Raw genomic sequence first — 144,179 nt, forward strand, 5'->3', positions numbered from 1 at the left:
GAAATGGCCATGTGATGTGGTCGTTGTGAAGCGGTTGCTGTGGTCATAATTATTTTGTTGTAAATCTTAAGCATTCTTAAATGGATATTTGATTTCATTTTGTGATTTTTGTTGTTATTTTCTTTAATACAATTTGAGGAAGTATTTATTATATATTTTATAATTCTGCCTTTTTCGAGCAGAATAAACATCTTTAATGCCAGACCACTGTAGCGATTTTCGAGCTGAGGTGGCTGCCATCAAGGCTGGCAATAGATGTACCGCTCTGAAGTCAGTCTCCTTAAAGAGGCGTGTATCAGTTTATACTGGCTTTAAGCCCTTTGGCTGTGCGCTTAAAATTAGTTAAGTAGTACATGACTTCATTAGCAATAGCTTCATTTTTGTTTTCATATTAGACTAGCATGTCTACTCGTTCCCATGGGAATCGCCGGACACTGCAAAGCCGATGGCTTGCTAGGGACGGCACGTCTGACTCCAATATCATCCGATTGGAGACGAGTTGGTCTTTGCTATCCTCTTGCGTTGGACTTATGGCCGTCTAGCGCTGGCCTCTATGGACCCACGGTGAGCTCGGTTAGTGCTGGTCAACAATCAGAACGTATGGCACTGATCGAGTTACATTGGGTCCAAAAAAACTTTGGGAAGAACTCTGATGAGCTTACGTTCTGCAAAACAATCTCGCCGTAATTTTAGGTGTTGTGTCTAATAGTTACACACGTGATGTGACTATGTAAGTATTTGCCAAAGCTGTATGGAAGAAGACTCCATCTGCCTCAACTTGCCTGGCTTTTGCCAAACTAAGAATCATATATCTCGTTACACACATCTTTGGAGACTTTTTTAAGTGATGGTCCCAGGTTACATTAGATGAGTTCTGTGACTTGGAGTTTAAATACCAGAAGACCTGCTAATTGACTGTAGGCGCAGGATAAAAGCCTTTGGATCCATGTTTCCAAATAGGGATCACTGCTTATCAATAAAGGTCCAGTACAATGAAGTTGGTATCAATTTTCTCGGCTAGTTGAGACGTTGTGATAGAATTATATCCAGGGGCGGTCCTCATTTACTTATCTAAACTCATGGGTTTCATATTCACCACCTTAATAAATTGTGTTGAGCTCAAAACGTTTCGTCGATGTATGAAGTGCTGCACACAGCCAAAAATAATTCATATAAACTAAAAATACTCTCATTCGGTGCGTAAAATTAAAAGCAACAACCGACGCAACTATTTCGCAATGCCAAATATCCTTTGAAATAGTTATTATTCAAGAGATTAAGTGCAGTAAAGCATATTTTTTATATCATTATTTTTTTTTTGGCTGAAGTTGCTTTTCAATATTTGTAATCCGCAGCAACGACCACTGAAATGGTTGAAAACTCATATTAGACTTGCATAAAAAAGATAAATCTTTGCGCGACATCATGGAGAAATAGTTGGAAGTTGCTTCGCACAATAAAAAAAATATGATAAATATGGTACACATCAGAGGTTGAAAATTTGTCACGACCGAGACGACCAAAGCGCCTTTCTGACACTGAAGCGCGATAAATAGTACGGGAAGTAAAAACAAATCTAGCTTCAAACGCTGTTCAAATATCAAAAGATATATCAGACTCAACTAAGGAAAAACTTTGCACAAAAGCGGTTTGCATTCTACACGCCATTATAAACTCAAAGACGAATAACAGATGAACTTGGAATTTTCAAAAAAGTATACAAATCAGGCTGAAAATTTCTGGGAAAACATTTTTTATGCAGACGAAAGCAAATTCGAAATATTTGAATCAAAAAGTCTCCTAAAATTTGGAGATCCAAAAATAAAGCCTTTACTGCTAATTACCCACACCGTAAAGCACGGCGGTGATGTAGGTCTGGGGCTATAAAAGCATTTGATGTTGCATGTTTCCAAATAGGGATTCACATGGATTATTTCAATCATTTAAAAAAAAAAATGGACTCATGAAAAATTAGGCCTATAGGAAACTGGATCTTTCAAAGGACAACGATCCTAAACACAAGTCAAAATTTGTTAGTAAGTGGCTGTTATATCAAACACCAAAACTTTGGATAATCCTCCTCAGACCCCAGGCATTACTTATATAATCTGTATAGCACTGTGAAAAATTTCAGATTTCAAGCAAGGACGACCTAAATAAGGCTTTGATTGAAGAATGGAGAAAAATCTCCCCAGAATTTACAGAAAAAAATTTGCAGAATACACGCCCAGAAGAGTAAGTGATGTCCAGAAGTCCAAAGGAAAGTAAACAAAATACTAGAATAAATATTAATTTAGTTTACGTACATAGATTTTTACTTTACAGAAATCTGTTTACTTTTTTTTGATTTGAAAAAATGATAGAATTTTTAGTTTATGTGAATTATTTTTAGCTGTGTTTAGTTTAATAAATTTATACTTAGTTAAACTTTATAATATAATTTGAGTTATTAATACAACTTTTTATTGTTGCAATAAAGACTGCGTTATTATAAACACTTTAATATTATATATATATGTATATATATATGAAACAGTCCTTTCGATTGATCAAGTGGTGAGTTCGTGAGCAAAAGAGATAAAACGCAATAAAGTCCTTCAAAAATAATATTTTAGACAATCTATTTCAACAGAAAAGAAGCTTTATTAATTACTTGCAACATAATTAAAATTTTCTACATAACAGTAAATATACTATATATATTCCCCTTTGATGAAATATTTCATCATTAACATACATTTTTATTGTCCATTGAGGCGAAATTAAGCACATTAGCAAATATCTGTGCTTCTTCGGTGCGACGCAATTTGCGGGGGAAGGAAATATGTGAGTGAATGTCAAATATTTACTTTTGGTGCGCACAAATAAACGCCCGCAAACAAGTGCATGGGCAGAATGCAGCAGCAATGGCAATAACGAAAATACCAAAGATAGCTGTAAAAGTAGCAAACAACAACACGAACAACATGCACACCAACTGCAACGGCTGCAGCAAAAGTGATAGCAACATGAGCATTAATATCGACAGCCCAGCAGAGCACAGCACAAAGGCGACACGCAGACACACTGTCAATAGCCTTTATTTCTGGTAATACACCGGAAAACTTGCAGTTTGCACAACTCTACTCCTGTGTGTGTGTGTGTGTGCGTGACTTGTTTATGGGTGTGTCCATTCACCAGCCTTACAAGCTGCCTTGACCATGTCAAACAATGTACCATATATTGACGGCAAATGTGCGCAGTTGACAGCTATTTATTCTTATATCCTTGCAACATGTTGCTACAGGGTATAAAAGTTTTGTTCACCTAACGGTTGTACGTATCGCCTAAAGATATAGATATAGAGTTATATATATATATAAATGATCAGGATGACGAGAAAATTTGAAATCTTGTTGATGGGCGTAATCGGACCACTGCCATGACCAAAAAACGCGACAAAATCTGTCCACCACAAATATTATAAGAACTCCTACCGACAGTGTGAAAATAGTTGAAATCGGAACGAAAGCCGAAACAATATTTAGAAATCATTGAATCCCTATTGGAAAGCCCAGAATCCTTATTTGGTAAACTTAATTTGACCCCAAGGTTGTTTGAATGAAGCAACTGTGCTAGAAATAACTAGCAAAGCTTTGTTCGTTGGATGCAAATGAAACGATTAGTTACTGTTTAATATTTAGTTATTATATACAGTTGCTATAAAGAATACATGTGTGAAGGTTATTATAGCAACTATGCCTAACATCGGCTGTAATTTTTTGTTTTGAACATTTCTTAATTAACGTGAATATTGCGCATCAGAAAATTGCAATATGCGCGTTGTCAGATCATAAGGTTATTTGTGAACATTATCATATTAGGTAGGTAGGTAGGAGTGCAGCCCTATCGGGCTCAATTAGCACTTGATGTGCCATTTTGATACACTATTCGTGGAACCTCCTGTAACTGCTATTACGTTTCACCTTCTCTCTCAAACCATTTTGAGGTTTCGATGAAACTACTTATGTCTGATATGCTTTTAGTGGAAATCCATTCAAGGTTTGGTGCTTGATGGATTCCAAATGTTAGTGTCGGATCTGTGCTAGAGCTGGGCATTCGCAGAGAAAGTGGAAAATTGTTTCCTTGTTCCCTGCTACTCCGCAGCCTTGGAAGATGTCGTTGTAGGGCATACTCATTTTGGACGCATGTTCCTCAAATGGTCAGTGCCCTATTGTGGTAGCTGTTACTCTGTAAATACTTTTTCTTGACCTATTTAGTAAGTCGTTGGTTCTTTTCCTGTCATATGTTGGCCATAATTGTTTAGTTATGACGCATTTTGTGATGTTTTTCCACCAGTTATTTGCAACTTGTTGAAATTGTCTATTGATCTCTCCTTTGATCGATCCTAGCGGGCTTGGTATTAGCTCCGCCTCGGATTCGTTGAGGAAAGCTCCTGTCTTTGCCAACTCGTCTGCTTTTTCGTTACCGAAAATGTTCCTGTGGCCGGGAACCCAGATCAATCAAGTTGGAGCTTGTCTTTTATTGAGCTTAGTGCTCTCTTGCAGTTGTCAACTATGCTGGAATTTGTCATGGGTGAAGACAAGGCCAGGAGCGCCGCCTGGCTATCCGTAAATATAGTTGCTTTATGTATATTCCCGTGGTTTTCTAATAGAACTTCGCAGGCTTTTTCTATGTCTAGTACTTCTGCTTGGAAGATGCTAGCCGAGTTCGGTAGACGTATAGAGAGAGATATGCCTAGATCAGCGGAGAATACCCCCGTGCCTACTCCGCAGTCCATTTTGGACCCGTCGGTATAGACTGAGATGGTATCCTCCTCTCCTATTGAGCCACTTCTCTATTCTCGTCTAGAATGGGATCCTCACCTGGAAGTGTCTATTGAAATCCAGCTTTGTGAGAATGTAGTTTGATTTACTAATGGTGAGCTTGTTTAGCACTCTGTCCGTAGTTTTGCTGATTCCAACCTCCCAATTCTTTTATTCTTATCGCCGCAATAGCTGCTGTTTTGTGAATAAAAATGTTCATTGGTAGTTGATGCAGGATCACATTGAGCGCATCAGTCGGACATGACCTGATTGCACCAGTAACAACCGCACATGCTGCTCTTTGTATTCCATTTAATTTTTTAATGTTGTATTGTTTGTTTAGCGCTGGCCACCATACCAGAGATCCATATGTAAGTATAGGTCTTATGACAGCCGTATACATCCACATGATTATACTTGGTTTGAGGCTCCAATTCTTGTTGACGATTCTCTTACAAGTATAGTAGGCCATGTATGCTTTGTTTATTTATTTTTTCTATATTTATTTTCCAGGACAGTTTGGTGTCAATCTCCACCCCCAAGTATTTAGCTGTGAGGGATAGAGTGAGTGTTGTACCGTTTAGTACCGGAAGTTGAAACTGAGGTATTTTGGTTCTGCTTATCATATTAATTTTAATAATTTTTATTGTTATTTCAGCAGAATTCGAGGCAAAATATCAGCACCACCATTCTTACTTTTATCAGCGAATAACTCAGATTTTGTAGCACATACCACACTACAATTTTCGTCCATATGTGGTAATTTAGGTGGTTCTCCAACAAGTTTATTGACACGTTATGCATTTCGTTTATCACTCAATACATCGAAGCACGAATAACAAGTAAAATACATATGCAACAATCAGCATTATTTTATACGCGCTACGTCACGCCAATTTAAATCCTTACATATACCACATACTACTCGCGCAGCCAAGTTTTGTTCATTCAACTAGCGGGTAACTCGATTTTGACATCCTGCACAACTCACAATACCAATTTCTTATCTTCGTCTTTGGCTGCGCTGTGCTCTTCAAGTTATTTCGTACACACGTTTACACTTTTAGAACTTCCTTCCGCTTTTCATTTTGCACCATCGTACACGCTTCGCCCGAGGCACCACCTTCTCCATTGGCGTCGCTCTGTGCCAATTGTTCTTCCGTTGCTCTTAATTTCAAGCAGCCGGCATGCGCTTGGTATGTGCGTAACGTTGTTTCACAATGAGCATATAAATAGACTTATTTACTTTTAAGTGTAATTGCGGAAGCATCGCCATCACAGCCTGTTTGCTGCTTGCCAAATTGTCAGGGCGGCTTGCCTTCACTGACAGGCCTCTCAGTAATGACATGCAAAGTGCTAATTCTCCAAATTCAACTGCTAAATTAGAGCTCTTGCTCTTATCTGCGTATATAGAGCAGTCACAGTCTCATAAATATTTATATGGTAGGTATTTGCAGGCGAAATATTTCGCTTTAAGTCCCTGAAATCTTTCCGTCTGCAAACGAATTTGGAAACATAATATTAAGCAAGTAAAGAAGCGCTAAGTTCGGGTGGAACCGCACATTTTATTCTCTTGCAACTCGCAGGATTCAAAGGCAGGAAAATATCTTAAAAGTTAATCAGAGGATTGGAATCCAAGCAGTTTTTATATAAATTTACTATATATATATACAAATCATACACTGACCAATATTCGACATAAGGTTTCTTAGAAAAATTAACTAAATTTCTGTTGCCGAAACGTTCATAATGATGGAAAAGGTCTTTGGTGATAACTGTTCATTGCGAACAAGTGTTTTTGATTGGTATAAATTATACAAACAGTCCACGTCCACAACGGCCATTAACAACAACCGATGATTAACACGCCAATCAAATAAAGGAATTGATGCTTTAGAATCGACGATTAACAGTCAGAGATCTTACTGGCATCATTGAAATATCAGAAAGATTTTATAAAGCCATTTTGAAAGAACATTTGGGTCTAAAAAAAGTTAAACCACGATTGGTTCCAAAATTACTCAATTTTTTCGAAAAACAGCGTCGCATCAACGTCCGTAAAACAATGCTGTTCAACTACCGGAATGTCATGAACGTATTATTACTGGCGATCAGACTTGGATCTATGCTTACGATCCGTAAACAGACTATGAATCGGCCAAATATCGTGGCAACGTTGAGCCGAAGCCGAAAGAATCCCACAAAGCAGGTTAAAAGTCAAGATTATGTGAACAGTTTTCTTCATTTATCGAGATGTAGTGCGCTCCGAATTCCTTCCGACCGGCCAAACTGTCAACAAGGAATACTATTTGAGTGTTATGCGTCCTTTTTGCGAAGCTATTCGTAAAAGAAGTTGGAATTATGTGCCGACATCTCTTGGTTTTTGCACTATGATAATGCACCGTCGCATACTGCATTGATTCTTCGTGAGGTTTTCGCCAAATTTTCAACGAAAATCGCGCTGCAACTATCATATTCGCCTGATTTAGCTTCATGTCACTTCTGGCTATTCAGCAAACTCAAACGATCGCTCCGGGGAAACCGATTTGAGTAAAGAAGACATTAAACGTGAATCGATACGCGCATTGAAGGCTATTCCGGGAATTGACTTTAACAACTATTTCAAGGATTGGAATAAACGTTGGCACAAGTGTATTGGGGCCGAGAAGGATTGAAAAATAAATATTTTTAAAATAATGAACAAAGTCTTACTATTTTTTACTCATAGTAGTATGTAATGTGATCTGATGTGAATCCATGAATTTAATTGAATTCAAATGCAACTGCAAATAAATTTGTCTGCAACAAATCTGTTTATTTTCACGCATAAACGACATGCAGAGCTGTTGAAAAATACTGATGTATACATATACATATGTACAAGTGTGTCAATTTGAAGTGTATAATTTATGAAAATGAGAAACGCGTGCGTGGCAAAATGCACAGTTGTGATAACAAAAGCCGCAGCATCCAAGCAAGCGACGTCAAGTAAAATGATAATAGGAAAATGTGAAACAATAACAATTTATATGTATGTATGTATATGAAGTAGGGAATGCCAGCTTAAAAAAGAAAAACTACTTTACGCATAACCAAAACAGTGACGCATACGTATGCCATAGCACATACCCTACAGGAAAACGCGGAATTATAAGCACGCCAACTAGTCAGCTGATTGTCTTTTTCCATACAAGTAAATATACCAATCTTCTTCTGATTCAAAAACGCAAACAAAGACAACCAGTTCAATCATGGTGCAATATCACTGGTCAAATCATATACTACAACTCATTAATCTATGCTTCCATAGCAGCTACAAGACTGCGGATTTGCTGCGTAACTCGATTTCACTCAGGAAACCTTAAATGTTAAGTGATTGTTTTATCGCATATTTTTCATTTTTTCATAAATTTAAAGACTGACATTTCTAGTTGCAAACTAGTATACTACTCGACTAGTCGGTTGCTTCGCTGCAGGGTGGCAAGCTTTCTATAAGTAAGTAAGTATGTCAACAGAGGAATTTGCCACACGGTTTGCAGCACTGCCGCATAATAAAGCCATCGATGATGACAATGACAGTGACGTTGCTGAATGTGCCGACGACCATAGTTGTGCATTGTTAGTTCTACATTGGTGTGGATAATATGAATAGTGTTGCTATTGACGATAATTACTCTGCAAGGTGGCAAGCGATAAGCACGCCACTGACTGTTCGTCATGGTTGACGTACACGTTGCTATACACTTTTTTATTGTTGTTTATTTTTTTTTTTGTTCTTATACCCTTAACAGTGTACATGAGGTTTAACACGAAGTTTGTAATACGCTGAAGGAAACTTAGAATACTCTATACGAGTATATAAAAGTATGTATCATATGCTTGTAGTATGTATATAGCCACTTAGTGTTTAAGACATCGCTTTGAAATTTCGCACACATTATTTTCTCAGGAAGTAGCTGCATATTTGTCGGAACTGCTGATATCAAATAAGTACAATATATATCATAAAGCTGCCATATAAACTCACCGACCAAAATCAATCTCTTGTAAGAAAAACTTTTTCATTTGCCGAGATGTCATCACGAAAATTGGCATGTATGCTTTTGCATAAGAACGCCATAATATCCAAAGAAATTTTTCAGATCGGACCTTTGCTTCGTATAGCTGCCATACAAACTGACTGATAAAAAAAAGTTCTTGTAAGGCATATACTTTGTTTTTTCTGAAGGGTATTATAGCTTTGGTGCAACCGAAGTCACTTTTTTCCTTGTTTCATTTTTCATTTCGCAGTTCGGTTTATGTAAACGGCGACGTAAATACGCAGGCGATAACAATTACTATTGTTGAATTCGTATTTGAATGGAGGAAATAATCTGCGCGCAATGTTGGCGGTAGAAAATTGACAAACTTGATTATTTCTGTCGGTTGGAGTTGAAGTTTTCAGCATATGCACATCGTTTTATTACTTACTTATTTTTATATGGAAATTGTAAAATTTCCTTAACTTAATTTTAGGCTGAAAAAAAAATTATTGTATATTTGAAGCTTACTAGTCATGATGGTTTGGAATTTTGGATCAAAAATTAGATTTTAAAATTTTAATTTTAATTATAGGATTATAAATGGAATAAATGTTTGTTGTTTTAAATTTTATTGTTTTTTTATTGTTTTTTCAATGTGCTATTTGGTATTCGAAATTTGAAAATTAATTTTAGTTAAGATTTTTCGTTTAAGTTAAGCGTTTACGTGTTAAACATCATCAAAAATCAACGAAAAAAATTCTGAAATTGTTTTAGAGTAGCAAATGTGAGCTTTGCAACGTAAAATGATTTTTTATTGATTTATTAAATTTATTAGAAAAGTGCCTTAAAATAATAAAATTTCAATTAATATCTTTTAAAGCGTTAGCCTTACGAAAAAAATCTTAGGAGATATTTTTTCAAGAGCATTGAATTACATAATCAATCTATGAAGTAGTATTTTTAATAAGTTGGAAGCGAGATTTTAATTTTTCTAGCTGATTTCAAGAAAAAAAAATTGAAAACTGTTAGGCAGTGGCACTTCTCGCTACAAGCAAGGGCTCATACTGGGAGAGGCTTTTTTAGCGATGTCTTAGTATCTGTTTTTTATTTATGTTTTTGGCCCACTTTAATATATAGATTATATAGAGACTAAGATGCCTTAGAATCTATTTTTCAGAGTTCCAAGCGGGAAAAAATTTATGTTTCTGACTCATCCTAATAAACATATTATATCGTCACCTAAAATATAAAACAACGTATCATCAAAAAAATCGAAAATCGCTGTTAGATCTAATAATCAACATATAACCATTTTATAACGAAAACTCAAATTTTCCTTCAATATGAGTGTATGATAACCAATATATAACCATTTTATAACCAAAACTAAAAGTTTGTTTCAACTTGATTGATATCGTTTTTCCTTCGCCTGCTATGAAAAGTGGTGTTGCATGCATTTTAGTTGACGATATACTTGTTGAAAATATATAAATAGAAAACAGTGATTTATGAAAGCCGTGTTGCTCATACGCCATGTTGTGCCATATGAATACAGTCCATTTGCCACGTAAATTTAACTGGATATAACTTTTAAAGTAATTTTTATGTGGCAAAAATTTATAAAACGTTTTTGTAGAGCGGAAAATATTTTTTTAGAATATTCCTAATTCAAATTTATAGGTTGATTTGCTTTGGATTTCAAAATTTCTAACAAAAAGTAACAAATAAAAAAAAATATAGAAAAATTCAAATAGTAAAAGTTAATAATCCTTTTACTTAGACACGCTTTAACTTTATGAAAGTGTGTTTGTTTACAATGATTAAAGTTTTAGGGCCAAAACTAAAATCTTGGCATCTGCAAAACCAAAAAAAAAATCAACTTAGAAATAACACATACTTAGATTCAGAGCACTCACAGTTAGTCCAACTATTTCAGCAAGTTTTCAGTTTTTCCCTTAATATAGTATGTATATGACATACAAATTTAATTACTTCCAAATATTACTTGAACGACTATGGCGTATACGCAACATTCAACCTGACACCTAATGCCCAACAGGAATTCAATACACACAGTTTTCTAAACTTTCAATTGTCTTCAAAAATAACAAAGCGTTTAACACCAGTTAAAAGTACCGTTATTCAATCATAGCAAACAATAAAAACCCGTTATGAAAAGTAACTCTAAAATACGGAACACGCATTCTTGCCGATAATACACTTAGGACGAAATATACGAAGTGAGAGCGAAAGAGCGCACGATTGAGAGTGCACCATTGTAAGCGAACGCTCGCGTGCACACGAGGGATGCTGTGTAGCGTTACAATGAGCGACAGCAGCCGCCACCTAAATACTGTTATACAGACGCAAATAAGCCCGTGCACACACACAAGCGAACACAAACACGCGAAATTGTGTCACAAAACCCACCATATTGCTATGCGTCGTGTGTGTTAAATTGCAGAGATTGGCCATCGATTTTCTCAGTCAGGTGGAGACAGTCGACGTGTACGGATGCCAAACGGTTACAAATAAAGCGCGTCACAGTGAAAAGTTGCAAGCAAGCAAAAAAAAAAAAAAAAAACAGACATAAAAAACAACAAAAAAGGATGAGATATCTATGCACCAGTTGTGGGCAGCTAATAAAAGCATAGAAAAGTGTTGAAAATTATACCTGAAAATTAGTTATACAATATTACTAAGCGGAAAAAACGTAAACGTAAAAGTAAAATTTGTCTATACAGTGAAAAGAAAATGAGCTAACCGACAGGAAAAAGAGAATCCAGTGAAAAGGAAACATATATATACACACGCACACAGGCACCAGCGCACACATATCACATAATTTGCAAATTGGGGCGCATGCAGCAAATATGAAAAAGGCGTTTCTATACTAGTGAATAAAACAACAAAAATAATAAAGAAAAATTAACGGTAAAATAATTTTCAAATTTGGCATATAAAGTAAGTGATGCAAACGAGACTACCAGCATTTGACGCAAGTTAACACAGATACGTCTGAAAACGCGCACAACGGCATAGAAACGTCTGCGAATATACATACTAGAAGTAGGCACTGCCAGCTCTTAAGCACAGCGCAGCTCAACACGCTGATAAAAACGTAACTTTTATGGATAACACTACAAGGTACTGGGTTTGAGCGTTTTTGTGAAGCACTTTTAAGAAGAAAGAAAACAGACTTTCTTTCTTGAAACGCCCAAGCATACATATTTATATATATTTACTATATGTATGTATGTATGCAGGTGAAAAACGTTGAAATAAAAAAAAACTAAATTGATTACAACAATTACAAAGAAGGATATGATGTTAAATGTGGAAACGGATGTGTAGTGACTGCCAGCGTATACATTTTCGATTTCTTCAGCTTCTGCCTCTCATGCTGACGCGCTGCTAATAGCAACGGTCGTCGTAACTTCGTGTACTACGCTGATGCTTTGCTTCTGCACACGCTTCATCCACAGTGGTGTTATTTCTTCAGCGTATACGGCTGATGCTGCCACTGTTGCTCTGCTTCTTAGCTTCTTCAGCGCTTCAGCTGCTTATGGGCTTTGACAAAAACAAAAACAAAAAAAAAAAAAAACAGAAAAAAAGGGATATTGTCTCCAGCTGTTGGTACTTGGTCATTTGCCTCGCCTTAGTTCTCGCATACGCACAAGTTTGCGGCGCTCTTTCACTTGCGCGCTCGCGCTCGTACGGCCGCTCTTTACAATTTGTATATTTCCTTGTGTTGCATATTCACCACACCCTAATGTTGTATGAGTGCGTGTTGTTACTTTGAAAATTACGCACGCACACAGACACACATACACACTGCGATAGAAATGGCAAACGAAGCATAAGCACGTGCATTCGCTTATATGACGAAGTCAAACGAACACTCGCATGCGATTTGTATATGCACTAAGCAGTTGTTTGTGTTATTAAGCATGCAATAACAACAATGCAGTTTTTGTCCAGCAGCTGGGAGAGCGTGTACAGCAATTCACCTATATTGGTGTGGAAATGGTAAACGCCTGTTGTTGCTAACACTACATTAGTGTTGTTGTTTTTGCCAAATTTGTCGTCATAGCTTTGCTACGTACAAACACACACACACACATGTAGAAGTGTAGTGGAATACGCTCCGCCACCAACACAGCTGCTGCAATTGCCGTGGCTGCAAGCGCAGACTTCACTTTGTTGCCTACTTTTGTGCGCGCCACCGAAGTGCCGAAGTTCGGTTCAGTTGTTGAAGTGCAGCCATGACTGGTAAATAATTTACAGCAGCTTTCGTCTGCTACTCGCTCGTTTAAGTATTGCGGTGTCGGCTTTAACCATATATAACGGGCATACGGCAAAGAGATCACTACATTGCCTTTACAGCAACAGGAGGGAGTATTACAGAGATGGCAACGCTAAAGTGGCGCATACCAAGTGGCGGCAGCGGAATATCAGTGTTGTGTTGTTGAATCAGATGTTACCTATAATCAAAAAAAAATAAAATAAAACAAGAAATTGTTGGTAATTTCTTAAAAGCTTATGGATTGAAGTGTTCAGAAATAAAAACAAAAGGATTCTGTTTGGCATAGAAGATAATTTTTCCGCGTTTTAGTTGCTGATAAAATACGTGTGTAAGCAGTTCATAAGTGAAACAAAAGTGAGAATGAACTTTAAGTGTAGACAAATTCGCTGAAGCAACTGATAAGTGTAAAGCTATATATAAGCAGTGCAATATTTTTAGCAGTACTGTATTTCAAACAAAAATAGACAGTATTGGAAAATTTAAAGATAAATGTGTGCAAGAAACGAATCAAGTTAACAGTTGAAATAAGAGCTACGCATGTGACAACCAAATATATTTATGAATTTGCCTCATTCTCTTATTGACTGGTAGGAGGAAGGAAAAGGAGAGAGGAAAATAAAAATTAACAAAATGATAATTTATCCAAATATGGCGAATATATTTAAAAAATAGTGTACGCAAATGTGGTGTTATGATATAAAAAATTAAATTCCACGGCATTCAAAAACAAAGAGAATATATGTTACACTTTTGGGTTATAAGCGGTGTTACGAAATAACAAGAAGAAAATTTGAACTGAATTGTGCAAAAAAATCATTTTACAGAAATAATTTTATCACTTCTTTTAAATATAAATAAAATATCAAACTAAAACTAAACTAAACTAAAATTGTCACTATTTAAGAATGTTTACAATTGAGACAGTATTTGAATATAGTTAATATCTGTTTGAACCAATTCATCTGGTTTATTTTTTCAAATAAAAAAAAACTGTACAAGCAGCTAAGAAGTCATGCGGACACAAAATAATCACAACTGTAATAGAATATAACCTATACATCGGTTACTATATCGTCACCTTAAACGCAAAGCAATTTATCATCAAAAAATTCTAAATTGAGTTTTTATTGCTTACGATTCAGAATATCATTTTCCATATAGTATGTAACATTAAATTTTCAGCAGCCGCTGTTATATATAACCAGTATGTAACCATTTTATAACCAAAACTCAAATTGTGTTTCAATATGAGTGGTTTCTATTATAACGTTTTTCCTTCGCCTGTAAACTAATGAAAAGTGAGGTTACGTTATTTTCCATTTTAGTTGAAAATCTGGTAGTTTTCGTAAATTTTTGTGACTCATTGGTAGCAAGAAAATTAGTCAAAAAATAATAATAATGAAAATAATCGTGAAAATATTGCATACGCTTGAGAACATATTTTAGAAGAATTGACACCTGTGTGAATCGTTCCATATCCATATTCAAGCTTTCTGCCGGATATATTTTTGAAAATAGCTGCTTAAGTAAACTAAATAGAAAAATTTTAATGTATACTACTTATTCTTGTAAATTTTTCGATACAAGTATTGTATGACAATCGTACAGTTGGTATGACAGCTATATGCTGTAGAGATCTGATCAGCACAATTCTTTTGCTGATTAAGCCACTACTTTAAGTAATAACTTGTGCCAAATTTCGTGAAGATAGCTCGTCAAATAAAAAAGTTTTACATATAAAAACTTGATTTCCATTATTAGGTATGTATGGCAGCTATATGCTATAGTCTTCCGATCTGAATAAGTACTTTGAAGATTACATCATTGCCTTAAATAATAACCTAAGCCAAATTTTTTCAAGATATCTCATCAAATAAAACAGTTTTCCATACAAGCACTTGATTCCGATCTTACAACTTGTATGGCGGCTGAAGAATTATTAATTTCCTACTTTTTTAAAGAAAAAAAAAACAGAAACTTCAAATTTAATGGTAAATGTTTATTATCATTCGAAAGATCATCCTTTGACATTTATTTTTGAAGATTATCTTTTTCAAATGTTGGCCGCTCAGAAGAGCCATCCCTTGAGTGCAATTTCTGATGACTCATTCAAACATTTCGACTGGTAACTGGCGAATGACACGCATGATGTTTTTGTTCGAAACAAGATTGTCTGCATAAACCTCGACTTTACATATTTCCACAGAAAAAGGTTTAATGATGTGAAATCACACGATTTTGGTGGTCAAACGAACTAAAATATGAAATTATCTGATCACCGAAGTGTATTGTCAATAAATGCATTGATTGATGCGATGTGTGGGAAGTGACGCTGTCCTGTTGAAACCAAGCGTCGCCGAGAACACGTGCTTCAATTACAGGCATTAAATAGTCGGTTATCATGGCGCGATTGATAGCTACGTTCTATCCGGCATCATTTTTGAAGAAATATGAACCAATGATTCCACCGCACCAAATCGTTTTGGATGAAATGACAGCTCTTGAATCTCTTAAGGTTGCACTTCGGCCCAAATGCGGCAATTTTCCTTCTTTACATATCTATTGAGCCAGAAACAGACTTCATCGCTGAACAAAACTTGGCTCGAACACGTCGGACCTTTTTGTGACTTTTCAAGAGTCCAAAGAGCGAAGCGATGTCGCTTGGCAAGGTCAAACGACTTCAGTTCTTATACAAGCTGTATTTTTTATGTTTTAACATTAAGATCTCGCCTTAAAATACGCCAAATCGTTCCATACTTCAGTCTGAGCTGTTGCGAATGGCGCCGAATCGACTTTGTAAACGTTGTTCAGGCACAAGTCTTTCCATGATAAAATGCCAAACATAACTGAACAGAAATAACATCCGCATGATTGGAGCTATTGAAAAAAGTAACTTTACTTGGATCACCCATTATATCCTATAGTGCTTCGATATCAGCGGTTCCTATAAAATTGTCACTACTTAGAAAGAAAAGGTTATATGCAAAATCGAAAACTCAAAGAGCGAAAGACTAGTTCGCGTATATATATAAACCTTCTAGGTGTTACAAACTTCATTGCAAACTAATTATATAATATACCCTTTACACGGTGTTAAAAATTTCACAGTTATATGTTTTTACAGTGTGGTGAAATCGCAACCTTCATTTAAAATGTTGACATAAAACTATCTGTAAAGAACTGATTACAAGCAGACACATGTTACTAACCGCATAGTGAACCACCATAAACGCCTATGCAAATAATCAGGCAACTGTGTCGTCAGCTTCATGCCTTCAACATCAACTCCAAAGTGAGTATTACAACTTCCGTTTACTTACATATACACCATACATATTGTAGTAGGTGGTGCGTGTGTGCTGATGTGTACTCAAGACTTGGCACTTGGTCATTGCAACGCCAACGGATGTGCGAGCAAATGACCGGAAACTGACATTATTTCGAAAAGAAAGTGGATCAAGTTTTTAGCATTGTCTTTACTCGTTTTCTTTCCTATCATAACACTTATACAGCGTGCTTGCCACAAAACCAAGGCTGTGTGTATAATGTGCATAAAGTTTACAGTTGCCAGCCGAGACCCCAAGAATAGCGAATTGCTGCACGGTGAATATAACTCAATAAGTAGGTATGTGTGTAAGCAAGGAAGCGCTGCGCAGAGCATAGTGTAATAAGAGAAAGAAGTCTGGCAGCAGAATTCGGGCCCAACTTAATTATGTCGAGTCCCTGTTGACAGCTGCTCGGTTCGGGTTGCTTGTTAAGTCAATTTGGCAGGTCGAAGTTGAAGAAAGAGGAAAGTAATACATATTTGATGGTGGAAAATTAATTGAATTTATTATTGGCTTGGAAAAGTACTGCAAAACGAACACAGGCTAGCGGAGTGTGCCGCAAACAGTTGAAAGGTTGTGGCATTAATGGAAAATGAGGTCAAAACAGGGGAAAGAAATATATGTTTTTTGAATGCAAATACACTTCGTGTGTATCAAAGAAAAGAAATAAACATAGTAAATACTCGTTGCTGTCATTGTGGTGGTCTTTTTCACAAAATCTGCGTTTCCGTGGCAGTTAAAACAAATATTTAACTGACTTTATGACGTTTTGCAGAAATTAAGCAAAGAAATATTTTTTTTATTTTAATTTAAATTTTTAATTTTTTTTTATTTATTTTTTATTTTTTGAATTTTTTAAATTTACCTTACTTCACCTTGATCCACCTTCTTAATAGCTATTTACCGTGCATCACATACAACAACCATAAACTAGTTGCATTGGCTTGACTTCAACTGTCAAACAACCTGACTAAGCAAAAATTAGCATTCTAGCATCATTAGAGTGCTAACAAGATAGCAACAAGTGCTAAAATCAACACAAGTTCTACCTAATATCACAACAAAAGCGCAGAACAATAACGGTACTCTAAACAAAAGGCAAAATACCAAAAACAACTAACAATAAAACAAAGCAACAATTTCCATAATTTCATTTGCTAAACGAATTACTCAAATATAGATAATACTAATAATAAAACAATAAAAGCAACAAACCAATATCACCACTAATGCGTATCGACATCAAAATTCTTATTGAATGACAACTGCAATAGCCAGATATATACTATTGGAGCGGAGAGCACATGATAACTAGTTTACACTGCGCAACAATTGCTTGTAATTACGGTAAGTTTCAAATTACAATCGAATGTGAACTGTACTCGCAATTAATACAAATAGTATGTACGCTTGTATCCAACGCACAAGTACTCATTTGAGTACGTATTTGTGTGAGTATTTATGTGAGTCCTTGCCGAAATTGGTGCGAGTGAATTGCTAACTGAAAACTAATTCTGCAGCATTTTCAATGTGTGTGTTGTAGATGTGTATGTACGTGACTACTCATATATTTGAGCCCAAATTTTGCTTCAGTCACGTAAAACTGAACTTATGCTGGCTAACTGTTTCTATATATGTATTTTTCAGCTCATTAAAAGATTTTGTAAATTTATTAAATACATAAATTTTGCAATAAATTAATTCACAACACTTTTTTGTTGGTATGTCGTACAAAATAATCGTTTTATTTTCAATAATAAAGAGTGATCCACCGCAAGGTTCCCTACCTTTTAACGAAAAAAACACAGAAACTTCAAATTTAGTGGTGAATGTTTATTATCATACGAAAGATCATCCTTTGTCATTTATTCCTTGAACATTTACACTTTCCAATGCTGGCCGCGACTATGTCTCAGATGGTCTATCCATTGAGTCCAACTTACGATGACTCGTTTGAGTATTTCGGCTGGTAACTGGCGAATGACACGCGTGATGGTTTGCTTCAAGGCTCGAATCGAAACAAGATTGTCTGCATATACTTTAGAGTTTACATATCCACACAGGACAAGGTCTAACGGTATGATATCATACGATCTTGGTGGCCAATCGTCCAAACCAAAATATGAAATTATCTGCTCACTGAAATGTTCTCTCAATAAATCCACTGATTGATGCGATGTGTGGGAATTGGCGACATCTTGTTGAAACCAAAAGTCGCAGAGAACACGAGCTCCAATTTTAAGCATCAAATTGTTGGTTATCATGGCGCTATAACGGTCGACATTGACGGATATGTTCTCACCGGCATCATTTTTGAAGAAATATAGCCCGATAATTTCACCGGCTCACAAGCCACACCAAACCGTGTTTTTTTTTGATAAAATGGCAGTTCTTGAATCTCTTTAGGTTGTACTTCGTCCTAAATGCGACAATTTTCCTTGCTTACATACCCATTGAGCTAGAAATGTTTACATCTGATATACATTAGTTTAATAAGGTATCAGGTTCAAACTCAAACTCAGAACATTTTTTTCTAACCAAACATTGTCTTCGAGAAAAAATTGGGTAAAATCGCGGCAAATCTTCCCTTAGTACCCATATGCCTAATACTATGAGTTTCAAATATCCGGTTGACTTTATACCATATGGATTGGTCAATCTGTGAGTTATCTTAATAATCTAACGATAAGTTGTAATGTCAAAATCGAATTAAATTCTAACTTTCCGTTGGCTTTACACTTTATATATGGATCAATATGTACATATGTCTTAGAAACATTAAATTAACATTTTACATCGGACATACATTAGTTTAATGCCGAAAATATGTGGAATCGCTGACTGTATTACCCCTGTTCCTATATTCGTTATTTTAGCATAGATATGTGTATTAGAGCTGGTCGATTTTCGGGAGAAAAAACAAAAAGGAAAAATAGAGTATGCGGAAAATGTGCTAATGAGCATTCTGAAGAATTTTTTCTAAGAGACTGGTTTCAAGTTTGCCATTTTAAGGCAAAATTGTTTAGAAAATATAAAAATTTTCTCAGCAGTTTTTGAGATATACGAACAAAATTCAGTACGTAGGTGCATTTTGATAATCTATTGATCATTTGTCAGAACCAAGATCGGACAACTGTATCATATATCTTCCATAAAACCAATTATTCAGATTTTTTAAAGTTCGCTGTGAAAATTGCTGGCTCGAAACTGGCTTAAGACCCATATTCTCTTAGACAAAGTTCAGAATGATACGTAGAACATTGCCCTCTTATGCGATTTTCTAGAAAAAAAAATCGATCCACTCTAAAGTATATATAGGTCATTGTGTGAGTTATCTTTCTAAAATGAAAATATATTCCCGATTATACTTGAGTTATCTCATAGTGTGAATTAAATTTGGTCAAATATGTACATACTTGTATGCACCATAAAGAACTGTGGTTTGTGCAAAAAGTTTTAAGTTATATGTGGAAGCAGATTTTTTCATTAAAAATATTAAACAAATTCAAGGCAATCAATTTAATTTTGAATTCATAAAGCTTAGTATTACGCAATTGGTAAAAACCTTACGCAGGTGGCATTTAGAAACTAACTCCAGTTAATTCAATGCAAAAATTTCACAAATTATGAATATTTATTCAATATATTTACCTATACATACACACATTAAGCTAATAATAGGAATAAATCTGCACTTAAGTAACAAAGAATCAATGCGAGCTAAAGCCGGCTTTTGTGCACAGACAAACTTAAACTTTAATGAAATTTAAACCACACATGTCACACATATCTATCAAAATAGTAGAATCTATGCATATCTATCATTATAATACGTTACATATGCAACTGCACTGGCTTTTATCACACCGAAGCGCATCCACGCCTACCCCAACGTGAGCAATTCAGCAACAAGCGCGGCATCTCACAAGAAATGCATAGACATCCCACACATGTGCCCCACTCAAATATAAATAAGCACTTATATAAAGTGATACGTGCCATGTTATGCATAAGCGGATTAATTGTAATTAGTAGGTGACTGGAAAATAGCAGTGGTGCAACGTGTCGTATACGCAACATGCTTTACGCGCATAAACTAGAGATGAGGGCAACGTGAAATAGGCGAACCCGAAATTTTTGTTAAGGGGTTATATACAGTTAGAAGGGCGAAAAAAATTTTTTTTTTCTGAGAAAATTTTTAAATTTATTGATTCAAAAAATATGTTGAATTTTATCAAATTCGAATGCATGAAAATAAGTTTGAAAATTACAAAAAAAAAAAATTTTTTTAAATTATGCCTACCTGAAAACCATGTTCTCGTTGTCATGGCTTCAACCCTTATGGTAATTTAAAAAATAAAACAATGACAGGTTTTTTTTTTTTTAATTCAAACGTCATTTTTACATTAAACTAAAAACTTGAAAAAAAAATTAAAAATGGAGACTAGTGAAATTTTAATTTAAAATATATAGACTTCATTACACATCTAATGTATTATAACTTTGAAAGCGCTTTCCGTTAAGTTTCTTCTTATGCCCTTCTATAATATTGCAACACTTTGCGCATTTTTCAGGCAACTCGCCAATCCCGAAGTGTTTATAACTGCTTAGCTCGATATCTGGTTACACGACTAGCACGAGCACGCGCCTATACACCTGAGCATGCACACACTTAAGTATGTGTGAAGATTTGCAAGCATATTATGTGGGTATTTGTCTAAGCGGATTTTATGCTGCTACTGCAACATGCTGCAACTGCGTAGAAATGTGCTTGTATGCATCGACGCCGAGTTAAAATTACACTTTCACTTTCGTGGATGTTAAAAAACGAAGGAGCGTTGCGTGCAGTTAATGCATATGTTCATGCGGGCATGTACATATTTTTCTTCAATTGTTTCTAGTGGGCTAAAACTAAGGCGATTATTTGAATGAGTCAATATTAGTAATAGAAGAAAAAAATGCAAAGAAGCTTTAATACAAAGTATGTACATTTACAAAATATTCCGTATAGGCACTTGATTTTGATAGATTGGTTTGTATGACAGCTATATGCTATAGTAATCCGATTTGAATAATTTCTTCGGAGATTATGCCACTGTTTTAGAAAATAACATGTGTCAAACTACATTAAGTTACCACGTCAAATAAAAAAGTTTTCCTTGCAAGTGCTTGATTTCGATCGTTTAGTTTGTATGACAGCTATATGCTATAATGAATCGATCTGAACAATTTCAATTTCTTCGCAATCCATACCAAATTACATATATTTACAAGACCTAGTTTTGATCATTCTTTAGGCAATGGTTCAATCCAATTTCTACCTTTTACTGCTTTAGGCAATAATCCATACCAAATTTCGTTAAGATATCTCTATGTTTATAGAAGTTTTCCATACAAGACCTTGGTTTTGATCCTTCAGTTTGTATGGCAGCTATATGCTTTAGTGATCTAATCTGAACAATTTTTATCAGAAAATACTTTGTAGCTTTAGGTAATATTTTATGCCAAATTTCGTTAAGAAATATGGTCAAATGAAAAAGTTTTCCATACAAGCACTTGATTCGTATCAGTCAGTTTGTATGACAGCTATTTGCTATAGTGATCCGATATCGACCATTCCGACAAATGAGCAGTTCCTTAGCGAGAAAAGGACGGCTGCTAAATTTCAGATCGCTGTCACAAAAAACTACGGAACTAGTTCGCATGCATACAGTTGGGCGGAGAGACGGTCAGATACATACATATGTACATATGTCTCTATAAATTTTTGTCGCTTATGCGCTGCGTTGAAAAGCATTCAGAGCATAAAGTGCATTTAAATTTAATTAAAAAGTGGCAAAGAACATTTTATGCTCGCAATAACTTTGCCCGGCGAAGCAGAAGTGGCAGCGTCGATGGACGATAGCGCATCGTACGTCTTGTTTGTATACATTGTCATGAATGCAGAGTAATGTAAAATTGGCTTGCGAGGGGTAGAGAGAGAGAAAAAAAGAGAGGGATAGAAATAGAGCGTGAGAGAGAGGGAAATAGAGAAAGAGTGTGTCATATGCAAAATAGTGCCGGTCATGCAATATTTCTTTGACTAGGCTGCGACTATATAGTCTGTACATTATAAAAATAAAATCTCATAAAAATTACGTATTCATATACATATGTACTATATGTGGCAATTGTTGACAGCAAGTGTACGGACGAAATAGAAAAATTCACAAAATGCAGCTCTGTTACGCACAAATTCATTAGAAGATCAAAAAGGCAATTTAGGAACTTTCATAAGTTGTACATACTGTACATATTTACTGTTTTTATTTACATGAGTATGTATGGTGCACGAAATTTGGTAAGCCCTACATTAAAAATTTTGAAACAAGGTGGAAACGAACACGAGGGTTCCCTTTTATATTTGGGAATAAATATTTATCATCGAAAATCGCTTTATTGCTTTAAAAATATTTTTCATTAGGTTAGGTAATAGGCTGATATTCGTGAGACCTCAAATAATCCCACTTGATCTGCAAGAGACGCTGGTCCATTGCGATGCCCAGAACTCTAAGTATGGATCAAAAAGACCGTTACAAATCTACAAAGCGCCTAGATTCAGCCATAAATTTATTAAGCTGGCTAATGTCTACTCCAGCTAATTTGCGAAGTATGAGGAAATTATGGCAACCGAGATATTCAACCTTGGTTTGATGAAAGCTGGACAGTGTAGGAAAATGTATCTAGATGTTAACACCTCATCTTCCTCTCCCTAACTTGGACAATGGCGTCCTCCAAAATGCAAGCCTCACCAACTGAGTGTCCTATCATTCTGTCAATGTGAACCTTTTGAAGGGCTAGTAGCTCCATGGACCTTTTTTTATTCCACTAAGATTTATATACTCAATCAATTATTGAATAATTTTTGCTACTCTACGTATCAACGGCCTCTGCAGCTTTGCAAAAACATTAAATTCTTAACTTGAATGACTCTTCAAATCGATGTTTGAGTGCTCCAAAATGCAATTGGTTGAGTCGATGGATGAGAGAGTGAGAGAGAGAGTCGTGGTGAAGAGTGATCCGCAACAATCAAATGTTCATGCACTAATAAACGTATGCTGGCCCCATTAATGCCTATAGTTTCTCTAGTCTCAATGTCACGATAGGTTACTAAATGTTCTGATAATATCAGTTTGCGCACAGCAGCAATAGTTTCCAGAACAACAACTAATTCACCATACCATTGATCAACACTGGTACTTACTTGTTGGAGCTTCATCATCAAAAATTCAATTGAGTTCTTCGATGTTCTGTTACTAAGTTAATCCACGTCGAAAGTTGTAAAATTCCATTTTTGGGCTGAGATGAATATTTTAAGTTACTGTAAGCAACACAAAAGCGCTCGTATGTCAAAACATTTTGAGCATCTATAATATCGAAATTGTCAAGCTTTACGTTAAAGTTGTGAATTGCCAGATTGTAAAACTAGGGTTGCAAAATCCCGGTATATGAAAGGCAACCTATCCCCAAAAGTAGCCAGACTTCAGTTTAAGAAAGGGCACATGAGCGGGATGAATAATTTTGTTGACAAAAAAGCATTCTTTTTTGGACGAATTCATGGATCATTGATTCCGTTAGTCTCGGGAAACCAGCTCTGTAGATTAAATGGTGATTTTGGTGTGGATAGGAAATGTGGTAAATGAAAGATTATACAATCCTAGAAATTATGGTATTTTAAACAACGATGAATTCACAAAATATGTTGAGATATCCGAGTGTGTGCTCTTCAATATTTAAATGATTTATATTTAAATGATTTATATTTAGACGAGAAAGCCAGTATATTCTCAAGCTGCAGCAAGACTATCCATAATTCGCACACTGTACTCGAATATACAATGATGACGCGAGCAATGAGAGTGAAATACGTCGCATATTCGCAATCACCTGCTGTTGCATTGGTCCTGTGGTTAATGTGAAAATGTCAATTTCGTGGGCGCAAAATGCAATATCCGTTGCATACATGGATGCAAAATCAGTGTGTATGGACATATGAGCGCCATTAGGTCGAAAGTGAACTATAAATAGAATATTAATTTGTGGCCTTCGAATGGACGTTACAATCATAATATTTGTCCTTATTTCTAGCTCACACCCACTACCAAGAGCGATAATTTTATATGGTGTGATGGTTACACCTTTAAGGCTTAAACCAGTCTAAAGCATCTAAAGCATGTGATGGTTACACCTTTAAGGGCTTAAACCAGTCTAAAGCATGATGAGCTAATATGAGGCCTAATTTTGGCGATTTTCAGTTGGGAGCAAGAAAATCGGCTTTTAAATTCTAAGCGCTGAGCCAAAGCCTGCGATACTACAGTGTACTTTAAGCCAAAAAAAAATATTTTTTTTTTTAATTTTAGACTTTCTTAACCTTAAAAAAAATTATGGTTACTCACACCTCGCGCACCAATATCTTCAATAGTAACGCTCTTCCCATTAATTTGATTTATAGTTACCTTCACATAAAAATAAATTTTCTAAATTTCTTGCGATTTCAATTCTTCTTCTTCTTAATTGGCGTAGACCCCGCTTACGCGATTATAGCCGAGTTAACAACAGCGCGCCAGTCGTTTCTTCTTTTCGCTATGTGGCGCCAATTGGATATTCCAAGCGAAGCCAGGTCCTTCTCCACTTGTTCCTTCCAACGGAACGGAGGTCTTCCTCTTCCTCTGCTTCCCCCGGCGGGTACTGCGTCGAATACTTTCAGAGCTGGAGTGTTTTCGTCCATCCGGAAACATGATCTAGCCAGCGTAGCCGCTGTCTTCTAATTCGCTGAACTATGTCAATATCACCGTATATTTCATACAGCTCATCGTTCCATCGAATGGGACATTCGCCGTGGCCAATGCGCAAAGGACCATAAATCTTTCGCAGAACCTTTCTCTCGAAAACTCGTAACGTCGACTCATCGGTTGCTGTCATCGTCCAAGCCTCTGCACCATATAGCAGGACGGGAATTATGAGTGACTTATAGAGTTTGGTTTTCGTTCGTCGAGAGAGGACTTTACTTTTCAATTGCCTACTCAATCGGAAGTAGCACCTGTTGGCAAGAGCAATCCTGCGTTGGATTTCCAGGCTGACATTGTTGGTGGTGTTAATGCTGGTTCCTAAATAGACGAAATTATCTACAACTTCAAAGTTATGACTGTCAACAGTGACGTGAGAGCCAAGTCGCGAGTGCGACGACTGTTTGTTTGATGACAGGAGAGACTATTTCGTTTTGCCCTCGTTCACTGCCAGACCCAGTTTCTGTGCTTATCAAAAGGGGAGTCTCTCATCCGAGGCTGTCGTTTAGTTTTCATTGGTATTGTTTTTACGTGGCGGGTCCCAAACCCAGCGCACAACCCTATGTAGGGGATGTTTCGCCTTCTCACATTAGCTCGCCTTCGAACGGATGTTCTTAGGCTACCCAGAGGATACTTGGTCAAAGACCGGAAGTAGTGTGCTGCTTGAGCCATGTGTAAAAGAATCATTTCTGGCCACTCCCAAGTGAATGGCGATCAGAGAACTTTCCTCACTTGCGTGAACTTCTACACTTGATTCCATCCTTTCAATTACTTCCCTGATTTGTCGCCAACAATCATGCAAACTATCATGGCATTTTCATAAGCTTGCACATACCGTAGTCCATTAATCTGCTCGTGCATTGAGAACATCTTATTGGCCTTCTTGCTACAAGTACCCACTGCAAGAAATGAACTTTGCTCAGCTGCTTCTCAGTAAAAATCCAACAACAAGTCTTCAAGTGAATTCACCCCGCGCAACCTTCTGCGCTTCTCATCGAATTCCTTATCAATTTCGCCTTAGAGATGAACTGGCGTGTTGTTGCTGTTGTTGTCTGCATTTGCCATTGCATCTACAAGGAAATCGAAACGATTTTTTAATTAAGAAAATTGCAGAAAATGCACACAAAAAATCTCAAGAATTATTTTCTTCATATCTTTGCCGCCCGCTCAGTCTCCTCGCATTTGCTGCAGCTTCTTGGTGTTCTCTTTTTTCATTCTCAATTTCGTTTCTGTATTATTGTTTTTGTACCAGTATGTATGTATTTGTTGAAGTGTAGCAAGCGTGCGAGATAACATCATTTTGAGGCATGAGTTTCATATATTCACATTTGTCGATAACTGTAAATGAATAGCTGCATTTTTATTTATTTTTTTTTTTTGCCGCGCATTAGCAGGAATTTATTAATATGTATAAGGTAGTATGTGTTTAAGGGTGTGACTTACTATAAGTCAGTTCTGTTGAAAAATATATTAAAAATAAATTAAATACCATCGTCTTTAATTGGAAACATATTACAACAAAGACGAGAGTGCAAAGAGAAGAGCGTGATTTATTACAGACTACGTTGACAACATTGATCTTAGGGCTTAAGAAAAAATTCTAAATGCCGTCCAGAAGCGAACCGAAGGTGAAACCTCAACGTGGTATATAACTGGGCGAATTGGTTTACCCGCCAACCCAACTAATACTGAAATGGCTTTATTGACTAAGAAGTATCAGATACCTCTTCGCTCTTCTGCAGGTTCACGTCTTCAACCTGCTAATAAGATGAAATACCTTGGACTTATGTTGAGCAGAGAGTAAGAAATTCATTGGTTATGTATATATTATAAGATATATTACTGGGGCGCTATGGGAAAAAGGTATAGCCACCTAAGTTGTTGTTTCTCACGAAACCATATCCAAAGATGGCTCTCTTGCCATCTCCAGTGCACTGCGGACTACACCAACAATAACACTCAATGTAGCCTTAAATATTCTAAATCCAGAGAAGGTGAGCATATGAAGGGGTTCGAACAAGGACACATCGAAATTCTCTACTTCTTAAACTGCATTTAAGAAAAACTGGATCTCAGATCGCTACTCATGGCGGATTTTCTCTATGCGCACATATCAACGAGAGATATGTGGATGGAGAGAAGCTGCTGAAGAAGAGACGTAGTGAGCTTTTTCACAGATGGATTCGGAGTTTTCTGTAGGGTGTTCCTTTATGCTTTAGTGTTTATCAAGTCGCTATTATCACGGTGGCGTTGGAAGCGCAGTCTCTTAATTAACAGAGTTGTTTGTGTGTCGGATCATACCGGAGTCACTGGCAACTGCAAAACCGATTCGATAGGTAGAGAGGGTCCCTAGTCCAGCTCACATTGAAATAGAACCGAGTTAAATCTACTTTGGGGTCTTGCGTTCTAGCACTGGACCAGTGGACCTCACGTGCGCTAACCAAGCGGTAACGATTAGTTTCTGAGCGACTGCGAGATCCTTTTGACTTAGAGTAGAACGCAAGAGATCTACGGAACTACTTGCACATAGTAAAGTTCATCTTGCCGCAATCCATTGTACAGTCTTTGCAATACGGAGGCTGAAACAGCGGCGAAACAGAAGTTATAGCAGAAACTGACTCAAAGCGCTTTGTCGAATGTGTAAGCGTCATGCGATCTATTATATAGAAGTTTAAGGTGCCACTACGTACCTGCGTTCTAAGTTGTCCAAGTGAGATCCCTGTTAGGATCTACTTCTTATATAATCTAACTTAATCTTTTCTCTCCAAGAACCTGCTTATTTATTTAAATCGTCGATATCGGACCACTATTACATATAGCTGTCATACAAACTGAACCAACCGAACAAAGTGCTTGTATGGACAACTTTTTTTTGACAAGATATCTTTTAGCAATTTGGCATGAATCATTGTCTAAGACAATGGTGCAAATTCCGAAAACTTTTTTCAGAAGGTATCACTTTAGCATATAGCTGAACGATTGGATTAAAGTGCTTGTATGGAAAACTTTGTGATTTACCGAGATATTTGCACCAAATTCGGCATCGGTGATTTTCTAAAGGGACGGCACAATATTCGAAAAAATTGTTCAGATTGAGTCATTATAGCATATAGTTGCAATACAAACTGACCCATAAAAGTTTTAGTAAAGCATCTTTTGCATTTGTGAAGGGGTCCATTTATCTCCTCATTTAGAGTTCCTCACTTGCGAATCCAATTTATGCGCTCTCCACATCTAAGCTTCTTCAAACAAATATTTATTTTGTGCCACTCACGCTCAGGTAATATATAATTAGCTGAGTGTTAAATCTAAATTTAGACTGCTCTTCGCCCACTGCCACTGCCTATGGCAGTGAATATGTATGAATATGACAAGTATTTGCACATGCCATTGAAACACTTGCATGAATATGTAAACTTTATGTATACATATGTAAGTTGGCATATTTTCATAAAATATTTGTCAAATATCTTTATAAACATAATATGATTATCGAGTGGGAATTTCCTCAAGTGCTTTTAATTTGATATACCCAAGCAGCAGGCCAACGATCGAACGATATACACACATAGGCACTCACATACATTCATACATATATGCAGCTCCAATGCTATCTTTGTTTGTTCGCGCTGCTGTTGGTGTTGTAGTTGCCACAGCATATAGCCAATAAAGCTGCCTAGGTTGCACAATTTACACAATCTACTGAATAGCGCTGGCAAATGGCACTCGAAGCGTCGTCACCGCAACCAAAGACGGCAAAAGTCTCGGCTGATGGTGGGCGATTTTCGCAGGTAGGGTTGGCGCTGATGCAGTTGCTTGTGTATTATATATATAGTATATACAGGCGCACAATTTCTCAACTACAAGCAGCGTAGCAATGTGCTTAGCAAGAAATGCATGGCAAAGACATGTTTCTTCAAGTGTGAAGCTTCTGCTGTTGCCCCATCGCTGCCATGATTAGTGCATAATATGATGCGACACTTGTTGCATGCCGCGAAGAAGCAGCTTGTATATAGATACGTTATTTAGGTATGAGTATATTGCAAACTTGACACTTTTTACACAAACGCTGAGGCTTGAGCACGAAGCAGAAAGCAAATATATAAAAAAAATGTAATAAATGAAATCATGCCGCACATTAATATAATGATTTTATAACCAAAACTCAAATGTTGTTTCAATATGAGTGCATGATAACCAATATATAACCATTTTATAACCAAAACTCAAATTTTGTTTCAATATGAGTGCGTGATAACCAATATATAACCATTTTATAACCAAAACTCAAATTTTGTTTCAATATGAGTGCATGATAACCAATATATAACCATTTTATAACCAAAACTCAAATGTTTGTTTCAATATGAGTGCATGATAACCAATATATAACCGTTTTATAACCAAAACTCAAATTTTGTTTCAATATAAGTGGTTTCTATTAAATCGTTTTTCCTTCGCCAATAAACTAAGGAAAAGTGATGTTACGCTATTTTGCATTTTAGGTGACGATATATTTTTTCCATTTTTCATAAAATCCTTTATTTATAGCATGTTCAGATATACTAAGTTTAGGTAAACACCAAGTACACTTCAAAGGGATGGCAGCCAAAATTGCATGCAAATTTCCAATTTACATTGAGAATAATTGGCGTGCGCAGGCTGCATGCACATAAAATATTTACATGAAAATATGAATTTTAGATGAACAAAAAATTGCTGGTATGCATTTAGAGACTAGAAACAAATTTATGCTTGTAGGAAACACTTTACTTTTTCTGTTGATTTTTTTTTCAAAATACTCTTTCCTAGATATTATAGATAGTTAGTATTTGCTGCTATACCCATTACATATATTTTCTTTACACACATATAGAGCTTACACGAGACTGCCAAGCTGTCTAACTAATCGGTTAGTTAGGTTTACAGATTTTTTAAGAAGTTTTATCACAACCGAAAATCAACTATTTTGCTACCAGTCCACTTTTCTCATTTTTCTCGCCGGTCAGCTGTTTTGCTTGTGCTGGTGCGCTATGTGAAATTTGCATGCGTATCGTGTGTTGTTCTCACTTCTCAGCATTTTACATGCAACTCTCGCATTTGCATGAATTTTTACAATCCATTTGTCATCAGATTCAACGCATTAGTGGCTAATAATACTTTTATGTGGAATTACATTTAATTTCGAAACATTTAACTGCGCCACAAAATAATTTCAATGCAAAGTGCGCATTCTAGTCTGTCGTTGGCACGAGAGATAGACACCCATGTTTTGGTATTATTAAATGCAACTGAAATTTCAAATTTCGTAATTAACCCTTTAGCATAGTAATGCCCTCAAATCAGGCATTTGTGGCGTGGTTGACAGGTCGCTGCTGTTTCTCTCGTGTTTATATCATTTTTCATAAAGCTTTTAACCTGATTTCACTTGTCATGCTATGCGACCATTTATTTGCATACATATAATAGAAAGCCTTATGTGAGAATGTGCTCTGCAATTCTGCTACACCTGGCTCAAAATCGGTAGAAAACTGCTTCCAGCTGCTGTCGCCCACTGGTTTTCAAATACGATTTGCTGTAGTATGTGTGTAAGTGGTATGTAAGGGCAGACACGAAGCTTTATATGTGATTATGTATTATCATTCGCTTTGTATTACATGTGTATATGTATGTGCATGTAGCGATACAGTAAATATGAGCAATGTAATGTTTTTGTATTGGCCCGATTGTAAGACTGACTGACATGTTTACGTGTTTATAGCCTCGTTTTAGCCAACACGCTATGTAAAATTGAGGGTTATTGACATATGCCACTTTTGTTGCTGTTATTTTAATTGCAAAATTGCTTAAAATATATATTTAAATTGTAGTTAAGTTTTGCAAATTCATAATTTTATTTTATTTGGCATAAGATAGTATTAATACTCAACACTGAAAACTTATACCTCAAAACTTATGCCTTAAAACTTGGAGCTTAAGACTTAAAACTTAGAACCTAAAACTTATAGCTCATGACTTATTATTTAAAACTTAAAATTTGAAGCTTAAAACTTAAACTTAGAAGATTAGAATTTAAATCTTAAACTTAAAACTTAAACTTAAAACAAAATACTTAAAACTTAAAATATAAAATTTAAAACTTAAAACATGGAATTTAAAACATAATACTTGAAACTTAAGACTTAAAACTTATAAGTTATGATTTAAAACTTAATACTTAAAACTTAAATCTCAAAATTTTAAAAGTTAAAACTTGGAACTTAAGACTTAAAATTTTAATCTTAAAACTTAAACTTAAAACTTTAAATTAAAACATAAAACTTGAATTGTAAAACTTAAACTTAAAACTTAAAATTTGAAATTTAAAACTTTTTACTTAAACTTAAAACATAACTTTAAAACTTAAACTTAAAACTTAACTCTACAACTTAAACTTAAAATTTTAAATTTAAAACTCTTAACTTAAACTTAAATCTTAACTTTAAAACGTAAACTTAAAACTTAAAACCTAAAACTTAAAACTTAAAACTTAAAACTTAAACTTAAACTTAAACTTAAACTTAAACTTAAGCCTAAACTTAAACTTAAACTTAAACTTAAACCTAAACTTAAACTTAAACTTAAACACTAAACTTAAACTTAAACTTAAACTTAAACTTAAACTTAAAACTTAAAACCTAAAACTTAAAACTTACAACTTAAAACTTAAAACTTAGAATTTAAACTTAAAACTTAGAACTTAAGCTTAAAACTTATAACTTAAACTTAAAACTTAAAACTTAAAACTTAAAACTTAAAACTTAAATCTTAAAATTAAAACTTAAAACTTAAACTTAAAACTTAAACTTAAAACTTAAAATTAAAACTTAAACTTAAAACTTAAACTTAAAACTTAAAACTTAAAACTTACAACTTACAACTTAAATCTTAAAATTAAAACTTAAAACTTAAAACTTAAACTTAAAACTTAAACTTAAAACTTAAACTTAAAACTTAAACTTAAAACGTAAACTTAAAACTTAAACTTAAAACTTAGCACTTATAACTTAAATTTAAAACTTAAAACATAATACTTAATACTTACAACTTAATATTATACTTAATACATAATATCTAAAATTTTAAATATACACTTAAAACTTAATACTTAAAACTTTAAACTTAAAACTCAAACTTTAAAACATAGAACTTAGTTCCTATTACTTAGTTCACCTCCTAAAATAGTTTTATTTGATTTTAAACCTTGCATTCCCCGTATTTCGATTTAAGAACTTTACGGCCTCTACGAGGTACTCAATGCTGATCTTATGTTTAATTTAATTACTTTTTATGAGTGACTTAAATAGTGGCTTAACTGCGTATTAGGTCTCTAAGTTATTGAGCTGAATAACAGTAAGCAACTCTGCCAAAACCGCAACCAATAAAGGCCTGAACAAACTAACCGTTAATGGCCTGTAACTATTGTTTTATGCTCCCATTAAGTCAACACCAAAATTACACACGAAATCACAGCACTTTCAGTTATCAAGCCGCTTTGACTTAAAAGGAATGCCAACGATACGGAAAGGTAACCGAAATTCCACTGTTTGCGACACTTCCTGAGACTTTGGGTAATTTCTTAATGTCGAAACTAAAAGCGAAACACAGAGAAGTGGTAAACAGCAAATGAAGTGCGCATAAACACAAGAAGTATGAGCAGAACTTTTGGAAGAATTGGTTAACACAGGGGTATATGAATGTTATAGCACAAACAGCCTTTCTAAGCTCACAAATGTATGTATGTATATAGAACATGTATGTATAAATGTGCGTCACTGCCGCTACCTTTATAGAAATGTCACACGCATGTGTGTGTATGTGACTGCAACAGTAAACGAAATGCCAACATGTACGCAACCTTCGCGTTGTCCTCAACGACAGCCGCGCCGCGACCGGGCACTCTCGCTCCTCACCCTCACCGAAAACCAACGAACTAAGCTTAACGCACATAAACGACTAACTGACTTCTTAATTACCTTCAATGTTAGTTAAATCTCGTGAAGTACATAACAGCAACTCAAAAGCCTGGGAAATGGGAGGTGGCGCTTGAGCATGTGTTTGACGGCAATTTCGCCTCATTTTCGACACATTTCCTTGCGGGCTTTATAATAGTGCATGTTTGCTCAAATATTACTTAACCTGGCACGTCCGGTTTCACCGAGAAATGCTCAACAATTTCGACACTTAAATAGAAGGTTTATTTTAAATGTCAGTAAAACTGTATGACTAAGAATATGCAAGATCTGGTTTTGTGTTGACATGCTATGCCATAGAATTTGAAAAATTTGAGAAATCAAATGAAAATCATCATTAAGAACTCAGAAGCTAACAAGATGGCTGATATTTTTACCAGTATAAGAGAGAGAGAGAGAGAAAGTTATAAAAGCTTACGAAAATTTTAAATTGCAAAAAGCGTTGATAAATGATATTAAACTAAAAGGTCCTTAGGTCGTTCAGCATTGGGAACCTCGTATAGGTTCTGAATAGGTTGGAAACCAAGCCATACGACGATCGATAATCTCGAAGCTCGCAAAATGGCTCGAATAAAACAAATCCAACGAATTTTTTTCTAAAAAAATTTTTTAATATTATCTTATATGCGCCTTTCACTCTCATTGATGCAGTTAGTTAAGCGGTGTAAGCTGATTTCTGCGAGTAAAATACTTTATAGTACCTTTAAGAGCCACTTAGTTACTGTCTTGGCGCTGTTGCCACCAGCAAACGCAACCAGAGAAATCAGTTTTGTGGCACACATAACACTTGACTTTATTTCGTCTACCTATCCTAATCTACAAAACCACAAATACACACACACACACACAGACACAAATACGCAAATACAAAAACAAATGCAAATGCAAAAGGCGAAAGTGACTGTTGTGGCTAGAGTAACGCATTTTCACAAAAGCTTCGCACACACTTCTGCGAGTATATGTAAGCCACGTCTGTGAACAAATGTCGGTGAGATAAGCGGTCGCTTTTAGAAAGAAGAGAAAAAATCCAATCAACATAACAACTTGGCAACAGCTTACAGCCTACAACAAAAACTAATATAGTTTTAGCATCGGGGCGCCCACCCAACCACTATGGAGTACCGCATACCGTTATACTGTGCAAACAAAAAGCACGAATGGCCTGCATTTTCAAAAATGTTACATGTGTTAGTACAAAATGGCCGCCCAGCAGGAAAAATTGCCTACGTGCGAGTTGTTAAATTGTCTTGAACAATAAAGAATGTTAACTTCATCGAACACTTTGTATGGCAGCTGCATGCTATAGTGGACCGATCTGAACAATATGTTCGGAGATAGTAGTATTTTCTAGCATAATAAGCTGCACCGAATTTCGTCAAGATACATACATTGTCAAATAAAAAAGTTTTCCATACGAGGACTTGAGTTCGGTTGTTCAGTTTGTATGACAACTATACAGGGTTTGTGCGGAAAGTAATAGGACTGAGTCGACTTAAAAAATGTATTGAACCAATCGTTACTATTCTTTACAAACTTTCAAAATTTGCGTCGATGTAGCGATTTCCAAGCATTGAAGGCGTCCCGGAAGGCATTCTTCGAAATTGCCTTGAGATTCGAGGTGCATGCTGCTTGGATCCCATCTGTCGTCTCAAAATGCTTACCTTTCATTGGCCTTTTCAGGCAAGGAAACAAAAAACAGTCCAGGGCCGTTGCGGAAGCGTTGGGATACCGACTTTGGTTAGGTAGCTGTTCACATGAAAGGAGGTGTAAGCCGGGGCGTTGTTGTGGTGCAACTTTCAATCGGCTGCGATGTCTTGTCGGACCCAATTGAACCTTCGTTTGAGTCTCTTAAGAGCTTCCACGTAAATCTTGGCGTTTACCGTTTGTCCAGGAGGAAAAAATTCATGCTGAATGACCTACGGCTAGGAACGACCTGTACCGAAACCAGTCGGTGCGCGCACGCTCCGAAGTTCGGGGATTGTAGCGATGTATTAGATAATTGGTTAAGGGGTTACAAGAGTTTACGGATTTCTTATTAAATTCTACAACACCTCTAGAATATTGTCCTAAATTTTCAAGTTAATTCGAGTAATAGTTTCGGAGATACAGCCTTGAGAACTTGTGCACTCGAGGCTAGCTAGGCTAAGTGCGCCGTCTTTAAACGCGTTTTTCTCGAAACTGTGTTTTTGAAGTCGGTTGGCAAGATTCTCAAACTGCTCAACCGATCTTCATGAAATTTTAGACAGGTCTTTGAGATACAGTTCTTAAAGACTTAGACAACTATTTAAAAAAAAAAGTTGCGAAATTTTCAGTTTTTTTTTGTAAAAATTAGCCGGTGTAAATAGGCTTTAAGCACTGGCTGTAAAATTTTTTGTTAAGTTTTCTATTCGTTTCACAGACAAAATTATTTCAATGATTTGCCTACAGTGCCTGCTAACAGTGGCTTCGTTAACACCGGCCTCAATAATATGCGCACAAACACATTAATTTTCATTCTACAGCCGTATACATATACTTAGCTACAGTTTTTACAGACTTACCACCTACACGGTTGGCAACGAGGTACACTCGAGTGCTATTCTGAAAGGCTGACTGTGAAAAGTGTGTCGAAACAGCTTGATATACGCACACAGCTTTACGCAAATAAACACAGAAATTTGCATACAGCCATGTCCCTGTTTATATACACACATCTACACATTGTTTATGCGTGCATGAACATTTACAGTCCGTCCGGGCAACGGCTGCACTATAAATTTAAGCCGAAAAAAATAGAAACACACGTATTTGCAACATTTTGGCTTCGCAACAGTCAACCGTATACGGGTTCGGCAATAAACAGTGGTTTTGAATAGAAAATATAATAGAATGTGCAAAGGAAAAACTATAATACTACTTATTTTGCAACTGTGAGCAAACTTTGTAAAATGCAAAATATAAAGCATAAAAGTAGGGCATTGCACTCATTAAGAGGTTAGATGGGTTTCCTCGGTTGAAAAAACCACATTTTTTCGAATTTTTTTTCTCATTTAAAATATTAAATAATTTTTAAACATTTTTTATTGTTACAAACATATAGTACACTATTAACAAAGAAATTCTCAAATTTTTGGAAAAACGGCCATTGCGACGCCATTGCCGGTGATCCCTCGGAAAGATCCCGTGTTGGCAGGATAACTCCTTATAGTATAATCTAAAATGAAAAAATACGAGTTTTAACGAGTTTTAGTTAAAACCTTAACTTACAACTTGGACGAAGGAAAAAACTGAAATTGGATTTTTGGCAGACATTTTTACCAAAAAATGAAAATTTTAGTGAAAATTTGGCGACAGTTTTTTTTTCTTTCAAATAGTTGCAATTGAAAAAAATGCTTCATCCAAGTCTCTAAGGATTGTATCTCAAAGAAATGTGTGAAATTTCATAAGAATCGGTTGAGTAGTTCTTGAAAAATCTTGCATGCCGACTTCAAAAAGACAGTTTCGAGAAAAACGCGTTTAAAGACGGTGCACTTAGCCTAGCTAGCCTCGAGCGCTCAAGTTCTCAAGGCTGTATCTCCGAAACTATTACTGGGATCAATTTGAAAATTTAGGACAATATTCTAGCGGTGTTGTACAATTTAATAAAACAGCTAAAATTATTTTTTGAAACCCGTAAACCCATGTAACACCTTAATGTGAAATACAACCGCTACAAATGAATATAACATCATTCAAATGGCCTCCACGGCTTCTTTTGCAGGCCCGAATTTAATGAACTCAATTTTCGAGCACTTTTCCCACATAATCAAGCCGTATATCATGAATAGCACTTTCATTATTAACTTTTAAAGCTTGAAGAGAGTCTAGTTTATTGCTAAAGACCAATGACTTTAAATAACCCCATAAAAAGTAGTCTAATGCTGTTATATCACAACTTCTTAGAGGCCAGTCAACGTCACAATTTCTTTAAATAATCGAATCTCCAAACTTGTCTCGCAATAATTTAGTTGTTGCACGTGCTTCGTAGCCCCGTTGGAACCAGATGTTGTCAAGATCAAGTTCTTCCAGGCTTCCGGCCATAAAAATTGGTTATCATCGATCCATACTACTCTACATTGACAGGAACGATTTCACCAGCTGCATTTCCAAAGAAGTACGGAAAGATGATTCTACCAGTTCAAAACCCGAAACCAAACTGTCAATTTAGTTTATTGTAATGGTTGTTCATAAATAGTTTAAGGATTTTCATCGCACCAGAATAAACAGTTTTGTTTGTCCACCACTCAGATGAAAGTTGGCCTCATCGAAGAAGATGATTTTTTTATACAAGGTGTGTTCCAAAGTAAACAGGACTTTAAAAAAGAAACAGAAGAAATGGCTTTTTCGGCAAAATCAATTTATTTTATTCAGAATAGTCTTCCTCTTCTCCTTCTGCTTCAATACAGCTTTTTGCACTGATGCTAAAGGACCATAAATCTTTCGCAGAATCTTTTTTTCTCTCTCAGGCCTCTGCACCATATAGCAGGACGGGAATTATGAGTGACTTATAGAGTTTGGTTTTTGTTCGTCGAGAGATGACTTTGCTTCTCAATTGCTTACTCAGTCCGAAGCAGCACCTGTTGGCAAGAGTTCTCTCATCCGAGGCTTGTTGCTTCCTTTCATTGGAGGTGTTTTTTTACGTGGCGGGTCCCAAACCCAGCGCACAACCCTATGTAGGGGATGTTTCGCCTTCTCACTTTAGTTCGCCTTCAAACCGATATTATTAGGCTGCTCAGAGGATACTTGGTCAAAGACCGGAAGTCGTGAGCTGCTTGAGTCATATGTAAAAGAATCGTTTCTGGCCACTCCCAAGTGAATGGCGATCAGAGAACTTTCCTCACTTGCGTGAACTTCTACACATGACTCCATTCTCCAAATCATATCATCACTATTGGAAAATCCGGTATTATTTTCCAAGACAACGGTGCAATATTCGAACAAATTGTTCTGACTGAGACAGCGAAGTTTTAAGTAAATAAATTTGTAAATAGACTACCGTGCAGAACCCGCGTAGCATTGATACTACATAAATGTATACAAAATTATATGCACAGCGGTGCATAAATTAAATGTAAATAAAGGCTTTGCTGCTATTTCTATATATACGGCAATGCTTTGTATTGGTTTCGTTATATTTTCATGCGAAATAAATATAAATATAGACTTTTCTTCTCAGCAGGTCTTTGTGGCATAAGACAAATATACGCACAACAAAAATTTAAAATGCCTTGCTTTACTTCAAAATCTTAAAATTCCGTAGAGTTTCCTTTACTTCTGTTCTAACGAAAGGCCTGCTTAAGTACTCACTTATAGAATTCGTCGAACACTTCAAACTTCTGTGTTTGTTCCTGTTAATTGCTGAAATTAACGCAATTCATGGAAGAGCAATCAACACAAACCTACTGTCGGCAGTTTACTTACACTATGGGCATATGACGCCGTGGCAATTGCAATCGTACTCGAATACTTAGAAATAGATTATGAACGTCCATCTTTACTGTAGAGCTGATATTGCATACAGTGTACTCGGAATGCAAGCAATACACTCTATGACAATAATATTCGCATTAACTTGCATTCCAGCAACACGAATCCCTGTTGTGCTTATCGTTGCCATTGCAAGAATGTAATTTCTATGCAATTTAACAGCAACCAAACTGAGTTAATCCACTTAGGAAGTTATACAAAATAATCGCGCGAAAATTTTTTTTCTATCTTTGGCCGAGATGAACATTTTAAGTTACTGTAAACAATACAAATAGCGCTCGTAATTCAAAACATTTCTAATTAATATTGTGGGAGAGCAATTGAGCTCAACTCAATACTTTTCTTTACGATTTTTGAATATAAATTTCAGATAATATATATCCAGAGATTACTTTATTAAAACTTAAAAGCGATCTACGCTAAAAATTAAATTAAATTTCTAAATATAGTATATATAAAAAGGATTCCGTTTAAATGGGTAATTTTTATTATCATTCGCACGAACATTTTTTGGCATTTATTTTTTGGAGATTATCTCTTTCAAATGTTGGCCGCGGCTACGTCTGAGATGGTCCATCCGTTAAGGCCAATTTTCGGTGACTCATTTGAGCATTTTGACTGGTAACTGGCGAATAACACGCTCCATGTTTTGCTCCAAGGCCTGAATCGAAGCGGAATTGTCCGCATAGACTTTAGACTTCACTTATCTTCAAAGGAAAAAGTGTAACGGTGTGATATCACCCCATCTCACGACCGTTGTGGCCAATCGACCGGCCCAAAATGTGAAATTATCTGTTCACCGAAATGCTCTCTCAATAAATCTATTGATTGATTCGATTTGTGGGAAGTGGCGACGTCTTCTTGAAACCAAATGTCGTCAAAATCACGAGCTTCAATTTCAGACATCAAATGCCTGTAGTCTGTTACCATGGCACGATAACGGTCGGCATTGACGGTTAAGTTCTCACCGGCATCATTTTTGAAGAAATATAGCCCGATAATTCCACCGACTCACAAACCATACCAAACCGTTGTTACTTTTTTTGGATAAAATGGCAGCTCTTGAGTCTCTTCATGTTGCTCTTCGTTCCAAATGTGGCAATTTAGCTTGTTTACATACCCATTGAATCGGAAATGGTCCTTATCTCTGAAAAAATTTGGTTTGAAAACGTCGGATCTTCTTGTAACTTTTCAAAAGCCCATAAGGCGAAAATAACTTGACAGCTTGACACGATTCACTGTCAAAAAAATCCTTTTGAAAAAAGTAACTCTACTTGGATCACCCCTTTCAAAATAATCACTTTGGAGAATAAAAATATAAAAAAGAAATTATAAAATGTCAAATCAACGGTTGTAAATTTTGTTTTAATACTTTGACCTTGAAACGTAAAAATCACAGCCAATAGTTCTTTTAACGAAATATTGCATGCACATCCCCACACACACACATGTGTGAACTCATATATGAGCGGTCATGCACACTTAGTTATTAATCAAGTGTGACCTTCAGCTCTTTCGCCCGCTCGGTGCAAACGGCTATGCCAATTTTCTGCCATTTCCGACCTTAATGAAATGAGTTATTAAGAATCTTTGTGTAGAAGCTCGGCACTCGGTTTGCGTTCAAATATAGCTAAGGTATATAAGTATAATGGTACATAGTATGTTTATATGTATGTATGCAAATGCAATATACACTAGGACTGAAGTCGAAATCGTGAACTATGCCGAATGTTTTCCAATTTCATAATTAAGTCTTCGTTTAAGGCTGTGTGGTGTACGGAATGTGGTTATCAGGTTTAGATTGTGTTACGAATTTGCTGAATTGATGTGATATGGCATCATCTTAATGGCAATATCCGAGGTATGGGCATTATAAATGTATAAAATGTATTTTAGTATTCATCTGAGATTGAACGAATAAATGTCGTTGGGTTTTTCTGCTATTTTCCCAACGTAAAAGACACCTATCTTGTTCTTCTTTAATTGGGTTTTGATGTCCGGTCTTGATTGGTTCATCTTGAATGGAACAGATAGTTTTCACTGCCCCATTTTCAAACTCATGTCTTATGCCTCCTGAACTTTTTACTTACATACATACATATGTATTTTTCTGCCAACAAAAGCAACGACTTGCAGTGCTTTGAGAATTTTAAATAATTTGCGGTTTTATAATAGTTTTGAAACATAAAAGCTATTCCGCAAATTGCTTTTAATAACTGTTTCGAGTATTGCAAAAATCTTGGCACAAGTGTATTAGAGCCAAGAGGAATTACTTTGACGGGACGACATAGATTTTGAAGAATAAATGAAGAATTTTAAAATTACGAATAAAGTCTTACTATTTTTTGCCCATAGTGTATGTTGCTATAATATTATATTAACCAATTTCCATTTTCTTGCATTTTTCAGGCACTTAACGCAACTGTAAATTACAAATACAAACATACTATAGCTAAATAGTACATCCAAAAGCATTTCCTCATCGTTCAAACCATGGGCTCCGGTCATTACATTTGGGCGATATTCTTTTTTGCCAGTTTATGTAGTGCATCGCTGTAAGTACCGTAGTCAATGAATTGATGTATGTAATTATATTGTATCACATGTGTGTGTGTGTGTGCGTTCGTGCCTAGTGTGTATAAGCTTTCACTATCATATATTACACATACGAGTATTCATTTGGTATGTGTATGTAAATACAAAATGAAAAAGGAAAAATACAAACTGACTTTTGACAGCGTCAATATTATATTAACAGCTTTTTCATATATTTTTGCACATAACAACAACTACACACACTCATGCACAAACAAAAAAGCAATTATGCTATTGAATTGCTTAATTAATAGCAGAAATGACATTCGATGATTATTATAGATAATTTCGCAATTCAATAACAGACTAAGGCTGAGAGTGCTGCAAAGTGATGGGCTCTTATTTGAAAGTATTTTGCTTTTCTTTTATGTATTTATTTTTATTTTTTTGCTGAAATACTTAGATTAGCATGGTATTGAAGGTGGATTTCTTTGATTTTTATAAGAGTATACTTTTCATTCAGAGAGTAAAAGAGTAGACAATAAAGATTATTATATATGTACATTATTTCCCAAATTGACAGTTTTTTGTAGACGTTCCCTTAAACTTCAGTTCTGCCTCTCAGAATTGGAGTGACTTGCAGAGTTTGGCCATTGTTCGTCGAGAGAGGACTTTACTCCTCAATCGCCTACTCAGTCCGAAGTAGCACCTGTTGGCAAGAGTTGTTGTACGTTGGACTTCGAGACTGACATTGTTGTTGGGGTTAATACTGGTTCCAAGATAGACGAAATTATCTACGACTTCGACGTAATGACTGCCAAGTCGCGAGTGCGAAGACTGTTTGTTTGATGACAGGAGATATTCCGTCTTGCCCTCGTTCACTGCTAGACCCATCTGCTTCGCTTCCTTATCCAGTTTGGAGAAAGCAGAACTAACGGCACGGGTGTTGAAGCCAAGAGCAGATTGAAGAAATCGCACGAAAGGGAGTCGCCTCGTCTGGAACCTCATTTGGTATTGCTCAAAGCCAGTTTACACAGCCGTATTAGTTTTTCGTCGATACCAAATTCAGTCATAGCGGCATAAGGGCAGCTCCTTTTCGTGCCGTTGAAAGCAGCTTTGAAATCGACGAAGAGGTGGTGTGTGTCGATTCTCCTTTCACAGGTCTTTTCCAAAATTTGGCGCATGGTGAATATTTGGTCAGTTGTTGATTTGCCAGGTCTAAAGCCTCACTGATAAGGTCCAATCAGTTTGTTGACGGTGGGCTTTAATATTTCACACAATACGCTCGATAGAACCTTATATGCCATGTTGAGGAGGCTTATCCCACGGTAGTTGGCGCAAATTGTGGCATCTCCCTTTTTGTGGTTTGGGCAGAGCGCCCTTAAATTCCAATCGTCGGGCATGCTTGCGTCGTAACATATTCTACAAAGAAGCTAATGCATGCTCCTTATCAGTTCTTCGCCGGCTGGCAATTCATCGGCCCCTGCCGTTTTATTTTCTTCAAAAGGGTAATTGCTTTTCAAAACACTTCATTGACGGGCATTGTAATGTCGGCTCCATCGTCATCTTTTGGGGAATTGTGTTCACCATCTCCTGGTGTTATGTTTTCACTGTCATTCAGCAGGTTGGAGAAGTGTTCTCTCCGTAATTTCACTGTATGTTTATGTATTTTTTCGTTGATAAGTTTTCTTTGACAAATTTGATGTAAACTTATCTTTTCCAAATACACTGTATTTTTAGTTAAAAGTATTAATTTTTTAATATAAGTTATTTCTTGTTTTTTAGTTTGACTTAATATGGAAAAAACCCGTATTAACAAAATAACAAAATTTTAACTTTATTCTGGAAGGTTCCTTTTTTAATTCTACAACAATAATCTGCCAGCATTCCTGCGTTCCATTTCTCTTGATAGCCCTTTCTCATTATCCATTAAGGAAAATGTATTATCCGAAAGGAACCACTCACAATATCCAAATTGCCGGAAAAAAGTCTAGATGAGAGTCCAGCATTTTTGTTTTTTAAAGCTTTATATGACATTATAAGTTCAATTATTAAGTCTTTGTAACCTTCTGATTTATGATTTATGAATCTTAGAAAATGGACAACGTTCACAAAACTTTTCTTATACCATGTTCAGACCGACACTTAATCACACGATTTCGGCTGTTGAATGGATTATCCCACTAATCTTAAAAATTTATCAAGATTTCGCCATACAAAAATGACAGTTCCAAATCACTTCATTGAAATGATTTCAAACTGATCCACGCTAAATCTCTCTGTGCGACTCTGATTTTGCGCACTCTACTTGTCAGCACTGGAAATCTGTTACATTATCACAGCTGATTTAGACACTACAAAGGGGGAAAAAATGTAAACAAACAAATTTTTTTTAAAGCAATGAATCTAATTTCATCTGAAAATCGACTTAACAAATGAAAAAATGCATCCATTATTTCTATTATATGGAAAATATTAAAAAAAGACGGCTTTTATTTGAAAATACTATATGACAATCTTTCCTTTTGATAAATATTAAGCGATGTGAATTCTTGAATGACAATAACAGCTGTTTTTTGATCTTTCTAACGGCAGTGAGAACACTGTTGGGTTATGAAATGCTTAAATGTAATCTAATCTTTTAAATTTTCGGTCTGAACATGGTATTAGATCTTCTTTCAGATCATTCTATCTCTCTATCTAGCAGCTCAATCGTCATTATGTCGAAAGAAAGAAATTTTCATATCAAAAGAAAGAAAATTCCGGATGTTTAATCCATGTAGATTCCAAAATTTCAGACAGTTACAGTTCACGCGAAATCACTTTGCGACAATAAGTGCAGTTCGTTTGAAGTTGACAGTTCTTAAATTGGTGCACGATCAACTTCAACGTGCTGACTTAGAACAAGTTTCGGAATATAATCGTAAATTTCTGATCGATTTGGAGACATCCAGTTCGGAAGGATAATGTGTCTGTTGGCCGAAGACAAGTTTTGGTACCGTCCAACAAAATAACAGTGAGTTACATCATCCTTTGGTTTGGTCCAAAACATTGTTATGGCAAATGATATACCTCAGGGTTCTTCTTTAGCTTAACCTAAAATATACTAACGTGCGTTTTTCACATCTGCCACCACGAAATAACATTTAATATTATCTATATGTGGTAAATGAAATAAATCGAATACTTTTAGTTTGAAGAAGTGCCAAATTACCCATCACACTGCACACTTTCACACCATGACTGTGTCACATATGCAAACTCACACATTTAAATGGTCATATTATCACATCTTTTTGTATTATCACATTATACACGCTTTATATATATATAAATACGTATTTGTATAAATAATATTAAATGCAATGTTTTTTTAATTTTTGTCGGAGCATAAATTTTGGAATTATTTGCAAACGCTAGACAAAGCATATCTGCACTTTATATGCCAACAGATATGCTCTGGCTGTGAGCAAAATACTATGATAAGTGCGACTGTATAATGTTGAGAACCGTTACGATGGTTAAACAGTATGCCGGAAGAAACCAAATGGTTAATAAAATAATAATAATTATTATGAGAGATAAAGATTCAAAATTTTTCGCTTCTCCACAAAATTTTGTATATACTAATCTAACTGTTTAATATAATATAAATAGATATTTGTTCACTATTGTACTATTGATTCCCCACCACTTTTTCAAATATTTATATGCAAATTCGTAAACTATGCAAATATTATTGGTATTTTCTGTGTAAAAATTTAAAAATTAAAGCAAATTTCACAAAATAAACAAACAAATTTATTTTATGGATGGCTTGCCAAACGATTAATACAATTATACGTACGTACATATCATAATTTCAGAGCTAATAATGCCAAAATAAATTTCCGAGAAAAGGAGAAAAAAGTCTTAGACCAAATTTTAGGTGCAGGAAAATATGATGCCAGAATACGTCCATCCGGAATTAACGGCACGGGTAAGAAAAAACAAAAATTATAAAATAAAAAAAATAAATAAATAAATAAAATAAAATAAAATAAAAATATGAAAAGCATAAATTAAATAAAAAATATAAAAACAAGATGAAAACAAATAAATGAAAAAAATAATAATAATAATAAAAAACATAAAATAAATTAAAAATAAATAAACAAAAAAAATATATTTATATATACGAAATACATATGAAATACAACAACAAAAAAAATGTGGCGCATTTGGTTCGCATTTGTGTTACAGCAGTGAAAGGCGCTTTTTATGAAATTTATTAAATATTAATCTACAACAAAAAATAGCAAAATGCGTTAAACCTATTTTCATTAGTAAACATTAATTTCTAAATATATTTATATATATTTTATGCTACAATTCAACAACAATTCGTAATAATGCTACAGAGCTCTTTTCTTTATTTGTGTTTTTTTTTTACATTTTACAATATAAATAATAAATATTATGGCGATTTTATTATTTAAAAATTAAAATCAAAAACTAAAATTAGTCTTAAGCTTAGCATTAAACGCTCTGAAAATATTGAAACAGGCAATTCGAAAACGCTTTCAAAAATAATTAAGCATTTTCAAAGAGATTGCATTTAAACGAATTAAAAATTAATTAAAAAAAAGATTTTAATATTAAAATACTAAAAATAAATTAATAAAAAAAACTAAGAATAATAATAATAAAAATTTTAAAAAATTTCAAAGACTTAAAAAAGAAAAAAATATTATTTTTTTTAATATTAAATTTTTTTTAGTAAAAAAAACTAAAACAATAATAAAAATTTTCAAATAATTCTAAAAAAAACAAAACTAAAAATTAAATATTAAAATAATTCAATGTAAAATTTTAATATTAATTTTTTAAATAAAAAAAACAGAACAAAAAAATTTAAAGTAAAAAAAAAAATATTTTTAAAAATTTCAAAATTAAAAACGTAAAAAAAATATTAAATTTCTTTCAGTAAACAAAACCAAAATAATAAGTATTCAAAAAATTCTAAGAAAAGTAAAAATAAAAATTTAATGTTCAAAAAAATTCAATATAAATTTTTAATATTAATTTTTTTAGTAAACAAAAAACAAATTATTAAAAAGAATTGAAAGTTATAATAAAAAATATTTTTAAAAATTTAAAAACTTAAAAAAGTAAAAAAAAAATATTAATTTTTTAAAAATATTAATATTTTTTTATTAAAAAAACCAAAACAATAATAAAAAGTTTTCAACTAATTCTAAAAAAGTGAAAAAAATTTATTAATTTTTATATTATTTTTTTTTTATAAAAAAATATATAAAATTTTTTAAATAATAAATTTTTTAATGAAAAAACAACAAAACAGCAGTATAATATTATGTCAGTATCATGACAATAAAAACTATGCTTATTTTTATAGTATGATTATTTAAGTAATGAGTGCTAAAAACTTATTTATAATAAAAAATAATACTAAAAAAAAATTAATATTAAAATATTTAATTTAAAACTTTTTTTTAAATAAAAAAACAATATTTAATTAATAATTAAGAAAAAAATAAAAAAATTTTAAAATTAAAGACAATTTTTTTAATAAACAAAACAACAGTTATTTTCAGTCAGTTGTCGGTCTCACGACAATAAAAAATATGAAAATATACTTATTTCTACATTATGATTATTTAAGTAATCAGTGCTAAAAACTTATTTACCAATATACAATTTTGTAAACAAAAATGCATTTAATTTTCGGTACAAAATTAATTATTTTTATTTTTTATTAGTAATATTTTAAAATTATATTATATTTAACAATTTTTTTAGTTTAGCAATAAAAAAATTAAATAGCAAAATTTTTTTGGGAACTATATACTAATTCAGGGATATATAAATATACACTTATAATATTTTATTTAAGTCTACAATGCTTTTTATGGCATAATTACTAGAATGGATAAAAAAAAATTTTTTTTTCAAAAATGAAACAATGATTTTTTTTCGCTTGTTGCTCAAAAAAAAAAACAATTCAATTGCAAAATTCTTAGTTTTGTAGGAAATTCCCAGCATTACAAAAACGGTTTATATAACTTTTCGATCAAGTTAAGCGTTTGTGCAATACCCAGCGTCAAATAGCAGTGAGAAAAACAAAGAAAAATTTAATTAAATGAGAGACCATTTTATAAATCAGAAAATTTTCTACAAAACAATGAGTATTGCAATTTAAAATATATTTTTTTTTAATTTTTTCATTGATCTATAAAATTTAGAAGAAAAAAATGAATTAAAATAATCAAACTTCAATCGTTAATGTCTTTTAAACGATAAAAAATACGAAAAAATCGTTCGAGACCGTTTTGATGAGCATTCAATTTACTTCAAAAGTTATGAAACGATAACTTTTTTTTTAATTAGTTGTAAGCGAGATATGATTTTTTCTAACTGATTATAAGAAAACTATGAAAAATTGTCAGGAGAAGTGCCATCGCGTTACAATTAAGAGCTCATATGAGAGAGAAATGTTCTCTAAGGTGTCTATTTCTCTGTTTTTTAAGAGTGACAAGCGAAAAAACTATCACATTTTTGAGCCACTAAACTAATAAACATTAGAGTACCAAGCGAAAAATATAATTTTTTTGACACACTCTAATAAATACGCCATTGACTACACACAAATCTGTATATCATTTTATACTATTTTATTATGACAAGTACAATGCATTTTAGTGTAAAACTGCATATTTCAAAATTACTTGTTATATTAGTTTTTCTGTCATAAGCATACAGTTTTTCATTTCGAAATTCATATAAGTGTTTTTCATATTGACATAAATAAATATTAATTTATATATATGAACAAAATCAACATTTAAATATCTATATATTATATATACGTGTGTGTGTGTGTACCTACTGTATCGAAACAGATGGCCCCGCTATAGTCAGAATCAATCTTTTCGTACGAAGTATAATGACGATTAGTGATATAAAAATGGTAAGTTTAGCAAAAAGTGTGCAAATAGCACACAATATCAAGCAAAAGTCATCTTATCAAATGAAATTATAATAGCATAAAAAATTTCCTAAAAAATACAAACTAATACCATTGACTTGCAAGCCATATAAGAAAAAAAATTTAAAAAATTTAAAAAATATAAAAAAAAATAAAAACACCCAAAAACTTGTCATGTTCTCCTGAAGATTTTTCGCAAAAAAGTGCTGAAAGAAAAAAAAATTATTCCTTTAATAAACTCCCAAAATATGACTTTAAATGAACCGCATATTTTTACCCTTCACGGAATGCTCACAAAAAAAAACAACCGTTGCAGTAATTGCATAGCAAACATACTCGTATTTATTCGCATTTACTCAAAAATCCCTTTCGCTCTTATAGTTATTAAATTAAAAACAAAAACAGTAATGCTGCTTTAGACATTAAATTTTAATAATTTTATGAATAAGTTTAAAAATAGCTTGCATTTGTTACAAATATAGTTGGCAGCGGGTGCAGAGAATTTTAGTTAGATCACAAAAAAATTGTTAACCCGAAAATCATCAAAATTTCCATTAAAAAAACCAAACGAAAATAATTCCAGCATCACTTTGTTACTCTCATATATTTCTTAGTAAAGCAAATTATAGCAACCTTATGATAACCGCCACTCTCACCGATTGGTTGCGAACAAGTTTTTCATTAATTGTCTTGCAATTCCCGCGTTCCTCACTGCTCACTACATATGATTTTAAGCTACTACTTACTTACATAATAAAAACGATTTATATTCAAATAGAGTGTTAAGCTAATTTTCTGCATTTTGAAATACACAAAACATCATTGGCTGCTTGAAAAAACAAAATCCAGCAATATACAAAACTTAAAATGCAAAGTCTTTTACTGAAAAAATAAAAAAAATTAAACAAAAGAAAACAAAAAACTAAACAAAAAATTTAAAATCAAATGCGTAGAGAAAATTTATTTCTTTGATATTACAGCGATTTATTGTTTGACACTTTTTGGTACTCATAACAGTAAGGTGAGGTTAGGTTAGGTTAAGATATCGATCCTAATAGGGAGCTCACTTGGCTTAGAACGTTAGTCCGTTGTGATAACTTAAAACTCCTATATACTGAATCATAAAAAGCTTACAAATCTACAAAGCGCTTTAACTATCTGTCGAGATTGTCAATATCAGTTTCGGCTATGTCCACTGGTGGGCCGAAGTTAAAAGTATCGAGTTGTTTTAGCCACAGCTTTGGAAAGCCTGAATAATGGACGAGAAAGTGCTAGGATTCTGCTACCTCACTTACTTCCATACAACTTTGACAACTTAAGTTCCACAGTAGTTTTTATTTTCCTTTGGACAACGCCCATCAGCACTCTTACGATTGCGGCAAGTTGAACATTGCTAAAAGCAAATAGTTTAGTAAATCTTCGATGTTCTTGACCAAAATGGCCTCGCAGTCGCATAGAGACTTTTCATCGAGGTTCATTGAACGCAAGACGTCAACAGTTACAATTTTATGCCATTTCGTTGTGAGCGACACTCCTTGATTAATTTTAAGCGAACAGTAGGCAATACGTCTACTGCCACCTTGATTGTAGCTACTTCCGCTTGAAAAACACAAACAGTGGTCCGGTAGCCTTAAGCTGAAATTGACGAAGAGCTGCTTACAGAAAAATTTCCCTCCTAGCTTCACCCACCAGTGAAAAAGTTCACTGCCTTTCTTCTCCATATCCCTGGTTGGTGTGTGAGTAGAGAAAAAGAGAGCCGCCTCGAGTGGCTTGCTCATAATAGGTAAGAACGAATCTAATATAATTAATCTAAGGCTTGTATTTCAACTACAGTATTCACGGCTAAACTGACTTCTGGTGTATTGATTTTAACGATCTTTTGAAGCAACTGTAAAACCAAGCATTAAAACGGGCTACTTCACAGGTAGCCTGAAAATAAATCGGAAAGAAGTTGTAATCTGATGCTTATAATATTTCCTGAAAATGTTATGATTCAGCGGATTGTAAGCGCTTGAAGTAGTATATACTAATTCCGTCATTGTTTTGTCAGTTTCCACAAAAGTTGTGTTCGATTCGCCATTTCTCTGCTCGCTTCTGTTCTAACACTATTGCGCAGCTTCAGAAGGCATGTTAGCGTAGGGTTGCACCACAAGTGCTCTCCGTTTGCTTGAGCATCTGCTATAGTTTGCGCGATTCGCTGGAGAGTAAAGCTTGATGGATCTAAGACAGTTAAAGATCGCTTTGTTATACGGAAGTTCGTAGAAAAATGTAGGGTCAAAAACAAACATACATAATCGAAAGTAGAAGACTTTGCATAAAATCATGTTTTCCATGATTAAAACACACATATTTGTTTGAACCCCATCAGTTCAAAAAAAAAGTCACCTTTGCAACTCAACTGTATTTAAAGAATTTAATGGAACGCAGTTTCTTAGAATTACATACGTTATTTATTATATTCATATTTGTGTTTTTTTTTTGTAATTGTTATCTATATTTTATATGGCAAATTCTACAATATTAAAACAGAAAAGTACATACTAAAGTTTGTAATGAACAGTTATAAATACTTCTTTAGCTAAATACAATATTTAATCAATACAATAATTATAGTTATTTCAAATATATATATTTACACATACATACTGAACTTTACAATGCAAAAACATAACCAAAAACAAAAAAAAATTAAATAAAAATTAAAAGCGAAAATTTATATTGTGATATTATATTCTTAATATGTATGTGCTCCAAAACTGCAAAACGAGTTCCTATACTACATAATATACGCTCTACATATATACAGTTTATAACAGTTACTTATAATTGTACATTGCTATTAGCTTCGTTATGTTAACTTTAGTTTGCTTTCTATTTTGATTTGATATACTCAAATGTGGTTTTTACATTAAATCGAAGCTATTTACAATTGTTTTAAGTACTTTTTATTTATTTTAATTTTTTAATTTTTTTTATTATTTTTTTATTTTTATTTTTTATATTTTTTTAATTGTTTCTGTATTTCATTTTATAATTGTTATTTTTTTATATATAATTTTTTTATTTTTTTATTTTTTAAATTTTTTACATATTTTTTATATTTTCATTCATCTCTATTTTAATTTTTTTATGATTTTAATTTTTTTATATTTATTTTAATTTTGTTTATATCTTTTATAATATGTTTTATGATTTTTAAATCTTATAGATATTTTTTATATTTATTTTAACTGTTGCTGTATTTCATTTTATAATTGTTATTTTTTATATATTTATAATTTTTTTTATTTTTTAATTTTGTTACATATTTTTTATATTTTCATTCATCTCTATTTTACTTTTTTTATGATTTTCATTTATTTATATTTTTTTATATATATTTTTTATTTTTATTTATTCCTATTTTGACTTTTTATCCTTTATATTTATACATATATTTTTTTATATTTTTATTTATCTCTATCTCTATCTTTATTTTTTATATTTACTTTAATTTTTTAATGGTTTTTATTTTTTTATATATATTTATATATTTTTAATCTTTTATGTATTTTGGTTTTTTTATTTCCTTTCATATTTTTTTATATAAATATATTTTTATTTTTATTACATTTATTTATATCTTTTTTATTTTTTATATACATACATATATTGTAATTTTTTTTATATTTGTTTTTAATTTATGATTTTTGTGTTTTTATGTGTTATATTTATTTTGATTTTTCTTTTCCTTTTATGTATATATTTTTTTTTGTTTATCTCTGTTTTCTTCTTTATATTTATTTACATTTTTTTAATTCTTTTTATATCTTTTTATGATTTTTATTTCTTTTTTTTTATATACATTTTTTATTTTTATTTATTTCGATTTTGACTTTTTATCATTTTTATTACATATATACATTTTTCATAATTGTCTTTACCTCTGTTTTTATTTATTTACTTTTTATATTAACCTTATTTTTTGGTATATATTTTTTACATTTTTTTATGATTTTTTTTTATATAAATAATTTTTTTATTATATTTATTTATTTTACCTTTATTTTTTATATTATATATAAATATATTTTTTTTATTCTCTTTTCTTTTTTTTTTTACATAGTTTTATATTTTTATTTTTTATATATAATTTTTTTTTTATTAATTTTTTTACTTTTATTTTTTATTTATTTAAATACTTTTTTTTTTTATATTTATTTTTTATCTACTTTTATTTTTATATTTATTTAAATTTTTATTCTTTTTTAATATTTATTTAAATTTATTTTTCTATTTTTAATATATTTTTTTTTTTAATTTTATATTATTTATTTTAATTTTTTTGTACTTCCTTTTATATTTTTTATGATATTTATTTTTATATATATTTTTATTGTTTTTATTATTTTTAATTTTGCATATTTTTATTTGTTTTTGGTTTTTGTATCCATTAACTATTTTTGTATATTTTTACTTTATTTTTACTTAATATAAGCGTTTCTCCCACAGCTGCTGTACTTTACTTGTGGCAAACTTAACTTAGTTGGGTTGTTAATTCACTACTTTTGTTTCTTTGTAAATAACACTATAATTACAGTGTTGTTTATTGCACAATCGTGTTTTGTGCAGCAAAGTGAAAGAAGTCGTTGAAATCTCGCGAGTTTCATGTTTTATTTAACATACGGTGTGCCCACAACATTTTCCACCACCCAAATTATTAGCTAAACCCACTGTCGGCAAGCACATTTGAAAGTAGTCAAGTCAACTCGAATAAAATTTTATTTTAATTTTTTTTGCCATTGTCTTACTTACAGAAAAGTGTAGTTTTCTCAATTTAGTTATTAATATTAGTTTTTGTTACATTAATTTTAAATTTATTATATTTATTTTCAAAATATTGGTAAATTCGTTCAAAACTCAAATCATGTCATTTACAAGTTGTGCGTGTTTTTCAGCGAAAATATGCAAAATAACACTAGCAGTTTACTAATATTTTAAGCAAATGCAGAACTCAGGTCAAATGACATTAACTGCACTTTATTGCAGCAGTTATGTGCTACTGAAAGCTTTCACTTTACATTGAGTACGAGAAGAGCGGTCGAAAGCTTCACACACTTTGAACGCGTACGACTTTTCAAAAGCTTACAAAAAGCTTTCGCAACGACGAAAAAGCCAATGCGTTAATTAAAAAGCAACAACAGTTATTACTAACTAACCCAAAGTATGTTAGTCAATATAATGAAGACGACGAAATGAGACAAAACATGCAACTTGTTTCACTGTTATATAATAAAAAAATATACATATGTATGTACACATGCAGAAAAAATCTCTAAAAAAAACAACAAGTAATTTTGTTTATAGATTACTGGTGCATTTCCTTTACATTTTAAACGCATATCTATTTTCATGTATAAATATATATATGTATATGTATATGTGTGTGTGTATTATACAGATGGTCCCGCTGTTGTGCGAGTCAACATTTACATAAGAAGTATATCTAAAATCGATGATGTCACTATGGTAAGTGCGTGTTAGGTTTATAAAAATTAAAAAAAATTTCCAAAAAAAAATATTTTAAAAATAAAAAATTTGAACACACAAAAATCCATTAAAACACAAATATTCGTACTTTCGTATTCTGTAGTGTGTATTTTGTAAAATTTTAATTCAACCATAATTAGAACAGTTAGCCAAAAGCGCCATTAGACGAGTGCCTACGCATACCCTGCAACGAAGTCTTAACGCGTGATGAATATTTCCTTTAGGCCCGAAATGTTTACGCCTGACAGCAATAGGCCTGTTATTAGTTCAAATTTGTATCTTCTGCTTCAATATTATATAGCCAATGAAACTCTTCGCACTGAGTGCATGCTGTGTACTCCAAGCGCGCGAAAATCTGCAGAGAATGCTCATCTACCATGCTTTTCACATAATCATACTTTTCGATGTGTATATTTACATGCATACATACATATATGTGTATAACGTGTTCTCAGTGAATTTTCGAAATTTCAGTAAAACCAAATTCCATTCGGAGTAAGCCGCGTTTCCAACTGCCCCTACATATTGTCCTAAGCAACCATGCGTCCTTACATAACGGAAATTGTTTAGTGTACAGTTACATAATACCTATATAGTACATACAATATACCTACATTAAGGACACGGTGCGCAATCTCGCCGTAAGAATGTTTGATACATACATACTAACAGTGGAAAACTAGCAACCAAAACAGAAACTTATATATATATATATACTATACTATATTATATGTGTACGAGCAAATGCGATTTATTATTATAATTACTGTTATGATAACTATTATAATAAATGGTATTATAATTTATATGATAATTTAGTGTTATGATTATACCACACTGGGTCTTAACATAAATATTTAAATAATACTACTAAAAATACAATTAATCGTTTTGATATTGATGTCTTTTTTGACGTAAAACAAATACTGTTTTTGTATTATTGATTCATTTGATGAATACATTTAACATTTCCGATTATTCCACACATTATATATTGTTTTGATTAGACCTTAAAAGCCTTCCTTTATGTTTAATCATTTAGACATGTATTTAATTTAGTCAATTAGGAAATGGACTGCAGACAAAAAGCATAAATAACTCGACCAAATTGTGGGGCTAATACTGCTATGAGCAAAAAATAGTAAGACTTTGCTCATTATTTTAAATTTTTAATTTATTAGCCAAAATCTATGTCGTTCCGCTCAAAGTAATCTCCCTTGGCCCCACTACACTTGTGCCAAGGTTTTTTCCAATCCTCAAAACAGTTGTCAAAGTCCCAGAATAGCCTTCAATGCGCGTAGCGATTCACGTTCAATGTGTTCAATTATGACGTCTAACATTCAAATAGTATTCCTTGTGGACAGTTTGGTCGGTAGGAGGGAATTCGGAGCACACAACATCTCGATAATATAATCGAAGATTTCTGCTTTGACGTGGTTTTTTTTGGCTTCGGCTCGCCTTTGCCACAATATTTGGCCGATTAATCGTCTGCTTCTGAGACATAAGCATAGATTGAAGTCTTATCGCCAGTAATAATACGTTTCCTGACATCCTGGCAGTCAGAAAGCATTGTTTCACAGACCTTAATGCAACGATTATTTCACCAAAATATGTAAGTCAAATATTTTTAACGCTTTTCATATAGTCGCCACCAACAAATGACCAAAAAAGCTAAAACTTAAAACCATTGTAGCAAAAGTCTACGTCGTTTAATCAGAACTCACTCTAATTTTCAGGAGAATTTTGTTAGAAGAACCATTCTATATTTCTTACTACCCTTAGTATAAAAGGTTTGCCTTTTATATTTCATGCTTAGAGAACGAAAATCGCATTATGGTTTTTCGAAATATTCTTCATTAAAGTCTATACACTTTTGTATGCGTTTGAAGCAATTTTCGAAGCACTTTTGCCATTCTGATTGAGGTCTCTCCAAAATATGCCTTTTGAACGCATCAACCGCTCCTTCAGGTATCGAAAAACGTTGACCTCTTAGTTTGTTGTATAGCTACGGAAATAAAAGGAAGTCATTTGGTAAAAAGCCAGCACAATACGATAGTTGTCTCATCAAATCGATATGTTGAGTGCTAACATTGTAATAGAGAAGAGTGATCCGACTTGGGCGGTGGGTGTTCCTGATTTCTTGAATGATATATGGCAAGCGGATGTTTCTGTTATTATTAAATAGCTTCTAGAACAACAACTATTTTTGGACAACCTTAACGAAATTTGTCTTGGAGTTAACTATGACCTCGATTGAATTCACCACACCATCGATAAATCCATTTTTTGGCGAAGATGAATATTTTAAATTACTATAAACATCAAAAATGACGCTCGTATGTCAAAACTTTCCTGCAAAGTTGTGAGTAGCCAGATTGAAACACAAGAGCTGCCAAAACTTCAAATACAAAAGGCAACCTACGTAAAATAGTTTAAACCAAAAAACTTTAAAAAAGCAGATGTTTGAAATTTTAGTCGCTAACTACTACAAAAATACTACCATTGCTGAAAGACTTAGTGTAGCTTTGAGAACTGTGAAATACTCTCCACTAAGTAACAAAAGCCATATTTGTGGTCGTCTCTAGAATATTTGAACTTATTAAGACAGTGTGGCAAGTTCGGTAAGGTCTTGATTCTTTCGACGAATACTACTTTTTACACATTTTGATTACAATGTCTTCAATTTAGAAACTGAAAGTTCAAAAAGCTCGTCGCACACCGCACAATTTATTTTAGTTCATTAATTGCTCTTTCAGCTCAACACAAAGTGTGGTGAGCTTGAGGTAAAATTAAAACTCAGCTGTTTGCTCTTTTCCTCTATCACACACTCGATTCTAGTTCGTTTATTGCTCTTCCAATTCAACATAAAGTGTGGTGAATTTGAGGTAAAATTAAAATTCAGCCGTTTGTTACTTTCCTCTAACACAAAATCAATTTCAGTTCGTTAATTGTTCTTTCAGTTCAATACAAAGTGTGGTGAATTTGAGGTGAAATTATTATTCAAGTCAATATTATTTTCCTCTATCACACACTCGATTCTAGTTCGTTTATTGCACTTTCAATTCAACATAAAGTGTGGTGAATTTGAGGTGAAATTAAAATTCAGCTGTTTATTATTTTCATTTATCACACACTCGATTTCGGTTCGTTAATTTCTCTTTGAGTTCAATACAAAGTGTGGTGAATTTGAGGTGAAATTAAAATTCAACTCATTATTATTTTCCTCTATCACACACTCGATTTTGGTTCGTTTATTGTTCTTTCCAATGCCTAAATGCATATTTAGTTAAATGTCTAGCATATAGTTTTACATATTTTGTTTTAATTGTTTTTGTTTATTTCCAAACATTGTAAAATAATGATTTTCTTTATTTTCTTGTAAAGTTTATATTATTCATAAATAATAAAATTTAATTAATATTATTGTAAAATGTCTTTTGGATCTCCTTTACTCTCTCTATCTAACTATTTCCAACTAATAACATCTATCTCTCTCTCTCGCTCTGCAACTAAACTTGTATTTAAAATAAATTTCGCAAACGTTTACATTTATATATTTTTTTGATTTTCCACTATTGTGTTAATAAAATACGTAGAAAATTTACGCTCAAAATGGTAATTAAAACAGCGGTATGATTACTAGAAAAAAAGCGTAAAAATTAAAAAAAAACAATAAGTAAAGTCTACGATTGCGTAACTACATACATACATATTTACATGTGTGCAATGGGATAATTGTTGAAATGTCAGTGTTTAGTTATAAATTGTTTATGTTTAAAATAATTTTTTTCAGTGATTTTCATTTACTTTCCATCCCAAATTATATATTTTTTTTGAAAAATATGACAATAAACGCTATAAAATTATTTGAATATTAATTTCAAAATTTTTGTATGCTTTAGACGTCGTTAAACCGTTTTTGTTTGAAAAAGTCGTATAATTCGAAAATAGTTGATACTAATTACACATACATAAATATATAACCATTGATACTAGACACTAACACTTGCCGTTAGTTTTTATTTTACAATTATTTGTGTAGCAATAAGAGTGCCCATGTTTAAGGTCATTATTTTAGTTTTGTATAGTTTTTATTTTATTGATATTTTTCGTTAATTTCATGATTTTCACTTTAAAATATAATGAATTTTCGTATGAAATTAGCTCAGAACTGCTGCGCAAATCCAAATGTGACGTAAAGCAAGCGAAGAAATTACAAAAAAATTTTTATAAAAACGGCAATCAATAAACCGTTATTTGATAAAAACGTTTCTGCCAAAAACCGTTATAATATTAATTTTTTTTTTTTGTTTTTTAAATGTTTAATTTCAACGCACCACAAGTTTTCTCAATGCATATATATTTGTTTTAACTGCAATATGATTACTTCTAATGAGATCCATACAGACATTTTTCAAAATATACCTACTAACAACATGCCCGCAATCAAATAAGAATTTTCAATTATTTCATTCACTTTCATTTCGTACACAATTCCATCAAAATTATATTAAGTTTAAAAAGTGAAAAAAGTATATTTATATATAAACGAAATTAGTATGAATATTTATGGTATGTACTGTATATACATACATATAGGTTAGTCATAAGTGAGTTAGTACCATCAATATATTTTAGCGAAATTACGAAAGTATTTTTTTTTAAATCGCACGAAGTGTCATTATTTAATGTTAAAATCGCTCAAAGCTCTAATTGAGTTATAACATAGACTTAAGCATAAAAAAAATATATATTGTGACTATATAACATTACCAAACATAATATAATTAAAATTTTTTTGAAAAAAGCACAATCAAAGGAAAATTCTACTGAAATTTGTATTTTAAATCGAAAATGGGGCAGTCTGTAACAATTGCGCCTACACATATGCTTCAGCGAATTAGTCTTCGTTACTTGTTTTTATCATTGAAATTAGTTATTTCGCATTAATATAGTTTATGTAACGCATATAGGCGGAAATATTTAAGCCTTATTTAAATTTTTCGTTTGAAACTTAACTTATGTGCTACATATGGTTACATAAAGGGTTAATACAAATTTAGTGATAATTCTTCGGCGTTTCTGTTTGGGTTTTTTATAATTTTGTTTTATTTATGTATATTTTTCATAATTCTAATTCTTATATAATATTTTAGTTTTTACACTTCGATTTTTAGACTTTGATTTTTACACTTTAAAATTTTTATTATTTCAATACTTAAATTTCTACTATTTATGTCTTATCTTATTAATTTTAATTTTTTTTTTTTTTTTTGAACCACTAAGCATCTTTTTTTTACTCGTACATCAATCAAAGAACCTGTACTAAATAGTCAAAATCGAATGTGAAATTCTAGAAAATGCGCCTACTCTTGTCTATGTCAACATGTTCCTACGGTCAATCTCAAAAATCGACGATTACAAAATGGTGAGTTTTCCAGCCTTTAAACAGTGAGCAAATTAATAACAACAGTTTACAGAAACACCAAAATTTACAATGACTAGGCCATTAATGTATACAATATGTATATTACACAACAAATATTGAAATATCATTGAGTGGTTTTTCAAAGAGCTGGTATTAATAAATTTTTGGACCATTAGACCGTTGGTGTAGCGTAAGATTTAATGCTAGAGGGTGTGCCAAAATTAACATAAGATTGTAGTTTGCCGCCATTTCAATTAATATTCACAGTTGAAAATGTTCCGACCATATTTTGTATGCGATTTTCGAGCTGTGGACGTCAAGCTTTCATTATTTTCGAAATATTATCAAATAATGCAGACATGCTGTTCTATAGTGTAACGTTCCATATTTATTAAGCTGATTTGTGTTTTTTATGATTGTGGCAAATTTAAATCTTGCGTTAATTTTGGGACACCCTATATTATTTACAACTGAGTAAAACGCAATAAATCGTTCGAGGTTCCCTAATTTTTTTTTAAGAAAAAACACAGAGACCTAATATTCAATGGGGAATGCTTACTTTCATTCGAAGGAACATTCTTTGGCATTTATTTTTTGAAGATTATCTCATTCAAATGTTAACCGCGGCTACGTCTCTGGCGGTCCATTCGCTGAGTTCAATTTTCGTTGATTCGTACGAGCATTTCGATTGGTAACTGCCGAATGACACGCGTGATGTTTTGCTCCAAGGCCTGAATCGTAGCCGAAATGTCCGCATAGACTTTAGACTTTACATCTCCTTACAGGAAAAAATCTAACGGTGCCAATCAACCGGCCCAAAAGGGAAATTATCTGCTTACTGAATTGTTCACTCTATAGATCCATTGGTTAAGCGATGTGTGGGAAGTGGCGACAACCTGGTTTTTGAAGAAATGTGGACCGATGATTCCACCGACCCACAAACCACGCCAAACCGTTGTTTTTTCTGGATGGAATGACAGCTCTTGAATCTCTTCAGGTTGCTCTTTGTTCCAAATGCGGCAATTGTGCTTGTTTACATACCCATTGAGCCAGAAATGGGCCTCATCGCTGAACAAAATTTTTGGCTCGAAAACGTGGGAACTTCTTGGAGCTTTTCAAGAGTCCAAAGAGCAAAGCGATGTCGCTTGGGAAGGTCGAACGGCTTCAGTTCTGCACAAGCTGTATTTTGTACGCTTTCAATTTAATATTTCGACGTAAAATGCGCCAAGTCGTTCCATTCGTCAATCAGAGTTGTTGCGAACGGCGCCGAATCGACTCTCCACGGTCTTCATGTACACTCTCAGCTATGGCTGCTATATTTTCTTCACTGCGTGCTGGACGTTTAATTTAATTATGAATGTGGTCGAATAGTATCCAAAAATGAGTGCTGGGCCTCAGGATGGGTGATGGTGTTGCGAATAGTACGCCCAGTAGGCCGATTATGTTGACCATAAGTTGAGCGAAGCGTGCGAAACACATTCCTTAAAGATTTTCGTTATAAAGTTGTACGAATTATAAACGCTGTTCAGCTGTAAGTCTTTCCATGATGAAATGCCAAACAATACTCAACAAAAATAACATGACAGCTTGACACATGATCTGTCCAAAAAAGGCTATTGAAAAAAGTAACTCTACTTGGAACACCGGTAATTTTACCTTTTGCCTGATTACGTTACTTTAATGTGAAGAAAACCTCAGCCGATTGTCATAGAATTTTGGTCGTAGTTTATGGTAAACATATTCTAACTTAAAAGTGGTGATTTTGGCTTGGAAAACGAAGGGGGGCGATCAAAAAAGTTTGAACTTGAGGACCTTGAAGCATTATTCAGAAAAATTGTTGTCAAACAGAAGAAAAACTCTCATATTTTTTGTAAGCCTGATAAATTCAAAAGCAATGAAATTGGGTGTCATGTGATATGAAACCAGGAGGTGTTGAATTACGATTTTGTTGACAATTTTGACATGTCAGAAATGCAACTTGAACGCTACTAAAAAAGTAGATTTTGCATCGGGATGTGTCTGATGTTTAAAAATTAATCAAGAAAATGCAAAAACTTCTCGAAACCTGGTGAAGCCGATTATCCATAACGCCAGGGTAATGATCCGTATTTAGTGTGATTAGAAGGGTGCGCTATATTATGAGCCACGAAGACCGGATGAAACCACTGATGCGGAACGCAACCGACAACAACTCATCCATTTGAAGCGAGCTATAATACGAGGAAATAATTTTCCATCATAACAGCATTTGGTTTCATGTCGGCAGGCTGGTTTTAACTCTGTGGAAATTGCGGCTGAGAAGTTTTGCCTTATACGCCGACTAGCCCAGACCTTACTCCTTCTAACTACAAACCGTTCCGGTAGATGCAGAACGGCTTAACTGGAATTCGGTTTGCATCAGCACCGGTCAACAAAAATTAGCTTGGTTCATGCTTGGCCGCTCAGCCGGCGCAGTGCTTTGTGTTGGAATGCTCGACTTGCCAGGGAATTGCAAAAATGGTATAGCTTCAAATGGGCTAGACTTTGAATAATAGTTTTTTACGTGGGTTTTGTTTTTTTTGTTTTTGTTTTTGTTTTTGTTTTTTTTTAAAGGCCAAATTTGGGTGAAACAATTACGCATATACTTATAGATCAATATGCTTCACAATTTTATTTGTTCTGTGAAGATTTAGAACAAAAAACTTTAATGCGGTTTTCAAGTTTTAATGATTGACAATAAACTAATATTTTTGGTAAAACTCGTAGAGCTTCCTTTTTAAACCGTAACTTTTCTGAATGATTGATACTCATCGATATATTTGCTTTGTATTATATATATATTAAATAAAATCGCTATAATCGCTCTATCTAAAAGCTACTCAATGATTGCCTAGTTGAAAAACTTTAACTATAATTATTTCATAACTTTTTTTTTAACAAATACACTTTTAATATAAAGTGCGCATTCGAACTAAAAACTTGCCACACACAAAAGTTGCTGCTTAGCTTTGTAGATTCACATGTACTTCAAACCAAAGTTCTTGTAAAATACTGCAAAACACTGTTCTAAAAACCAGATAATTAATTAAAACCAGGCTCGTTTGGTCACACTCCCTCAAAAACCACGTTTTAACAAAAAAAAAAAAACATAAGTAAAAGAAATATACAACAACGCTGTGTATAAAATACCGCCATGTGTCTATATTTAAAACAGCTTTTCGTTTCGAACGGCTCATCTTAACACCAGCTAAATGCAAAACTCAAACTCAAGACTCTCAACTGTACCATAATCCACCCACACAGCTGCCGGTCCATTTACCTACAAGCACCCCTGTCTTCAGCGTTCTCCATGCGATCAGTATTCAATTTGCGACACGCTTAAACCCCGAACGCTTTCGCAACAACTCGATTACTCGGCCACTTGAACTTTCACTTTCTAACCACCAAATCATCACTTGTAATAACAGCAATTACCACCGATTTCTCTATGTAAATTATAACAATAACAAAAACCATATTGCTTTTGTGTTAAATAAACTATGATTTTATAAATAAATATTTCCGTTTTCGGTTTTTCCACTACGAACTAAACGTAATAGTTATGTTTATGAAGTCTAAGTAAATACATGTATGTATTTGTATATGATATCTAATGAACAATATCAATGTATAATACAAGAAAGAAATATTTAATGTAAAAATTCAGTTGTGTATTTTTCATGGATTAAGTACAAACTTTTGTTCACAACAGCATCACAATTTCCATTACTAACCTCACCATTTATTATTTCTCTATTTCTCTATATCTCCACGCCAGTGACATAAACTCCCCACTGTACTAATATATTTTAATGTCTACGCTTGTTTTCCGACTACACGTAAAGCTGTAAATTGTAATTAAAGAACAAGTCGATTGATATTTAACAACAACTCTAACCTCCTAACTATCCTCCTATGTCTATCAACTATTATTCCAATGCATATCATACATCTATATTTATGAACATATGATTTTTCTTTAAGAACTGTGCCTGATTGTGTCATAAAGTCCATATATGATTTGTTCGTTTCTCTCATTGCGAAATCGTGTGCATCTCTTTACATTTCATTTCATTGTAGCATTTTCAAAATATTTTCATAAAATCTTCTGATTTCAATTTTTAATTAAAAGTATTGTATTATTTTTGGTTAAATATTATTTTTGATTGTAAGGAAATTTACAACTGTTTTCAGCTGAAACGTATAACTAAATACATGTATGTATGTATATTCATAATTTTGGCAACTACACTTTAACCCTGGACGGGCTTCGTTATTTTGCCCCTGTTGGCAAAACACTATGATTGTTAGTCGATTCGAGGTCCAGGGTTAAAGTGTTTCGTTTTTTTTTTTTTTAATTTTCAATTAATTATTTGCTACAACAGGAAAGTATATAAAGGAAGGAAGGTAAAAGATCTGTGCAACTAAATAAAAGAAACCCTCAAAATAGCATAATTTTTTATTTCCTCAGACCTTTCTTTCGTAATTGGATATAGTTGGCAATATCTTGCATTCCTTATTGGCTTTATAAACTATGCGATTATGACGGGTCTGTTTCCTTTATGTGTTCGGTTATCAACCGAAAAACTACAAATAAGAGGAGAATCAAAGCAAAGTGATTGCCTTGGGCACATTAAAAAACATGAAGAGTCTACTTAATCTTCAAACACATGTGTGCGGTCTTGCGATCGGCAGCAGTTTTCAAAAATTAAACCTCTTTCTCTGCCTCCTTAGTCCATTAACTAAAAGTGTTGGCAAGCAAACTGATCTTAGGAAGATAATTAAAGCCCATATTACGGTTTTCAACCCACTTGCGTGTTGGTTGAAGTTTTGAAATCCGGTATTATAGTTTTCAACTCTACCAGTCAAAAAAGGTTTTGGTTGAAGTGTTGTCAAACTTCAACTTTTTTGGTTTTTTTTTCAACTCTTTGCCAGTGGAGTTGACTAGAATATCAAAAAACTTCAACTACTGCTTTCAAGCTGAAGTTACACATTAATGAATTCAATTAGGAGACATTTTAAGGAAAATGGGTAAAAATAAATATTTTATTTATAATTTCAAACTATTTTTATCAGTTATTAAAAACAAATCCATAGAAAGTTGAAAAATTTGTTGAGCTCGTGGCGTAAAGTCACAAAACTGAACGTGGCAAGCTACAATGAAAATTAAGATACCGTAGGAAGTGCTTGCAACATAAAGAGTCGATACAAACTACTAACACATAGAAATATAGTTTTTGAATAAAATACAGGTTTTGAAGCGCTTTGCTCCTCTTCAGTCATTTGTGTTTTATCCATAACGCACAAATATGGTTTTCATAATATTTTAAAACAAGTTTTGTAACAACCGTAGATGCCACACATACCTCTTAGCACATCTGTCGCAAATTGTGCCTTCAGATATATTGAGTTGAGTTAGCTGTCAAACCTTCATTTTTAAGGCGGTCAACAACAATGAAACTTTGACAGAAAATAGTTGAAAAGCATAGTACCAAAAAAGAGTTGGCGTGACAACCGAGTGTAGTTGAATTCAGTAAAAGGGGTATTAACTTTTTACCAAAAAGACGCTTGGCAATTGTCATAGACAGTTTGCACATGCGTTTAATTTCCATTCTAGCCAGTTCGGTGTGATGTCTGAAGGTATGCGCTCCCAAGTGTTTAAGTATTAACCTCACAAACGCAGGAGAGTCAAGAAGGAAGTGTTAAGTACCTCATCTTCTTCCATTCAGCTACTGCAGATGGCATCTGGTAGGATTCCCAGCCTTACTGCGTGGACGCCAGTAGGACAATGGCCCGTTAAAAGCTCCAAAACTAGGGAGAGGCTAGCCTTACTAAGGGCAAAGAGATCACTAGATCTTTTGCGGTCAATCTTGAGCCTAAAGGCTTTTGCGACAGCGCTTATACCGACCAAGCTTCCGCAAAGCCCAGTTATCTAGTAATAGAACACAAGAGAATACGCGAGCACCAATCCACTCCCATTCTACCGAAAGCCGTTCTAAGGTACCTTTTCTTGCTGGCTCATCAGCTTTACAGATTTCTGCGATTCCGCTGTGGCCTGGCGCCCATACCAGTCTTATCACAAAGACACTCGATGCTATTGATAGCGTGGTTAGGCACTCTTTGACCAGTTCTTAATGCACTGTTATTGAGTTAAAGGTTACTATCGGCGCTCTGCTATCTGAGTAGATAATCACTTCTCTGAAGTAGGCTGTACTCAGGAGCAGTAAATCTTCCGTTACCTTAATGGCAGAGAGCTCCTGGCAGTAAACCCCTTCACCAACTTTCCCCCCAAACTTTGACCCATCCGTGAGGAAGCTCACTGCCCCTCTCCTCCAGCGGCTTCTTCCCACCTACAACTCACTCACCGGTATATAAGTAGAAAAGGAGCCGCCAGAGTTCGGTTTGGTGACTCCATGATCCAAGTGATCCGGTAAGAAGTTAAAGCGTGTGAGTATATCCAGGTGTAAACCCCTCCACCAACTTTCCCCCCAAACTTTGACCCATCCGGAAGGAAGCTCACTGCCCCTCTCCTCCAGCGGCTTCTTCCCACCTACAACTCACTCACCGGTATATAAGTAGAAAAGGAGCCGCCAGAGTTCGGTTTGGTGACTCCATGATCCAAGTGATCCGGTAAGAAGTTAAAGTGTGTGAGTATATCCAAGTGTTTAGACACGTGTTCTTTTATAAATCCATACTTTCTGACTCCGATGACAATTCTTTATTATTATTTTAAAACAAATTTCATTTAATTTTATTATTAAAGGAGTTTTACTCAGTTTAAAAAAAAAAAAATAACCAGTGTCTTTAGAGAGTATTCGAAAGTAATATTTTGTAATTAAATTTCATGCTTTTTCAATTTTAAGGTATCACGCATGAGAACTAAAAAATTCAAAAATTAATTAAATAATTTTTTTCCTAAAATATTATTAATATGTTTGAGGGAAAAAATATTTTTCAAATTAATTTATAAATGAAATTTAAAGAAAAAAGCAGTTTCCAGCACCATTTTAAACTGTTTTCCATCTATATTGAACTAACTATTTTTAAATATTGCTTTGCAAGTCATCAAACGCATATTATTTCATGATTTTTTTTTTAAAACCTTTTGATCATGTCTATTTCAAGTACACTTTGTACAAAACCGCTATTCGCTATTTCGACATTTTCTCAGTCACACACTTAACGCTTAATTTTAACGAATCGCCAGTCAAGCTAATAATGCAAATATAAATAATAACAACAATACAGTGTATAGCAATATTACTTAAATAAATATATTTTTTAAACAAAATGTGCATTGGTGCCAAAATCAGTGTTTAAATAAATAAAATATAGCTAAGCACATACCGATTTATCAAGCACCGAACAGTGTTGTTGAACGCCGCAAAAATACTACACAATTGTATTTACTCATAGTACAGTTATGTGCAATATGAACAAGCCTACAAGACAAGACACAAAGCTTGTAAATATGTTTATAATTTCACTGTAAAAAAGTAAGTTATATTTTAAGCATAATATTAACAAAAACTTAAAGACTTATATATATACAGTTATGCGCAAAGTGATAGCAATGGATAATATTATTACAATATGGTAACACTATGTAGTATATTTAGCTTAAACAAACTACAGTTAGGCGCACAGAAATCATCAAGTTTTAATTTCTTTTTGTTTTTTCTTTTGTTTTTGATTTTGAAATCTGTTTTCATGCGAAATGTTTGTCAATTTGTCTGAGTTTCAAGTGATATTTTTTGTTATTTGAGTGTAATTGCGAACGGCGCATTAGCAAACGGGGTTGCCAGCTGCTTTACAGTGAGTTTACACTAGCAATCATTTAATAATTTCGGCTAAAAAGTCCATTTACAAACACATACTTGTATATTTCAACGATAACTGCGCTTTAAACGTAAGAGTGTGCAGTGTCGAGTAGTTATTTTTGTACAAATAGCGCTAGTTAATTATTAATGATACTGAAATATTTACATTAGTAATGTTTAATTTTAAAAATTAAAATTAAAAATTAGAAATTTTTTTTTATAATATTTGGCAAATAAAAAATAAACTAGCATACCGTAAAGTGAGCAATTTTCTTTAAAAAAATATATTTGCAGATTTCATATACGATTACCTGTACTTCGAAAGTGTACTCGTACTGCTTTTTCACATGCCAGGCTTCCAGCAGTCTTTAAAGCGTTCTTTTTTTAATTTAGTTCAACTCGTTCAATTAGTTTACATTTCATTTTTTCAATTTAGTTACGGTTAATTGCTTAGTTTGTTGTTCATTATTATGTAATTATACAAAACAGCGTAAAACAAAATTCCTTTCATGATTTTATTAACGTCTGAACTTTCCTTACAGCTATTTCAATGTTCTGTTTTTTTGCTTTTTCATTATCTGGTAACTCTGTTTTTATAACTGTTGCATGTGAATGCGTATCTTTCTACAAAGTGATCCAATTATATAATCCCTATATATGTTTTATATTATGCATTTCTGATGAATCATTAAAATAATCGTAATGGTTTTTTTATTTAATTTATTAATGCTTTACATATAATTCTGAATAAAATCCGAAGAGAAAATTCTTCGAAAAAAGTTTCTGTTTTCACATTTCACTCGAAATATGTAATTAATTAATATGTGAATCCGAGAAAAAGCGTAAAATATAGTCTAGTAAGACAATTACTGAGAATGTAATTTATTACTGACCAGAAAGCTAAAACTACAATTGTTTCAAGGATGCTTACCGGAACAACGGACCATTTTTCCGGGAAGATTTTACTACAGAAGTTTTTATTGGAAAATGAAAACAAAAGCAAAGTGAAATACGCGCGATAATAATGTTTTCTAATAACTAGAATTTGTGTTGGGACTATTGAGTTTGGCTATTGAAAAATACATTGTGACAAAAACGTGCCCGGAAATTGCAAATAAAACGCAAAATATTTAATTTTTCATCAATAATTATTATTTTTTTTTGAAAGTCATTCCCACCAGACGTAATATACTTATGCAATTGATTTTTCCAGCTCCCGAAAGCTCTTTCAGCGAATTTGGTTTTGTCTCTTCGATCGACTGAAAGCGGCTTCCATTCCGATGATTGTTGACTTGTTTGCATGCCATAAACCCATGTCTCACTTATAATGCTCTCCATGAATGTGGATCGGAATTCGCACGATCAAGCGTGTCCAAAGAGACCTATTTACGGTACTCTTTAAAAAAAAAATTTGCTTTATCAGAACGAGTCGAGCAAGGACGCGTTTCATACACCAAATATCCACCAGAATCAGTCACACGGCCTCAAGAGAGATGTCAAGCTCGTTTGTCAGCTCTCTAGTACTTGCCTGACGGTTTTGAAGCACCATATATTAATATTTTCAGCAGTTGAAGAGGTCGAAGGTCGTCCAGAGTGAGGCATGTATTCAACGATCTCTCGACCGTTTTTAACGAAATATAGAGCAATGATTCCCTTTGCCAATATAGCTCACTAAAGAGGTTACATGGGTTTCCTCGGGCAAAAAACGGCATTTTTTTCAATAATTTTTTTTCCATATAAAAAATAAAATATTTTAATGAATTTTTTTTTTATTTAAAAGACTCGTATTTAATAAACATTTTGTAAAATTTTCAAAAAAAAATATCAAAATGGCAGTCATTACGATGCCAATTCCGGCAGTCCCTCGGAAAAAAGGTGCATCCGCGTTGTCAGCAGAACTTCTTTCAGGATCATCTGAAATGAAAATAAAAAATACGTGTTAAAAAAATTAAAATTAGATTTTTGGCAGACGTTTTTATAAAAAAAATGCAAATTTCGATATGATAATGATATCTCGAAGTCCTGAGTAAAATTTCATCAAGATCGGCTGAGTAGTTCGCGAGAATTCTTTACAACCGACTTTGAAAACATAGTTTTGAGAAAAACGCGTTTAAAGACGGCGCATTTAGCCTAGCCAGCCTGGAGCGTATAAGTTCTCAAGGCTGTATCTCCGAAACTATTAGTCGGATCAACTTGAAAATTTAGGACAATATTCTAGAGATGTTATAGAATTTAATAAGACAAAAAAAATTTCGATTTTTTGAAACTGTGAAACCCATGTAACCCCTAAACAGAGACTTTTTGTGAAAGTAGCGGCGTCAAACGCGACAATTTTGTTTATTAACGTAGCCATTTAGCCAAAAATGAGCTTTATTGTTGAGCAAAATTTTTCTGTGAAAGTCGGGATCGGAGTCTGGATCTCGTTTGGCGTTCATTCGCCGAACGTGCGACGCGTTTGATGATCGTTCGGCTTCAATTCCTACACGAGTTGGCTTGGATAAGCCGGCAAAGCGAGATTCTTTCGCCAATTTTTCCATAAAATGGATGGACACAGCTCTAATTGTTGCAAGTGACGGCTTCCTTCTGGTCTTCTTCGATACGCTGCTTCACAACAGCAATAACGTCTTCGTTCTGCATTAGCGTAAATGTGGTGCGAAAACGATCCCTGGTTGTTCGATTACCCACTCGGCTGGACGTTTATGTTGGCCGAATATTCGACGCAGCGCGCGATATGTCGTCCAACTCCAATCTTTATTTTGATAACAAATTTGCTCGATTTGTAAACGTTGTTCCGGAGTAAATCTGATCGGAATCCAAGCAATTTTATATATACATACACTATATATAACTCACACACTGACCTACATATTCAGCATAAGGTTTGTTAGAAAAACGAATATCATTATACATATGTACTCAGGGAAGTAATGACCTCATTCAGGGACGGATTCAGAGTAGAATTTTTGGGGGGAACTCTATAATTACTTCTTCTGGATCGATGATGAGTTTTGTGGCTCACTGGAAATAATGAATTTGAACTTTTGGGGGTGGGGTGTGGTGTTTTTCTTTGGTTGCTAACTCCACTAAGAAGTCATGATAACACTATTGCGCATGCGTCAGTGTACATGTTAGTGTAGGGTTGCATCACAAGCGCTGCCCGTTTGTTTGAGTATCTACTAGTATACTTTGTTCGATTCGCTGGAGAGACAGCTACTGATACGCTAGCTCGAAGAGTCTGTATTATTTTAATTAAATAGATTTTTAAGGAAGAAGAAAATTTACGAAAAATTACAAATATAATTTATAAATACAATTAATTCGTTAACGAAAATTTTATTGCAAATATTTAGCTTGGATTAATTTGACTTAGAAAGATTATAGCTATGGGAGAAAATCAATGGATATTGGAGCTGCGCAATTACAATAAAGCTTTGAAGTGTAAAATTGTTTACTACAATAAAAATAAAAATCTGAAAATTATTTAACTTCAATTTAATGCTGCCACGTATTTTAAGTACCTAATTTTATAAAATTTTTTCACTTTATTTAATAACTAAAATGTTTAAAATTTATTTATATTTCTACCACTTATGAATTAAGTTTCTATTTAAATATAACGGTTATTTTATGACATACATATATATTAACGCTTAATTTCTGCCTGCCAACTGCTTACAATATATTCAATGCCATGCAACTTTCGATGTTTTTAACGCTATTCTTGCTAAAATATAACAAATATACTTTTATATAAATGCTTAGTATATGTATGTATGTATTTAATAACTGATTACTAACTAAAATACTTATATAATGAATGCTTGAATGCGTCTGCTGAATGTGACAGAAATCTTTGAATGCCACTGCATTACCGCTGCTGCATGTCGCTTACCAAACTTACCATTATAACTGTACTAACCGAACAAATTGTTTATCGCTAGCGCTTTTGATGTTGATGCATTTATCTTGCTTGTCTGCTTGACTTTAACTTTTCTTGCTTGACACATGCTTTGTATGCTGAAATGAATTGTTATTTTTGCGAAGCAATTTCTTACACCAACTCATCTTAACCGCTGCAGAAGAGAAAATCCGAATCAGACCAAATCCATGAACCCAACCTCAAATAAATTGTGAAATTCGATAAAACCACGCTTAACGGCACATATCGATAACATACCCGAGCAAAAACCACCAATTTGTGTTCTTTTTTTTATAAAATTATCAAAGAATTGCGCGGCCCATACCACACCAACAACACCGTCATTCGCATACGAGTTGCTTTATCAAAATCACTTAATATATTGCCAAATTTCGACTTATGCAAAACCTTGTAAAAAAGAAAAATTCTCAAAATTCGTAGAGCCCATTTAGTTGCATTGCAAAAACAAAAACAAAAAATCGAAATAAATTGACTATGCAAAATTGCAATTTACCCATTTCACTATTTACTCGCTAATCAACTAGGCCACCAACTAAATCGAAAAGCGCATTAGAGAATTAGCAAAATCCATTGTAGTTTAGTGTTACATAATCATTATCGAAAATCATAGACTTGAATAATCACATTTGCTTATATAAAATTGAAAGTTTTCTTTTATTTATGAATTCGACTAATCGACAATTTTGTGTGTGTGTGTGTGCGTGTACAGGAATACAGCGTGCAATTGACTTTCCGCGAGCAATGGACCGATGAGCGGCTGAAATTCGATGACATACAAGGTAAATTGGAAATAATCGCTTACATTTATCGTATTTGGTTAGTAAGGAAAGCAATTTTAATTATATAGACACTTAATTGCAGAAAACTCCATGCATATCGTCACCTAAAATGCGAAACAACGTAACAGCAAAAAACTCGAAATTGAGTTTTTTATTGCTTACGAATCACTATACGTAGCAAAACATTTTCAGCTGCCGCTGTGAGATATAACCAATATATAACCAATGCATAACCACTATATAACCAATACATAACCAATGCATAACCAATATATAACCAATGCATAACCAATATATAACCATTTTACAACCCAAACTAAAATTTTGTTTCAATATAAGTGGTTTCTATTATATCCTTTTTCTTTCGCCTATAAACTTTTGAAAAGTGATTTTACGTTATTCTGCATTTTAGGCGACGAAATACTTATAAGGAATTGTGGAACTAAGATATGAAAACAAAATTGAAATTTAATATAAAAGGGAATAAGCAAAGAAGACACAATTAATATCTACCCAATTCATATTAACGCTATGAGCATATTTAAAGTAAAGTTCTCAAATCTTACATAAAAATATTTCATAATTAATTAAATGCTTTCAAAAGTTATATAAAATCAGAAGACAATCCAAAAATCAATATAGTGGATCACAGTCCTAATTTGAGAGCACATTTGCAAAATAATTTAGTTAGGTTGTATATTCTTGTATTCTTCTCTCCGAAAAGCTCGCTCAAGGTTAGCTTAGGTTAGTTCATAGGGTTGATCCATCTCACTTGGGCAGCTATCTGTCCTTTATGTTAACCAAAAACTCCTTCAAGTACATCGCCTCATAGATTAATGAAGCGTTTTGAACTCGCTAATATCAACTGTAGCCACTTCGCTGGGTTTTCTAACAGTGTGTCTAACAAGATATTTCAATTTCGCTTCCAATCTTATGAAGGCGGAGTTAGGGTGCCCTTCCTTTAAAATTCGTCCGTTGATATCGGGCATACAAGTCTAATATGGCGAAAGTGTTTAGTAGCCTGAAACTAGAGTTCATCGAGAGCTCTCTAAAGCACATTTCACCTCTTACCCGCCCCCTTAACTTCTATCCATCCTTGAAAAAACCGTTAGGAAAGCTTCAGCGAGGTAGTGAGAAAAATGTTAAAGAATGGAATCGAATTAGTCGATAATTTCAATGTGTCCCTGCTCGGAGCCTCTCATATATATTAACTACGTTTTCATAAAGCCAGAATAACACATTTTCTAAAAAGACCCACTTCTTTCCAATTGCTGTTCTGCAACAGTACTTGTATAAGGCGACTAATGCCTTCTTCAATCTCTCCTCGCTGTTTGGTTTCCATGAGCGCTTCCCATCCCGCTCGATCAGCGCACAATGTTATATTTGGAAGACACTTCTCATAAATTTTTACTACACTTTGAGACTAGCTTAACTTAGATTCGTTTGCTACAAAGGTCTCTTTAGTGGTTTGTGCTGCGCCACTAATCCTTTGCTCAACAGTGGCTTTAATAATATTCAAAGGCATAAGTATCTTCAGAAGTAATAATTCGTGAGGTGAGCTGTATTTCTGTTTCAGAAACTTTCAAATATTTTAATACTCTCTCGGTTAGTAGATTCGAGCTTAAAATTTCACTTTCGAATTATTTAAATCCGAAAGCTTGTTGCAAAAACAATTTACAGATAATTTCTTTCCCCGAAATATGCTGATATACATATATGTATGTACTTTTCACAATATTTTTTATGTCTCAGGGCTGTTAATTGCAAAAATATTTTTTTGTTACGGTCTCAATTACTAGATTTAACCTATCTTAGCTAGTAGTAAACAAAACATTAAATTTTTCTCAATCATAACACACTTTTGTACAATATATTTTCTACTTTCAAATAACCACATTTTGCTATCACTTTGCAGGTCGCCTCAAGTATCTAACATTGACCGAAGCGAATCGTGTATGGATGCCCGATTTGTTCTTCTCAAACGAAAAAGAGGGTCACTTCCACAACATAATCATGCCGAATGTTTATATACGCATCTTTCCCAATGGTTCCGTATTGTACAGTATTCGTATCTCACTGACGCTGGCTTGTCCAATGAATCTGAAATTATATCCTTTGGATCGACAAATATGTTCGCTACGCATGGCTAGTTGTGAGTGCAAAAAATAGCAAAAAAAAAACGAATGAAATTATAAATTATATTTTGAAACATGCGCCTTTAAGGGGGTATGCTAGTGTAGAAATAAAAAAAAAACGATTTTGTTTTTATTTTCAAAGTTTAACTATGCGAGAATATGACTGACATCTTACTTTTGAAAATATGGTTATTTTGCTGACCTGCCACCCAAAACTGATTCGATTGGAACTGCAACTTTAAACACGTTTTTCTCGAAATCGTCGTTTTCAAAATGATACCCACGGTTACTTAGGTTCTACTAGAACGATTCACCTGAAAAAAAAATTTAGAGGGTCTTCTTTATAGACTTGTCTTTATTTTGAACTAACCATATACTCAACATTTTATTTTTACTATTTTTGAAATTCGAAACCAAGTTTTATTTTTTCAGACAGTCGACATTTCGTGTACAATTTTTTTTATAGAGTAGTCGAAAAAGTCTTTTCGTATTTCTAATCAAATTTCAACTTTTTTTTTTTTATATTTGTAATGAACTTTAATGAACCAAATATATACCATTTTGGTTGACTACTTGTTGCCATTTTTCGGCTAGAGACATTATCCCTTAAGTGTAAAACTTTTCTGGTTTCCCGGCGAAAAACTTCGACAAGTAATTTGCACAGGCTTCTCTTGAAGCCAACTTTACTCCATTAGGGGAGTTCTGCATTGCCGATACAAATGATAGTCCGATGGTGAAAGGTCAAGGCTATATGGTGGATGCATCAAAACTTCTCAGCTGAGCTCTCAGAGTTTTTGCCGAGTCATCAAAGATGTGTGTGGTCTAGCGTTGTCCCCATGGAAAACGACGCCTTTTCTTTTTATCAGTTCTGGCCATTTTTTTCGATTGCTTGCTTCAATCTCATCAGTTCCAGACAGTAAAATTGTAGAATCAATCGTTTGACCAGGCTGGATCAGCGCATATTGCATGATTCCTTTCCAATCCCACCAAACACTCAGCGTAACCTTTCGAGGCGTCACTCCTGGCTTTGCGACCATTTGTTGAGCTTCACCACGCCTGGACCATGATCTTTTTCGCACATTATTGTCATATTGCGCTCGTCTTTTCGTCTCCTGTTACCATTCGTTTCAGAAATGGTTAGATTTCTTTTTGTTCCAGCAAAGAAACGCAGATGTTAATTCGATCCATTAAATTTTTCACAGACAATTCCAGTGATACCCAAACATCGAGTTTCTTTTTGTCGTCAGCCGTTTTTCAATGGTTCGAAACCGTTTGATGATGAATGTTAAGTTCCTTAGCGATGTCAAGGCTGCTTATGTGATCCTTTCCATAATTTCATCGACTTCTTCAACGATAGGTCGACCAGAGCGAGGTGCATCTTTCACATCGAAATTTTCAGAACGGTAGCGAGCGAACCATTGTGCTGCACGAACTGATACAGCGTCGTCTTCGTAAACTTCAATAATTTCATTGGTGGCTAACGTGGCATTGTTCCTTTTAATATACAAAAATGTCAAAATATAGCGAATTTCTTCATTATTTTCACTTATTATTGAACCCAAACTTAATTTTTTTTTTGTTAAATGATGCTTAAAATCTCACCTTTCCAACACTTTATGGTATGACATAATGTGATTGGTAGCATTGGAGATATACGACTGCAACGGCATGTATTGACAAAATACGAAAAGACTTTTTCGACTACACATATTAATTGTCTCCTTTTGCGATATTGCAAAGATTACCTGAGGTTCATACCGCTAAACTAGCAAAGCCCCTTAAGCATAAATGTCACCACTTGTATATACATATATACTTTTAGATGTATAATAGCAAATATTATTTACGAAGTTCCCGACGTTTAACCTCTATTATTGATTCACAGTGAACTAAACTCACTTTTCACCTACCTTAATTACAGTAATTAATAAATTATTTGCGGATTTATACTTTCCTCTCTACAGCTGTTGAAGCATAGCTCTTTTACTTAGCGCTTAATCAAATTCCAATTTTCACAGATGGTTGGACAACGAACGATCTGGTATTCCTGTGGAAGGAGGGCGATCCCGTGCAAGTGGTTAAGAACTTACACCTACCTCGCTTCACACTTGAAAAATTCTTGACTGATTATTGCAACAGTAAAACTAATACGGGTATGTTGTCTCTACAGTTCCTATTTGGTTTTCTTAAAAAATTTTTCTGCGTTGCTAATCAAATGCGAAGTTTAAAGAAATCATATTTTATGCAAACAAGTAATATTTTATTATTGTTTGTGTCATCTTTGAAATGTGAACGCGCCATATAATTTGCTTTAACTGTACCAAACGGTGCCTACATACGACTGTGTTCATATTAAAATGAAATATATTCTATTAACGAGCATAATGTTTTACAAATATTTAGTATATTTACATATACATATATATACAATTATTTAACTATAATAATTATGCAATTGTCTAATTTCGTTGAAAAATTTATTTAATTGCTTCTTTTATGTAACTGCCTACATATATATACATATATAATTAATATTTGAATTTATGTACTTGTTGATGTTTTTCCGTTGTGCTTGTTTACACTTACGTACTTAAATATGTAATTAATTACATTCCTTACTTTCATTTCATAAGTAATATTTTCGAAAACATGCAAAATATGCAAAGAAGAAGTTGTTTGTTAACCAAAACACCAGTAATATTGCTTACCGCCCACCTACACACACACACCCACATAGACTTATAACTACAAGTATGAATAACTACACGCACACACATGCCCACACACACCATACCACCATTAAGCATACTCACCACCAGCAAGCACTTGACGCAGTCGAGTATGTATACCCCTAACCGTGCATCAGCAGGGAATTCGGCATTTAATAAATTGTAGTGCTAGAGATATGCTAAGCGCTAGTGGCATACTAATTGGCAGTTTAAGAATATGATATTTAAGCATAACGAGGTAGCTGTTTAAAAACGGAAATTTCCTCTCAATTTAAAAACACATTATTCTATTTTAGTAATGTTTCTTTAATTCTAATTATCTTATGCATGCTTCTTAGCTTTGAGTTTTCTATTAGAACGAGTATTTTATGAATTCTTATATCGTTAGAACTTGTGCTTGCGCTGCGCGACACAAACAAACGTGTTGAACAGTTATGCTCACTTACCAATCGTAAGTTTTAAGAGCAACCTCTGGCCAAGAACAATGAAAACGTTTAAGTAGGATGGTACACAGGTAGATTAGTTGGCTGGCAAGGCACCTAGGTCTTTAGTAAGCCCATTGTGAAACAATCGAGACTACAATCCCCTCACTACATTATGTACTCTCTGAAACACTATGTGTGCCTGATGAAGTTCATCACTACAAAAAGTTTGCAAGCTCCGAGATATTTTCAAGAAACCCAGCGGAGTGTTTTGAAGCCTTGTATTATTTGCATCTAAGTTGTACTTTAATCTCTTCCTCCGCTACTGCTCTACAATAGTCATTGTATGATGGTCGCAGTCTACTGGTATGTCTGGAAATTATACAGTGACCTGCTAGCACCCCTACTCCAGGTCCTACGTCATTCCTTTTGAATTTTAATAGTCGATATTTGTGGACTATATTCTATTCTTGCCACGTTTGCCTGCTTGTTGAGCAAGTGAGCGACTAACTCCATCTACAGGCAGCTATATCTATAAGATGTTGCTCCATTTAATATCTACAAGAAGGCATTTAGCTAGTTCATCTGCCTCATCAGTTCTAGTTTAATGCGCCGGAGCCCCTTGCAGGTTTATCGTGAAATAGGATGTTAGCATGAGCATGGCAATATTTCACTATCTTTGATGCAATTATAAAAGACTTCAGTGATTTCAAAACATATTGCATATACGAATTTATTTCTTATCGTAAGCGGCGTAAGTAAACTTGCTTTATTTGCTATGATTTCAGCTTGGTAGGCACTAGAGTGGTCTAGTAGTTCGAAGACAATTATGGTAACTAATTTTGCTGAAAAGACACTACCTCATACTTCATTACCTAGTCGAGACTCTGTATGCCATTATTGCTGTATACCTGTCCAGTTCACCACTTTCATACTCTTCTCCGCAAGAGAAGGCAATATAAAGTCGAAATTAAGCTCAATTCTAAGTACTGCCATACCACATTTACGAGTATTGAAGGCAATTCCGGAAACTGACTTTAACAACTGTTCCGAGAATTGTAAAAAAACGTTGGCGCAAGTGTATTGGGTCAAGTGGTGATCACTTTGACATACTTATAATATATTCCAGTAGGAAGAGGAAAATTCGTATATGCTTACTACAATACTGTCTCTCTCTCTGTGTTTTTGCGCATTTACGTAGAACCATTTCTAAGAGTTATATGGCTTCCTTCCTCACTGAAGTCTACTTCTTGGTTGTAGGATAGCTTTCAAAGGCTACTGGAATTCAAGAGAAATTTTTCATGTCAAAAATAGAACTAAAAGTTTATGGCGAGTTGACCACCTCTAGAAATAACTATCGAAACCTCATACTTGTGAACGGTACTCCTTAATTCGTGCAATGGCAATTACGTACTCGGGCAGAGGGAGCATCTTTATAATTAATCTGACTTTATGATAAAAAGTTTATATTATTCGAAATACATACTATTGTGGGAAAAAATAGTAAGACTTTTTAATTCGCATGAAAGCCCATTCGTCGCAAGCATTTTTTTTTAGGTTGGCGACATCTTTGCCAAATGTCACATCAAAATAATCAATAGTGTCTAGTATACGCTTGCTTTTCTAAAGTACGTAAAGTGCATTCGGCGATTTTAATGAAGAATTAAATTATTCAACAAAGAATTTCCATAGAATTTTGTGTGCGGAATCAAATTTCTGGTGCCGAGTCTTTCAAATGTGAGCAAGTCTTTTTGATTGGTAGAAATTATTCAAAAGGGATCGCGAACGCGTTGACGACGAACCACGTTCACGACGGCCATCAAAGGCAACTGGTAATCAACACTTCAATAAAATATAAGAATTGGTGCTTGAGAATCCACGACTAAAGTCAAAGATCTTACCGGCATCGTTAGGATATCGTAAGGATCAGTGTAGACCATTTTGAAAGATCATTTGGGTCAAAGAAAAGTGAAAGAAAGCACGATTGGTACCAAAATCACTAAATTTTTTCGAAAAATAACGTATTGTTCTTGGCAATGAGACTTGAATCTATGCTTACGACCCGGAAGCAAATGGTCAAGCGGTCGAATATCGTGCCAAAGGTGAGCCGAAGCCGAAAAAACCACGTCAAAGCAGGTTCAAAAGTCAAAATTACTGATTTGATTTTTCGTGAGTTTTTTGACAAATTTTCAACCAATTTCATGCCGCAACTACCGTGTTCACCTGATTTAGCTCCGTGCGACTTATGGCTATTCAGCAAACTCAAACGATCGCTACGGGGAAACCCTTTTGGAGTCAATGGAAGATATTAAATGTGAATCGCTATACGCATTGAAGACTATTCAGGAAATTGACATTTAGAACTGTTTCGATGATTAGAAAAGACATTGGCACAAGTGTATTGGGGCCAAGGTGAATTAATTTGAAGGGAACGGCATAGATTTTGAAGTATGAATTAAAAATTTAACAAAGTCTTATTATTTTTTGAACATATTAGTATGTACAAGCAACCTTTGCTCTGCGGATATATATTGCAGCTTTTCTCATCATTTTATGCATTTTGTCTACTGTACCGATATTTGATATTCTCTTTGATCTTTAAGCTGCCTGGCAGATGTTTAGCTTCAATTATCTTCTATTTCTGAGCTAGTGCATTTTATATGATCTCTTTAACGAAATCAACTTAGCTTTGCAGATTTGTTCACATACTTGTATATCTATTTACTTTATACCTTTTTCATGTACCATGAGGTATTTAGATCTCGACAAATTCTTTCAGAAACATGTAGTTTCAAAATTTGGCTTACAAAATGGGAAATAACTCAGAATTACTGAAGCTCTCTGTCTACTTATGTAACAAACTGTAAAGTATTGCATGCAGCTCACATAACTGTTAAGCAGCCGATTCCTGCGCGCATTTTTTTGAAGCCCTGAAAGATTTTTGTTTTTATATCAGGAAGAAAATATTTTATTTTAAGTACAAATACAATTTTTTGCTAGTTTATGCATATTATAACATATTGGAGTGCATAAAATAACAGATATCGAGTTGTAGGTTAAAATTTAAAAATTTTAATTTGAACATTTTCAAAAACTCAGTGCCCATATTTTTCTCAGCCAAGCAAATATACTGCCACACTCTTTTCAATAATTAATATTCATTTGCATTTTGAGTTTGAAGCATGGACTTTTGAAAATTTTCAATAAACTGTTATATTCATTTAAATATTATTGCAATATTAGACATTTTACATTATTTTTGAGAAATTTTAGTATTTGTTATAATATTTTCTTTGATTGAAATAGTATATTCACACAAAAACTGTCGAAAAATTTAAAGCAATCCACTAAATTAGTTGAAAGTAGCAAAATAACTGAAATAACAAAGAACTAAATAAAAAAAGTATGCATTTATAAACAAAAATATATACATACAAACGCAGAAATAGTAAAGTAAAGCGGTAAATTTAATTACTAAAAAACTTAGTTTGAATTGTTTAGTACTTTTAGTTGCCGTTGTGCATTTGGTGTTTAGAACAGTTCGAAAATCTTAGACAACGTGCAACATTAGCCGCATTTCTGAGTAGCATACTTTATGTACACAACACTGACTAAACTTAAGTTAAATGACAATATATTTTTATAAATTTTGCTTAACTTTTTAGTAAAATTTTATTGCTAAAAATTCAAAAAACTGCAAAAAAATACTAAAAACAACAACTAGCGCCAATTCATTTGACGATATTTCGGTGAAATTCGAATCATAAACTACACACACACATACACGCTTACACACATGCATAACCAAATACACACACATAACTTATATAACCACAAGCAACAACTACGCAAATAACATAGAAACTCTCAAAACTTTCAGAACTACCAAACTTACATACTTAACTTTCCACCCAATTTTGCGAATTCTGCGAAGAACATCACAATGCAAGACAAATTGAAATTGGACAATAAATGAACAATTCTATATGCCAGATGCATTGATGAGATAGATTGGGAAAATCGAATTTAAAACTACGTAAAAACTTGAAAAAAAAATCAATAAAACTCTAAGAAAAACAAAAACTTGAAAATGAATGTAATGCAAGAAGTTACAAAAATATGAGAATGTGTACTAATAAACAACTTTGTCTTGAAGAGTATGGAACGCTTGGTCAACAAATTAACGGAAATGAACAATAGAATGTATTCTTAAAAATTACAAAATAGCATATATTTACAATTTTCGAAAATACGTTTCAATTCCGTTAACATTTTTGTTGCTATACGAAGAAAAACTCTCGAAAAAAATCTAAAACCGCTGCTGTTATTTATGTTTGCCTATGACTAAAAAAGAAAAACTTATCATTTTTGACTTATTGCCTTTTTGGTTTTCGCAAAAATGCAGTGTTCTTTCAAGTGAGAAAAAGTCGTTTATGAAAGCAGGAAGCGAAAAATGAAATGTCATTGTTAGAAAAATGTCAACAAAACTGATGAAAGTAAATTATTATTTAAAAATTCCAAAAAAAATCTTTAAAAATTGAAAAAAAAAATCGAAACTACTTTCAATTGCACATTTTCTGCTGTACGGCAGTTTAAAAGCATAAAACACGAAGTTTTCTAATTATCACTTGAATAATTTTAATTTAATTGTTGTTAATGGTAGTTTGGAATATTATCTGTAGTATAAAAATATATAGCCAACTGATGAAGGTTTGAGCCGTTTCAGCTCCATTTTTAAATTTTTAAGGACCGTCGCAGAAACAGCTTGTCTAATAAAGGCGATCCATCATGAGGTTCCCTACTTTTTTAAAGAAAAAAACACAGAAACTTCAAATATAATGGGGAAGGTTTATTATCATTCGAAAGAACATTCTTTGGCATTTATTTTTTGAAGATTATGTCTTTCAAATATTGGCCGCGGCTACGTCTCAGATGGTACATCCGTTGAGTCCAATTTTCGGTGACTCCTTCGAGCATAGACTTTATACTTTACATATCCCTACAGGAAAAAGTCTAACGGTGTAATATCACACGATCTTGGTAGCCAATCGTGATTCTAATTTTGTATCTCAGCGTAATCAAAATATGATTCGTTCCATTATAGTTAGGTGTACCATTAAAAACAGAAGAAAAATAAGAAAATTCAGTGCTCCACACACTAAATCTATTCTGCGGAGAGTTAACTGTAATTATAAATGTTTCGAACATCGTTTTCGTATTGGGTCGTTTACTTAGTATTTTTATATTCACTAAGTAAAATAACTAATATTCTTCTTCATCTTTCGGACAAGAAATTGGTGCCACGCTCGTAAAATTGTTGACCCTTGCAGGGAAAAAAACAGTCCAAATGGTTTTTGAGGTACTGATTAAAGGAAAGCTTCTCCCAGCCAAAAAATTTTGCAGAGACCGAAATAAGTAAAACTTTTGGCGAGCCCTCAAACTTGAATGAGGTCTCGCATTTACCTCGAGGAACCCTACACCTTTTCCATTAATACATTCAGGTCTCTTATCTTTGAGTGCATCATTCAATTTGTCCAGCTTATCACAAAACTCTTCAGATTTTTCTAGGACAAAAGTTCAAAATAAACGTTCCATTTGGAATCCCAGCAAAAAGACAGCACAACCTTTTTTGGTGAATATCGGACTTCGAAGTGCTTTGAGCTGGTTCATCCTTTTTAGACCATGGTCTCTTGCGCTTTACAGTCCTTTAAACGATTCACTTTTCCTCGCCTCAACGATATGCCTCAAAAATTGATACCCTCTTTGACGTTTAATACGAAAATCACAGTCGTTAATGCGACGAAGGAATTTTCGTTTTATAAAAACATGAGGAACCCATAAGACTTGCTTCAAAATTATATCCCGAACGTTGCTTGTGCTTGTGAACGGTCGCGTTAGACAAACTTAAACTTGGAGCGCTCTCTCGAATTGTTATCCGACGATTAGCATCGACTTATGACTTTATTTTTTCCATATCGGCTTCAAGGGTTCTTCCAGATCATGCTCCATCCTCAAGATCGAAATATCAATTTTTGTATTGGCATTCGGTCAATACATCTTCTTCGTACACATCACTTGATTTTCACCTTGCTTGAACTGCATTTTTAACCTTTTGATAATAAAACAGCAAAATATGCCGATAGGCCACCAAACAAAAACTATATCAAAATATTTAAGAATTTTTTTTCAAACATCACCTATAAGGGTATAGCGGTTAAGTGTGAAATTGGCTGCAAAGGAAATCCAAAAAGATCAGCTGTTATCATCAAACGAAATTACTTAGTGAACGATACAATATTCATTACTAGTGTATGTAAACTATTTATCAAAAGAGAGGTTAGGTAGTACAGCGCAAAAAATCAAAAAATTGTTCTCTGAGTTTACATGCGACTACTTCTGTTCCTCATTATCGCGTAATTTCTTCCACACGAGCTACTCCAATTGCCGAACTCAAGTCGGATAATTTTATTTCCGAACATATTGTAAATATTCTTTAAAGCCGAGCGCAATTTCAAACATGGAAAGAACTTCAGAATGAAAAACAATACCTTATGGTTTTGCAGCGAACTGTTATGAACTGGTTTACAAAGCATTTTGTCTGATCGCAAGCGATTCGTTATCTTTTTCTTCTACCCACGTCGCCGCTTCGCCTACTTTAGGAGTACTCGTGCGAACATAGTTTAACAGCACACATAGCACGTTGCCTGAGTGAATCGGTGTCTGTTTCGTCTGTTCTTCCAGACCCCACGCTTCTAAACTACGAATATGGGTGACAAAAGTCTGCGTGTGTGAACGCGCTTTAAGAGATTACATAGGTTACCTCAGGTAAAAACCAGTCTTTTTCAACAATTTATTTTTTCATAAAAAAATGAAATATTTTATACGAATTTTTTATTGTTACAAAGATACACTATTAACAAAGAAAATCTAAAAAATGTGGAAAAAAATATTTTAAACTCGGCCAATGCGACGCCATTTCCAGTGACCCCTCGGAAAAAAGATGCGCCCGTATTGGGAGGATAATTCCTTAACTTGGACTTAAATGAAGGAGAAAAACTGAGAATTGAATGTTTGACAGAAAATTTTACAAAAAAATTAAAATTTCAGTGAAAATTTCGCAACATTTTTATTCAAATAATTGAAACTGTGTAAAATTTCACGAAGATCAGTTGAGTAGTTCTCGAGAAATCTTGCCAACCAACTTCAAGCACACAGTTTCCAGAAAAACGCGTTAAAAACGGCGCACTTAGCCTAGCTAGCCTCGAGCGCACAAGTTTTCAAGGCTGTATCTCCGAAACTATTACTCCAATCAACTGGATTCAGGACAATAATCTAGAGGTGTTGTAGAATTGAATAAGACAATAAAAAAAATCGATTTTTCGAAACCCATAAACCCATGTAACCCCTTAAGGGAAAATTTAAAAGTCTGCGCTTTAAAGCAAAAATAACGTTAACTAACTATTTTTCGTGTTCATGCTTCCTTATAAGAAATAAATGTGAAAAAGCACTGCAGCATTTGTATTTAACCACGTGTACTTGTACATTTTTTCTACTAAAATATTACTAATCTTTTTTTATTCAAAATTCACTAATTTAATTAGTCAATTATGAGGTTATTTTTTTTTTTTTTTTTGTCATTTTTTGATGTTTTTGTTTTTGATGTTTTCGTTTTTGATGTTTTCATTTGTATATGTGTATATTTCATAACTGTTTTATGTTTTGTGTGAGCGCCCCAACGAAATGTTTTCGGTTTTGACTTTTATGTACGATACCTTGTATACTCATAGGTGAATACAGTTGCCTCAAAGTCGATCTACTATTCAAGCGAGAATTCTCATATTACTTAATCCAAATTTATATCCCATGCTGTATGTTGGTCATTGTCTCATGGGTGTCATTCTGGCTTGATCAAGGCGCCGTACCAGCACGTGTGTCATTGGGTAAGTCGAAACAAAGCAAAAAAAGACCAAAAACTAAGTAAAGCAACACAAAGCACAGTCAAGTTAAAGCAAAAAAAAAACGAAAACTTGCAAACAAAGGAGTTTTCTTTTCAATAACACACAACTTTATTAAATACATAGTCATTTAAATATATAATTTTTATAAAAGTAGCAATTTGTTATGGCATTCATGGCTCGAGTACTCCTTACAGAATACTACCAGCGATTAAAGTTGTAAACCAAAAAATCGAAAAAAGAACATTTGTTACGTGTTATTTTTCATTTTCATAGAGAACCTGCTCATTTTTGAGAAAAAAAAAAACAAATATTTCAATTAAGTTCTAACTGCCGTAATTACTTAGTTACTTAGCTATAATATTTTGTATGTGTGTGTGTGTGTTAGCAAGGAATGATCTTGGCTGCACCGTTAGCGCTTCGTGACATGATTCGATTGATGTATTACAGGTGTGACCACGCTGCTCACCATGGCCACGCAAACGTCTGGCATAAATGCCTCACTGCCGCCTGTCTCCTACACGAAGGCGATCGACGTTTGGACCGGCGTCTGTTTGACCTTCGTCTTTGGCGCACTGCTCGAATTTGCGCTGGTGAACTATGCCTCCCGTTCAGGTTTGAATAAAGCTAGTAATTGAGATTTTATATGCTTCTTATTCAATGTATTTGTATTAATTGATGGTGTATTTTGTTTATTTTTTCTTCACATATTTGGAATGTCTGTGTGTGTGTGTGTAACTGTAAATACAACACAACTACACTGCTACACGAAAAAAATTATAATAATAATATAATATGTATAAAACAACAAAAAACACAAAATGAGTGCGAATGTAACCAAACAACTAGCTTACTAACAGATGTGATAAAATAACAGTAAACAATATTATTTATGCAAAATATGAATAACAAAACCAATAACAACACAACAGATGCTTGCCAATGTTGATTTTGTAAAAAAAAATGAAGCGCCACAACAATTTGTAGGCAAAAACAATGAGTAAATTCGAAATGGTTCGAGCATAACTACATATATGCATATGTACATACATATGTATATGTACTGCAGTTGTAAATTATATATCGTCATCTAAAATGCAAAACTACATGGCTGCAAAAAAATCGAAATTTTATATTGCTTACATTTTACTACACCATATTAAGTATAGGCAGCATAACATTTTAAGCTCCCGCTGTCAGATATAACCCATATATAACCCATATATAACCCATATATAACCGATATATTACCATTTTATAACCGATACTCAAATTGTCAGATATAACCCATATATAACCCATATATAACCGATATATAACCATTTTATAACCGATACTCAAATTTTGTGCCAATATGAGTGGTTTCCACTATATAACCATTTTATAACCTATATATAACCACTACATAACCTCTATATAACCAATATATAACCATTTTATAACCAAAACTCAAATTTTATTTCAATATGTGTGGTTTCTATTACATAGTTTTTCTTTCGCCAACTTTTGAAAGCGCTGTTACGTTATTTGCATTTTAGGTGACGATATGTACATATGTATGTATGTATGTAGTAGAAAAATTTTTTTAATACATTTTGAATTAGTTTTCGTTAAAGTAAACAACTTATTTACACACGAAATGTGACAAGCTAGAAAGCGAGCCTTAAAAACTGAAACTGAAATTAATTAAATTTGCATGCTTAACGAGTAAATTACTTATTGAATTACATTTGAGCTGCAGCATAGCCAATTTATGTAAGTTAAGCTGAAAAAGTTTAGTTTTATTCAGTTTTTATTATTACTTTTTTATTATATTCATTCAATTTTATACCCTCAACGGGGCATATTAAGTATGCCACAAGGTTTCTAACACACAGAAGGAAGCGTCGGAGACGCTATAAAATATAACGCATGTCACCGAGATCAGCTGAGCCGCTGTAACCATCTTTGTATGTATCTCAGTCTGTCTATCTGTCCGTATATAAGCGAACTAGTTTCTTAGCTGTGAGTTATCGATCTGAAAATGTTTACGAATCTTTTTCTTTCCAAAAGTTGCTTGTCGCAACCGCTGATTTTGGATTACTATAGAATATATAGAATTATTCTTCTTGTCTAAGAAAAACATTTTATTTTGACCAGATATGTTACCGAAATTTTGCGGAAATTATTTTTCAAGGTAATGCTATAATCTCCTACCAATTTGTTCAGATCGAACTACTTTAAGATATAGCTGTCATAACAGGTCAATTGAAAAGTCCCCGCACTACCAAAATAAAACATTTTTTTTCACAAAAACCGTTTTTTTATTCAACATACTTGTAGTTCCCTGCAAGGGTGATACACTGATTATAGCGACTCTCCAACTTTTTTATACCATTTTTGTAGTACGATTTGTCCTTTACTTCCTAATAAGTAGGTCTCAATTTCGGCGATCACCTCTTCATTCGACAACTATTTCTTGTCAGTGTGCATAATTTTAAGATCTGAGAACAGAAAATAGTTGCTGGGGGCCAGTTCTGGAGAATACGCTGGTTGCGGCGGCAATTCAAAGCCTAATTCTTGGATTTTCGTTATAGTTTTCACTGACTTGTGTCATATTATGTTTTCTTCAAATGCGTACATTTTTCAGCGGTTTCATTCTTCACACGTTCCAGTAACGCTATGTAATAGTCGCTGTAGAAAACACCTTGCCTGCCGACTGTTGCGTGTTTTAACGCTTTAGAGAGGGTTTAGCGTGTGCAGTCCACTCGTATGACTGTCGATTGAATTTCGTAGTAAAATGTTCGAGCGATGCTTCATCCATACTCACATAACGATGCAAAAACTCGGGTTTATTACGCTTGAACATCTCGAAACACGGCTACGAATCATCAACACATTGTTGTTTTCGCTCAAAAGTGAGCTCGCGCGGTACCCACTTTGCACAGAGCTTCCTCATATCCAAATATTCGTGAATGATATGACGTAGACATTCAGTTGATATCTTTAGACTGTCTGCTATCTCAAACAACTTCACTTTACGGCCGTCCAAAATTATTTTGTGAACGTTATGGATGTTTTCATCGATAACAACGTCTTTTGGGCATTCGCTGCGTTCACCATCTTTCATTATTTCTAAGCTTAGCATCCCAATCCCTGTTGGCTGATTTTCTGGTCATCGTCAAGAAAAGTTTTGGCTTCAACTCTATTTTTTCCCTTCAAAAGAAATATTTTATCAACACGCGAAATTCCTTTTTGTCCATTTTTTTCACAATTACAAAAGTTCTTTCACTCAAAATGATATAATTTGCAAGCTAAAGATTCACAAACTGTCAAATTTCGCCTTTTGAAGGTTAAGGCCAACTAAAAATCATGGATTTAAGCGTCATCTAAGTGTCACGTCGGAGACTTTCTAACTGACCTGTTACAAACTGAACGAACCAAATATTATTTTTGTAAGAAAATCTTTTTTATTTGTTGAGATAATCTAGAAATTTGGTATGGATTATTGTGTAAGTCAATAATGTAATCTCCGAAAAATTGTTCAGATCGCATCACTATAGCATATAGCTGCCACATGACCATATGATCGAAAGCAAGTGCTTCTATAGAAAACTTTTTCATTTGATGAGATTTCTTAACGAAATTTGGCATGGATTATTTTCTAAGACAGCAATGTAATCTTCGAAGAAATTGTTCTGATCGCATCACTATAGCATATAGCTGCCACACAAACTGATTGATCGAAAGCAATGCTTCTATGGAAAACTTTTTCATTTGATGAGATATCTTCTGAAAATTTGGTATGTGCTATCATCTAAGATAATAGTGAAATCTTCGAAGACATTGTGCTGATCGGATCACTACAGCATATAGCTGCCATACAAACTGAACGATCAAATTCAATTTCTTGTATGTAAACTTTTTTGTGAAGGGTATTATAGCTTCGATACAACGAAATTAATTGCTTTTTATACAGTTTTTTTAATGTTATGTATTTATAATTAGTTATAAATTTATATTTTGCTGGGATAAGCTTCATGTAATTCAATAAATAAAAATTTTATTCAAAAAAAAAGTTTAAATTTGTCACAAAATAATTGGTTTCTCACAAATACTACTAAACATAGCAGAGCTCACATAATTGAAATTTCATGTAATTAACAAATTAATAATTACTGTTGACTACTGAGCCCACGCTAAGGATACTCTACTAATACAAGTATTCTATTTTCTTATTTCATCCAACCTTTTCGCACCAACAAAAACTGCAAATACTAACTAACACAATAAACTGATAAAAATATGTAAAATAAATGAACGTAAAATGTATTTTGGAAATATTTGTCATTTCTATAAAAATAATCATTACCATATAATTACATTTAACACATGCATAATTTGTTTGATTACTGTCTTTTGTAATTATTGATTACATTTACAACTTTTACAATGTTTTGTTACATAAAATATATTTTTTCTTCTTTTTCATGCCATATACATACATACGCTGGTGCAATCATAATTTCGTACATACAATTAAATATAATTTTAATTTAATTATTTTTAATAAATTATTTTAATAAAATAATTTTTATTTTTATTTAATTATTTTTAATAAATTATTTTAATAAAATTATTTTTATTTTTATTTAATTACTTTTAATAAATTATTTTAATAAAATTATTATTTTTTATTATTATTTTAATTAAATTTGTTTAACTTATTTCAATACTCAAATTCAATTCGTTTGAAATTTGACCCACAAATTGTTATGCATTTTTTATTTAAAATTTTCTTTTTAATTGCATCTGGTAACGCTGTGTACTTACTACGCTAAATGTGCAATTATCTGTGTCTCTTGGTTTCTTATGCCTTCGTTGCTGAAAAATATTGCGCATGCACATTTGTGGTTTTCTGTTTTAATTTTTGTCCCCCACGTGCTCACCCTCCACCCCTGACTCCCTCCCTAACTTTCTCATTTTCTACGATATTGCGTATAAATTACAACAAAAAACATCACTTATTGCTGTGTCTATTCGTATCTGTTGCATTTTCCGTAAATTTGTGTAATCGCAAAAATAACAACAACAATAACAACACTACAAATGTTGCATGCATGTAAATACCATCTACCACATTGGCACACAAACACACGCACACATATGCGCGCACAAATCTTGTGTGGAACAAATAAATTCTTGTCCAACATTTTTTATCCCATGCAACATAATTATATACGGATCGGGCCGCAGACATACATAAGGAGAATTTGAAAAAGAAACGTCGCGATTTGGAGCAGGCCAGCTTAGACGCTGCTTCAGATCTGCTCGACACTGACAGTAATGCAACATTCGCAATGGTATTTGTCAAAAGCTTATTCTCTTACATGCATATTTACTAGTATATCCTTAACATTATTTTGATAATTTATAATTTTTAGTGTTAACGGTATATTTATTGCTATACTGCATTGACTTCACCTAGCTTTAAAAAAACTCAGCTGTCCCTAACTCATTTCTTGTTAGGAAATATGCCGCACAAAACTTTATAATTTTGAAGTCATTTTAGTTAGACATAAATTGAGTTCGAGTGGCAACCTCAGGGAAGCAACCAGTTACTTTAGAAAAGATATGGTCGGTTATGTTTAAATTGTGGGCATAAAGAATATCGGTGGACACTGTTTTCTAGATCCTTACTTCCTTCTTAGAAATAGGTCACGTGATTTTTTTTAGACATGTGGTTTTCAATGAGGCAATACTTTTTTCAGAGTTGGTATTTTTGACAACTGTTTCTTGATTTATATTCAGTTGCGCTTGCCGTTTCATATTACTTCTGATAAATGAAGAGACTTACAGACTAGTGGTTCAGTTCGTGGGCGCTGCGTCCAATATTCGTTGCACATAATCGTCCAGCAGGGTCGTTAATTCGTTAATTCATGTTTACACAAATGAATTTTGCGCATGCTCAGAGACGCCATACAGAGTATCGATGAAGACCCGAATGAGTTCATTCGCCAACGCACGCAACAATAGCAACTGAGCCCATCCACTTTATAAAAAACATTCGTGGTGGGATCTTAGTTTGCGGCCTTACCAAATCCAACTCGTGCAAGAATTGACGCCGAACGAACACCGAATGCGTTGCACTTTCTGTGAATGAGGCCGAAACGAGAGGGCCATCGTTACCGATTTTCCCAAAAAAATTTAGTTCAGTGACGAAGTTCACTTTTGGTTGAGAGGGAAAATCAAATTGTCGCATTTGATGTGTTGAAATGCCGTTACATCCTCAAAAAGTCTCAGTTTGGTGAGTTCTATGTGCAGATGGAATCAAGTGGCTCATATTTTTGCAAAAATGCTCCAGCGAATAATGGAACGCTATAAAGTCATGATTATTGACTTTTTCTTGTCTGAGTTGAAGGATGTCGATGTCGACGACCTTCGGTTCCAACTCCCATACAATCAACGATCAATAATCAATTTATTAAAGGACATTTTTGGTGATCGTATTATGACAATTTCACACCGCTGCACTCATTTTGTGGGGTTATAAGAAGTCGCTTATCCACGCAGATAAGCTTGAGGCGATTCACGCTTTGGAAGGTAATAGATGGCGCGTTCTTACTATATTTGCTGCGAAAAGTCGTCTAAAATGGAATTTATTCCTTTCGACTAGCCACGGCGGTCACTAGCCTGAAATCTTTTTAAAACATATTGACAAAACCTTTATTTTTATTAAAAAGCTTAAATCTTGGCCATAAGATTAAATTATATGCATTTTATTTCTATTTGAAAACCAGATGTCTAAAAACACACCCTTTACTTCGAAAAATGTATATACGAATTGAACTAATAGCATTGACAGACGGCAGCGTTAAACCAGATTAATTGCATTTTTCGGGATTAATTCAGGAGTTACCACAGCTAACTCCGTTGCTGAATCCAAAAATAACTCTCAAAATTTTAGGGAGTTTGTGAGATTTTCGTTGACAACATTGTTAAAAATGGCTAATTTTCATCTATTGTGAATGAAATACAAGCAACCCTGACAGCTGTTTATCAAATTCTCAATATAATATCAATAAAAGTTCTATGTTATGATGCAGTTTTAAAAATAATGTGTTGATATGCTTTTGTAATAAAAAATGGTTTGGTAAAAATTGGTCGGCTAACAACCGTAATGTTTATCTTCTATCAATTTTCATTGAAAATATTATAAAAAGGACAATGAGCTGTTTATGAGAGTTTCAAACTCGCATAGCTGACGTCTGTCACCTACAAATTTGGATCTGATTAAGTGCGCAGTTAATCCGGATTAATGCTGCCGTCTGTCAAGGCTATAACCTAACTCGAATCAGCGTAATTCATAAAAAAGGCTTCGAGTTAGAGTGTCTTCGAGTTATAGAGGAAAATTTGTATGAAATTTGACTTTTATTGCTAATTCAAGAGTTCGAGTTATGTGAAACTCCGAGTTGTAGAAGTTCGAGTTATGGAAGTTAAATTGTAATTATATAATGTATAGTACATGAGTGAGTGTTTAGAGCCGTATATATAGTAAGAGGGTAAAATGCTCCTCGCATGAGATAGTTGACGAATTTCTACTGTTAATGACGTTAACTTCGAAAAAAATGAGATCTCATTCGCAAACCATCATGTTAGCATTGGAGACATACGTGAGCCTCTCAACATACCATATCTTATTATGGAATTAATAAATTTCGTAAAGTTTTCGGGCAAATAGCCCAAAAATCTAATTTTTTTATGTAGCAAATTTTGAGTAAAGTTTGCAAACGAAATGAAGCCAAGGCACTCTAGAAAAAGAAATTTTTTAACAAGCATAAATCCGTTGACTATGTATATATTGCTCCCGAAATTGAAATATTCATATCGGGAAGCATACCATGAGCGGATTTAGATTCCGAATTTTCAGGGAAATAACGATACAATCGCTGGGTCTATCTTAAATACGGATATGATTTGCCTTCAGTACAAGATTTGCCTTCAATACAAGTAGTATTATTAAAAAAAAGTATCATTGTTAAAAGTCTAGCTAAAATTTATAGGATTATGGTATTCTCCTCTAGATGTGCGCCACTTTTAAACATAAATTCTTCAATTTTGCGTTATATCATTTATATCGAGTTGAGGCATTTGTGTTTGAAGTTTTTAGCTAGTAGAAATTAGCAGTCTTCGATTCGCCAAGCGTTAGTCTGCAATGAATCGCACCAAATATTCGTTAAAAAACGATGCAATTCCGCTTTATTTTTGTTTTTTTTTTAAATTACTATAATTTTAGGTTTTAAAAATATATAATAAGAAAAATAAGAAATTTATATTTTAATATGTTACATGTCACTTGAACCATTCACAATAGTCAAACTGATCTAATGTATGCGAAATAAAACTGGGTAGCATTGAAGATAGCTGCTTAGCACTTTAATGAGTTATACGCATACTCTCTCTTTTGCGAATTCAACCCTTTAATGAGGATACGCATTCTCTCTCTTTTGCGAATTCAGCCCTTTAGTAAGGTAATCGCATACTCTCTTGCATGAATTCAACGCGACCACGTTGTTGTTGCTCTTATATGTAAATTTTTTTTGACAAGAGAGCAGCAGCGAGCAGAGCAATGGCGAATCGAAGACAGCTTTTGCCTAATTTTAGATATTTACAGTGCACATATTGGCTAGCTGATGTTTAGGTCCTTAACGCCCTAAATTCAATTACCTAAGTAAGAGGAAGCTAATTCTACATATTTCTTACCAATTCAATAATTCCTTAATTACCGTTATTTTGACTAAAAATTTCGAAACTAACACATAACTTTTGCTTAAAACCCGTTTAATAACTACTGTTTATAATTAGTATTTAAGCACTAATTATTTTTATGTTTACTTTTAATTATTAACTATTAAGTTTTATACAAAAAAATTAATTAAAATTGGCAGTGCAAAATTCATTACTATAACAATATTAACATTTCAATTATTCTTTATTTCGAAACCTTTTTCATTTTGTCATTCCGATTGACATCAACAACCTCAATTCTTCACCACCAACCAAACTAAATTAACAAACAAAAAAATTAAACGAAATTAAATTAAACCAAAAAAAAAAAACAAATGATTTCAAAACGTTTTTAAACATTATGCATAACTCAAACTATCAATCAAAACAAAAAAAAAAACAATCAATATCAAAAAACCTTCCTCTATCATCGTTCAAAACCAACAACAACCAAACAACGATAACAACAACAAATGGTGCGTGGGCATTCTTCATGAAATTGAAAAATGTGCGCCAACACGAAAAAATGCAAATTTAGAAGCCACTGGTGCGTCACCCCGGCGATCCGATGGCCCTGGAGAAGTTGCGCCAATGCGAGGTGCATATGCAGCCGCCCAAACGTCCAAACTGCTGTAAGACCTGGCTATCAAAGTTTCCTACAAGGTAAGCAATTAGAGATCACTTGCTAAGAATGCTTTTGCAAGTATTTTGTTTACTTTGGACTTGATTTGTTTTGAGTTGAGTTGTAATTGCAGTTGAGTTTTGCCGTTTTTGAGTCAAGTTGAGTTGCTTTGCAAATATGCGCTAAGAAAAAGTATGTATGCAAGCGTTTACTGTTATTTTTTAATTTTGTTACAAATTAAATTTGCTGTTTGTGCTTTTTAAGAATGCTTTGAGCTTTCACAATTTCCTTTTACTTAAATTTTTGCTTTTAAATTTGCATAATATTTATGTATACAAAAAACTCACACAAACTTTTACTGCGATTTATCAACTAATCAATTCCTTTGCGTATATATATTTTAAATATGCCTGCTGCGAAATTCACTCACCACAGACAATGTTCTAGATCGAAGAGAATCGATGTTATATCACGAATAACGTTTCCGCTGGTCTTTGCGTTATTCAATTTGGTCTACTGGAGCACATATCTCTTCAGGGAAGAGGAGGATGAGTAAATGCCTAAATCTTAATTAACTGAAATTTTGAATTACATATATAAAAAAAAAAACTGTTAGAAAAGTCAATAACGCTAATCTATATATTTTCTTTATTTCTCCTTTTTTGCTTTTATTTTTATTATTTACTTTATTTCCATTATCATTTGGCTTCGTTTGATTTGCTTTGCATTGGTTTGGCTTCTTCCACATACTATGTTCATTGGAAATTTTAAAGGACCTTCTAAAGGTGATCCGTTTGTGTGATGTTCATATCTATGAAAATACAGCAGTGCAGAAAACTAGGCATAAGAAGCTATGTAGAATCGAAAAATCGTAAAATCAAAAAACGAAAACAAAAACAAAAAGCATTACGCGCGAAAATTTAAAGAAAAATAAGTGCCATGCATGCATACATATTATACATACGTACATCGTGAAAGAACGGCAGTTAACGGTGACAGCGAGAGTGGCAAAAATATAGCTCAATAAAAATAATTATTTATTTTAATTATAAAAATTAAAATTAATTTAAAAAAATAGCTAAAATGATTGAAATAGGCAATTTATGCTCGTAAGTAAGCTAAGCAGGTTAACAATTAGGAAATTCATGTATGTCATGTCATCTAATTCACATAAACAGTCGTAAATTTAATCATTTAATTTAAGTTTCTTATAATAACATTTATTTTGGTTAATCCGCTGTTTGTTAGTTATAATTAAACTTTAGATATGTTTCAGAGTACCGCTTAATCGAGTCAATGAAACATTTTACCCTCAAAGTGATAGTCTATACAATCCGCTAATTGACTTAATTAAGCGACTGTCTGAAATGCCAAATATTGTGCAAGCAATTAGTCAAACACTATAAATAGCCATGCTCAACTCGTAAACACATTATCAGCTGTATAAGAAAATGAAAAAAGATAACAGATTTTCGCAATCGATTTCAAAAAAAAATTTCTTTAAATTGTTTACACTTTGTAACCAAATTTTAATCTTTTTTTGTCACATGAAAACTCATATAAAATTTGTAATGTACTACTAGAGTCACTAAACAGTAACATGTTAAGGAAAAAAAAATTGGTTCGAAAGGTTTTCTTCTGACTTGAAAACATATAAATTCTTAAAAAGCACAAACATCAGCTACATTTAACGAAATTATTGCTTAATATAGAAAAAAAATTATGACTTTCGTGAATATTTGGCTTTTGGAATGTCGTTTTTAAGTCTTCAGCAATAATCTGCGAGCATTCCTGCATTCCATTTGCCTTGAAAGCGCTTTTCCATCAAGGAAATGTCTGATGAAGGTAGCTCTCGCCTTGTTCAACACTCAACGCACCGAAATTTGCCGGTAAAAAGGAGACAGAGTCCAGTATATGCATTTTTAAAGCAAAAGCTTAAAGCTTTCCAAAGATTTATAAGACATCATAAGTCAATTAATTAATATGCATTTTTAAAGAAAAGGCTTAAAGCTTCCCAAAACTTTATAGAATATTATAAGTACATTTATTAAGTCTGCGTAATTTTCCGATTTATGGTTTCTTAGAAATTTTTTGAGAACGTACACAAAACATTTCCAGGCGAGTTTTTCCTGTACATTCTATCTCTGAAACTATGAGCTCTATCGTCATGATGTCAAAAATAGGAAATCTTATATGTACAAGTAATCTTATCTTGATGCCTCACAGGAATTCCGTTCAATTAATGACGTGAAATCAGGACACTGCGATTTTTTCATTATTTTAGTTTTCATTTTTACTTGATTGTAGTATTTTTGCCCGAAATGATCAAATATTTACGACTTTTCTAAAAGATTTGCTTGAAGAAAGTTTTTTACAGATTGTACTTAAATTTCTTGCATTGCATTTTCATAAAGGCCATTTATTAAGACTGTTCACTCGTCTCATTGTTTTATGAAAAATTACTGAAAAAAATTTAGAAAAATCATGTCTGAAACCTCCAACATTTTCAGATTAATAGTGTACACCATTATTGTAAATCTTTTGAATTAATATCAATTACGTTGCAGGGTAGAAATTAAAATTAAAGTTTGACAGTCTTACGCTTCCTTTTTGAACAGTTATAGTATGGCGAAAAAGTAGTAGATCTTTGCGAAAGTTTTCTATCGAAAATTTATTTTAGACGCCGTCTTTAACGCTTCCATTCACTGCCGAAAATGTATTAGAGAATCTCTCACAAAAATTTACTTTAGTTGCCGACGCCCTTGAAACTCTAGCTGAAAAATGAGAGTTCAAATATAGGTCATGATAATTCTTTTTTTCTTATTTTTTTATTCCTTTTATTTTAAATTGTTTCGCTGTCCGTGAATTTAGTCAATTAGTGCATTGTATAGACTAACACATATTTGGGAAAATGCTGATTGACTAAATTAGCGAGTTGTTCGAAATGTTCCTAAATTGAAATGCGGTTATTGCCACTGCTATACATTTTCTAAACAAATGTTTGCACAAAATTTTAAATTTTTTTGTTTGATTTTTTTTATTTAAAAATATCGGAACATAAATTTTTGTTAATCTACTATAAGTTTCATGTAGTCTCATTCGAGCTTTCGCATTTTTCAACTAACATAAATTTTTCAATCAAAGCTATTAGCGGCCAGATCGTCAATTATGTTTGTAAATATGTTTGCAATGATTTGTTATCATATGGAATTAAAACAAAAAAATGTCATTGGAAAATTGTTGCATTAACTTTATATTTGACAATTATCTTAAGTGTGTTGCTAAGCGTGTAAATTAAGCAAAAAAAAAACTGTGTATTTATAAAAGCTTACATAGGTTAATATTTGTTTGTAAAATAAAAAGTCAATGTTTTTTGTAAAATCCAAAAATTGAATTATTTAATTTAATCCAATTCGTTGAATGCGTTTTGTTTCGAGGCTTAAAAAATTAGCAATTAACTGGTGGGTACAACTACAAAATTCAAATTGTTTTTACTATATTCAATTTGAAATATTTTTCGCCATCGCACTTATTTAAATTGATTTCAATTACTCGTATTCTAGTTAAATTATGATTTTTTAAATAAATTTTGGTTTTACTTTCAAGCTACACATCATTTTTTTATTGTATGAATTTTAATCCATTTTTGATGTTAATATTTTACTAAATAATTTCTTAATTAATTCAATATATCAATTACATGTTTTTAATAAATTAATTAAAATAAATTAGTTGTTGTGTAAAACTTATTAGCTTGGTTAGATTTTATTAGTAAAAGAAATTTAAGCCATTTCTCAAAAACTTTTCGTTGCAAGCTGTAGATTTTTGCTTAACATACACAGTGAAAAATAACTTTTATATACATAAAAAGAATTCTTTCATTTCTAGTTGAGTAGTAAGTTGTAAAAATTACCTTAATTAACAAATTAATTATGACTTTTTATATTATTAATTATAATTATATAATTTTTAGCAATATATAAATTATTAGCAATATTATAATTATTATATTTTTAGCAAATAGTTTATAGGAGATGCAGAAAGCCACGTGAATCAACTGAAGCCAGCAAAAAAAAACAAGCAGTTTCAATAAATAAAAATAAATTATCAAAAAAAAAAATCAGCCAATTACTAATTGAACTAATTAAACCGCTGTATGTAACAGTTGTTACGGGCTGCCTCTCTATTCTCTATTAGCGATAAGCAATTTGAAGCTTACGAGCTGTGTGTAGATTCGTAACGGCTTTCAACTCAACTGCATTTTGGTTGAAGTTTTCTATTATCGTTATTAACTCAATCTGTCAAAAAAAATTTCAGTTGAAATATTTTCTAACTTCAATACCACAAAGTATTCAATTTTGTGGCAGTGGGGTTGACTACAGTATCGATAAACTAAAGGGTGTTTCATTTAGAGGCTTCCTAATATTTTTAAAGAAAAAAAAAAACAGAAACCTCAAATTTATTGAATAATGTTTATTATCATTCGAAAGAATATGGTATTCTTTGGCATTTATTTTGTGAAGATTATTTCTTTCAAATGTTGGCCGCGGCTACGTCTCAGATGGTCCATCCGTCGAGTTCAATTTTCGATGACTCATTCGAACGTTTCGATTGGTAACTGGCGAATGACACGAGTGATGTTTTGCTCCAAGTCCTGAATCGTAGCGGGATTATTCGCATAGTCTTTAGACTTTACATATGCCCACAGGAAAAACTCTAAAGATGTGATATCAAATGATTTTGATTGCCAATCGACCGGCTGGAGGAAAACGTGAAATTATCTGCTCACCGAAGTGTTCTCTCAATAAATCCATTGATTGGTGCGATGTGTGGGAAGTCTTGTTGAAACCAAATGTCGCCGAGATCACGAGCTTCAATTTCAGACATTAAATAGTCCGTTATCAAGCCGCGATAACAGTCATCATTGACGATTACATTCTCATTGGCATAATTTTTGAAAAAAATATTGAGCCAAGAATGGGCCTCATCCGCGAAAACGTCGGATCTTCTTTGAACTCTTCAAGAGCCCATAGAACGAAGTGATGTAGCTTGGGAAGGTCGAGCGGATTCAGTTCTTGTACAAGCTGTATTTTCTATGTTTTCAATTTAAGATCTCGACTAGAAAAGCGTCTGTCCGAGTTGCTGCGAAAGGCGCCGAATCGACTCTCTGCGGTCTACGTATACACTCTCGGCTGCGGCTGCCAAATTTTCTTCACTGCGTGCTGGACGTGGTCTACTCGGTCGAATATTATCTAATAATGAATGCTGGGTCTCAAGAGGCGCCGATTATGTTGACCATGAATTAAACAAAGCACAAGAAACACAGTCTTTACAGAACGTGAATTTTTGTAATAAATTTGAATGATTTGTAAACTTTGTTTAGGCGAAAGTCTTTTCACGATGAAATGCCAAACAACACTGAACAAAATATCATGACAGCGTGACGCGACTCACGCGCGATCTGTCAAAAAAAGGATATTGAAAAAGTATCTATACTTGGATCACCCCGTTACAACTGTTATCTGTTTAAATTTCACTTTCTAAGAAAACCAATGAAATTTCGACGAAAAATAGTTGAACTTCGTAAGACCAAAAACGAGTTGGGTTGATCTGAAGTTCAATTCAACTGAGTGGAGTTGAAAACCAGTGTAGGGGTACTAATGGCTGCGCTATTTATTTTTCATTTCTTTTTTAACTTTTTTACCAACAAAAGTTCGAATATAACTGTCGTGTAGTTGTTATAAATAAAACAGATTTTATTATACGAATTCCATACTTATTATATAGAGCAACTCATACCTCTATACTTATATGTATCTATATAATATTTTTTAAATTAAAAAAATTAAATATTTTTATGATTTTTTTCAAACACCAAATTCGCTAAAATTCCAAGCTTTCAGTATTCAAAATTAAATATTTTTATTATATTTTTTTTTCAAAACTAAACATTTTTGACTTATGTAGTATACACCTAAGTGAACCTAGTTATTTAGCATAGTATGATAATCTATATACAAACCTTAACTTAGTACGAAATTTCCAAAGAGCTCAATCACTTACTTCGAAAATGAAAAAGTAAAACGAAAAATTCATAAACATGCAATAACCATCAGCTTTACCAATCACATTACTATGAACATAAAAGTCAAAATATTGGTTTCAAGCACACACACAAGGAACACACAAAATTGTAAAAAAAAAGTAAATAAACGAAAAAAACAACTAAATGTCAGAATAAAAAATAATAAAAAATAAATTTAGAACCAAAAATTTTAAAGTATAAATTTAAATACTGCAAAAGCATTAAAACATAGTATGAACACTACAACTCAAGACCCTCAATACAACAGCTAACTGTAGTTTACTTACACTCAAAATCATGTAATTCTTGTGTACTCCTGTGTGTGCCCACTCCCGAATCGCACGTAATGCCGGCAGTTCGAAGCATAAAATGAATTCTACATAGCGAAATCCCTTAGCGAGCGCCAAGATTTGAGATTTATAGCCAAATCTCGTTTAGTTATCCAAAATTCACTCCAGTTTTCAATTGCTTTTCGCATTAATTTTTTATTTTCACTTTCAATTCGTTTACCTCCTGCTATGTACATAAACATTTACAGTTAATTTCTATTTTTTTATTATACTAAAATATATTTATAAACTTAATTTGCTTGATTGAGAAGCGCAAATATAAGCGTTTCGACATTAGCGTTGGTTGTAATAAGCTTCAAGAAATATTGAAAAAATCGAAAAAATAAATAACAGTAACATCTTGAAAGTATATACAAACATGTTATGTTGGAAATGTGAGTAAAAACACATGTAAAGTTATGTAAAAGAGTAAATATGTGGTATAAAAACAAATATATATATGTACAATGGAATTATATACATCTAAGCTAATATACATACATATATACATAAGTGTAGCCAGGAGAGCGCATATAAATTGTGGGAAGTGCGGATCGCAAGACGCTGCAAGTCAATGCGAGTTGCGTTCCATTGTGCCGTGCGTGGAGGGTTAAATGTGTGGATGTTGTTGTATATCAAAGCGCGGAAGTAGTTACTCGTGCATACAGGGTTTTTTCTAGCAACCGAGGCATTGTAAGTGTAATAACTACGTATTTATAATAATAACTAGATTGTTGAAGACTTGAATATAAGTGTTAATACTAAATTTATGTATTAAGCGTGAGAATAAGTGTGATTAATTTAGCAAAACGCCCATACATAATGAATATAATGAACTTACACGCATGTGACATTTTTAAACCAAAATCATGTGGCACAGATTATGGTTGGAATTATGTTTTTTTAGTATTAATTTTCAGCCAACATTATAGCTTATGTAGAAGAAAAGTTACAGAAACTTGCGTATCAAGAGAGCTCAAATTTTCACTACACAAAATACGAATTTGTGCTTCCCGCCGAGGAGTTTAGACGGACGTTAAAAAAACTAAAACTTATTTATACCAAAAAATATTATATGAATAGCAAATAGCACGCAACAAGGTCTCTCAAAAAAAGTTTACGAATTTCATATTGCCGCTACTTGAAAGCTTTCTGAGAGAACTTGATTCACCTCCAACAGATTTAAGCGCTTCGAAGCCTAAATAATATGAGAATATATCGTGTTTGTTGTTATGAATGCCTCGAATTCACAGATAGAGTACACCGAAACGCTGCTGAGAACTTTGTATTTTGTATCAAAATATATCGACAAAACGCCTGAAGCCTGCCACAATATATTGAGGCGGCTTACATCAGTTCCAGCCAATTCGCTGAGTTCGTAAAAAGTATAGCCTTCGCGATCCTTCGACCTTAGTCTGGCGAAAGCTGGACAGTGGTGGAGAAGGTGTCTAGATGTGTCCACCACATCTTTCTCGTGGCAACTTTGCCAAGTTGCGTCCTCCAAAATCTTTAGCCTCACCGCGTGTTAGGACGCCTCTTATTGCGGTGATGTAAGCCTTGCTAAGAGCTAGCAGTTCAATGATCCTTTTACGTTCCACTCTGGCCCAGAAGGCTTTGGCAACCTCACCAATGCTGTTTTCTAAACAATGCTTGCCGAACTCGCGCGAGCCCCATAAATCCAGCGCATGTATGCATGAAGACAGGTAAGCCCCTGTTCGTTCCCATCCTGGCGGAAGCTGTGTAAGTGTTCGATGTCAGCGAACTCAAGGCCTGTAAGCAGCTCTGCTAACCCAACATAGTTTCTTAAGAAAACTTCTTTAGGAATGATCCATAGCACATTTGCCACATATGCGATTTTATAGAAAGAAAAAATCGATCCACTATCTTGTAAATTGCGAAAACCTCTTTTTTCTGTTCTCTCAGCGAGTACAGACATAAAAAGTTTACGTTTGTTTTCAATTTAAAGCCATTTCCCATTTGCTGAGTCCACAATGTGACTGAATAAATAAAATTAATTGTTATTTTTTCGGTAGGCAACGCTTAATGGAGTTAATTAGCATTTTTTTTTACTTTTATTTGAAACTTTTTTTACCTTTAGGCCAAATTATTATTATAATATTAATTAATTGTCTAGATTATATTTATAAAATACCCGTTACATTATGTTCCTATAGTCAGCTGGTCAGAGGCGATACAATTTTTGCTGTTTTAATTGAGTTAATTAAGGTTTTAACCATTCTTAAGCAACTTCTTAATAGTCTAGATTAAGACTATGAAACACGTGTTAAATTATGTAACAGTTCCTATATTCATATAGTCATCTTGTTCGAGGCTATACAGTTTCTCCTAACTTAATTGAGTTAATTAGCGTTTTTACCTTTCTCGTGAACAATTTGTTAATTGTCTAGATTAGCACTTTTTAACTTTATGGCAAAAATTTATTTATTGTCTAGATTAAATGTATAAGATACCTGTTACAATATGTGCCCATTATGTCACCTCTTAATTGTGTCAATTAGCATATTTTACCTTTTCGCGAAAAATTTGTTAATAGTCTAGATTAAAGCTCTCCTAATTGATTAATTAACATATTTTTTACTTTTATGTGAACAGTTCGTTAGTTGCCTAGAATAAGTACATAAAATAGCTGTTAAATTATGTTCGCATAGTCACCCCTTAATTGAGTCAATTAGCATATTTTTCCTTTTCGCGACTTGTTAATAGTTTAGATTAAGGCTCTCTCAATTGAGTTAATTAACATTTTAACATGAAGTTTTATGTCAACAATCGTTAATTATTTATCTTGTTTAAGGCTCTCCGAATTGAGTTAATTAGCATTTTTTAACTTTTATGTGAACAATTCGTTAGTTGTCTATAATGGCTTGAAAGAAGCACAGTTGTGTCATTATGATTTCACTGAAGTAAATTATTTCGGTTTAAAAATGTCACAAGCGAAATGAGAAACTGCAAACAAATAAATTATTTTATAATTAGCAAATAGGTTGTGGTAATTATGGGCCATTTGTGGCTAATGACACATTGAAAATCTGATTTGATCCAGCTCAAACATAATTTTATACATGTTTTCAAATTACTTTTGGAAACTACAATAACAAAGTATATTAATTTGATTCGTCAATTATGCAGAAGATTTGCTGTATGAAAAAAAAAATAAATAAAAATTAAAAATAAAAATAAAATAATAAAAGAAAAAAAATGAAAATAAAAAAAAAATAAATAAAAAAAATAAAATAAAAAAAAAAAAAAATAAAAAAAAAAAAAAATAAAATAATAAAAAAAAAAATTAAAAAAAAAAAAAAATCAGAAATAAAAATATAAAAATAAAACCAAAACTAAAAATAAAAATAAAAACAAGAAATAAAAAATAATAATAGAAAAATATATAAAAATAATTAAGTTACGTATATGTATGTCCAAACCATGTAAATATTACTTTCAAACTATTTTGAAATTAGAAAAATGTGTAGTAATAACTATTAGTTAAGTGTAAAATAATACAAATAAAATGAAAAAAATAAATTAAAAAAATTAGGCGAATAAGTAAAGATATGAATGTAGCACACATGAAAATGAAAACTAACTGTTTTATAAATTAACTAAGTCGAGATTTTAATGGGTTTGTTTTAATTGTAAAAATATTCAAATTCAAATTGTTTTGGTTGCAAAATAAGAACTGAACACTAATGAAAACACTAAAAGCGACATGAACAGAGAAAATAATAATTATTATTATTGAAAATAAAAAAAGTACATTTTAACTATAATTGTTAGGAACTTACAAGTATGAAAGTGTCACAAAAAAAACAATTGTCACAGCAAGAAGACGCACCAATGAGCAAAACAGCTTTAAGCTCTATATATCGTCACCTAAAATGAAAAACAACATAACATCGTAATAAATCGAAAATCCCCGTCAGATAAAATAACCAATATATAACCATTTTATAAGCAAAACTCAGATTTTGTTTCATTATGAGTATATGCTGACCAATATATAACCAAAACTCAAATTTTGTTTCAATATAAGTGGTTCCTATTATAACGCTTTTCCTTCGCCTGTAAACTTATGAAAAGTGATGTTACGTTATTTTGCATTTTATGTGACGATATACTCCAAATAATTACGGTATATTGATGTGTAGTAAATAATATAAATATGAGAATGTTGTCTTGAACAATTGCAAATACCGCAAACGCTATGGAAATCGACTGCTAAACTCGTATGTCGAAACAGGGAAAGAAAAAAAAAGCAGTTTAACTACTTTACAACTTGGTGAAAAAGCCAAATTGCATATTTTAAAAAGCAGACACTAAAAGCTCGTTTCGCTAAGCCATGAAAAAGTAGAAGAAAATAGCAAAACATTGGCATTTAGATATACTTTTTTACCGAAATTCATGCCGAAACTAAACACACGCCCACATAAACATGAAAGAAGTAGGTACATATCCGCCGGAGCAAAATAATATAAAACACTGCTATAACAATTTGATAATGTCTGCTTATTAATTATATTAGATTGTCAAATATCGTTTGCTGTCGGTTAAAGAAAAAGCAGCGTGACTTTCTCTAGACGATATTCTAAAATGCTGCTAAATGTCAGATCTGTATGTGGTTGAAATCTTAGCAATTTAATAAATCGCAAAAAATTTTGTTTAGGTGAAGCTTTAACAGCTCTACTTTAAGTTACATGGGGTTAATCTGGTAGGCATAGACCAGTTTTGGTCCTTTGCAATACCAGTTGTAGTTTAGTTGATAGGTCCAAGAGGTGTAGTCATCCTTTAGGATTCCAGCACTTGACGCGAGTTTTAGCAGACTCTGCGGCCTCACCATCGATACCTCCACCAGTGTCTCATACCATGGGGACCGCAGATGCTTACATCGAAGTCTTACCAATGCGGGACAAGTGCCCAAGAGTTGCTCCATTGTTTGCCTGTTGCGTCGCTTTAGACATGTCCTGCAGTCTTCTTGATCTGTCAGCCCCATTCTGCGGGCGCGCGTCCCCACCAGACCAGTTAGTATTCCCATCATGTTCCTACAATCTCTTCTATCGAGTGTCAATAGTAATTATATGTATTTCAGATCTACCGTTTTCGGGTTTCCCAATGTTGTTCACGTTTTCGGTTGTTAGCCGTGCACCATTCTGTCGAGATTATCGTATAGACAATGCATGGGTCTCTTAATGTTGATCAGGTTTTTTCGGATGTTAGCCTTTCCTTTCTTGCCAATCTCAGTCACTATTTCATTGCCATCGATGCCTTTGTGGCCTGGCATCCAGTAGAACTGAAGTTGCTTACTTCTAGCAACACTTTCCACTGCTGCCCTGCTTCCCACGACACTTCTGGCCGATATGCGATACGTGGTTGCTTTTTTGATTGCTGCTTGGCTGTCTTCGTAGATGTTGACTCTGAAACTTTTAAATTGCCTGCTGGTTCATTAGAGGCCAGCTTCGCGACTTTCACAATAGCAAAGACCTCAGCTTGAAATATACTGCGGACAATATATTCCCGCAACAACTCTATTGTTCACTTTCGAGCCATCCATGTAGATGTTTAGAGAGTTGTGGGTTGTTAACATACCTTTACGCCAGCCATCTTTTTCTATGTTTACTTTGAACCTTCTTTCCCAGTTGAAAAGTGTGGTCATATATTCGGTGTTTGCCCAACTGCCATTACCCACCGAGCTTTGCTCGAAACTAGTTCTATATGTAAATTTTCCTGCAGCCAGTAGTCGTCCCGCCGATTTTGCTGCGCAGTTTTCAGCGAAGAGATCTATAGGCGGCAGGTTTAGTACAAGTTCAAGAGTTTTTTATAATAAAGCATACAAATAGGGTTTTTATTTTTACTGCTACTTAAGTAAACCCTTATTAGTTTGAGGCTGCTGCCAACTAGCGCGAGATTTCTCAATCACGGCTTCACAAGTGACGTGTGACACCTCACACCTTCAATAGTTCTACACAAATGCGGTCCATAGGCTATCTATAAGATACTGATTTGTAGTCGAAAACCTTCTTAATAAAGTATACGCAAAGCAAACGTCAATCGGCTATATGTATATATAGTAAGTCTAGCATGCGAGATCGGTAATTCATGTCACCAGCTTTAAGCTTGACGTTTTCGTAAAACACCAACTGCGTACCATTAAAGGTTTGGAATTTTGTGTGAATTTCCCTTAAGTCGTTGAAATCAGATGCAATAATAAAATCTGCTTCCTCGAACTTCATAAAAGTAGAGACCAGTAATGACCAGCGTAACGAGCTGAGTCGATTTGGTCAAGTCCTTATGTCTATCTGTATACATATGTATATGCGCAGTAGTTATCGTTTCGAAGATATCGTTCTGAAATTTTGCACACATGCTTTTCTTCTCTAGAAGCTGCTCATTTGTCGAAACTGCCGATATCAGACAAATATATCATATAGCTGCCATACAAATTTAACGACCAGAATCAAGTTCTTGTATGGTAAGCTTTTTCATTTGACGAGTTATCATCACAAAATTGTATATGTGCTATTGCCCAAGGCAACGATATAATCTATAAAGAAAATATTCTGATCGGACCACTATAGCATATAGCTGCCATACAAACTGGTCGGTGGAAACGCAGTCCTTGTATGGAAAACTTTTTAATTTGTTTTGATATCCAAACGAAATTTGGCGTAGATTATTGTTCCAGCTAACACTACAACCTCCGAAGAAATCGCGCTGATCGGACTACTATAACATATAGTTGCCATACAAAGTTACGGTTTAAAATCAAGTTCTTATATGGGAAACTTTTATATATATAGAGATATCTTCATGAAATTTGGCATGAATTATTCCCAAAGGCAGTAATGTAATCTCCGAAGAAATTGTTCAGATCGGTTTACTATAGCATGTAGCTGCCATACAAACTTACCGCTCAAAATCAAGTTCTTATAAGAATTTTAATTTTCTGTGAAGGAAAAAAAAAACAAAAACAAAACCAACAAACTAACTGTTAACAGCAAACCTTTATATAGGTATATACTATAACTTAATGTTCACGAAAGAAAAAAGAAAGAAATTCCAATTAGAATTGCGCAGACCTCCACTACGGTGACTAATGTAAAGCAGCCCATTCTCTAATAGTAATTGAAAAATAATAAGTATGTATAAAGCGGTATGAAAAATCAAAATCGTAGAAAAGAAATAGCAAAAAAAAAGGCAAAAAAGCAACAAATTTGACAGAAGCGGAGTTGTAATGAGTCTGTAAGCATTTGGCTCGTAATGGATACATGCAATTGAACAGTTCAATAAAATAACAAAAAAAAATAATTAATATAAAAAATGAAGAATATAAATATATCTATTTGTATATTTTCTATTGTGAAATAAAGCTCACAAACGATTTTATGTGTATGTATGTATGTACTTTTGTATAAATTTCATATTTGAAGTCTTCCTCCTGCATTCACACACACAAGTCAAGTAACTAAGCACATGCAACATCAATGAATACATACATACACACTTACCAACTAACTAACCAACTAACTAAAAATATATAAATGAATAATTATGTAAAGTATATACATAAGTCACTTAAATGAACCACATGTTGCACCGTTGTTTCATCTCACGCGAAGTTCTCACACTACACAAATCTTTGAAATCACAGACCGGCACAAGACAAAAGAATTCTGCAGAAACTCTCAAGTTTGCTGTTCACCAATAAATAAATGAAAATAATTTAAGCAAAAACAAAATCACATACATAATGAGGATATTTGTACTATTAACATAACTTATGCGCATACACATACATATGTGCATGCATGCATTTGGGTGTGTGTATGTACATACGAGAGTGCATAGGAGACAAAAGAGTACCGAAATAATGTAAAAGACAAGTGAACCAAGTGAAGCAGAATTCTAATTAACAATGTTTATATTATGTGCATACAAAATAAATAATAATAAATAAAGAGAATTTGTTGTAAAAACAGTTACACGTTGGTATTAATAGTGAAGTTATTCCTGTAATGGGCTAGAAACGTATGAAAAACGAACGAAAAACGAACGAAAAACGGAATGATCAAAATGTATGTGTGTAACGCTAAATTAAAATAAGAAAATATAAAATAAAATTGAAAATTATTATTATTTAGAATTAAAGCTGTCTTTTCTTAACAAGTCTTTTCGAAACAACACAGCCACGGTATATATTTTTCGATGGGCAGGACTATGCAAAGGTCGAGCAGGCAACAAAGGAGTTGGAAACGAACTTATATACCTTAAGTAATCAGCTGCTGAAGTTACCAGCTGTGTACGATCTACTGAAATCGACTGGTTCCAAACATAAATTTACGTGAGTTTCTCGCATTTTGCCGCATTGATTCGGCTAGTTCATTTTACTATGGTCAAAGCGTATTAAAAATTTCATTTAAAACATAGTACAACTGGAGTCCCGTGTTTCACCAAGGAACTTTGAAAACATATATCTTTATGTACATATATAAATACAACTGCCAACCTTGTAGTACACCTGATGATCGATGGGACTTCCAGCAACAAATTACTAGACTATCCAAAGTATTCTAGCTTTCTCACAGAGATTTGGTTAAACCGAGAGTGATAGAACGGGTGCGGTTACTTTTATATAGTCTCACGCAGGAATAGGATTACTGTAGTGGACTAACCACTGTGGCAGAAATATAAACTTTTGTAATGGAGCCCTCCTGAACTATTACGGCTATGAAATTTAATGCTCTTAACGTCTTCGACCCGGTGACCACACTCTTAGTAGGTTTCCACATAACCACTAAATAAGAATGGATGAACCATTCCACAATTTGGAGAAGAGCAAGAAGAACTTGTCCTCAGTAAGTTTGGTCTACATATATAACATTTAAAAAGGTTTAAACTTCAAAGACCATCCACATTTCAATGTCTTGTACCGAATTTTTGTATCCTGGCTTAAAGCTCGTTATGTTTATCGTTTAACGGAGTTTTTTTGAGCTTGGGAACATGCCGATTCAACTTCTCCGTAAATTCCTCAGAGTGCCAAAGCATACGTATCAAGTTTTCTCAATGTATCTTCAGTTATCGCTTGCACGGACAGACTGACGGACAATTAATCAGCCAGAATTCGACATGTCTCGTAATCCTGATCATTTATAAAACAAAGAACCCTTACGTATATACATAGATAATTGAATAATTACCAGGAAATCGAAAGGTATGTTTTCTAAGCAACATTTACACATGATATTGAAGAATTATTCAACACCGAAAGAACCACTGATTGAAAACCTAACAATTCTCTTACTTCTAGGCATGCTATATTGGAGGATACAATCAAACTTTTGCCATTTTATGCTCATCGGGTACAACAGCAGTTGCCAAAACATTACAAATCATCAAGCATCAAGTATGTGAAAGAGCAGGTCGAGACAAGATGGTGGTGCCGTCATTGCGGAAGAGCTGCCGAAGTTTACGAACTTCAAGCTAAATCATAAAGCAATTAAGGAAATATGCATTTCATCCCAGACGAGGAACTCGAATAAAAAAAATTATTATTGGGTTTTACTTTAATATTATTGTTTTGTATTATATTTTCAACATAAGAGAAACTCATAAAGATGAACATCTAGACTGAGAAGGTTAAAGGCGCCAATTAGAAGTCGTCAGTGATGGTGTGATCGAGTAGTGTGTCATCGCAGATCTGTACCAATTGATCACTATCCAAATTCAGCAATTGGCTTATGGAGGAAGTCTCTATACGCGTCTCGGAATCACTGTTATTCTTGGCAGCGGCCTCGCCCACCAAAGGTTCTTCGTTGCTACTAGTGGCGACGTTAGATTGTTGTTGGAATTGTGATTGAGATAAATCGTTTTGTTGTTGTGATGGTTGCCGTTGTTGAGGCGCTATTAATTGTTGTTGCTGATGAGGCGGTACAAATGGATTTTGTTGTTGAGGCGGCGGAGACGGCTGCAGCGGCTGTTGCTGTGTACTGCTTTGAACGGAATTATGCTGACCATTCTGTGACATGGCGCTTGCAGTGGCATTAAGGAAATGTTGCACGTTGAGGGGATTATTGCTCAGCGCTGCAACAGCTAAAGCCAAAATGCTGGTGAGTTTCTCTTCCCTGTTCGTGTCACCAAGAAATAGTTGTTGCAGTTGCTGCATCAAACGCCATTGTTGTTGTTGCTGCAGCTCCGTTTGCGGTTGTTGGGGAACCCCTTGTTGCTGGTACGGCATCTGAAGTGGCTGAGGATAGAGTGGTTGTTGCGGCTGCTGCTGTTGCTGAGGAAGAATTGGTTGTTGCACTCGTAGCGGTGGTGGATGTTGTTGTTCTTGCTGAGGATGGAGTGGTTGTTGCGGCTGCTGCTGTTGCTGAGGAAGAATTGGTTGTTGCACTCGTAGCGGTGGTGGATGTTGTTGTTCTTGCTGAGGATGGAGTGGTTGTTGCGGCTGCTGCTGTTGCTGCGGAAGAATTGGTTGTTGCACTCGTAGCGGTGGTGGATGTTGTTGTTCTTGCTGAGGATGGAGTGGTTGTTGCGGCTGCTGCTGTTGCTGCGGAATAATTGGTTGTTGCAGTTGTAGCGGTGGTGGATGTTGTTGTTCTTGCTGAGGATGGAGTGGTTGTTGCGGCTGCTGCTGTTGCTGCGGAAGAATTGGTTGTTGCAGTTGTAGCGGTGGTGGATGTTGTTGTTCTTGCTGAGGATGGAGTGGTTGTTGCGGCTGCTGCTGTTGCTGTGGAATAATTGGTTGTTGCACTCGTAGCGGTGGTGGATGTTGTTGTTCTTGCTGAGGATGGAGTGGTTGTTGTGGCTGATGCTGTTGCTGCGGAATAATTGGTTGTTGCACTCGTAGCGGTGGTGGATGTTGTTGTTCTTGCTGAGGATGGAGTGGTTGTTGCGGCTGCTGCTGTTGCTGTGGAATAATTGGTTGTTGCACTCGTAGCGGTGGTGGATGTTGTTGTTCTTGCTGAGGATGGAGTGGTTGTTGTGGCGGAATAATTGGTTGTTGCAATTGTGGCGGCGGTGGATATTGTTGTTCTTGCTGAACTTGCAACTGCGGCGAAATAGATTGATGTTGTTGTAATTGTGGTTGTTGTTCTGGTTGCGGCAATTGGTGTCCTTGTGATTGTTGTTGCTGTATTTGGGCCTGATTCGGTTGCTGCAACAGCTCATCCAAATTAGCTTGTTGTTGCTGGTCTTGAATGGTTTTAAGTTTTGGAAATAGAGACTTTCGGTTACCCTTATAAACTTTACTCTCCTCATGAATTTCCAGTGTCGTTGGAAATATCTCAACATTGAGAGTTTCTTGGACGTCCACCGTACCATTTTCCAGGTTAATCACCTCCGTGACCTTGCCGTAAGGCGAAGTTGTTGTCGACGTATCACTCTTGCTGGTTGATGACGACGGTGACATTGGTTCTGGCGATGGTGTCATCTCACCAGATACGAAGAACTTATCCAAATTTGCTTGTGTGGCAACAAGGGTAATGTTATTTTGTATCGGTTTATTGGTAACCGTCTGGTTCTCACTAACTTTAAGTGAGGTCATAGTAAGATCGTTTAGTCTACATTTACGTCTTAACCGTGACTTTTTGACTGGTTCATATTTGAATTGCCAAGGCTCACCGACGGCACCATCGGAAGGTCTTTGTAGTTGCACGAATACCGGCACGGGCTCTTCAATATCGGTGTTGTGATATTGTGGAGTTCTCAATGTAATTGCGGTTTGTTTGTGCACACTGGAGGGATCAAACTCGCCATAAGCTTGCCAAACCACAGCACCATTTTTCTCCTCGAAAAAACGCACCGCTATGTCTTCCTTCGTCACCTTCTCGCAGAGCAACATGATTGTCGTGTTGCCCAGCACCGTTCCCGAACTGCACATCTCACGAATAATGAGGTCTGCCTTCGACTTCTTATCATAGATGGGATCGGTGACGACGGGCTTCAATGGCACAGTGAAATGTCCAGTTTCGCCTTTGATAAAAACTTGGAAACACAAGCGCACCGAGTTGATATCTATACTACACGGTTGCGTTGCATGTGAAAAGCCAGTTTTGAATGGATCAACGCGTACTTCTTCACGCATCTTCAGTGAGGCTTCAATGTCTTTTTTCTTAACACACTGTATACCCAGGTTATAGAGCTCGGCACGCATAGTAACCTCGTTTACACTACACGTGTACACACCACTTTTGCAACCCTCCTTACCTACCAAAGTATGAGGGTGTGGTCTATATGGGTGATCCGTGGACACACAAGACACGACACACACCGAAGGACCTTTGTAGCCAACAATTTCGATTGTAGGATATGTTCGCAATGCCGGCGTCGAATTTACACCCGGTATGGACCCGGCCGTACGTCCTTCGCACTCATAGCGGAATCTCACAGCTTTACTTGCCGGCTGCTCTACAATTTTGACATAAGCGTTTTTATATTTTATATTCGGCTCAGCTAGCTGTTTTTTAATCGCTACCGGTTTTCGTGTTCGCTTTGGCTTTGGTTTTTCGTTGTTGTCGTTGAGCTGATTCATATAGATATCTGAATCCATTTTTCTTCTGACTTTACTTACTTACGTTAGAGAATAAAATTATTGTAGAAATAATTTTTCTATAAACACAGCGTTTTAATACGTCTATTTTTCTCTATGTTATACTTGATTTTATTTAACAACTTGTGACTGCACTCTTTACCATATACAAAAGGTATATGCGAACGATTAGGACGTTTTGGCGTTATTTAGCGCGATTCGCGGAAGGATGCCATATTGGCTCAAGGTATCAGACATCAATGTCAAAAAACAATGTTGTTCTAACTTAATCCGTATCCATGGGATATATACAATTGTGGTGTAATACTTATTGATGAGGTTAGCAGGCAGATAATCTGTGGTTCCAGCTCTTTTAGGAGGGTTGTTCCGTTGTTGCTTTGAAAGCATGCAAACTTTCCTGCGTTTCATTGTGACCGTAAGCTCTTCATTTATTAATTGTTAACCACTGAGTGTGGATCTAAGAATAATAAATCGGTTTATTCTTTAAGAGGTTATATACAGTTAGAAGGCCGAAAAAACGAATTTTTCAGAGTTTTTTCTAAGACAACTTTTAAATTTATTTATCGAAAAATTTGTAAACATATTATGGTATTCTTTAACTGTATTTTAAGACTTAGTTTTAGTAAAAATATTTATTTGGAAAAGAGCTACAGCTGTTCTCCGGGAGCTCCTCTCAAAAAAGACGTTTTGCGCTGACCATTATATCTCTGAACTGGATGCTCTGAAAATAGCGAACCAAACAAATTTGGTTAAAGTAATGTTAAATTTAGTAACTGTGTATGCTTAAAATATGAATAAATATAAGTATAAAATTTAAAACAATTGATAAAATAGTTTTTATGCTTATTTTTTATTCCCAAAAGTCTAATTTTTTTAAGCTGTCACACTAATAATATTTATTTTTAAATATTGTACAATGTCCGAAACATAATATTTTGAATTATCACACTGTCCTTTCAAATCAACGATTAGTATTCACTCGTCGACTATAATCGATAACTTTGTAAAATTAAAAAATCTTGCAGCCGAGTTACCAACCTTGGAGATTATTATAACAATGACACGCACCTTTAGAAGATATAGGTTTTACAGCTTTTGAGTCAGCCTGTAGCTGAATGTACACGAAATTTCGTCAGATTTCAAAATTGTTGCAAGCTTTTTGGCTACCTTTGGCAGGTAGCTTACCTGTAAAAGATGTGTAGGTATATCGATAAATTGTGAAACTATCGCTCGCGACGTCATTACCAGAGAATGTTTAGACGCACATATGTACAGTTACGGACAATAAAATAGAATCATCCATGGTACTAATTTTCCGTTCTCAAAAAAATTATGAATTTGATTTAAATTCAACTAAGCTATATTTTTATTATGTACTTCATATCAAGTGCTATTGGTAGCAGTAAAAATATTGGATAAATATTTAATATAATATATTTCAAAAATTCGATGGACAAAAAAATAGAATCAAAATCTTTTACATTAAAAAAATATTTTTCTAAGGGAAATAATAGAAAAATTGGTAGTACATTGTAGTGCATTCTTAATCGTCTAATACTGATGCACATCTTCTAGGCATAGACCTAATTAAGCTACCGAAAGTGTTCTGTGGAACAGAATACCAGACCTTTGTACCTTCTCTCAGAATTCTGCTTTATTTTTCGGTTTAAGGGGTGCAATATTTTCCTTAACAATTTTTCGTAAGTTTTTGATGAGATTCTGATCTGCTGATTACTCTGGCCAAGCCATAACGCTAGCACCATCCGCTGAAAACCATTTTTTGCAAGACCCGAAGTATGTTTCGGGTCGCTCTCTTGTTGGAATTGCCAAAATGCAAGGCCAATTCCATTCAGCATTTGAGAGTATGACCTTATCTAAAACCTTAGCGTATATATGGCGGTCTATGTTTTCATGTATCCAAAATATAGGTCCCGGAACACAATATGAGAAACAATACTAAACCATTATATTGCCCCCACAGGGTTTGAAGGACCTAGTCGTGTAGCGGACGCACATTTCTTTGATTTTTGGACGTCGGACTCACGCGTAACTATCATTTCCTGTCATATTAATTTTGCATTAAGACCATAAAATGTTGAACCATTTTTTCTTAATTTTCAGCTCCGCCCTGATTAATGTGTCGTTTTGCAAACTGAATACGATTGTATCTATGCCGTTTTCTCAGCATTGGCACCTTTCGGGACCATGTGCCAAAGCAATTTTTCTCCACAAGTCATCTTCTTATTGTTCTTGAAGAAATTTTTGCACATAATTCTTATTGAATGGCTGCAGAGGCCTTAAACGGTACGCACATCGGCAATCATGCAATATTTCGAACGACTTGCGCAGTCATTTTTTTTTGATCGGCCTATTTTTTCAATCTTTTTTTAGAAATTTTAAGGCATCAAAATCAAATTTTTAAGACATATTCTATATGTTTGCAATTTGCCTTTACGCGTGACCCATTCCTTGCAAATTTTGGACGCACAATCTTTCCTCCTCTAAACAATGTTTTACTCGACCCATTTTTTTAAATAAATTGTCAATCGTCACATATTTTAAACAGTCTGTCAGCGCAATGGGCGATTTACGAGCAGGGCAAGAAGGATGAAAGAAAGTGGCACACGTGTTAACATTTATACAATCTGTAAGCACAAGATTGAATTCATGTCTTGATATGTTGAAAAGATTCAATACATTATCAGCTATTGTGGCTAAGATTTGGCCAACAAGCGCACCTGTCATGATTCCTTCTTCAGAGTTAAGTTAAGACAATGCCACGCAAGCCAGCAATGAAATTTATGAAGTTTACAGAGACGATGCTGTATCAGTTCGTGTAGCACAACAATGGTTCGCTCGCTTCAGTTCTGGAAATTTCGATGTGCAAGATGCACCTCGCTCTGGTCGACCTATCGTTGAAAAAGTCGATGAAATTATGGAAAAGATTGACCAGGTTTGGGTACCACATAAATTTTTTGTGAAAAATTTAATGAACCAAATTAACATGTGCGACTCTTTGCTGAAACGAAATGAAATCGAACCGTTTCTGAAGCGAAAGGTAACAGGAGACGTGATGAAGCTCAACAAATGGTAGCAAAGCCAGGATTGTCGCCTCGAAAGGTTATGCTGAGTGTTTGGTGGGATTGCAAAGGAATCATCCACTATGAGCTGCTCTAGCCTGGTCGAACGATTGATTCTACATTTTGGTGTCAACACCTGATGAGATTGAAGCAAGCAATCGAAAAAAACGGTCAGAACTGATCAAACGAAAGGGCTTCGTCTTCTATCAAGACAACGCTAGACCACATACATCTGGGCTGGGAAGTTTTGATGCATCCACCACATAGCATTGATCCTGCACCGGACTACCATTTGTTTCGGTCAATGCAGACCTCCCTTAATGGAGTAAAGTTGGCTTAAAGAGAAGCCTGTGAAAATTATCTGTCACAATTTTTCACCGAGAAACCAGAAAAGTTTTGCACTGATGGAATAATGTCTCTAGCGGAAAAATGGCAAAAAGTAGTCCACCAAAATGGTACATATTTGGTTAATTAAAGTTCATTATAAATATAAAAAAATTAGTTGAAATTTGATTAGTCTTTTCGTATGACTTGCCATTCCAAATAAATGAAATGTAGTTAGTATATACATATGTATATGTAAGTTGTTGATGACGACTTGTTGATGAATAACAAGTTGACTAGAGAGAGAGAGAAAAGAATTACTAACATACATATGTATATGTATGTATGTATATACAATAAGTATGTACGCTAATAGCTTCATTAGATTTGGCATACACGCATTCGTTTTCCATAGACGTAAAGGTCAGCTATGTTACATGCTTTACTTACTTATATAATACTTATTGTATATACTATTGCTAGCTTATAAATATCGGGTGATTTAATACGTCTAAAGCTTCTTATCAATAAACCAATCAGTCATTTGAGTAACGCAAACTTAAGATATGTTCAACGGAGGTTAGTAAGAGCTCACGCAATCAGTATGCCTTAAACTACGGCTACCCCCTCCCTCCATAACTGTATATCAAGGATGTAAGCTAATGTTCAATTTCTCAAAATTTATATCGAGTTCTGTTCATATCTCTATTTAAGACAATGCGTGTTTTGTTAGCAATTCAATGATATATGGAGACACCCCTTACTCCCGGAAATATTCAAACATACACACAGGTTTAATTAGTAGAAATTATATCAATCTGTAAATAACTAACTTTCATTATATGACACGCAAATATTTATTATATATATACCCGCCAACTTGGTGCATCCGCATTGAGTTGCAACAGTTGAGCATCGAGATTTGCCAAGATTAGACGCTTCCGCAAAATAGGAAGTCAATATACATACGTGTTGCTTTGTGAATTCGTGCTTAAACCCAGAACTAGAAATGCTCGAAATTGATGCAAGCATAGGTGCAACATACGACGCCGATACTAAGGAATGGCTGGGTCCGAAATTCGTTGACTTTTACGATCGCAACGCATCTGTGGGACGCATACTCTTCGAGCAAATGCGTCGTTGCCCACACAGCATCTGTCAAGTAAGTGTTTAAAAGTTTGAGAAAGCGGCTTTGTCAAATTTTTGTTAAACCCTTGTAAACCCCGAAAGATATCCGACTCTGAGCAGACAAGTTTGACCTACGAAGAAGCTTTGCTGCAGGCCATTCGTGTTGCTGAACATTTTCGCAAGCTGGGCTTGACGCAACGTGACATTGTTGGTGTGGTTGCGCGGAATACCACCCACTTGATGACTGTAGCCCTGGCATGTTTCTTCAATGGCATCGCGCTGCACGCGGTTAATCCCAATCTAGAGGAAAGTGAGTGTCGAAACTGAAGTTTATGGAATGTTATACTATATGCATATGTATATTTTTAGAGTCTGTGAAAAGTCTCTTCGAAACCACAAAGCCAAAGTATATATTTTTCGATGGACAGGACTATGCAAAGATCGTGCGGGCAACAAATGAGTTGGAAACGAAATTATACACCTTAAGTAATCATTTGCCGAGGGTACCGTCTGTGAAGGACCTACTGAAACCGACAGGTTCCGAACATACATTTACGTGAGTAACTCGTATCCTTCAGCCAATCTCACACTTTGTATTGCAGGAAATGATCTATCGACTTCGACTGTTTATTCTCTTAGCATGGTTTAATAAGAGCTAGAACCTTTCCGCGGGCAAAGTATAAACAGTAACTGTAACTGTGTAGTGACTATTTAAATCTGTTGTAAGATCTTTGGCTATAGTTCAGTTTAATGTGGTGTTGGCTGTATCCAGAGGTCTACCCGGTTATTGATTCAGAACTCTCTTTGGATTACGAGCTGAAGCAGATAAATTTAGCTTTCTCACTAAAAGTTCGAAGACGTGAGCTATTGCTAATGTGTACTTTTACGGAGGAGTGGGAGTGCTGTAATGGACCGATCCTTGTAATGACAGAAACCAAAAGTTAGACTCTGTCTAATGAAACTAATTATCTCTTCTAAATTTTTAGAAATGATACAAGAAAATTTTCCTGAAAGACTCGATTGTTTACTAGATATTTTCACGATGCCTTTTAACTAAAAAAAGGTGCTTTAAGAATATCCTGCCTTTTAATCTATAAAAATTACTCATGATACAAACAAAGTCTGCAACTCCCAAAGAACCAAACCACAGATTGAAAGCGTAATAATTGTTTTACTTCTAGACCTGCTATTTTGGAGGATGGACCGAATCAAACTTTGGCCATTTTATGCTCATCCGGTACTACAGGCGTTCCCAAAGCGGTGACCATCTCCAATCATAAGCGGTTTTTCGATATGTTACAGTGAGCTATATTAACCATTCTTCAAATTTCCAGTTTATTTCCTATATTAGTCAAAGTTTCTTGTAGCTTTTTGAACTCGGAAGACGTTCTCTTCGTTTTAAGCACATTGGATTGGCTTACTGGTTTGATTATGCTCATCGCAAGCATTGGCTTCGGCGCTAAGCGTATTATTACCGAACGACCATTCGATGCGGGATATTTTTTAAAACTAATACCAGAATACAAGATCACATTTACTGTAATTGCACCACCGCTATTAGCTGTATTACTTAATCATCAATCAATTACCGTTGAAAAGTTAGACAGCCTGCGATACCTTTTGTATGGCGGTGGTAATTGCTCAACACATATACAGCAGGGGCTCCAAAAGTATTTGAGGCACGCTCGAATGATATTTGCTTACGGTTTAACCGAGTTCGAAGCTGTATTGGCGATGAATTGTAAGCTGTTGGAGAAACCGCAAGCTGTGGGGCGTCTACAACCAGGCTACAAAGCCAAAATTATAAATGAAAGTGGTAAACGCTTGAGCGCTGGAGAGGTTGGGGAAATATGCTGTCAACACAGTCGCCAATGGTTGGGCTATCACAACAATAATATGGCGACAGAGTCGATATATAAAGCGGACGGTTGGTTCCATACCGGCGATCTGGGCTTTTTCGATACGGACGGATATTTACATGTGATTGATCGTAAGAAGAATATTCTGAAGTATCTTGGTATGCAGTATTGTACAAAAGAAATCGAAGAGGTGATTGTTCAAATGCCAAATGTGACAGAGGTGTGTGTATTTGGGATATCAAGGGACGATGTGGGCGATGCTGCGGCGGCCGCTGTCGTTAAAATACCAGGTAGCTCTTTAAGTGCGCCAGATGTGATCAGGCATGTGAAAGAGCACTTCGAGGCGACATACAAGCATTTACATGGCGGTGCCGTCATTGTGGAAGAGCTGCCGAAGTTGGGAAACTCCAAGCTAAATCGTAAAGCAATTAAGGAAATGTTTCTTTCATCCCAGACAAGGAACTTGAACACAGTCTTTTAATCTCGTCATTGTGGCTCATTTTTATCTTTTAATTAATAAAAGAAGTATTTATATTTTTGGGTATTAATTTAATATTATTATTTTTGTATTAAGTATATTTTCAACGTAAGAGAAACTCATAAAGATGAACATTTAGACTAAGAAGGTTAAAGGCGCCAATTAGAAGTCGTCAGTGATGGTGTGATCGAGTAGTGTGCCATCGCAGATCTTTACCAATTGATCACTGTCCAAATTCAGCAGCTGGCTTATGGAGGAAGCCTCTCCACGCGTGTCAGAATTACTGTTATTCTTTGCATCGACCTCGCCCACCAACAGTTTATCGTTACTATTCGTGGCGACATTAGATTGTTGTTGGAATTGCGATTGAGATGAAACGTCTTGTTGTGGTGGTTGCTGTTGCTGAGGCGGTACAAATTGATTTTTTTGTTGAGCCGGAACAAACTGATGTTGTTGTTGAACCGACGGAGACGGCTGCAGCGGCTGTTGCTGTGTACTGCTTTGAACGGAATTATGCTGGCCATTCTGTGGCATGGTGCCTGCAGTGGCATTAAGAAATTGTTGCATGCTGAATGGATTATTGCTCAGCGCTGCAACAGCTAAAGCCAAAATGCTGGTGAGTTTCTCTTCCCTGTTCGTGTCACCAAGAAATAGTTGTTGCCGTTGCTGCATCAAACGCCATTGTTGTTGTTGCTGCAGCTGCGTTTGCGGTTGCTGAGGAACTCCTTGTTGCTGATACGGCCTCTGAAGTGGCTGAGGATGGAGTAGTTGTTGTGGCTGCTGCTGTTGATGCTGAAGATTTGGTTGCTGCAGTTGTAGCGTTGATGGATATTGTTGTTCTTGCTGAGGATGAAGTGGTTGTTGTGGCTGCTGCTGTTGATGCTGAAGATTTGGTTGCTGCAGTTGTAGCGTTGATGGATATTGTTGTTCTTGCAACTGCGCCGGTATATATTTATGTTGTTGCAATTGTAGTTGTAGTTTTTGATTTTGATGTGGCAATTGCCCTTGTGATTGCTGTTGCTTTATTTGAGACCGATTCGGCTGCTGCAACAGATCATCTAAATGAGGATGTTGTTGTTGGTCTCGAATATTTTGAAGTTTTGGAAATTGCGACTGCTTTTGGTTATCCGCATAAACTTTACTCTCCTCATGAATTTCCAGTGTCGTTGGAATTGTCTCAACATTGAGAGTTTCTTGGATGTCCACCGTACCATTTTCCAGGTTAATCACCTCCGTGACCTTGCCGTAAGGCGAAGTTGTTGTCGACGTATCAATCTTGCTGGTTGATGATGACGGTGACAATGGTTCTGGCGATGGTGTCATCTCACCAGATACGAAGAACTTATCCAAATTTGCTTGTTTGGCAACAAGGGTAATGTTATTTTGTATCGGTTTATTGGTAACCGTCTGGTTCTCACTAACTTTAAGTGAGGTCATAGTAAGATCGTTTAGTCTACATTTACGTCTTAACCGTGACTTTTTGACTGGTTCATAGTTGAATTCGCAAGGCTCACTGACGGCACCATCGGAAGGTCTTTGTAGTTGCACGAATACCTGTACGGGCTCTTCAATATCGGTGTTGTGATATTGTGGAGTTCTCAATCCAATTGCGGTTTGTTTGTGCACACTGGAGGGATCAAACTCGCCATAAGCTTGCCAAACCACAGCACCATTTTTCTCCTCGAAAAAACGCACCGCTATATCTTCCTTCGTCACCTTCTCGCAGAGCAACATGATTGTCGTGTTGCCCAGCACCGTTCCCGAACTGCACATCTCACGAATAACGAGGTCTGACTTCGACTTCTTGTCGTAGATGGGTTCGGTGACAACGGGCTTCAGTGGCACCGTGAAATGTCCATTTTCGCCTTGAATAAAAACTTGGAAACACAAGCGCACCGCATTGATATTTATACTACCCGGTTGCTTTGCGTGTGAAAAGCCAGTTTTGAATGGATCAACGCGTACTTCTTCACGCACCTTAAGTGAGGCTTCAATGTCTTTTTTCTTAACACACTGTATACCCAGGTTACAGAGCTCGGCACGCATAGTAACCTCGTTTACACTAAACGTGTACACACCACTTTTGCAACCCTTCTTACCCACCAAAGTATGAGGATGTGGTCTGTATGGCGGATCCGCGGAGACACAAGAAACGACACACACCGAGCGACCTTTGTAGCCAACAATTTCGATTGTAGGATATGTTCGCAATGCCGGCGTCGAATTTACACCTGGTATAGAACCGGCCGAACGCCCTTCGCACTCATAGCGGAATCTCACAGCTTTACTTGCCGGTTGCTCCACAATTTTGATATAAGCGTTGGCATATTTTCTATTCGGCTCAGCTAGCTGTTTTTTAATCGCTACTGGCGCTTGTCTTTGTATCGGTTTTAGTATTCGCTCTGAGTTTTGCTTCTGGTTTGGTTTTTGTTGCGTGGGGTCAGCACAAGCAGGAGCTTGCCTTGTATCCTGCCGATCCATCAGCGACATGCTCGGAGCTACTCCATCCATAAAGTCGTTGAACTGATTCATATAGTTATTTGAATTCATTTTTCTTCTTACTTCACTTTACTTTACTTTTTTGTGAACAAAATTGAATTGAATTGTAATAATTTTTCCAAAAACACAGCTTCTGAATACGTGTGACTTTTTCTACGTTAGACTTGATTCTGTTTAACAACTTGTGTCTGCGCTCTTTTTATATACGAAGGGTTAGGTAGATTTAGTGTTATTTGGTGCGATTCGCGGAAGGATGCCATTCCATTCCATTCATGTCTTCTGTTATACCTTAATCTGTGTCCTTAGAAGATAAGCTGTTATATAATATGTAAATGAGGTAAGCAGGTAGATAATCTGTGATTCAGGCACCTGTGGGAGGGTTGCCTTGAAAACATGCAAACTTTTCTGCATTTCATTGTAAACTTTACGCTCTTGTTTTCTAAATTGTAATCCACTGAGTGTGGATCTCAGTATAAAAAATCAGTTTATTCTTCAATTTAATGCATTTTAAATTGTACAATTAATACTTAATTATCCACAATTATCAAAATATTTTTTGTTATTGAATGATTCAGCTTAGAGTGCTATAATATATATAGTGGGTACTTCATATCTTTTATATATGATTAGTGATATAAACATACAAACTCACCAAAAAATTAAGTTAAAGAATAATGAAAGATTTACTAGTCAATTAATATTTAATTAAGTCCGTAATTGAACTCGATTTGCTCTTGAAATATATATTATTCACATTTTTTAGGTCATCACTATTCTCTAATTTTTTTTTTTTATTATTTTTTCGATCATGAGTCATTGTGGAAGGATCATCTTCAGGTAGAGAATTTTTTTTAAGTTGCAATCACCGAAAAGGCTGAAACCACTGCTGTAGTGAAGGATCGTGAGATCACTTGTATCTCAAAATCTGTTTAATTTTCTACTTCAAAAAACTTACAGTTTGTGCTTAAATATTTATAATTATACGCTCAAAATTCTTAAGTAATTGATGAAGTAATTTTTTTGTTTCAATTCCCAAAAATATATGGTTTAAGTTATTACACTAGGCGGACCCTTAAGGGGTTGTATACAGTTAAAAGGCCGAATTTTTTAGAATTTTTTCTGAGAAAACTTTTAATTTTATTTATCGAAAAATTTGTACACATAATATGGTATCATTTAACTGTATTTTATGACTTAGTATTAGTAAAAATATTTATTTGTAAAGAAACTACAGCTGATCTCCGTGAGCGCCTCTCAAAAAAGACGTTTTGCGGTATATCTCTGAACTGGGTCCACTGAAATTAAAAAACCAAGCAGATTTCGTTAAATTAATGTTAAATCTAGTAATTAATTGGAGGAAAAACGAAATAAAATTTTTTGACAAAATGGCGGTTTCGAAAAAAATTGATTTTTGACCAAAATTTGGGCTTAAATTGCTTGTAAAAAAAATTATTGGTTAAAAAAAATGTATATTAATTACTGAAAGACATATTTAGAAGCTCTAATAAAATTTGAGACTAATCAGTGGAGCCGTTTTCGAGTAATGTTAGTCACCGACTTTGGAAACACCATTTTGAGAAAATCGTTTGGCCTTGTGCTTCCAAGCACTTTGAAACGACTTTTCAAATTTGCGTGTATAACTTCGAAAATATTCACCGGAACTAAATGAAACTTTTTGTGTCTATTCTTAAATATATTTACATAAAGAAATTGATATGAAAAAAATGTTTTTTTTTTGAAAATTCTAACTGTAAACAACCTCCTAAAATACATAGCGCTTATGTATTATTAGAATTACATTCTTTTTTTGTAAAATTTTACATTTTATTTTAAATATTGGGTGAGGTCTGAACTTTAATATCTTTAGTTATGACACTATACTTGCAAAGCAACGACTCGTCTTCGTAACCGACAGCCTTTGCTAAAATTTAAATTGAAAAAAGTCTTCCAGCCAAGTTGTCAACCTTGTAGATTATGAGCAGAGACACACATCTGGAGAAGATATGGTTTTTGAACTTTTGAGTCAACCTGTATGGGAAATACTGAAACTTTCTTTACATTTTAAAATTGTTGCATACTTTTGGGCTGCTTTTAAAGGTACCTAAGAAAGATGTAAAATATGCAACGATAAATTGTGAAGCTATCGCTCGTGACGTCATTACTTATCACTATGCATTTATGTGTATATACATGTATGTATGTATATCTATATAGGCAGAGAATGTTAGTGAATATATGATGGAGTCTCTGATATAGGGCTAATAAACAGATTTTTAATTTAGTTGTTAAGATATGTTTTCTATTGTATGCAAATGTAAACATATACTTCTTTGACAGAATGGATTTTCGGCTGTCATTGTGTTTTACTCGCCACTTTTCGTTTACTTTTTGGCGGTAGTAATCTTATCAAAAAGAGCGTTTGTGGCTGACAAGTGCCAAACAAGACCCGGCAGAAAATTTGAACTGATTTATTGGGTTGTTAAATTAAACGTGAATGTTTTAAAGGCATGAAGGACGGAACGTGCTGGAACCAAATGATTAAAACAAGGACGATTTTTCGGAGGTGGCACAGATAAAACTTTTTATGCTGATGAACCTGATCAAAAGCACCGGCTAGTTCAGAGAGGAGTCTATAAAGTGAGTGTGTGACGAGACAACAGAGTGAGGGGATTTTAGTACCGGTGGTATCACAATGGACCTCCTATAGCCCACTCTATCTACCTACCTAGCCATATATGAGTATAATAATTTCCTACAGGGTCACAGCACTAACGCATACAAGCAAACCGCGAATGCATTAACACGCATACAGGTAACCAACGCCACATTTCTTATCAACTTCAGGCATTATCACCAAGTCAAAGCGAAAAAATGCCATTTCGACCATTCAGTTAAGTAAGCCGTTAGCCACTTGACGGTAAAATTAGTCGCTACGCGTACGTTTTGCGGCTGTTTATATTTATCTTTTAATAAAAATCAGCCAAACGGATTATGGATCACATCAATACAGAGTTCGATAAGTATATGAAGGTTTGGAGCGGTCCAGCGACGCCGAAATTCTTCGATCCGGATTGTTCCATTGGCAAAGTGCTCTTAGCATTTATGCGCAATAATGCCGGAAATATATGTCAGGTAATCTACAACAACAAAACATGCAAATCCAAATATTATTCTGTTTTTTATTTATTTTGTATTATTGAAATCAGCTGTCCGATACCGAGGGCACCGCACTCACTAACGGCGAGGCGATTACCTTTGGTATTCGGCTGGCGCAACACTTCAAGGCAATGGGTCTGAAGCAAGACGATGTTATCGGCATTGCCGGCGGCAATACCACATATCTGCTGCCCTTGGTTTTGGGTTGTTTGCTGAATTGCACGCCCTTCCATGCGCTAAGTCCGCACCAAGACGAGTGTAGGTGTCGGCGTAGTTGAGCGCCCTTATTTCTGTTTATAATTTATGCATTTATGTTAAATTCACTTTTTGACATTTTTGATCCGCAGCTACCATGAAAAATCTATTCTACACTACGCGTCCGCGTTTGATCTTTTGTGATGGCAGCATTTATGATCGCGTGAGCGCGGTCAGCAAAATGTTGAAGGCGAATGTTTATACATTGAAGGAGCATCGTAGCGATCTGCCGAGAATCGAGGATCTGCTGGAGCCCACAAAGGGCGAAATGTTCTATGTGTGAGTATTAGTGGGTATATTGCAGTTTCCACGAACTTCCTATGCCATTGCAAGCATCTATTAGGGTTTATGGCACGGATCGAGACCATAAAGCGCGTTCAACGCAGGAATTTTGGTCAAACCATGAACAAAGTAGTTCCAGAACCGTTCCGCAGTTAACATATAGCAGACTGTACTGTATAAACAGTTAGTCCTCAGTCGCACCTTACAACGCTTAACAAGTAAAATATGGTGTCGAAATATCACTTTCTTCATTACTCACGTAAACATCGCTTACGCGGTTATAGCCGTTAACAACAGCGCGCCAGTCCTTTCTTCTTTTTGTAATGTGGCGCCACTTACCAGCGAAGCCAGGCCTTTCTCCACCTGATGCTTCCAAAGGAGTGGAGATCTTCCTCTGCTTCGCCCGGCGGGTACTGCGTCGAATACTTTCAGAGTTGGAGTGTTTTCGTCCACTTGGACGACATGACCATGGAAGATTGCTGTTCCAGTGCGAACTATGTTCGAAGCGGGGACTTGGAGCATAATCATTACAGTTTTTTTCAAATCAAATTTAAAAATTTTAACTAATTTTATAGTCAACAAATCTATTTTTATAAAGCATTTAAATGTGCTCTACTTTACAGTCCGCAAAACCTTACCATTGGTGGAGATCAAACGGTAGCCATACTATGCACCTCAGGCACCACTGGACTACCTAAGAATGTGTGCATTTCCAATTCTTGCTGCCTCTTCGATTACGGGTAAGTTTCTATACACAATTACAGTCATAGTCAATGTCCTGCTCAAATACTCAAAAAAAAAACTTCATTACACGCCCGCAGTTTTGTCTCCAGCAAGGACGTGTTGCTCTCCTTCAGCACCATCGACTGGTCTACGGGTTTATTCAACATGCTCTTCAGTTGTGGACATGGCGCCACACGCATAATTGTCGATAAACCTTATACACCGGAATATCTTTTGGAACTTATCGACAAATACAAGGTTACTATACTCACTTTGGCGCCACAACACATTGCCACACTGGTTAAGTCACCGCTTCTAACCAAAGAGCGATTGGTCAGTGTGCGCTTCCTCAGCATTGGTGGTGGTAATTGTTATGTGCCGACCTTGTTAAAGATGCAGGAATACGTTACTAATGGTTACATATCTTATGGTTATGCGCTGACTGAATGCGGTGGTGTTTCAGCCAATTTGGGCATCACCAAACCCAGTTCCGTGGGCAAACTCGTACCCGGTTTGAGGGTGAAAATACTTGACGATGCTGGACGTAGCTTGGGACATAACGAAACCGGCGAAATATTGGTGCACAACAATAAGGTGTGGAACGGTTATTATGGCAATCCGAATGAGACGAAACGCATGCAAGACTATCAGGGTTGGTTTCACACCGGCGATCTGGGTTACTTCGACAGTGATAACTACCTTTATGTGTTGGACAGAAAGAAGGATATGCTCAAGTTCCATGGCATGCAATATTGCCCACACGAGATCGAGCAAGTCGTGGCAGAGTTACCCGATGTGATAGAAGTATGCGTTTTCGGTTTGTGGAATGAGGTGGATGGCGATGCCGCAGCGGCAGCGGTCGTCAAAGTGCCGGGTAGTAAATTGCTGGAACAAGATATTGTCGAGTATGTGGCCAAGCGCTTGCAGGTGATGCACAAGCAACTGCATTGTGGCGTCTTCTTTCTCGACGAGCTGCCCAAAACGGGTTGTGGTAAGATTTTGCGAAATCAAGCGCGTGATTTGGCGTTGGGTAAAAAGTGGGAGGTACATAAGCATGCTGGCGGCGCAAATATTTAGTGTTACAGTACATTTAGGTTCTTTAAGTTTAATAGTGGTATCGAAGTACTTAATTAAAACTGTATTGAAATTATTTGTTATTAGCCATAATATTAGCATCTATTCCATAAGCCTACAGTTCAAGTTGTAAATTCATATCAAGGTAGTTAAGCTTATCTCGGTTTTTGTTATCGAACTTTTTTAGGTATACCCATAAGTAGTTAAGTGAGTATACAATATAATATGAAATGTATACGTATGTATGTATGTACATATAAATTTACATATTTATGTAGCAAAACATTTTTATAGCCTATATAGTATATTTCGATTTCTGATTTTTAGTGAATCAGTGAGCAAAAAACAGAAAACGGTTTGATATCGGTCTGAAATTTTGCACACGTCCTCTCCAAGAAGCTGTACACTTGTCGGAATTGTCGCTACCGGACCACTATGTGATAAAGCTACCATAAAAACTAACCGATCGAAATCAAGTTCTTGTATGGGTTAGGTTATATTTAATTCTTTGTGAAGGATTGGAAAGTAAGCACTCCTGCGGGACAATCAAGAAGGAAGTATTGAGTTGTTTCCATCTCATCTTCTTCCAAACAGCTTCTGCAAACGGCGCCTGGTAAGATTCCCAACCTTACAGCAAGGACGCCAATAAGGAATTGGCCTGTTAAAAGCCCCACAACTAGGTAGAGGCTAGCCTTACTGAGAGCAAAGAGATCAATAGATCTCCTGCGATCAAACTTGGGTCAAAAGGCTTTTGCGACAGTGAAGGGCCGATGGTGGCCCACTTCTGGCTAAGCTTCCGTGAAGCTCAGTTATCTAGTAGTAGAACAAAAAGGATACGGGAGCACCGCCCCACCCCCGTTCTCTCGGTTTCCTTGCTAGCTCATCCTGCGATTGTGAACGTTTCACTTCGCTGAAGGAGGCCACACTCCAGAGATCCACTTTAATGCCAATGTAAGAGTCTGGAAGTCTGAAACTATAGTTGATTGAGAGTTCCTCCACCAACCTTTCCTCAGGTCTTGACCCATTCGTAAAGAAGCTCACTGCTCCTCTCGTCCAACGGTTTCTTCCCACCCATAACTCCCTCGTCGGTATATGGGCAGAGGAAAAGCCGCTAGAGTTCGGTTTTGCGGCACCATGACCTGGGTGATCCGGTATCAAGTCAAAGTGTGTGAATATCCGAGTATTCAGATACGCGTTCTTTTAAGAACCCAGATTTTCTGAGTCTAATAGCCACTTTCGCGACCATACACCGATGTCTACGAGCACTATGTTCAAAATGGCGTTAAGCGCCATGGTTGGAGTGGATTTAGTGCACCACATATGCTGATGAGCGCCGCCCGTTGAGCGCTCTCGGCTCCTTTGCAAATGTGTGGCTAGAGCTCTCCACCACATAAAGACTCCACAGAACATAATGGGCTTGAATATGGTGTAATAGAGCCGAAGGATCACTTTCGGTGACAGACCCCACCTCTTGGCAATAACTCCTCTACATCAGTATAGGGCAATCGATGCCTATTTTGTTCTCTCTTCGATAATCGGCTTCCATGAAAGCTTCCTATCCAATATTAGCTCCAGATATTTTTCTATATCCTCCGGTCGCAGGGGACGTCTCCCATAAGTGCTACACCGTCTGCATAGGCAATCATCCGGCAGGCACGACACTCAAGTTTTTTAAGCGGGTCGTTAATGACCAGGATCCATGGAAGCGGAAAGAGAACTCCTACTTGTGGGGTACCACTACTTAAATTTCGTTTCAATCACTCTGTCGCACATAAGATTGAGAATAAGGTGTTTGATTCAACCAGAAGACCGTCTAGAGATTTCGTGAAAGTGTTGGTATTTATTTCTATCATTTCGACCAGATTTGTACGAAGCTAAGAGCTGCCACAATCGTAGGGTTCTTACTTGATAATGTCCAATAGGCATCCATGCGGTAAGCCTAAAAATCTGGACGGACTAGACTTCTAGTTGTCGAAGTTGTATGACAGGGGAGGAGCTGAAAAAATTCAGGCACTTTCTCCTCCATTGTTCAGCTTTTGCAAGACTGAGGTTAAAACATCTCGGCGGTCTTGCCTTCGGTGAAGCAGAAAACATAGTCTGACATTAGTCGCCTCAACAAATTTGTGTTAGGCTCAAAGCACTTTGGCGGTTTATGAGCTATTATGAGGCTGGCTCCACCAGGAGGTTGTTGAAAGCTCCCTCAATATCAAAGAAGCTCGCAACAGTGTAATCCTTAATCCTAATGGCTTCCTCATGCCATGACACGATAGTATGCAAGGCAGTATCCACTGACTTGCCTTTACAATAAGCATGTTGCGCTCCTGATAGATAGTCCCTCGGAATGCGCCTCCTTAGGAGGAGAGGCCGATGGGCCTAAAGTCCTTGTATGCGAAACTTTTTTATTTGTCATGATACATATATTCACGAAATTTGGCATAGAACATTTTTCAAGGCAGCGCTATAATCTCCGAATGAATTGTTCAGATCGAACTACTATAGTGTTAGACTGCTATACAAACTGTCGATTTTTCGTAACGAAATCACTTACCTACATACTATTGAACCAAATATTTCACGCGTCAATAAATAACGAAAATTTCTAAATAAAATACTACTTCGATACCGTTTTTATTGGTTGGGCTTCTATCGCTACGCCAAACCAATATCAGTATGCCGAAGTCACATACGTATTTAATGCTTTCATATTGTTATATGAAATCAATTTCACGAAGTACACACAAATTCGATCTTATCGCTCAGCTTCCTGTGCCTGCGGCGGCGCTCACATGTTGCAACACATCAAGCCAAAGTCTCGTTAATCTGATTAACACAATCGGCGCTCAGACAATACCAACCACTGCCAGAGACATCCCTGCGGCCACCCAACAAAGTACACATGCATAGAAGAAGATGAGGAGAGTGCCGCGCAAAAACAACTGCAAAAATGCAAACACTCATATCAATGATGGATTTCTCGCATCACGGACCAGCGATGCAATCACGATAAGAAACGCATCGATTTCAATTTCAAAAAGGTCAGTGACTTCAAAAAGAGCGACATATGTATGCAATTTTAATGTGTTGAATTGTACATGTGGCACATACGGTGCGGGTCGATAAGTATTTAGCTTACTAAAGCAGAACGAGAATTATAGAAAAATTTCGATTTTTTATTCAATTTAGTCTTCGTTTAGCACGATATATTTGACCCAGCTGTGGTCTAACTTATTTGAGCCATCCAAAAAATATGTGTTCTGGAGGTCTGTCTAACAGGTTTTCCTATTTTTTCTTCTTAAAATTTTTCCGACGTGTGACTTAGGCAAGTTTGCAGACAAAAATTATACACATGGTACCACATCTGGAGTATACGGTCCACGGAGCAGCAGTTCGTAGCCGCATTCAACTAATTTGGCCGTGCTGTTTGGCGGGGGTATGAACTGGTGCTTTCAAAGCTCTTAGGTTAAGTGAGGTGAAGTTTAGAGGTCCATCCAAAAAGTGATCTAACTTTGACAGTTTATAGCGCCGGTCCTTTGTTGTATCTAAAATTCCTATATAATAGATCATAAGACCCTTATAAACCGCCAAAGTGCTTTGAGCTTAACACAAATTGGTTGCGGCGACTAATTTCAAACTATGTTTTCTGCTTCGCCGATAGTAAGATCGCCGAGATGTTTTAACCTTAGTCTTGCAAAAGCTGAAGTGCCTGAACTTTTCAGCTCCTCCTCTGTCATACAAGTTCGAAACCTAAAGTCCGACAAGATTTTTAGTCTAACCGCATGGATGTCTTTTGGACTGTAACTTCTAAGAACCCCTACGATTGTGACAGCTCTTAGCTCTGTACAAATCTGGTCGAAGCGATAGAAATAAATACCAATACACTTTCTCGAATCTTTTTTCGAATTTTTTATGCTTACGATCCAGTTATTTGCCCATATCTGTAAGTGTGTGTGCAGCTTTTCCTATCCCTTCCGCAGTACAATTTGTCACAAATATAACGCTTACCGATTTAGCAAATTGCTTTTCGCTTAAAAGTGATTGCAATACATTCACGTGACTCGTCGCGACCGCGCATGCGCAGCTGATTGCATAACACTATAATACACAGCGCGCATGCTTGGCGCACATGTCACACATGTGAATGTGTGTGTGTGTGATAAATATGCGCATGCGTGTCAGCGTGTTGTTGCGCTAATACCCACTATTGCCATTGCCATTGCCGGCTAATATCTCTAATGCTTTCAAGCAATGCCATTGCGTTTCCACAATCTTTTGGTCATAAAACAACTTAAGCAGCCGTAGAAGACACTTTATTTTAACTGCGTGCGGCGAATCCATGTAAAAATGTATGTAACAACATGGAAATATATGTGCGTACATAACTAGCCGAGTGCAATGTCAAAGCCGCAATTGCAAGTGGTCTATGATGGTGCCTAAGAATAGCGCTCGAACTTGCGGTAAGTCAACAAAACTGGAACGCCAAAAATGGCAGAGCTCTTGCAGAACGACAAATATACTAACAAACCGCTGATCAACAAGTCGCAGACACCACCGTCGCAGCGATGGACCCACTACTGCCACCACTGGCTGGGCAGCGGGCGCAAATGTTAGAATTCACCGATATAAAACAAGCATTGCCGTGTGATAACTGACAAAGCAACATGGAAAACTAATTTATTTTCGCATGTGAAATGTCAGCTTTCCGCCAAGATAGTTAGTACAGGAAGTCAAGTCCGTAGCGTCGCTCGACGCCCTGCTGCACAGTGCGTTTGGGGCAGCAAAAACGTTGTTGAATTTCAATATTTTTCACAAGTAAATAACTTCAAAAGGCAAGGGATGCCTACAAGAAGCAGCTAGTAGTGCAGCCTCCTTCAGAGAAGTGACTATTCACTCAGATAGCAGAGCGGCGATACTAAACTTGAACTCATTTATAGTGCGATCAGGGTTGGTCGAGTTGGCACTTGCCAAACCTCGTTATCAATAGCATAGATTGTCTTTGTGATAAGACTGGTATGGTTGCCGGGCCATAGCGGAATCGCAGGATATTGCAAAGCTGATGAGCTATCAAGTAAAGGCATCCTAGAACCGCTATCGGTAGAATGGGAGCGGATCGGTGCTTCTGCATCCTCGCGTTTTGTACTATTAGAAAACTAGGTTCCGCGAAAGCTTAGCCAGCGCTGGGCCATCATCGTTGATACAAGCAATGTCAAAAGCCGTTTGCTCAAGATCGATCGCAAGATGTTGATCTCTTTGCCCTCAGTAAGGCTACCTTCTCTCTCTTTTTTCGATGAAGCATCTAAACCAATTATCCATAAGTTCTTAGATTGAGATAATTCATTTGCAGAAGCTGTCGCCTGAAGAAGATGAGATAGAAACAACTCAACACTTCCTTCTTGACTGTTCCGCTCTTGGGAGGTATAAAACTTAAACAGTTTGGTCGTCAATATAACATCCCGTCAAACTGGAGAATGGTGAGGTGAAATTAAAGCTTCTTCTGTTATGACAAAACTAAATAATCGAGTAGGAGGTGGTGTGTTTTCAGAAAATTAGATACCATAATCGCCTTCCTTCAGCCTGACGTCTACAGTATCCTGCAAGCAAAGTACACTGACAAAGAGTGTGGGTTAGTGACAAAATGCCTTGATCTCTTGATGTTTCGAATATTTTATTTCTTTAGGAATTGGCCGAGAGTTCTTTGGCGATGTTTTGGAGGTTACACAGATAAAACTTCTTGTATTGATGAACTTCATCATAAAAAATTAGCGACTTTAAACCCTTTTATGCTATAAGACATAAACCTGTGAAGGATCATAACCTCAGAATCGTCGAAGTTTCGTGTACAAGGATTCCATAAAGATCAGAAACGAATAACGGAAATCCTGTACCAATTTCAGTTTAAGTTCTCACAAAAATTAAAGGGTTCACTGTGCAGCGGTGGAGTTGCTGCTGTTGGTGGTGCTGGCGACCGCTGCTGCAGCGTCAGATTAGAGTGATCAGCAGTCAAGGTGGTATTTGCCCGCCGACCGGTACTTGGCATCACTTACTTGGCAGTAGTGTGTTTGTGTGGGATTGCAAGTCATCTAATGTATAACTGTGTGCATTCCTAATGAAAGTGCAATGCGCAATATTATGCCAATAACAGCAAATACAACAAGAAGAACAACAAGGCCGGCTATAAACACATTGACATCAAATATTGTTGCCGTTGTTGTTGCAACATTGTGACAGTGTAAACAAGCGAGAAAATTATTTAAGTGGCCCCACTTATGAGTACACCACACACACACACATACGCACACATGCATATGTCGTGGCGTCTTGTTGCATGCGACATGTCTGCTTGGATATGTCCGCGCAGAGTCGCTCGCCAGCTGCACCATTGACGCATTCCTTCGCGAGCGCAAGCGTATCAGCGATTGTGTAATATGGAAGTGGAAAGGCACTTGGCGTAGATTAGTTGACTCTGCTTGAGTTTAAACCCATCTGAATGCAACTTATGTACATCTGCCGAGATGTAGGCTCGCAGTTCTGTTCGAGTGTAAATGGCACTGCCATATTTCATGTCTTAATTAAATGCCTGCAAATGCAACTCTGTGTGTGAAGTGACACCTCTTGCCATTTCTTCGCTCGATTCGCAACGCGTGCGATAAGATTAAACACTTTATTGGCAGATTTGTGACATGATTTCCAAATGGCTTTTAAAGCTCGAGCTTTTGAGGAAAACATTTGACTGCAGTAACGTGATTCGGCAAATAGTTGCGCTCAAGCACTTAGAATTTAAATGGAGTTTAGGTGAAATATTATATGTACGCATACAAAGTTGGCGTAGGAAAGAAGAAGAGATAAGAAATTGTGTATTTTTTTATCAAAATGATCGAGCATCCACGCAGTTGGTGAATTGAGACAACTGTGGGAGTCTGTTAGGAACTGTCCTCGAGATTGGATGGATTGACATGTGATAATGCTAAATATCTTTAAAAACCATGGTTTTTCTTTGCAGATTTACGAATTTCAATATGACAAACGCTGGACAGAGTCCTTGAGGGATAATAATTTCAGTTTTTCTCATCTTCAAGCCCTTGAGTGTAAATACGTCCCATAATATGTAGTAGCTTTGATAGCTCTTCGATCCGGAGACAGCCAAGTAGCTTGATGAATTCTTCTATGTTGGAATCTAGCACTACAGATAACCATATTTAGGGTGCCGGCGAAGTCGATCAGCCTTAAGTAGGTTGAGAATGTTTCATCATGGAGGCTACATTTACCGACCGTTGTGCTAAAGATACATTTCTTGCCCACCCTGACGTTAAAGTCGCCAAGCACAATTTTGACATCTTGGCGGGAGCACCTCACATAGCTGTGCTCCAAGCGCTCTTAGAAGACATCTTTGGTGACATCGTCCTTCTCTTCCGTCAGGGCGTGCGCAAAACAGCGAAAAACTTCACTTTGATGCGGATAGTGCCTAGACGTTCATCGAGCGGGTTGAATGCCAGGACTTGGCGATGGAGTCTCTCTCTCAGAACGAATCTCAGACCGAATTTATACTCTTTTGATCAGCGCAAATCAGCGATATGTTGAAGAACCTCGCTTTGATGCGGTTTGTGGCTAGACGTTCATTCACCGGATTGAATGATAGTACTCGGTGTCGTCATCCAGCGCGCAACCCTGGGGAGGGATGATTCGCCTTTTCACTTAAGCTCGCCTTCAAACGGATGTTCTTTAGCTACCCGGAGGATACTTGGTCTAAGACCGAAAGTCGTGAGCTGCTTGAGTTATATGTAAAAGAATTTCTGGCCACTCCCAAGTAAATGACGCTCAGAGAACTTTCCTTACTTGCGTGAACTTCTACACATGACTCCATCCTCTTAGAAGTTACGAAGGGATAACTGACCATGCGAAGACCAGCTAGGAGTATATACTAAACTGGTCTTGAAGAGTATTCTATAAAAGTAAGAGTAGTTAGACAGTTGGCCGAAAATCAGCTTCTGTGCACAGCGAGATTCTTTTGGCCAAGAGTAGAACGCTGGAGATCTACTGAATCACTTACCTTTAACAAAGTTCATCTTGCCGCAATCGTAGAAGTTCTTATTGCTCGTTGTCCAAAGACATTATGTGAGAGGGCGAAACATCTTTTCGGAAGCAAGTTGCCAAAGTCTTATGAAAGAAAGTGAGGTCGAACTATCCAAACACGTTATTCATATGAGCTTGGTACTAGCTTGGTAAACATCTTTAACCCAACTAAACTTCCCTTTCTTGTTTCTATTTTGATACGAGTATAAGCCTCACTCACGAATAAATTCCACATTTTACTAGATCAAGGCAGACCGGATGTGAGGTGTCACAACAAGCGCCGATCATGCGCACGCACATCTAATGGGCAAATGCACGTGCCCGCGTAAATGCACCAGCGCAAATATGCATACTTGTAGAATATGAAAATGTTTAGAAATTTATTATCGCACACGCTGTCACATTATTGACATTGCTGGCATGAACTCAAGAACTTGGCCACTAATGCGGGCTCCTTTAAACTTGAGAAGGCATCATAGCCTGTCTATACAACGATAAAAAAGTAGCGCGCTAGCACGCTATGTGAACAATATGAAGAAGTGACTCAATAGGGGATTAGGCGCTAATATGTCACTGACGCGAAGATGTTTGCGCGCTGCGTTTCACACACTTATAAGCAGCGTTGAGTGAGCGCGTACAGATGCGCATGACATACTATGTATTACTTTGGGGTAATTTATTGCCGCGCCTTCGCTGAATACGCCACAAACAGGATCAATGAAAGCCTGTTTATCAGCGCGCAACAACAATAAATAAACAAAAGGCGCAGATTCGCAAGCAGAAGGCGCGCTTCACACCTTCACGCCTATTATACGTCGCTATAATTGTCTGAAGCGTGATGCAGTGATGCGACAGCGGCACTTCAGATATCGCCAGCAACGGACAACAACTGCGCACAACCGCGCTGGGTGGAATAAGCGCTTCAGGCTGTGAACGTTTCAATCTTGCCACAATAAGCATTATTGATCAGCAACTAACAAGCATTACACTATGTTGTTGCCGCTTTCAATTTCTTCGTTTTTGCGAGCGCGCGCAGTAAAAGCAACGCGCACGCTGCCATTGATCTTGAAACATTTTTTGTTGCGTATGCCGCTATGCATGCTATTGTTCAACATGTTGCTGGCGATTGCGGCGCGTTAACAACAACAATATCCTTACACGCGCTTATGGCTGCGTTTGAGAGGTGCGCCTGTGCGCGTATTGAACGCTCACGGCCAACAGCAAAATGATCTATCAGAAAATCTAATGCAACTGACCGCGCAGCATTTAAACGTTTTACTCCACCTTTTCGTAGTAATTTTTCAACTGGCTTTGGCGCTAAGTTGCCAACAACAAAACGCATGCCCCAACAATGACGTGTAGTACAGCAATCATAACAATTGGTGCAACACCTGCAGCACAATTCGCACCTCCGTCAAGCAGCGCCACAGACGGTGCCATCAACGCGCGGTTGCCGTCATCATCGACAGCGCCTTGCCACCGCTGATTATGGGGTAATAAATAATAAACAATTTAACAACATCAACGTGATTTGTTGCATTATGCCGACCAACAACAACAACAATGATTGCTGTATAGCGTAGCATATGGGCCAGCGCCCCTCTGTGGCAAACATTTTTAATTTAATTTCTGCTTTAACACCAATAAAAGCACGACTGTGTTAAGCGTTCATATGCATTAAGGCGTACAATTCTCATGCGCCGCCTTGCGCTGCATCGCGGCATGCGTCTTCATTATAAATTGCCACATTAATTTGATAATCTTTGGCGATCCTCCAAAGCGCTGCTGTACTGCACTTGATCCACGACCAAAAGAAGCCGTCCGGCCCTTTATGCGAAACACTTTGAACGCGCGCCCTTCTTGTACTTAGTCCATATAGTGCGCGGTTAATGAAGTCATAAGGCGCCGAACATGTTGCGCGTGCGCACAAGAAAACATCGCAAATAAACACAGCGATTTACGCGGCTCACCCTACAGAGATGATCGTGTTTTGGCGCTTGTTTCTCGTGTAGTTTTATGAGCATGTACATTATATATATACATATATATGTATATGTATATTGACATCTGGGCTTTAAGTGGTTCAATAACTATTTGAAGATCAAATAAATTTCGACGTAACTTTTCAGGGAATTTGTTATGCTTGATCTATGTATGACTTCTATCAGTCTCTATATATAGTTGGGTTCGAGTAAGTCAGCAGTTTCGCTCTAACATTTTGATAGTTAATTCAGAGGGTCTCACCAAGTTGTACCGTTCCCACTAAAGTCTGGTCCACTTAAGCGTAACGTTCTCGTATTTTTATCCGGCCAAGGACCGTCAATAGTCAGCATTCCTCCAAAAAACTTCAGGAATCTGTTCAGCCGCTAGAACAGCAGTTCTTTGAGGCTCCTTCATCCGTCGAAAAGTTTCTGAGTAACCCCCTGCGTTTGCGTACACCAACCTAGGTCAATATCGTTCTAAGTCTCACCGCTTCTAACTGAACCTCGCAACTAAAAATCTTTGGAAACCATTTAAATAAGGCTGGATAACAAACGAAACCTGATGTACGGCTACCACACGAGTTAAAGCAGAAAACTTCATGGACAGGATTTCCATCTGCAAATCGCTGTTGGATCGTAAAATAAACGATTCCATTCTGAAGCGGATGGTAAAGAAAAGTGAGTCACTTACGACATCGTCAACTTAAAACAGTCGTGGTCGAATCGCGCTGAGCCAGCTCAAGGTTTGACCAAGCCAACGACGACGATCAAGAAGGGTTTAATATGTGCTTGATGGGTTCGGTAGGGGTTTGGCTCCTCTACGGCCAAACTCTTAAGTCGAAACTTAATTCTGCAATACTAGAAGAATCCAAAGAAAGTTGTGTTGTTGTTGTTGAACGGACAGAAATCTGCCGAGTTGACAGTCCTTGGCCGGATAAAAATCCGTGTCTGTTCCGATTACGTAGACCCGACTGTCGTGGAAACGGCAAAGAAAGCTGCGACTCGCATGGCTTCATTATTACTACTCCAGCTTTCATACTGCCACACTAGGAGTAGTTACGGAATTGTCTTTATTCACATACACACACACTTACAAGCTCCCTATCAAGCGCTTTTTAACATTTACCTACATACATACATGCAACATGAATTCAACAGCCAGCGTAGGTTGTTGTAATTCTGTCCGGCGGCGTCTGTTAAACCGCTTGTCATTTATCGATGTGGATTTATGTCTCGACTTAACAATTTACACTGCAATCATGGAACACTTTTCATTTTGACACGTTCTCCTGCGCTTATCGCAAAGTGCGCTTGACTGACTAACTGCCCAACTGACTGACTTGATTGCACCGCGTTTACCCCAGCTCAGGCATTTAATAGATATCCATCCTACCAGCGACAGCAACAGCAACTAACCTACTCATAACACATGTGAGCAGCGCACCACACACACACACATACATACATACATACTTACCACAAGCGAATGGCCGCGTAGTGCATGAGGTGTGAGCGCAAGCGGTCGGTCGATATGCTCGACTTGGCTTGTTCCGTAATTATGTAAATTCTGTTTAATGGCTGTTAAGATACTTTCATACTCGCACGAGCACTTCCTGAAGGTTAACGCCATCGTGTGTTTGGGAAAAATGGAAGCTGTGTAAAATAATGTGAGATTGTGCGGAGATTAAAAGTGGCGGCATGCCACAGTTGGGATTTCTTGTAGTGCCCGTTTTTTCACATCCATCGAATTAGAGCGCACTAGGCTGGCTAAGTGTGAAGAAATTTGTGGCAGTTAATTTTATGACTCGGGTGTGTGATGGTCAACGCATTTCTTTCCTTCATGTCCACGAAATAAAAAAAAATATATTTTATTGCCAGGGAAGAACTTGTTGTATCTTCCGCTCATTATTATGCTAATGATTCTAGATTTATGGGCCTTTAGCTATGCCTAAACCAAATCAGTGAAACCTCGAGCTCCTAATAAATCTTACAGAAGAGTGAGAAAAACAATTGAAGCTTTGATCCGGCGGTATGAGCTTGATTTTTACGTTTAGGTGTGCAAAAGTCTTACATGTAATGGGCCACTTAAAAGCGATAACCTTAACACTAACTTAGAGAGTATGACCCCTCTTTATCTTCTGCTTTTATTTTGTTGCACAAGCTTAGTAAATTTAGTCGGCTAATGTGATCATACTTCTATGGTATTTCAAATTGATCAAATGATAAGTCATTAATCATTTAGATCTGTTAATATAATCTAGATACAGTTGCTTATGAAGTCAAAATAAATAAGTCAATAAAAATTGAAAGCCATGTTATGCTAAGTTCTTAAGCTCCGACATTTTAACTGTTATATACATTGTCCTATCAAGCTGTAGGATACTTCGACAAAACCACAATTTTTTAACTTAGTCACTGTAAAGACTTTACTATTTCGAAAATAAGACGAAATATCTCCTCTCATCAAACAAACAGTCATCGCATTCACAACTTGGCTCCCACGTCACTTTTGACAGTCATAACTTTGAAGTCGAGCGTCTTCGTCTATCTTGGCCCAAAATTAACACCAACAACAATATCAGCCTCGAAATCCAATGCAGAATAACTTTTGCCAACAGGTGCTACTTCGGACTGAGTAGGCAATTGAGAAGTAAAGTCCTGTCTCGACGAACAAAGACCACACTCTGTAAGTCCCTCATCATTCCCGTGCTGGTATATGGTGTAGAGACATGGACAATGACATTAATATAAGTCGGCTTTAGGAATGTTCAAGAGAAAGGTTCTGCTAGTCCTTGCGCATTGGCAACGTCCATAAGCGGCGTCTACATCAGTAAAGAAGAAGAAGTTTAGAATGACGAGTTTAATCGATTTAGCTATGTCCATCGGCCTGCTCGTCTATCTAAGTCAATAACTTTTGTTTACATTTAGAGTCACTGACCCTTTTGTTTACAAGGTCAATGAACTTTTTCTTTCCATTTAGCCAAGTCCACAACCTTTTTACATTTATCCAAGTCAACAACCTTTGTTCAGATTTGGGCTCACTGATCCTTTTGTTTACATTTTATCAGGTCAATGACCCTTTTTTACATTTCGGCAAAGGCCAGGTGGGAGTCACCTAGTGGGAGAGCTCACCTCGTGGCTTTCAAATCACATCACATCGAGCTGAGTAAATTTAGTTGTAGCTTCAGAATATAGATTAAACTTATTAGAGGGCGTGGCAGTGCTCCGATTACGCCCATCTACGAACTCGAAATTTGTTTTTGTACTAAGGAACCCATATACCAAGTTTCATCGAGATATCTCAATTTATTCTCAAGTTACAGCTTGCACGGACAGACGAACAGACAGACAATCACCCGGATTTCAACTTTTCCCGTCATTCTGATCAGTTATATATACATATATAACCCTATATACTTTGCTTAGTTTTAGGTGATACGTACAACCGTTAGGTGAACAATACTATTATACTTGTAGAACAGGTTGCAAGAAAGAAAAAACATCTCAACTGCCATAGTTCGAAGCACCTTTATTTTTATTAGTTTATACACATCAGTTAACAAGTTAATGATTCAATGAAGTTAGCAAAATTGTTCCCAGACATAATTTACTAGTTATTTTATTTTCATATGTACTTCAACATATAAATATAGATACCTACATATATACATTCCTGAAACTATCCCAGGTCATTAAAGTGCAAGGGGTAATTAGTAGGCGCTGCACAAGGGAAGCTAATACTTCCTCACACACAACTCCAGTCTACATATATGCACATAAAATGTATATAAGTATTGACAACAACAACAACAACAGCAGCTTTAATGAGCACGTGATTTGTGGCCACAATTTGGTTGGCCCTGACCAAGGGTAATAATTTCGATAACACTGATTGTGCTCGAGAATAGAAGAAAACCATTGCCCTTCTATCGGCACAGCCGGCGTTAAAGCTGAAGCACTTAACCACGAGTACTTATTCGCTGTTGCTGCGCTCACGTATTCACGGCTGACACTCGGAGGCGCTGTTGAAATTTGATCCTTTCGATTTCACTTCATAATTGCAGCCATGCTGATCGCCGCACTTACACACACACACACACACTAAAACATGCATATGTTGTATGTCGTGAATAGTGGGTGCCCGATATTGAGGAGCATTGGCCTTGCACAAGCGGTTCTCTCTTGCGCACACTGATTGCCCTGCCGGCTCTATCTAATTGGCTTGACGTTTATTATCCGTTCACCCGGCAATTGCTACTTGTACTACGTGTATCCATGTCGGAAATTATGCCAGTGCTTCGAGTATTAAGTGCCTGAAACACTTGGCGAGGGTGCTCTGCTTCGTTGGGGGATTACTGATGGTGGGGTTATGCTGCTCTTTCGGGTTTCAATTAAAATCCACTTAAGCTGGCAAATGTCAAACAAACGGTTGTAGGGAGTAAAAGGAAATCATGTTTCAAATCATGTTTGTTTGAAAAGTTAATTGGTGGCTTAATGGGAGTGTAAGAGGCATAATTGACTGAACGAAATCGGATACATTATTCTGGGGAATAGTTTTTCCTACTTTACATTAAAATTCCTAAGGTTTTAAAATCAAACTGTTTTCTAATGGGTTTGAACAATTTTGTGGCTCTTTTTGTATTTGAAATCTAGTATTTTCGAAAATTTTAACGTTAGCTTCTGAATTGATGATTTCAAGATATCAAAGCTAAAGATGTCTGAAATGTTTAAAACTTATCGTCCATTGAAAAAAAAGCTGCTTGGTCAAACCCTCAATCATATGCTCTCAAATAGAATGGCAGGATTAATTCGTAGATGATAGCTTTTTCGAAACACAAATGAGCTCTCAAAAATCCATACTAAAACTCTGTGTAAACCGTTCCATTGAATAGTGGGTGCATAGAGTGTCATCACGATACTCTAAATGGAATCGCTGCTAAACTGGAATAAGCTCTGGTTATACCCTGAACAGAGTGTATTAAGTTTGCGACGAGGAAGCGTTGTAGACGCTATAAAAAATATATATAAATGATCAGCATGAGGAGCTAAGTCGGTTCAGCCATGTCCGTCTGCTCGTCTATACTATATATACGCGACTAGTTCACATTGTTAGAGATACCGATTGGAAATTTGCACATCTCTCGAAGTTGATGCTCATTTGTTCTAACCTGTACAAATTGATCAAAAGGAACTTTGGCATGACTTATTGTCTAAACCAAAGGTGAAATCTCCGAAGAAATTATTCAGATCGGAACACTATAGCACATAGTTGCCAAACAAACTGAATGAATCAATTGCTTTCTTCATTTGAAGAGAAATATTCACGAAATTTGGCATGAGGTATTGTCCAAAGTAGCGGTGTAATCTTCGAAGAAATCGTTCTGATCGGGCCACTAGTGCATATCGCTGCCATAAAAACTAACCGATACAAATCAAGTTCTTATAAGGAATTTTTTTTATTTCTGAAAGGTATTTAGCTTATGTCTATTTCCATACAGCTTATCCAACTAGCGTCTGGTAAGACTTCCACGCCTTTATGGCAATGGCCTATTAGAATCCCACAACTAAGAAGTGACTAACCCTACTGAGAGCAAAGAGCTCATTAGATCTCTTGCGACAGAGTTTGTACCGATGTTGACCTAGCGCTGGCTAGCTCACGTGAAGCCCAGCTATTTATTAATAGAAGACACGAGGAGACGGAATCACCGACCCGCTAGTCACCCTACCTTTCTAGCTCATTAGCTTTACAGTTTCCTGCTATTCCGCTATCGCCTGGCACCCATACTAGTCTTATCACAAAGTGAACGCAATGTTAATGACTTCAAGGCTAGT

At 35.1% G+C, this 144,179-nt stretch overlaps 5 protein-coding genes and 1 long non-coding RNA gene across 51 annotated transcripts; 4 read left to right on the forward strand and 2 right to left on the reverse strand.

Moving 5' to 3' along the window:
• The first annotated feature begins 11,324 nt into the window (after window positions 1-11,324).
• Window positions 11,325-95,900, forward strand: LOC126754777 (glutamate-gated chloride channel). Of its 26 annotated transcripts, XM_050466902.1 has the most exons (15): window positions 11,325-11,974; window positions 16,258-16,425; window positions 17,356-17,806; window positions 41,211-41,356; window positions 45,203-45,315; window positions 59,211-59,281; window positions 71,769-71,838; window positions 73,754-73,990; window positions 75,992-76,126; window positions 84,912-85,064; window positions 85,530-85,709; window positions 90,315-90,421; window positions 94,384-94,508; window positions 94,903-95,019; window positions 95,241-95,900. In XM_050466902.1, exons 4-15 carry the CDS (start codon window positions 41,295-41,297, stop codon window positions 95,248-95,250), a joined length of 1,380 nt encoding a protein of 459 aa, XP_050322859.1. In that variant the 5' UTR covers window positions 11,325-11,974; window positions 16,258-16,425; window positions 17,356-17,806; window positions 41,211-41,294; the 3' UTR covers window positions 95,251-95,900. The 26 variants fall into 26 exon arrangements, with proteins under 26 accessions (XP_050322859.1, XP_050322913.1, XP_050322921.1 ...); XM_050466956.1 differs by lacking the exon at window positions 17,356-17,806; XM_050466964.1 differs by lacking the exons at window positions 16,258-16,425; window positions 59,211-59,281 and adding an exon at window positions 48,239-48,306.
• An 8,280-nt stretch (window positions 95,901-104,180) lies between these two features.
• Window positions 104,181-110,457, forward strand: LOC126754994 (uncharacterized). 3 transcript variants are annotated; one of them, XR_007666440.1, is made up of 4 exons: window positions 104,202-109,231; window positions 109,318-109,745; window positions 109,966-110,101; window positions 110,198-110,457. It is a non-coding gene; the product is annotated as an uncharacterized LOC126754994 (long non-coding RNA). The 3 variants fall into 3 exon arrangements; XR_007666438.1 differs by having other exon boundaries at window positions 104,201-109,231; window positions 109,318-110,101; XR_007666439.1 differs by lacking the exons at window positions 109,318-109,745; window positions 109,966-110,101 and having other exon boundaries at window positions 104,181-109,231.
• On the reverse strand, window positions 110,436-113,664 carry LOC126754617 (embryonic polarity protein dorsal-like). Of its 19 annotated transcripts, none has more exons than XM_050466801.1 (2): window positions 111,824-113,664; window positions 110,436-111,247 (listed from the first exon to the last, which is right to left on the reverse strand). In XM_050466801.1, the coding sequence occupies exons 1-2, from the start codon at window positions 113,438-113,440 to the stop codon at window positions 110,540-110,542; spliced, it is 2,325 nt and encodes a 774-aa protein (XP_050322758.1). In that variant the 5' UTR covers window positions 113,441-113,664; the 3' UTR covers window positions 110,436-110,539. The 19 variants fall into 19 exon arrangements, with proteins under 19 accessions (XP_050322758.1, XP_050322757.1, XP_050322755.1 ...); XM_050466800.1 differs by having other exon boundaries at window positions 111,734-113,663; XM_050466798.1 differs by having other exon boundaries at window positions 111,644-113,662.
• A 4,069-nt stretch (window positions 113,665-117,733) lies between these two features.
• Window positions 117,734-120,384, forward strand: LOC126759426 (uncharacterized). Its single transcript, XM_050474220.1, has 5 exons — window positions 117,734-118,006; window positions 118,075-118,282; window positions 118,342-118,528; window positions 119,154-119,273; window positions 119,340-120,384. The coding sequence occupies exons 1-5, from the start codon at window positions 117,854-117,856 to the stop codon at window positions 120,310-120,312; spliced, it is 1,641 nt and encodes a 546-aa protein (XP_050330177.1). The 5' UTR covers window positions 117,734-117,853; the 3' UTR covers window positions 120,313-120,384.
• Window positions 120,385-120,452: 68 nt separating this feature from the next.
• LOC126759416 (embryonic polarity protein dorsal-like) lies at window positions 120,453-122,859 on the reverse strand. Its single transcript, XM_050474208.1, has one exon. The coding sequence runs from the start codon at window positions 122,857-122,859 to the stop codon at window positions 120,472-120,474; it is 2,388 nt and encodes a 795-aa protein (XP_050330165.1). The 3' UTR covers window positions 120,453-120,471.
• A 2,811-nt stretch (window positions 122,860-125,670) lies between these two features.
• On the forward strand, window positions 125,671-128,686 carry LOC126754214 (luciferin 4-monooxygenase-like). Its single transcript, XM_050466184.1, has 5 exons — window positions 125,671-125,940; window positions 126,015-126,222; window positions 126,312-126,498; window positions 127,125-127,241; window positions 127,323-128,686. The coding sequence occupies exons 1-5, from the start codon at window positions 125,800-125,802 to the stop codon at window positions 128,299-128,301; spliced, it is 1,632 nt and encodes a 543-aa protein (XP_050322141.1). The 5' UTR covers window positions 125,671-125,799; the 3' UTR covers window positions 128,302-128,686.
• The last annotated feature ends 15,493 nt before the right edge of the window (window positions 128,687-144,179 follow it).

Source organism: Bactrocera neohumeralis, chromosome 2, assembly GCF_024586455.1.
Source record: "Bactrocera neohumeralis isolate Rockhampton chromosome 2, APGP_CSIRO_Bneo_wtdbg2-racon-allhic-juicebox.fasta_v2, whole genome shotgun sequence".
NCBI lineage: Eukaryota > Metazoa > Arthropoda > Insecta > Diptera > Tephritidae > Bactrocera > Bactrocera neohumeralis.

Bases quoted from the DNA above. Each gene is read 5' to 3' on its own strand.
- LOC126754777 (XM_050466902.1), top strand. From the start codon at position 41,295: ATGGGCTCCGGTCATTACATTTGGGCGATATTCTTTTTTGCCAGTTTA. The intron at 71,839-73,753 runs GTAAATTGGAAA...ATCACTTTGCAG, and splicing joins GAAATTCGATGACATACAAG to GTCGCCTCAAGTATCTAACA. The intron at 94,509-94,902 runs GTAAGCAATTAG...CACTCACCACAG, and splicing joins CTATCAAAGTTTCCTACAAG to ACAATGTTCTAGATCGAAGA.
- LOC126754617 (XM_050466725.1), bottom strand. From the start codon at position 113,440: ATGGATTCAGATATCTATATGAATCAGCTCAACGACAACAACGAAAAA.
- LOC126759426 (XM_050474220.1), top strand. From the start codon at position 117,854: ATGCTCGAAATTGATGCAAGCATAGGTGCAACATACGACGCCGATACT. The intron at 118,007-118,074 runs GTAAGTGTTTAA...AAACCCCGAAAG, and splicing joins GCCCACACAGCATCTGTCAA to ATATCCGACTCTGAGCAGAC. The intron at 118,283-118,341 runs GTGAGTGTCGAA...GTATATTTTTAG, and splicing joins TAATCCCAATCTAGAGGAAA to AGTCTGTGAAAAGTCTCTTC.
- LOC126759416 (XM_050474208.1), bottom strand. From the start codon at position 122,859: ATGAATTCAAATAACTATATGAATCAGTTCAACGACTTTATGGATGGA.
- LOC126754214 (XM_050466184.1), top strand. From the start codon at position 125,800: ATGGATCACATCAATACAGAGTTCGATAAGTATATGAAGGTTTGGAGC. The intron at 126,223-126,311 runs GTAGGTGTCGGC...TTTGATCCGCAG, and splicing joins AAGTCCGCACCAAGACGAGT to CTACCATGAAAAATCTATTC. The intron at 127,242-127,322 runs GTAAGTTTCTAT...ACACGCCCGCAG, and splicing joins TGCTGCCTCTTCGATTACGG to TTTTGTCTCCAGCAAGGACG.